At 46.4% G+C, this 121,896-nt stretch overlaps 1 protein-coding gene across 1 annotated transcript; it reads right to left on the reverse strand.

Moving 5' to 3' along the window:
• Positions 1-46,075: 46,075 nt before the first annotated feature.
• CLIC6 (chloride intracellular channel 6) lies at positions 46,076-121,142 on the reverse strand. The gene is made up of 6 exons (XM_040422090.1): positions 118,644-121,142; positions 60,525-60,634; positions 56,902-57,027; positions 54,638-54,744; positions 53,193-53,374; positions 46,076-48,099 (listed from the first exon to the last, which is right to left on the reverse strand). Exons 1-6 carry the CDS (start codon positions 121,140-121,142, stop codon positions 47,935-47,937), a joined length of 3,189 nt encoding a protein of 1,062 aa, XP_040278024.1. The 3' UTR covers positions 46,076-47,934.
• Positions 121,143-121,896: the final 754 nt, after the last annotated feature.

A 121,896-nucleotide genomic window follows, 5' to 3' on the forward strand; every position in this document is an offset into this window, starting at 1 on the left:
AATGCAAAGACCAACATATACACAATACCTCTCAAACATAAAAATGTAGTACAAGCGTCTCGACGACAATTATTGGATATAAAACAATGATAAGGACAGATACGAACCCTTGCTCTGCTAAAACTATGACAAATCCCGGATACCGGTAGTATTGCGACACAACTTATAAATGAGTAATACCCAAAATGCATTTCTGTTGTTGGTGTAATGGTACTCATTTACCCCTAGATGACACTATTACCCAACCTATTAGTATCATTCTGGTAAGGGTTACATATCCAAGCCTGACTTTATCTCACATTCTATACACATGACCTTTGGAACCTTAAATTAGAGCTAAGGGATTAATTATGACACAAAAACTAACTAAAACACAGACTTTTGGACACCATTTAGACTTTTCCCATACTCTCAAATTTATGTTACAGATAATAGTATAATGGACATTATACTCTCACAGATATCTGTGCCTCCTCTGCTACTCCAATGGGTGATTGATGGTTAGTTAAAATAACATATCTTTCCCTGAACAGAGACTCATTAACAAAGTCCATACTTAAACTGTTTTCGTCATACTCTAGGAATATATGCGTTCCTATTGCACAATATATATATATATATATATATATATATATATAATAACAGATACATAAATGTCCTTAATAATACGTAACAATATAAAACCATACATATGTCCTATTGATTATCTTATACAAAAACTAAGGTTGATTATACGGGTATATAGATATTAGAGATTTTCTGCTTCATTAATAAATACCAAACTGTAGAGGTAATTAGCACCAGCTGCGTTCAGAGAATATCCTTATCTCATCCATAAATCGATAAGGAGACAAGAAGGCCTCTTTTCAGACTGGTACAGCCATGAGAAGAAATCTTAATAAGAGGGTCCTTCCCATGACCCTCTCTCGGCCATCTTTAAAATACATACATATAGCAATATGGCCTCTTATAGGTCTAATCAAATCCACTATAATTATGATATTTTGATATAGATATTATATATCTATGAAAATGCACAACAGAACTAAGTCTTATAATACAGGCTCTAAAAAAAGGTATGTTTGTCCTGCTCTCCCCAGCACCTACCTACTGATATCAGCAAGTTATCATGCTCAAAATTGATGGCAGATTTCCTTTATAGGGGTTGTCCAGTACAGAGACAAACACAGTGATGTCACAGTACAGGGATAATAAACACAGCGATGTCACAGTACAGGGATAATAAACACAGTGATGTCACAGTATAGGGATAATAAACACAGTGATGTCACAGTACAGGGATAATAAACACAGTGATGTCACAGTACAGGGATAATAAACACAGTGATGTCACAGTACAGGGATAATAAACACAGTGATGTCACAGTATAGGGATTATAAACACAGTGATGTCACAGTACAGGGATAATAAACACAGTGATGTCACAGTACAGGGATAATAAACACAGTGATGTCACAGTACAGGGATAATAAACACAGTGATGTCACAGTACAGGGATAATACACAGTGATGTCACAGTACAGGGATAATAAACACAGTGATGTCACAGTACAGGGATAATAAACACAGTGATGTCACAGTACAGAGATAATAAACACAGTGATGTCACAGTACAGGGATAATATACACAGTGATGTCACAGTACAGGGATAATAAACACAGCGATGTCACAGTACAGGGATAATAAACACAGTGATGTCACAGTATAGGGATAATAAACACAGTGATGTCACAGTACAGGGATAATAAACACAGCGATGTCACAGTACAGGGATAATAAACACAGTGATGTCACAGTATAGGGATAATAAACACAGTGATGTCACAGTACAGGGATAATAAACACGATGTCACAGTACAGAGATAATAAACACAGTGATGTCACAGTACAGGGATAATAAACACAGCGATGTCACAGTACAGGGATAATAAACACAGCGATGTCACAGTACAGGGATAATAAACACAGTGATGTCACAGTACAGGGATAATAAACACAGTGATGTCACAGTACAGGGATTATAAACACAGTGATGTTACAGTACAGGGATAATAAACACAGTGATGTCACAGTACAGGGATAATAAACACAGTGATGTCACAGTACAGGGATAATAAACACAGTGATGTCACAGTACAGGGATAATAAACACAGTGATGTCACAGTACAGAGATAATAAACACAGTGATGTCACAGTACAGGGATAATATACACAGTGATGTCACAGTACAGGGATAATAAACACAGTGATGTCACAGTACAGGGATAATAAACACAGTGATGTCACAGTACAGGGATAATAAACACAGTGATGTCACAGTACAGGGATAATAACCACAGTGATGTCACAGTACAGTGATAATAAACACAGTGATGTCACAGTACAGGGATAATAACCACAGTGATGTCACAGTACAGAGATAATAAACACAGTGATGTCACATTACAGAGATAATAAACACAGTGATGTCACAGTACAGGGATAATAAACACAGTGATGTCACAGTACAGAGATAATAAACACAGTGATGTCACAGTACAGAGATAATACACAGTGATGTCACAGTACAGAGATAATACACAGTGATGTCACAGTACAGGGATAATAAACACAGTGATGTCACAGTACATGGATAATAAACACAGTGATGTCACAGTACAGAGATAATAAACACAGTGATGTCACAGTACAGGGATAATAACCACAGTGATGTCACAGTACAGTGATAATAAACAGTGATGTCACAGTACAGGGATAATAAACACAGTGATGTCACAGTACAGGGATAATATACACAGTGATGTCACAGTACAGGGATAATAAACACAGTGATGTCACAGTACAGGGATAATAAACACAGTGATGTCACAGTACAGGGATAATAAACACAGTGATGTCACAGTACAGAGATAATACACAGTGATGTCACAGTACAGAGATAATACACAGTGATGTCACAGTACAGGGATAATAAACACAGTGATGTCACAGTACAGGGATAATATACACAGTGATGTCACAGTACAGGGATAATAAACACAGCGATGTCACAGTACAGGGATAATAAACACAGTGATGTCACAGTATAGGGATAATAAACACAGTGATGTCACAGTATAGGGATAATAAACACAGTGATGTCACAGTATAGGGATAATAAACACAGTGATGTCACAGTACAGGGATAATAAACACAGTGATGTCACAGTACAGGGATTATAAACACAGCGATGTCACAGTACAGGGATAATAAACACAGTGATGTCACAGTACAGGGATAATACACACAGTGATGTCACAGTACAGGGATAATAAACACAGTGATGTCACAGTACAGGGATTATAAACACAGCGATGTCACAGTACAGGGATAATAAACACAGTGATGTCACAGTACAGAGATAATACACAGTGATGTCACAGTACAGGGATAATAAACACAGTGATGTCACAGTACAGAGATAATATACACAGTGATGTCACAGTACAGGGATAATAAACACAGCGATGTCACAGTACAGAGATAATAAACACAATGATGTCACAGTACAGGGATAATAAACACAGTGATGTCACAGTACAGGGATAATAAACACAGTGATGTCACAGTACAGGGATAATAAACACAGTGATGTCACAGTACAGGTATAACAAACACAGTGATGTCACAGTACAGGGATTATAAACACAGTGATGTCACAGTACAGGGATAATAAACACAGTGATGTCACAGTACATGGATAATAAACACAGCGATGTCACAGTACAGGGATAATAAACACAATGATGTCACAGTACAGGGATAATAAACACAGTGATGTCACAGTACAGGGATAATAAACACAGTGATGTCACAGTACAGGGATAATAAACACAGTGATGTCACAGTACAGGTATAACAAACACAGTGATGTCACAGTACAGGGATTATAAACACAGCGATGTCACAGTACAGGGATAATAAACAGTGATGTCACAGTACAGGGATAATAAACACAGCGATGTCACAGTACATGGATAATAAACACAGCGATGTCACAGTACAGGTATAATAAACACAGTGATGTCACAGTACATGGATAATAAACACAGCGATGTCACAGTACAGGGATAATAAACACAATGATGTCACAGTACAGGGATAATAAACACAGTGATGTCACAGTACATGGATAATAAACACAGCGATGTCACAGTACAGGGATAATAAACATAGTGATGTCACAGTACAGGGATTATAAACACAGCGATGTCACAGTATAGGGATAATAAACACAGTGATGTCACAGTACATGGATAATAAACACAGCGATGTCACAGTACAGGGATAATAAACACAGTGATGTCACAGTATAGGGATAATAAACACAGCGATGTCACAGTACAGGGATAATAAACACAGTGATGTCACAGTATAGGGATAATAAACACAGTGATGTCACAGTACAGGGATAATAAACACAGTGATGTCACAGTACAGGGATAATAAACACAGTGATGTCACAGTACAGGATAATAAACACAGTGATGTCACAGTACAGGATAATAAACAGTGATAAAGAAAAGTCTTGGGTCTCTACATAGTGTGGAAACCAGTAAGCTAGTATCCTGTCAATTATCATATAAAATTGTGCACATGCTGGAACAACTCTGCTGAAGGCATACAAGCAGGCTCGGACTGGCCCACAGGGGTACAGGGGAATCCCCTGGTGGGCCCCCAAGCAAGGTGGGCCCCTAGTCTCCCACCCCCTGCACAAGTGGCACATAACACATTAGACTTACTGCACTCCATACATATATTCAATGTACAGCACCTCAACCAGCCTATGTTCATATAAAAAACTTGTTAGATTATTTATTATATTTGAATGTATCTGTACGGTGGGCCCCCAAAATAAATTTTACTGGTGGGCCCTAGGTACCCCAGTCCGACACTGCATACAAGTCTAAACAGATCCTGATGCCAATTGGTTGCAGCTCCACTCCACGGAAACAGACGTTTCGCTGTATAACAGGTCCTGCCTTCCCTCACTTCACATACACAACCTGTCCTTATTGCAGCCTGTAGCATGATTATAAAGGTGTCTGTGTCTTTTCTTTGCAATGTGGCAAAAGTCTAAAAAAATACTTTTATTCAACTGGCCACGCTATGTAAACGATAGTCTTGAAGTCAAGGGGGCAGCGGCTTTCTCGCCTGAAGTCAAGTGCACCCTGCCCCCTTTCCCTTCCCTTAGCGTTTGATTGATAGGATGTCCAATTCCTTCACAGTTGGTTGCTTGAATGTAGTCTCGCGCATGTGCAGCGCACGGGGAAAAGGCAACTGCCATGGGGTCCCTTTAAGAGGAAAAAGTCAATAGTTTTGCTGTGACGCCAGTTGCAATGAAGCAACAAGGGCACAGGGCCCCTTTTAGTAATGTAGTAGGTGGTGGTACCCAGTGTAGGAATGCCAAAGTGGTGTAGGGTGGCATAAAATGTCCCCAGGCGTTTTCGTGCGAAGCATAGCAAGGGATAGTTGATGAAGGGGATGATTAAATAAATTGAGTCCAGACCTTGTATATAGTTGAACAGCAACTTTACTTGAATAAACTTTCTTTCAAACTATTCACAGGCTTGGTCTTGGTTACCAGCAGGCTTTGGCATAAATTCTGTCAGCAAACACACTTGGCTATGCTATATCAGTTGCTCTCTGGCTCTGCTGTACTAACAGGCTTAAATAGGAATCTTTTCCTTTCCTTTTTGCTGTACTTGACTTTCTGTAGTCTGGTCTGTAGCTTTGTCTTCGTCCAGTGAACTTTCTTCCTGGCTTTTGAGGCTCTTGGCTTTGGCCTCCTGATCCAGCAGAGCTTAGGGTGCTCTGCTGGCTTGGGCACACCCTTCCCGTAGCAGGGGGTACTCTAAACTGACCTCTAACTAACTAGTCCCTCCCTCTCTAGAAAGGGAGGTAGAATGTAAAGAAGGTTCAATTGTATGTAACATAGCTCTGCCAAGCTTGCTGCCACCTGCTGGTGAACCAGGCACATTACATGAACACAACAGTTACATTAGAAATATGAATACACATTTTGCAGGCCTTGGAAATAAATACATAGGGTGATACTAGATTAACCATAGGATATAGTGGAGAGGTGTAAAAGTGGTAATGCACCTCTGGGGCATTACACATTCGCAGGCTCTTGTGTGAGAGTACCTGAGCAATGAGCTTTTGAAAACTTCCTCACAGCGGAGTAGAACAGTGTGTAGGCGCCGGAACTGCATGGACACAGCGCACGCGTAAGACTACATTCAAGCATCCAGTAGTAAAGGAAATCCTATCAATCAAATGCTAAGGGGAGAGAAAGGCGCGCTGGACTTCAGGCGAGAAAGCCGCTGTCCCCTTGACTTCAAGACTATAATTTACATTAGTGTGGCCAGTTGAATAAAAGTTTTTTTTTCAGACTTTTTCTGCATTGCACAGAAAAGACACAGACACCTTTATAATCATGCTACAGGCTGCAATAAAGTACTGCTGCCGGTTTAATTAGCATTTCCTAGGTGACAGGTTCCCTTTAAGTTAGCAGCTTCCTGCCAGCCAATCAGATCGGATTACTGAGAGACACGCCTCCTAACATTGAAGCCTAATGCAGGCATACAATGGCCCTCTGTCTTCTGTTTATACTAAAGGGAAGACATACAAGCCCTAGCAACGGTCATTTAAGGGACCAGTGGAAAGGGGACATTATTGGAAAGGTAATTGCAAATCTTTTGACAATCATTGACAGGCTAACTCAGGCATACATACCTAACTCTAATAAACTAGCAAATAAAAAAATATATGACTGTTACACTTTAATAATATGCAAATAAAAAAAAAAGGAAACTAAATATTCAAACCACCTTGATTTATTCAGTATCGAGTATGAGCACCACATGCAGAGATACATGCACTTACATGCCTTAGCGTGCTATGAACCAGGTTGCTAATGTTTGTCTGAGGGCTGTTCTGCCACTCTAAATGCACTTGGCCACGCAAATCATCAAGATCCGCTGGCTTCCAGGGCCAGTTTTAGACAAAATGTGGCCCTGGGCAAAATAAAAAGAGGGGGCCCACATCTCAAGGTCGTAATAATGTGCTAAAGACACAGTCCGACATCCAACACCCCCGCCGATCAGCTGTTTGAGGAGACGGCGCTGGCTGTTCCCTGATGCTGTCCCATAGACATACAGCAGCAGAGCAGGAAGAGAGGAGGGAGATGGCACATGCGCACAGCGTCTCCTCAAACAGCTGATTGTTGGGAGTGCCGGGTGTCAGACCCACACCGATCTAATATTGATGACCTATCCTGAGGATAGGTCATCAATATGAAAAAACCCAGAGAACCTCTTGAAGCTCAACACTGTGCCTGTTGTGCTCCCCCCATGTCCACAAACACTATACTATACTATACACCCAGACTGCCCTCATTAGTAATGGTTCCTCCAATAGTGATAATACTCCCCAAGGTAGCCCCCATTAGTAGCAATGCCCTCCATATTGCGTCAAATAATAATAACGCCCCTACAGTACTCTAGTAGTAATAATATAACCATAATGCTCCCAGTGGCTCTAATGTCCCCCTGTAGTGCCCCCCACTAGTTCCAATATATAATGCTTCCCCCCAGAGTGCCAATATACACTGCTCAAAAAAATAAAGGGAACACTTAAACAACACAATGTAACTCCAAGTCAATCACACTTCTGTGAAATCAAACTGTCCACTTAGGAAGCAACACTGAGTGACAATCAATTTCACATGCTGTTGTGCAAATGGGATAGACAACAGGTGGAAATTATAGGCAATTAGCAAGACACCCCCAATAAAGGAGTGGTTCTGCAGGTGGTGACCACAGGACCACTTCTCAGTTCCTATGCTTCCTGGCTGATGTTTTGGTAACTTTTGAATGCTGGCGGTGCTTTCACTCTAGTGGTAGCATGAGACGGAGTCTACAACCCACACAAGTGGCTCAGGTAGTGCAGCTTATCCAGGATGGCACATCAATGCGAGCTGTGGCAAGAAGGTTTGCTGTGTCTGTCAGCGTAGTGTCCAGAGCATGGAGGCGCTACCAGGAGACAGTCCAGTACATCAGGAGACGTGGAGGAGGCCGTAGGAGGGCAACAACCCAGCAGCAGGACCGCTACCTCCGCCTTTGTGCAAGGAGGAACAGGAGGAGCACTGCCAGAGCCCTGCAAAATGACCTCCAGCAGGCCACAAATGTGCATGTGTCTGCTCAAACGGTCAGAAACAGACTCCATGAGGGTGATATGAGGGCCCGAGGTCCACAGGGGGGGGTTGTGCTTACAGCCCAACACTGTGCAGGACGTTTGGCATTTGCCAGAAAAACACCAAGATTGGCAAATTCGCCACTGGCGCCCTGTGTTCTTCACAGATGAAAGCAGGTTCACACTGAGCACATGTGACAGACGTGACAGAGTCTGGAGACGCCGTGGAGAACGTTCTGCTGCCTGCAACATCCTCAAGCATGACCGGTTTGGCATTGGGTCAGTAATGGTGTGGGGTGGCATTTCTTTGGAGGGCCGCACAGCCCTCCATGTGCTCGCCAGAGGTAGCCTGACTGCCATTAGGTACCGAGATGAGTGTAGTGGCCTCACGGACTAAGCGTGGGCACTACACGAGGGTCAATTGGGGTGTGCGTGACTTCTCTTCACTTGGTATAGGAGTGTCATTTCCAATTGTGCATATTTTATGTAAATTGTAAAGTATTGTTTTTGTATTGTGCAATGTTTCCCTGGTATAGGCATTATCAGGCCTAGTCCCTGTAGTTAGTCATCCCAGACGCTAGAGGGAGCTAGAGTACCCCGAGTATAAGTGTTCAGGCCCCAGACAGGGAAGGGTGGTTGAAAGTCAGGAGTCTGCAAAGACAAGCTGGAAGGCACCAGTCAGGGCCTTCTCCTGACATGCAACTAGACAGTCCAGGCTTCTAGTTGCCACCAGGAGACTAGTAGAGGGATCCTAGTCTACCTCCTGATCCAGAGAGCCATGGTTAGCTCAGAAGATCTAACCCAGGGGAAGAGGTTGCCTCCTGGGAGCAACCCTGTAGTTACCACCGAGTCGAGCAGAGCCAACAGGTCCAGCTGATACAAGTAAGCTGAAGGGCAGAGAGAATAGAGGTATGGAGCAAGAATGAGCACCTAAGGAGGATTATTTACCAAGGATAAAAGCCTACAATAAGGTATCTGGGCCTTGGGATTAAAGCCAGACAGGAGTTCGAAAGGAACAGTGTACACTAATCTCCGAGGAGTCTGTACAGCCTGATTCTGCGCATGTGGATGTTTACCCTCTGTGTATCTTGCCTAACCACCATATACCTGCCATAACTGTGAAACCTGCTTGTGAAGTGTATTTGACATGTGGAACTGAGTTGCCATCTAACTGTACAAAGTGGAATTTATTACAGTAAAGCAAAGTTTGGTTCACCCTGCCATCTGTGTTCCTTGCTTATTAAGACCTTCCACCGGTGTGCCACCGTTACCGGCACTGGCGTCACGAACCTTAAAGGGACCTTGCCCCAGGCACATAAAACACCTGCAACATCCAGGGCACCTCAACCAACATCAGGCTTGGTCCCTAAATACAGAGTGTGCCCCAGAGGACTTTTGTGCCAGCCTCTCCTTCACTGCTGTATGCCTGCCCAGGGGTTTCCATATATAACTGTGAGTGACCCTCGCTTGCCATTGACCGTGACCTCACAATCGCAATACCCTGCAGGTCTGGCGTGCCGCATGAGATCCTCAGACCCCTTGTGAGACCATATGCTGGTGCGGTTGGCCCTGGGTTCCTCCTAATGCAAGACAATGCTAGACCTCATGTGGCTGGAGTGTGTCAGCAGTTCCTGCAAGACGAAGGCATTGATGCTATGGACTGGCCCGCCCGTTCCCCAGACCTGAATCCAATTGAGCACATCTGGGACATCATGTCTCGCTCTATCCACCAACGTCACGTTGCACCACAGACTGTCCAGGAGTTGGCAGATGCTTTAGTCCAGGTCTGGGAGGAGATCCCTCAGGAGACCGTCCGCCACCTCATCAGGAGCATACACAGGCGTTGTAGGGAGGTCATACAGGCACGTGGAGGCCACACACACTACTGAGCCTCATTTTGACTTGTTTTAAGGACATTACATCAAAGTTGGATCAGCCTGTAGTGTGTTTTTCCACTTTAATTTTGAGGGTGACTCCAAATCCAGACCTCCATGGGTTAAAAAATTTGATTTCCATATTATTTTTTTTGTGTGATTTTGTTGTCAGCACATTCAACTATGTAAAGAACAAAGTATTTCAGAAGAATATTTAATTAATTCAGATCTAGGATGTGTTATTTTTGTGTTCCCTTTATTTTTTTGAGCAGTGTATATATAATGTACCCCGTAGTGGCAGTATATAATGCTCCTCCATTCCTCCCCAGTAGTGCCAGGTATATATAATGATCTCCTTCTGTAACATCCCAGAGTGGGGTTACTAAACGCTTTTAACCCGCTACAATCTGCTAAGTGCATTAATATTGTCATTTGATGTGATTTCCCTCATGTCATCCACTATTGTGCAGTTGACACCATTTTAAATGTTATATTTCCTTTGTAGTGTTTCAGGTCTACCAGCAGGTGGCGGCATCGTTGGTAGGCATAGTTTTAATGTTATGGCCATTCAGAATGGAACATTCCAGTTCTGTTCTGCCCCCCTGCTTAAGGGAAGTGGAGTTTCCCATGCCCCTGCGGCAGGGGAGGGATATTATATAATAATGGCCTGGACATGCTGAGAGTTGTAGTCCTCTACTCTTATACCTCCTCTTGTAATGTACTCTGATATTACATACAGGGGAGCACCCAGGAATTTTGTCTAGGGGGGGGTCCGAAAGGCAAAAAATGTGGCACGTGTAGCGCGCTGTGCCAATTCTTTTGCCTGCCCATTTTTCAAAGCCCCCTTCATATTTAAAAATGCGGTGGTGCGTAGCGTGCTGCGTTGATTCTTTTGCCTGGCCATTTCGAAAAGCCCTGTAGGAGTGGAAAAATGCTTTTATTTTAGCCCCCCCCCAGCCCCTCCTACATATAATAGGCCACTCCCAACAAACACTGTACAGCTGACATTCTATAGTTGCGGCCTGTCTACACATCATACGGAGAGGGGGAGGTCTGTCCTGGCTGCACTGCCTGCTTCACATTATACAATACACAGCCGGCTACAGCCAGGAAGCTCCTCCGCTCTCCTCCCTCCCCAGATCCTGCTCAAGGCCTGTGGTTCCCCCCACCATCTGCCACCCGCCCGTGGCCTGCTGCCCCCTTTGGCCGTCCTCACCCAGCTCTGAATCCTCCTTCTGCAAATGGCAGGGGGAGGAGCCGGAGCATCTCCTCTCCTACATAGCACCACATACCTCTTACATCCAGTGATGTCACCTTTGTTGTAGACGTTCTCTTTCCTCATCTTCTCCATTCAGACCAGACCGCCATGATGATTTTTCTGCCATCTCCCGTCTCTGCAGAGATTGACAAACAGACAGGGCCGGGCCGACACAGAGGCTGGGGAGGCTCCAGCCTCAGGGCGCAGGCCAGCTCCCCAGCCTCTGGGCGGCCGTCGCTACTGCCGGCCGCGCTGCCTGGAGGACGGAGGGAGTAGTGAGCACTGCACTGACTTACGTGCTCCCTCCCTGCTCCGCCTCCTGGCTCGGCCGCTCCGCTGCTCTGGTCTCTGCTGTCTGCTCAGTCGACGCTTACTGGCTGCGTACAGCGCGCGCACTTTGACCTGACGCGCTGTACGCAGTCAGGTCACATGTGCGCGGCGCCCTCTGGAGACCAGGAGCAGCGCGGGCCGGGCAGCAGCAGGCAACAGCACACCGGGAGCGGGCACCTGCTCTGGCAACTGGCATCTCCAGGGTGTAGAGGTGAGCGGAGCTGTAGTGTATATTATATTACCGTTATGTGCGGCCACTCATACTACACTCAGTTACTGTAATGATGGCATCCATTCCCAGCATTATAAGAGCCATCACTTTCTCAGATTACAGAGTGGGCAATGCTGCCCAGCTGATGGTGCCAGGTTATAACATGCCAATGCCAGCCTGATGATAGTCATAACTTTCTCAGATTACAGAGTGGGCAATGCTGCCCAGCTGATGGTGCCAGGTTATAACATGCCAATGCCAGCATTGCCCACTCTGTAATCTGAGAAAGTGTTGACTGTCATCAGGCTGGCATTGGCATGTTATAACCTGGCACCAGCAGCTGGGCAGCATTGCCCACTCTGTAATCTGAGAAAGTCATGACTGTCATCAGGCTGGCATTGGCATGTTATAACCTGGCACCATCAGCATGGCAGCATTGCCCACTCTGTAATCTGAGAAAGTGATGGCTCTAAATATAATGCTGGGAATGGATGCCATCATTACAGTAACTGTATGCTCTGTGACTGTGTATTACTTCTCAGTGCACTGCCCAGTTTATTCTCAGTGCTGCTTCCTTTGACATTGGCATATGGCTAGGATATGTCGGCCATGACTGTGATAAGACAATCATTTACAAAAAAAGGTGATTTACAGTGTAAATCTGTGGTCGTCGACGACGCTTGCCTGACTGGCTGAGTACAGCGCGCACTTTTACCTGACGCGCTGTACACAGTCAGGTCACATGTGCGCCCTCTGGAGACCAGGAGCAGCGCGGGCAGCAGCAGGGATAGAGCGTGAGAGTCTGCCCTGAAGTGAAGTAAGATAGTTCTTAAATAAAGATAATATTCTTTTCCGTCTGATCTGAGGTCTGATGGGGTTCTGGATGGGGTAAAATTACAAGGAACGCCCCGGGGCGCACTTGGGCAGCTCAGCCTCTGTTGGTGGTGGACCTTGTCCCAGCCCTGCAAACAGACATTAGTTTCCCACATTTCCATCATTTTCACATCTTCTGAACACCCTTTCCTGCCACCCCCAATACTATACTGCAGAAACAGTCCCCCTGGAAATACTACTACCACACAGATAGTGCCCCCTCCAACAATTATTGGCACACAGTGCTCTAAAAAATAACTGCGCTGTAATGACCGGCGTCACGCACAAGGAGGGAAAAGGGAAAAGGGAAAGCCCTGCCAAAGGGAGAAGGTAAGGTGGTGACCCCTGACTCACCTTGCAGCTGGCACCTGACTGCCCTGACGTCCCTAGACGGGTTCCTCACCCGTGCGGCGATCACGTGCCTAAACCCTGGCTTTCCCTGAAATGAGCCCTAGATAGTGAACGGGCCGGTGGGATCGCTAGTCCGCACCACTGAACTAAGAGGGAAACACCAGGGAGAGGACAGACAATACAGACAAACACATACACCCAGGTGGGCGACCACAGCAGTCCACAAAGGTCCAACAGGGATCCGGAGGGTAGCGTTCTGGATCAACAACCAGAGAACGCAGCAACATAGCTCCAGAGGGTCAGAATAGATGTCCAGGCAGGAAGCTCTATATCTGGCAACCAGAGAAGTGTGAGAGGGGAATATAAGGAGGTTTGGGAGTGCTGGACAAGGAACAGCCGAGAAGAAGGAGCTACGGATCCCTGAGTGAGCCAAAAGGGTTTGCAAAGCAAACCCAGAAAGCTACCATAAGGAAACAGCCCTATCTTACATAGAGCGTGCAGCCAACCGCTGCGACTTCCTGACCCCGGGTATAACGGAGTCAGGCGTGGTTCTTGACACCCTCGTGACATGCGCCCAGACACTAATAGTATAAAGATAATGTCCCCCAAAAATAATTGTGATAAGCTGATACTGTGCCAGGGTGCCCCCCAAAGTAACAGTGCTCCCCAAAATCCCTCCAATAGAAATAATTATCTGCCAGAGCACACTTAGCAGTAATAATGCCCTTATAGTGCCCATACTAGTAATCATGTTCCTCATAGCCCCCCAGTAGTAGTAAAGCTCTGCATAATACCCTCTAGTAGTAATAATTCTCCCTATAATGTGACAGTACATGAAATACCCCCGCTTAGTGCCGCAGTTGAACTAATGTCCCCATAATGTATGCCAGTATAAAATACCCCTATATAGTGCCCCAGTAAATGCCCTCATAGTGCTCCTCACCCCCTTCCCCTGTCATGCCCCACTCTGACGATGTGCGGAGGTCAGCCAGGATTGCAGCACGAGTCTAGTATTTGTTTTGATGCTGTGCTGGATCCGCCTCGCATCAGGTGCACTGGGTGGAGTCATTAGTTTAAATAGTCTCCAGCTAAAGTGCTCTGAGCGGATTATACTCATCATTGTGGTCTTGGAAGCTGGAAAGGAAGGTTGGCTGTTTGTTCCTGCTCTCAGCAGATAAGTGTCTTTTCTTGTTTGGTTGTTTATGTCATCTTACCCATCCAGGTTCTGTGCGAGCTGGCAGCTCCTTTCTCCCCACTTCACCATCTCAGGGAGTTCAGGGTTCTGTTAGCAGAGGCTGGTGGACACAGCAAATCTACCATCAAGATTTGTCTGTGGGCTGAGCATTGCAGGGAAAGAGGTCAGGGATAAATTAGGAGGTGACCCTTCCCCTGTCTCTCGTCCAGAGCCTGGTTGGTGTGTTATCTGTTTAACTGTGCACGTCCGCCGTGACATCCCCATAGTTTCCCCTATAATATTCCAGTAAAAAAAATGCCCCTTATTAGTGCCCCCAGCAGATGCTCCTATACTATTCCTCTCCCCCACAATGTGCCAGTAAAAAATGCCCCTTCTTAGTGCCACCCGATGCCATAGTGCCCCCTATAATGTGCCAATAAAAAAAAAGCCCCTTTAGAGCCCCCAGATGCCCCCATAGTGCTCCTCTCCCCCATGGTGCACCCCCATAATGTGCCAGTAAGAAATGCCCCCATAGTGCCACCCCCAAAAAAATGGGTCTATAAGAAGTGCCAGATGCCCCCATAGTGCCAGCCCCTCACCACTAATACTTACCTTCATCAGCAGTAATGCGATGCAGGCCTCTCCCGGCCTCTGTCCCAAGCTGTGTGCTGCCCGGCTCAGGCGGCGCGATGATAATGACGTCATCGCGCTGCCTGAGCCGGCCTCTTATAGACCGCAGGCATTAGTGCCTGCGGCCTATCAGAAGAATAGGGAAGGGAGACACCTCAGGACAGCGATACAGATGACTATGGAGATGAGTGCTTCCACAATTGCACACCGAAGTGACTGTACTCAAGCCCGCGCAGCCCGCAAGTATCGTATCAAGTACAAGGGTGGTGGGGGGATGATCTGTGGTGGGTTGCCCAGGTCCAATCAATATTAAAGGCCCCTGGAATAGCCAAATAAATAAAAATATATACTACCAGGCCAGCATAACATTCGGGGTACTGGACAAAACATCCGGGGCTCAAACCCCAAATGTTTTGACCTAACGACGCCCCTGTGTTCAGCTGTCCACCCGTTTTCTTCCTCGGACGTTCAGCTGAACAGCTGCACTGAAGCAGGGGCCCCTAATACGATGGGGGCCCTGGGCAATTGCCCAGTTTTGCCCCCCCCCTTCCCAACGCCGGCCCTGCTGACAGCTCACTTTACATTTCCTGATCAATGACGTCCCAGATGTGCTTCATGAGAGACAAGTCTGGAGACGCTGCAGGCCATGATAGCACTTTTTGGCCATTCAGGCTTCTTACTGTAGCACCAGCACCAGATGTGGCCTGGCGTTGTCCTGTTGAAAAAACGGTTCCTGGGACACTTTGGAGAAATGGACCTATCAATGCTTCCACGACCAAATCAATGTAACACAGAGCTGTTAGTGTACCTGTAGGAAGACTAGAGGGGTCCGGCTACCATACATTATATCACCCCACAACATAAAAGGACTGGTATGACAGTCCCTTGTGAAGGCCTCTCCGTGGCATTGCCTATGTGTTCTTCAGACCAATCTTTGGTTATCATTGCATCGAAGACAAAAGTGGAACTTATTGCTGAAGAGCATAGACCTCCATTCCAGCCTCCATTGCTGTTTTGCTTTGCACCATGATAGCCTTTGACAGCAGTGGCGTGAGGTCAGTGATAATCAGGTGGGTTGATTTCCAAAGAAAGTGGTCCCTCTAGAAAAAATGAAGGTAAGTGAGAAGAACAACAAGCGCCAGATCCCACTGGGTCTATATAGTAAAAACACAAACCACGTGGCGTGTAATATTATTCCAATTACCAGCAGTAGGGTTAGTAGTCAGGGTGAGTTTCCTTCACCGATTCAGGTTGACAAGGAATTATTAGGATAAAAGAATAGGAAAAGGTTTGTACCGTAGTATTTAGGCAGATATGAGGTCTTGCGTTCCACCTCGGAACCCATATAACTTCCGGTGGGAAGTCTCAATTAAAATGAATAAATAGTCCAAAGAGTGTCTTTAAAATAATCTAAAAGGAACATTGGTGACAGAGAGGAGCATCCGATATATAGACGCTACGTCCTTTTCTTGTAAGGGAGTATAAAGAGGAGGCCTCCAGATCAGGGTCCGCGGTGGAATGCACATGCGTTCCATGCCGAGTTTCGGCAAACCAGAAGGTCTGGACCAAAGTGGAGGTGGAATGCACGTGCGCTCCACGTGTTCAAGGGACCAAGTACGTGCGTTCTCCACTCCCTATCTGTAGTTGACGGTGGAATGCACATGTGCTCCAGCGTAGGGTTAGGGAAAATGGATGCAAGAAATGAAATTATGATACTAGGAGATTGAAATAGAGTGAATGATATGAAAGAAATGGGGAAACCGGGAACATCAAAAAATAATATAAAGGTCACACATGAAAATCACCCCCCCCCCCCCCACGTATAAATAAAAAAGATCATGTCACCGGATAACAAATAATCAATAAACACAAAAAAAAATAGTATATGAAATGGTAAATAAATAGTGAATAAATGATTCATTAGTAAATGATTCATTAGTTACCGGTAAGTGGACAATGGTAAATGAAATGATTAATAATGATAGATAATAAATAAATAATTATTTGATAAATAATTCATTAAGTGTATGATGGAAAATATAAAAATATATATATATATATATAAAAAAAGAGAAGAACAGAATCGAAAACAGAATGGTACATTACATATAGCGATAATGATAATAGTTATTATTATAATAATAATAATAATAATAATAATAAAAACTAATGCAAATATTAAGTCTCTTAAAAAGATTAGGTGGGTCAATTAGTTCAAATAATTCTTAAGGATGTCCTTGGAAAATTCGTATTTTATCCAGGTGTTTCGCTTATCGGCGTGATAAAGTCAGTCTGGAGGGATCTTTTTCTTAGTAATTACTGTATTCTAAGGTTTCGTTGAGAGACCAAACGGTGATAAGGTATTCAGCCTAAAAATCCAATACATTTCTTTGCGACTCAACTGTTGGAAAGAACTGGGGACCCACTCCAAAGGTGTCACCTTAAAAAGTGATGGGTGACCCTCGTGGGTCCTTGTGAAATGTTTAGCTTCACTTTGTGTCTCTACCCGGTGTTTAATGTTGGAACGATGTTCGTTCATCCTTTCTCTCAGTGTCTGTGTGGTGCGGCCTATGTATCTTAGATTACACGGACATTCTAACATGTAGATTACATTGGACGTACCACAGTTAATATGTTGGCGTATGGGGATCAGATCTTTGGTGGTGGGGATAGTTATTTGTTTGGTTCCATGGTTTATGACATCACAACACTTACATCGTTTGGTGCCACATTTGTAGGCTCCTTTCTGCGGTTCTAATAGCCCTGGTTTTTAAGATCTAGTGTCTTTCTGATGGGACAATTTGGGGCAAGAGGGGGCCAATATACTTTTAAGTGTTTTGGCCCTACGAAAAGTGAGGATTGGATCTTTCGGCATGATACCTAAAATAGGGTATTTTTGTAGAATGTTCCAATATTTGGCCAAGATGTGTCTGATGGTCATATATTTCGAATTGTAACCGGTGATCATGCTGAATCTAAGGACTGGTCTTTTGTCTCTAACATCTTGTCCCTGGATTTTTTATTTACTAAACTCTTCTTGGATGGTTGAAGTCTATCTTACTTGCTTAAGGCAGAAGCTCTTTGGACTGAGTCATCTACAAATTTTTTTGGGGTAGCCCTTATCCCTAAACCTAGTGCTCAGGATCTTAGCTTGTTCTTCCATATCATGGTCATTGGAATAGTTTCTCCTAACCCTCTTCATCTGGCTGTAAGGGATATTCTTTTTCCATTTAGAGTAATGGAAGCTTTTGTAATCTAAATAGCTGTTTGCATCCACATCCTTAAAGTGCGTTTTAGTGCATATTAGATTGTGTTTAATGCTCAGATGTAAATCGAGAAAAATGGCTTCTCTAGGGTTTTATTCAAGGTAGAAACTAAGGTTCCACGTATTTTTGTTGAGGTTATCAACAAATTGGCACAAGTTATCCGGTTTGCCTTTCCAAATTAAAATCAAGTCCTCTATATACCTCCAATAAAACAGAATATTGGGGTGATCTAAAAGGCCCATCTGTTCTTCAAAGGCCCCCATAAATTAATTTGCATACAATGGTGCAAATTTTGTACCCATTGCTGTACCCTTTTTCTGTACATAAAAGATATTATTGCAAATAGAATAATTATGATGTAATATAAAACAGATGGAGTCTAAAATGAATGTTTTGTGTGTAGAGGGCACATCTAGATAATTTTCAAGAAAACCCTCTATCGCTTTCATCCCTAGATCGTGTGGGATGTTGCTATAAAGTGCTGTCACATCAAGCGTGGCCCATAATAGTCCATCCTCCCACTGAAAAGATTCCAGGGCCTCAATAAGAAGGGAGGTGTCTTTTAGGTAGGAGGGTAAATTAGGGACATATCTTTGAAGCAAGAGACTTTTAATATTTCCATTAGTTTTTATTATTATTACTATTATCATTATCACTATACACTCACCTAAAGAATTATCAGGAACACCTGTTCTATTTCTCATTAATGCAATTATCTAGTCAACCAATCACATGGCAGTTGCTTCAATGCATTTAGGGGGGTGCTCCTGGTCAAGACAATCTCCTGAACTCCAAACTAAATGTCAGAATGGGAAAAAAAGGTGAATTAAGCAATTTTGAGCGTGGCATGGTTGTTGGTGCCAGACGGGCTGGTCTGAGTATTTCACAATCTGCTCAGTTACTGGGATTTTCAGGCACAACCATTTCTAGGGTTTACAAAGAATGGTGTGAAAAGGGAAAAACATGCAGTATGCGGCAGTCCTGTGGGCAAAAATGCCTTGTGGATGCTAGAGGTCAGAGGAGAACGGGCCGACTGATTCAAGCTGATAGAAGACTGAAATAACCACTCGTTACAACCGAGGTATGCAGCAAAGCATTTGTGAAGCGACAACACGCACAACCTTGAGGTGGATGGGCTACAACAGCAGAAGACCCCACCGGGTACCACTCATCTCCACTACAAATAGGAAAAAGAGGCTACAATTTGCACGAGCTCACGAAAATTGGTCTGTTGAAGACTGGAAAAATGTTGCCTGGTCTGATGAGTCTCGATTTCTGTTGGGACATTCAAATGGTAGAGTCCGAATTTGGCGTAAACAGAATGAGAACATGTATCCATCCTCTGATGGCTACTTCCAGCAGGATAATGCACCATGTCACAAAGCTCAAATCATTTCACATTGGTTTCTTGAACATGACAATGAGTTCACTGTACTAAAATGGCCCCACAGTCACCAGATCTCAACCCAATAGAGCATCTTTGGGATGTGGTGGAACGGGAGCTTCGTGCCCTGGATGTGCATCCCTCAAATCTCCATCAACTGCAAGATGCTATCCTATCAATATGGGCCAACATTTCTAAAGAATGCTATCAGCACCTTGTGGAATCAATGCCACGTAGAATTAAGGCAGTTCTGAAGGCAAAAGGGGGTCCAACACCGTATTAGTATGGTGTTCCTAATAATTCTTTAGGTGAGTGTATGTAATGTACCATTCTGTTTTCGATTCTGTTCTCTTTTTTTATATTTTCCATCATACACTTAATTAATGAATTATTTATAAAATAATTATTTATTTATTTATTATCCATCATTATTCACCATTTCATTTACCATTGTCCACTTAACTAATGAATCATTTACTAATCAATCATTTAATCACTATTTATTCACCATTTCATATACTATTTATTTATTTATTTATTTATGTTTATTAATTATTTGTTATCCGGTGACATGATCTTTTTTTATTAATATGGGGGGTGGTTGATTTTCATGTGTTACTTTTATATAATTTTTTTATGTTCCCGGTTTCACCATTCCCTTCATATCATTCACTCTATTTCAATCTCCTAGTATCATAATTTCATTTCTTGCATCCATTTTCCCTAACCATACCTTGGAGCACATGTGCGTTCCACCGTCCACTACAGATAGGGAGTGGAGAACGCACGTACTTGGTCCCTTGAACACATGGAGCGTGGAGCGCACAAGCATTTCACCTCTACTTCCGGGGTTTCGGCCCAGACCTTTCGGTTTGGCGGTGTAATGTTATTCCCCCCCTACTTCGTGAGATTTCTCTACCCTCGTCACTTCCGGTCGCAACGGACATGACGTGAGGAGGTGTGCAGCGCTGCGCAGGCGCACAGCGACGGGTTAGGGAGATTTCACAGCAGAGTGCGCATGCGCCAGGAGCCTGCAGCGCCGCGCAGGCGCACAACGACGGGTTAGAGAAATTTTACAGCAGATTGTGCATGCGCAGGGAGCCTCGCCGGCGTTTAGAGTAGGGAAGCACTGGCCCGTACGTAATTTTTCCCTTCCCTAAACGCTGGTGAGGCTCCCGGCGCATGTGCAGTGTCGGCCGGTGTCCAGCTGAGAACATCCATCTGATCACCGCGCCTGCGCACTGGCCCGTAATTTTTCCCTACCCTAACCGCCGGCGAGGTTCCCGGCGCATGCGAACTCTGCTGTGAAATTTCCCTAACCCGTTGTTGTGCGCCTGCGCGGCGCTGCACACCTCCTCACGTCATGTCCGGTGCGACCGGAAGTGACGAGGGTAGGGAAATCTCACGAAGTAGGGAAGTATAACGTTACATCGGCACCCGGCTTGGAACGCATGTGCATTTCACCGTGGAGCCTGATCTGGAGGCCTCCTCTTTATACTCCCTTAGGCTACTTTCACACACGCGTTTTGTGCGGATCCATAATGGACGGATCCGTTCAGATAATACAACTGTCTGCATCCGTTCAGAACGGATCCGTTTGTATTATCTTTAACATAGCCAAGACGGATCCATCTTGAACACCATTGAAAGTCAATGGAGGACGGATCCATTTTCTGTTGTGCCAGATTGTGTCCGTTTGGCTCAGTTTCATCAGACGGACACCAAAACGCTGCAAGTGGAGACTGAACTGAGGCATTCTGAGCGGATCCTTTTCCATTCAGAATGCATTAGAATGCAAACTGATCCGTTTTGGACCGCGTGTGAGAGCCCTGAACGGATCTTACAAACGAAAAGCCAAAACGCGAGTGTGAAAGTAGACTTTACAAGAAAAGGACTTAGCGTCCATATTTTGGATGCTCCCCACTGTCACCAATGTACCTTTTTAGATTAAGACACTCTTTGGACTATTTATAAATTTTAATTAAGACTTCCCACCGGAAGTTATATGCGTTCCGAGGTGGAACGCATGACCTCATATCTGAACCTACATTCGAATTCCGGCTGGAACCAGCTACCATTTTAAGAGGTAGAGTTACATGCTGTGATTGTTCTGTATGGTGTTTTACCATTGTCATATTGCTCCTGAAGAAGGGGGATTTGTTTGTTAACCCCCGAAACGAGTTGAGCTTATTTTTATTAAAGACTATTGATGAAGATGCTGCCGTTTAAAGCTGACATCAATCTTTAATATTCTACAAGCGACCTCGGCGGGGGAGCTGGACCTGTCGGTGTCTTGAGTTTATCCCTCAGGCCCCTCCTCAGTGAAGTACATAACCAATTTATGAAATACGCTGCCCTTTTCTTAAATAAGGGAAATTTTAAATCAGTAATTATTTTGCATTCAACTCTCCTTTGGCGCCTTTCCACTGATTTCATTTTTGGAGAAGATCTTCTTCCCAAAATGTTTGAAATATAACCCTCTATATTTTTTCTTTTTCAAATCATATGAGGTCAGTGGAACACCTGTAGCTGGACGTCAGGCTCGTAGCCCAATGTTGTGCAGACACCTTCTGATGGTTTGTGTAGTCGTTGTTTGCCGCCCTAGGTTTGGGATGTGACATCCACTTTCACTTGCAGTACATAACGGATAATTACACACCATTCTTTTCAGCACAAGATCCATCCATGCACAGGTTCTCCTTTGCCCACCTCTTACTGTCCTCATTGTGTAGTGTACGGGAACTGTAATACCCGTCACTACTAAAGTGTCACTTGGTGTGCTGTCGTCCCTCCTAATTATGGGGAAGTTGGTATATGTCAGTTTTATAAAATGTCATGTAATGTAATGCATGTATTTCCCTGTTGCTATGAAACTTGCAAGTACAGGCCGGCTAGGGGTGTCATTCCAGCTCTTAGGCATTAGAGGGAGCTAGGGAGCCCTAGTTTATATAAGGGCCAGACAAGGAAGGGAAAGTCAGTGTAACCTGATCTAGTGTGGAGTGCAGAAGTCAGTCTAGACCACAGCTCAGAAGTTTCTAGAGCCTGAGGAAGTGTCCAGAAGCTGAGAGAGACAGAGGCAAAGATCAGGAAAGCAAGAGGTACTCAGAAAGACAGAGGAGGTACTTATAAAGCTATAGCCAAGGATATAAAGCCAGAACTGGGTTAATGGGCCTTGGTGAAGATATGCTATGTTCCAGGATCAGACAGAAATAGAGTGCTAGCTCCTGTGCTGCAAGTCCTGTGTTCAACACTCTGTAATTACCCTGCTATAACTGAATTGCCTGCATCGACCGAATTGCAAAATCGACTGTATGCCAAGGAACTGCATTTCCTATATTGTCTCTGCTTGCAAAACTACTAAAGTTGGAGTTCTGTTTTAAGACTACGTTTCCTCAATTTATTCCTGCATCCGCAAACGGCGTGCCACCGTTTACTTGGCACTGGCGTCACGAACTATTCCTTACCTATACCTGCCCTTGCAGAGAGTCAGCTGTACCAGGTTAGTGTACATTGCACTACATCACCCAGAAACACCTACTACACACAACTTGAGTACACTGCACCTCTCTTTTGGCGTTCCACGAACAGGATACGCACGCTTTCTAGTGCAAGAAGCGTGAACTTTGTGCCTTATACAGTTGCCCTGTGACCAAAGTGACAATTTTCCTGTTTTATTCAAGTGGACTTTGTGGACTGAAAATCGTACCCAAAGTGTACCAAAAACCTCTAAAAAGCGCTGTGCAGTGTTGCGCTACCCAGAGGAAGAAAATCGCCGCATTGGAGTGTGGTTTTGTGGACTTTTTACAATCCTGCTTGCTGTCAGTGAATGGACAGCGTTTTGCTAAAGATGGCCACCGGCTGCCTGGAGTAAAGTTTCCCGCGCCGCTGAGGACCTTCGTGGGCGGATCCCTGCAAGGACACAGAGAATCCCGCCCCTCTTCATCATCGCACCGCCGCGGCCCTGCTTCTCCTGCGTCACCGCGGTCTCAGGACGTCCGGAACCTCGCGAGACTTGGCCTGCGCAAGACCAGCGATACCGGTAAGCACTTGTAACCGGAGGGAAGGGGATTGTTCCGGCCCCTTTAGTCGCCAGCGGCCACCTCTCAATAGACTACCATGTCAGAGCCAGGAGTGCCTGAGCAGCCGGCCCCGGGAGAGCTTGCGGCTCCTAATCATCCTACAGCCCCCAGCATGATGCCCTTTACCATGCCTTACTATTTCGGGGCCCCATGGTTCCCCCGCTACAGGGGAGAGACCCATACCCTAAGGGACTTTAAAGAAAAGTTGCTGGCACTATTCCGATTGTACCCTATAAATGCCGACCAGCAAATGGAAATCATGCTGGCGCAACTGGAGGGAGCTGCCCGCAGGGAAGTGTTATCATGGCCTGCTACTGAGCGGAGTACTCTAGAACAGATATTCACCCGCCTCAGAGCCACTTTTGAAACTAGGACTGCCTCAGAGATAAAGATGCACTTCTTTGGCAAGAAACAGAAGTCCGGTGAGTCCCTCCGTGACTTTGCCCTATCACTTCAGGAGGCTTTAGGGGCTGTAATCCAGATAGATCCCAAAGAGGCTGATAACCGGGACCAGACCCTGAGGGAACAATTTATCAACGGGGTGTCTAGTGAACAAATAAGGACCCAGTTAAAGATGCTGTCCGCCCAGCACCCTAACAGTGCCTTTCTGGACTTTAAAGAACTGGCTATAAAAATTCTGGGGTCCACAGTATCTCCTGAGTTGAGCGCCCTATCTGAGTCATCAGCCTGCAAGCCAAAACCGCTTATCACTAACCGAGCTGAGGCCGGCCAAGCTGTTCAAGTGTCAGCTACTGATACTATTGCCATGCTGACAGAGCAAGTAAATCACCTCACTAAAAGTTTAGAGAAAGTGTGCAGAAAAATAGAGGAATGGGAAAAACCCATAATGCTAGATGAAGAATTCCTGTCACCTCCTAGGCCGTTCCCACCTCCTTACCAAGAGACTCACCCCAGGGATCCTGGGAGGCGTAATAGAGGTCGCAAGAAGCCCGTGTGTACATACTGCAAAAAGCTGGGACACACAGAATCCACGTGCTGGCAGTTAAACGGGCAACCCCTGAGGCTGAGGACCACCCCTCGGGAGGTAGAACACTAGGTCCAGAGGATCCAAATTGGATGCCACGTTATGTAGGATCCCATCCTAAAATCAATATAGAGATCAACGGGGTCCCCTTTGAAGCCCTATTAGATACTGGGTCTCAGGTCACTACTATTCAGCTGCCTGCATTTGAAAAGTTCTGGGACACCAACCAGTTGACCCAACCGCCTGAATCCTGGGTGGATATTATCGCCAGCAATGGCAAACCAGTAAAGGTTCATGGATACTGGGAACCCACCCTGCAGGTGGGAGAAGTAACCCTGCCTCAACAGGGAGTGATCGTAGTACAGGCCGGTGACAGAGGAGGACATCCTGTCATTCTAGGCACCAATGTCTTCAAAAACTGTTATTCAGAAATACTTGCTGTATTACATCAGACTTTGCCCACTGCTTCCTCTGCATCCAGGAGGGTGATTCAAAAGACTATTACTGTGTTAAGTGCCCAGCAGAGGTTTGCTAATGGGAAAGGAGAAATTTGTACTGCCAGGATCCGTGATATTAAGCCTGTGACTTTGCCTCCTAATTCTCAAACTCTTTTATGGTGTCGTGCTGTCCTGGGAGTCGAAGGCCGAGATTATCCAGCCCTGGTAGAACCAATCCAGATGGAGGATTATCCTTATGTGAGAGCTGCCAAGTGCCTGGTGAACGTCTCCCAAGGTAAAGTACCTGTCCGTCTGATTAATCTGAGTAATCATCCTGTTGCGCTTACTAAGCATTGCCCTGTTGCCCAGCTGTCCCAGGTGTCCTTCCAAGACATCATTCGTCTTCCAGTGACAGAAAAGCCGCCAGCTGCAGACAGCAGATGTTCGCCGGTGACCCAGCCACAAGTGCCCTGGTGGGAAGAGCTCCATGTAGGGGACGAGACTACCCCCCAACATCAACAAGAAGGGATTCTACAGCTTGTCAAGGAGCACTACCAGGCCTTCAGTAAGCATGCTACTGACTATGGAGAGGTTAGTGTCATACAACACACCATACCTACTGGCTCTCATCCTCCTATCAAGTAGAGATACAGACCCTTACCACCTACTTCATATCAGACTGTAAAGGAAATGATCCAAGAAATGAAAGACTCTAATGTGATCCGGGACAGCCGTAGTCCGTGGGCTGCACCCCTGGTTCTTGTAAAGAAGAAGGACGGTAGTATCCGTTTCTGTGTGGATTATAGGAAAATTAATCAAATAACCCACAAAGATGCATACCCACTGCCCAGCATTGAGGAGTCACTAACTGCTCTGGGCTCCTCTGCCTATTTCTCCACATTGGACTTGACCAGTGGCTACTGGCAAGTACCCATGGCCCCTGCAGATAGAGAAAAGACTGCCTTCACTACTCCCATGGGCCTGTTCGAATTCAATTGTATGCCGTTCGGGCTATGTAATGCCCCAGGAACTTTCCAGAGACTAATGGAACGGTGTTTGGGTCACAAAAACTTCGAAACAGTGCTGCTGTATCTTGATGACGTCATTGTGTACTCAAAAACATATGAGGACCATCTGAAACATTTGGCAGAAGTATTTGAAATCCAAATATGGCTTGAAGGTAAAGCCATCCAAGTGTCACCTGCTCAAACCTGCAGTAAGATACCTGGGGCATGTAGTAAGCGGAGAGGGAGTGCAACCTGACCCTGATAAATTGGCAGCTGTCTGTAATTGGCCGGTTCCTACTACTGTCAAAGAGGTGAGGAGTTTCCTGGGTTTTGCCGGCTACTATAGACGTTTTATCCCCCATTTTGCTCAAATAGCTGATCCTATCCAGGAGCTCTTGAGGGGGCAACCCAAAAAGAGTCCTAGAACTCCTGTGCCCATTGAGTGGAATGAGAAAAGAGAGATAGCGTTCCAATTGCTAAAAAAGAAACTGACCGAGCCTCCAGTGTTAGGTTATCCAGATTATAGCAAGCCCTTCCATCTCTATACTGATGCTAGCAAGCGAGGCCTGGGAGCTGTGTTAGCCCAGATCCAAGAGGGAAAAGAGAGAGTGATAGCATATGCAAGCCGCTCCCTGAAAGGAGCTGAGAAAAATGACCAGAATTATAGTTCCTTCAAACTAGAGTTCCTGGCATTAGTGTGGGCGGTGACAGAAAAATTCAAGGATTATCTAGCCGCCACCCCGTTCATTGCATTCACTGACAATAACCCTCTGGCACATCTCAATACAGCTAGATTGGGGGCCTTGGAGCAGAGATGGGCCTCTCGCCTTGCCAACTATAATTTCTCTGTAAAGTATCGTGCTGGACGTACTAATGATAATGCTGATGCTTTATCCAGGCTTCCCACAGAGACAGCTCCTGATGATGTGCGAGATGCTTGGGAAGATGTAGAGATGCCGGCTTTCTATAACAAATTTGCTCAACAGGATCAGGCTCGAGCTACCAATAACAGAGCGGCAGTTCCTTCACCCTCCAGTAGGCCTGAACCTAAAGAAGAAAGGTGGGTGAAACTACAGTCGGAAAGTAGAGTGCTGGGTGAGTTGTTGGACTTCATTACTAGTGGCAGAGCCCCTGAGAGGATTCGGCGTAAGAGTGCAGATCCTGAGCTCATCAAACTGTGGAGACAGCGCCATCAACTCTTCATACAAAAGGGCCTATTGCTACGGAGAAGCCTAGACCCAGTGTCCAACGAAAGAGTACACCAGATTCTCATACCCCGACGAGATGCAGGTATGGTGTTGGAGATGTACCACAATCAATCCGGTCACTTTGGGGTCCAAAAGACTGAAGCTACTATCCGCCAGCGGTTTTACTGGGTAGGCATGAGAGAAGACATGGAGAAGTGGTGTCGAGAGTGTGTAGCCTGTGCCTTGAAACGAAGTGAGCACCATGATCAGAGGGCACCACTGAGACCCATTGTAAGTACTCGTCCTCTTGAACTTGTCGCCATCGACCATGTAAAACTGGAGCCTAGTCGCTCAGGGTATGCTTATGCCATGACTATTATTGACCATTTCACAAAGTTTGTTGTAGCAGTGCCTGTGAGAGACCAGACAGCCAAGACTACAGCCGAAATGTTCTGGAAGCACTTCCTCCTGCCCTATGGATGTCCAGAAAAGATCCTCACCGATCAAGGACCTGCTTTTGAGTCCCATCTGTTCCATGAACTGTGCCGCTTACACAACTGTAAGAAGATCCGGACGACGGCCTACCATCCTCAAGGTAACGGATTATGTGAAAAAATGAATCAGACCTTGATAGAGATGCTGAGGGCCGTGCCTCCTGAGAACAGAGGAGATTGGCCCAGTCTGTTGCCACAGCTCATGTTCACATACAATCATACCATACATTGTTCCACCGGGTATACCCCTTTTTACTTGATGTTTGGGCGCCAAGGAACATTGCCTGCTGATCATTCATTGGACATACATGTGCCTGATTGCATTAACCCATTACCTAACACCGACTGGGTTGCTGAGCACCAAAGGCGATTAGATGCAGCCAAAGCCATTGTTCAGGAACGTATGGACCTTGCTAGAGACCGACAGCAGAGAGACTATGATCAGGCAGCCCATGCAGAACCCTTGACCATAGGGGCCGTGGTATGGTTAAAGAATAACCGTCGTACCAGAAAATTGGACAGTAAGTGGGAGCGAAGTCCCTATGTTGTCACTGCAATCCCAAATGTTGGAACTCACACTTATGAGATCACCCGGGAAGACAAGGGATCCCAAATTGTACACCGAAACCGGTTGAAGCTCTGCCTGACACCAGAACCTAGTGCCGAGAGTTCCGGATCTGAATATCCTGTGTCAGAGTCAGCGATACCGCCCGAGGATCCTATGCAGGCTGTCAGTAATCTCAGGTATGACGCTGATCCCATGCATTGGCTTCTGACACCGTGGTTGAACTTGCTGGTGCCTGCTCCGGCACCTACTGTAGTTTTACCTCCAGAAGAGCCGGTTCAAGATGCCCTTGATCCAGTTCCCCCTGTAGTGGATATTGTTGTTCCTGTTGTTCCAGTTGTTCCTGTTGTTCCAGTTGTTCCTGACCGAGGTCTCACGGATGGAGACCCTCCTGTTGCTCCTCTCCCTTCTACCTCGTTGCTAAGGGAAGAGGAGACCCCTGTGTTGAGAAGGTCTACCCGGATGACCAGGGGACGTCCGCCAGTCCGTTTAGGAGACTTTGATTATTCTGGTGGTGTCTCCTCCCAAACAGTTGCCACGGGCAATACCTTGTTGGACATTTGTGCGCAAGAATGGACTCCCCCACGTGAGCCCTTGCCTGTGCTACACCCACAGGAAACCCCTGGGTAGTTCCGTTATTATGCTGTCATTTTATTGTGCAACTTCATACTAAGGAAATGTGCCCAGAGATGGACTCCACCGCATGAGAGCCTCTGTGATTTAATAAGAAATAACCTGGGTACGGACTCATGTTTGTTCTTTGAGCCTCCAAGAACTTTTATACCGTTTTCTACTGTTTTATCATGGACTTATTCATTGTCATGGACTATCCTGGTTCTAATGTTACGCTGTGCCAGGTCAGCGCCCCCGTTCCATTCACTATCCTGAGAGAAGAGAACGACGCCCCTTGTCACCACACTTCACTTTTGCCAATTGGACCTGATGTAAATGTAAATGCAGATGAATTACATGTATGTATGCCTGCATGTCTCTATTTTCTGTTTCAGGTAGAGATTCCAGTTGGGCGACCCATGATGGAGTACGAGGTCGTACTCAGCTTAAAGCAGTGGGGTATGTAGTGTACGGGAACTGTAATACCCGTCACTACTAAAGTGTCACTTGGTGTGCTGTCGTCCCTCCTAATTATGGGGAAGTTGGTATATGTCAGTTTTATAAAATGTCATGTAATGTAATGCATGTATTTCCCTGTTGCTATGAAACTTGCAAGTACAGGCCGGCTAGGGGTGTCATTCCAGCTCTTAGGCATTAGAGGGAGCTAGAGAGCCCTAGTTTATATAAGGGCCAGACAAGGAAGGGAAAGTCAGTGTAACCTGATCTAGTGTGGAGTGCAGAAGTCAGTCTAGACCACAGCTCAGAAGTTTCTAGAGCCTGAGGAAGTGTCCAGAAGCTGAGAGAGACAGAGGCAAAGATCAGGAAAGCAAGAGGTACTCAGAAAGACAGAGGAGGTACTTATAAAGCTATAGCCAAGGATATAAAGCCAGAACTGGGTTAATGGGCCTTGGTGAAGATATGCTATGTTCCAGGATCAGACAGAAATAGAGTGCTAGCTCCTGTGCTGCAAGTCCTGTGTTCAACACTCTGTAATTACCCTGCTATAACTGAATTGCCTGCATCGACCGAATTGCAAAATCGACTGTATGCCAAGGAACTGCATTTCCTATATTGTCTCTGCTTGCAAAACTACTAAAGTTGGAGTTCTGTTTTAAGACTACGTTTCCTCAATTTATTCCTGCATCCGCAAACGGCGTGCCACCGTTTACTTGGCACTGGCGTCACGAACTATTCCTTACCTATACCTGCCCTTGCAGAGAGTCAGCTGTACCAGGTTAGTGTACATTGCACTACATCACCCAGAAACACCTACTACACACAACTTGAGTACACTGCAATTGTTGTTCTCCCAACGTAACATTGACCAGTGCTGATATCTCAGCCTATGGTGGTCTGCCGAAGTGATAGACCAAGGCCTCTCAGTTCAATGATTCTGTCCCTCTCAGTGCGTGACAAGTAGTGATAAATGGCAGGTCGATGAACAGGATGCATCGCGCAATCTTCCCACACGACTTGATCCAATTTTTGAGGTTTCATGTGGCTAAAAAACATTGCTTTCAAATTCAATCTTGTTTTTTTGCCCCTCCCACATGTCACAGATTGGAGCTAGGTGCTTGAAAATTTGATCCCTTGCAGATCTTAGCGACACCTGCTACTTCCTCGATTTCCATAGCCTTACGCCTCGTCCTTTGTGCTGCAATTTTAGTGTTGAGGAGTGTCTATGACAGCTACACAGGCAGTTTTTATAAAGTTATCTGTTTATCCACCACTGTAAATATTACATGAAACAATCGCCCCTTCCATTTATCAACTCTCCGGCCTTAGGTTGGACGTTTGCTATGCCAACTGCTGACGTCACCGGCATGTCTGCAATGTCCTTTGTAATTAGCCCCTTATTAACATGCACTTTCGAGACAATGGACATCTTCAGATATTTTGTGCCGTCCAGATAGCTGAATCAGAAGCTCCTGTGCGCGGTTTGTGCACACATCTGGGGGACCCTGTACAAGCAACGATAACACACATTTAATGTGTTTGCACAGGGAGAGAAAAGGCCTCTGACGTTGGCGCTCCTATTACCAGTACTGAGACACAATGCAAACCACACAAACTAGCCAAGGACTGGTCACCAAATGTCACAAATGTGACTTAGCAAAGTGGAATTTGATTGGGGTCTCAGTCGTTGTGAGGGGGGCCCCCCAGGTCTATAAGAGTCCGAGCTTCTCACGTAGGGCCAGAGAACCTGCACCCACTTGACAAGCCTTATCTAAAGGCGCTCAGTGCTAACTGCAATTAGGGAGGAAGGATGGACAGCATAGTGATCGTTAGTATAATTGCCACCGCTCTCTTCTCCATGACACGAGTTGTAAAATGCTCCCCACTGGGGGCCGAAATGCTGCAGCTCAGAGAAGGTAAGTACGGCTCTGTAATCTATACGTACATGTGCGCAGTATTATATTAACCAGGGTAATGTTCCTGTAATACACAGAACTGATCTTCTTAATGAAAGTTTGTAGCGTTTTGTCTGTCAAAGTGGAAATCAAGGTTTAATATATATACAGTATATATGTATGTGTGTGTATATACAGTGTATATGTGTGTGTATGTATGTATACAGTGTATATATATGTATGTATACAGTGTATATATGTATATGTGTGTGTGTGTATACAGTGTATATATATGTGTGTGTGTATGTATGTATGTAAAAAATAAGAAAAATGGCAGCACAGACACAAAAGCAATAGCAAATGGGTGCAAAGCCCAATGGGAATAAGTAATTACCCACAATATAAAAATCTTGAGAAAGGCTCTATTGTTGAGCTGAAATGTCGCTGTACCACTTGGGTGAATAAGGCTAAGTGTACACGATCAGGATTTTCCGCACGGATTTGCGTGCGGAGAATCCACACCGTAGGTCATGTACATTGTATTCCATGAGAATTTGAAATTCTCAATGCACACGATGCAGATTTTGACCTGCGGTGCGGATTTTAAAATCGGCAGCATGTAAATTTTATTTTATTTTTCCTGACCGGATTTTCTTCATTCATTTAGTAAAATCCGCACGCAAATCCGCACCAATTGATGCGAATTGACCGCACAGATTTGCCTGCGAACACCTGCGGATTTCAGTGCGGATTCTCCGCACATGAATCCTGAACGTGTGCATGTACCCTAAAAGTTTTTTCTTTTTTTATCTTGGAGTGCTGCCCTCTTTTAGATTTTTATGTATGTATGTACAGTACAGACCAAACGTTTGGACACACCTTCTCATTCAAAGAGTTTTCTTTATTTTCATGACTATGAAAATTGCAGATTCACACTGAAGGCATCAAAACTATGAATTAACACACGTGGAATTATATACATAACAAACAAGTGTGAAACAACTGAAAATATGTCATATTCTAGGTTCTTCAAAGTAGCCACCTTTTGCTTTGATTACTGCTTTGCACACTCTTGGCATTCTCTTGATGAGCTTCAAGAGGTAGTCCCCTGAAATGGTTTTCACTTCACAGGTGTGCCCTGTCAGGTTTAATAAGTGGGATTTCTTGCCTTATAAATGGGGTTGGGACCATCAGTTGCGTTGAGGAGAAGTCAGGTGGATACACAGCTGATAGTCCTACTGAATAGACTGTTAGAATTTGTATTATGGCAAGAAAAAAGCAGCTAAGTAAAGAAAAACGAGTGGCCATCATTACTTTAAGAAATGAAGGTCAGTCAGTCAGCCGAAAAATTGGGAAAACTTTGAAAGTAAGGGCTATTTGACCATGAAGGAGAGTGATGGGGTGCTGCGCCAGATGACCTGGCCTCCACAGTCACCGGACCTGAACCCAATCGAGATGGTTTGGGGTGAGCTGGACCACAGAGTGAAGGCAAAAGGGCCAACAAGTGCTAAGCATCTCTGGGAACTCCTTCAAGACTGTTGGAAGACCTTTTCAGGTGACTACCTCTTGAAGCTCATCAAGAGAATGCCAAGAGTGTGCAAAGCAGTAATCAAAGCAAAAGGTGGCTACTTTGAAGAACCTAGAATATGACATATTTTCAGTTGTTTCACACTTGTTTATTATGTATATAATTCCACATGTGTTAACTCATAGTTTTGATGCCTTCATAGTCATGAAAATAAAGAAAACTCTTTGAATGAGAAGGTGTGTCCAAACTTTTGGTCTGTACTGTATGTAAACAGTGTATATATATGTGTTTATACAGTGTGTATATATATATATTATTTGTTAATACATTATTCTATGTACTATTTTTAAAGGGTTATGCCAGTTATAGTAAATCTTCCCCACACAGGGGAAAACCATCATGTCACTGGGACCCCCAATGATCACCAGAACAGGGGCTCAGTACACTGTCCAGTCACCCTGAAAATGGACGGAGCGGCTGGTCGGAAAAGCAAATCGCTCTATTAATTTCTGTGGGAGCGCCGGAGATAAACGAGTACAGCGTAGACAATTCAGATTTTTGCGCTTTTGTTTTTTCCTCTTCGCCTTCCAACCATGACCCATAACTTTTGTACTTTTATATTCACATTATATAGTTTACATAGTTTACAAGGCTGAAAAAGCCCTCTGTCCATCCAGTTCGGCCTGTTATCCTGCAAGTTGATCCAGAGGAAGGCAAAAAAAAAAAACCTGTGAGGTAGAAGCCAATTTTCCCCACTTTAGGGGAATAAAAAATTGTATACACACACAGATGTAATCTACTATAATAAAAGCCCTGTGTGCGTGCTCAGGGCTGCGTGCCCATGCGTGTGTACCGATAATTGGACTGCGCATGCGCGGCGTGCCGTCCAGTCAACACGCGCCGCTCCACACGACGCCCACACCAGCACACACGGCGCACCGACCAATCATCACACGGCGCTCTGTTTGCTGCCCGCACCGCCCACATCTGCGCGCTGGCCAACCACCGTCGCCGCTCGCAGGTTATGGTGTGCTCTCCACGTCAGAGCACCGCCATTACTGTTCGTGCATCACACAGCTGCACAGTCCCAGCACTCTCAGCCACAGACAGCAGCCGCTGCCAGCAGTCTCAGCACCACCAATCACAGTGCCACAAGTCAGCCATCAGTGCAAGCCATCAGTCAGTGCCACCAGTCACAGTGCCAGCCGTCTCAGCCACCAGTTAGTGCCACCAGTCTCAGTCAGCAGTCAGTGCCAGCCATCAGTCAGTGCCACCAGTCACAGTGCCAGCCGTCTCAGCCACCAGTCAGTGCCAGCCGTCTCAGCCACCAGTTAGTGCCAGCAGTCTCATCCACCAGTCAGTGCCAGCAGTCTCAGCCACCAGTCAGTGCCAGCAGTCTCAGCCACCAGTCAGTGCCAGCAGTCTCAGCCACCAGTCAGTGCCAGCAGTCTCAGCCACCAGTCAGTGCCAGCAGTCTCAGCCACCAGTCAGTGCCAGCAGTCTCAGCCACCAGTCAGTGCCAGCAGTCTCAGCCACCAGTCAGTGCCAGCAGTCTCAGCCACCAGTCAGTGCCAGCAGTCTCAGCCACCAGTTAGTGCCAGCAGTCTCAGCCACCAGTTAGTGCCAGCAGTCTCAGCCACCAGTCAGTGCCATTGCCATTTAATATAGACTGTTCCTACTAATGTTTATGCACTAATGTTCTAGCGCCCGTTATTGTAACGGGCTTACTCTCCAGTATGCCATAAATGTCTATGATGGAAATACGCCTTTAAGTAACATTATTAGTGATGTTTCTCTTTCATAACTTTTTTTTCCAATTTTTTATCATTTCTATATTGACAGATTTTTATCATTTCTTTAGAAGAAACTGAACAGACGCAGAGAGAGCATCTCGCTGCCGAGAATAAGGACGGCATTGTGGCATTTCTAGCTTTATTGGAGAAAGCAGAGAAAATTGCCAATTCCAGGTTTGCAGCAAAAATCACTGGAATTAAAGGTAAATTGAAAGTTATTCATTTCAGATAAGAACACATATACATGCTCCGAACATACCGTATAGCTCACATGCAGACACACATATACTGTACCTACCCTACACACATAGACGTGTCTGACACACACATAACATACATAACTCTTGTGTCTGCGCCAAGTAGCCACGCAGGCGCCAAAGCTCAAATTCGGCTTCGGGAGCAGCAACTGTAAATGGAAGTGTAGCGGCTTGTGTGCAGTCGCTGCTGCCGAGGATGGATTTGACCTTTGGCGCCTGCATCGCTGCTTGGAGCAACAACCCAGGCATGAAACTGACGTCCGTCCCTGTCAATCGGCAGGCAGGTGGGCACTTCTTTACCTGTGGGGGCAGCCCCTCACAGGCGGAGAGCTCTGCGTTCCAATGGATTTGCTCATCCCTAACATACACCAATCATATACACACATACTATAACACATGCACATAGTTACATAGTTAATAAGGCCAAAAAAAGACACAAGGTCCATCAAGTCCAACCAACAAAGCTACTGTGTTTATCCAGAAGAAGGCAAAAAAACTAAACTGTGAAGCAGATGCCAACTGCACCATATTAAGGGAGAAAACCCAACTCCAAATCAGAATAAATCCCTGGATCAACGTCCCACCTCCAGAAATCTAGTGCCCATGACCCGCCATGTTTTTTGCATTCAAGAAAGGCCCCCAGAACCTTCTTGAACTTGTACAAGGAGTCAGCCATCACAGCCTCCAAGCTCCATATCCTCATCTATGATGACAGTGGAACCTTCTTTCCTCTAGACGTAGAAGAAGTCCCTTTGTCATGGTTACAGGACTAGGTATAAAAAGGTCCCTAGAAAAATCTCTGTGCTGTGCCGTCATATATTTGTACATTACAATTACCGGTAGATTGCCCCTAAGTGACCCCAAGTTTGATAACCTGTCTTGGTCCTCCTGCCCATCCATTCCCTTACCTTAGTTGCCCTCTTCTGCACCTGCTCTAGTCCAGCTTTGTCCTTCTTATACACAGGTGCCCAGTACTGGACACAATACTCCATGTCTGCTCTGAATAGTGACTTTTATAGGGGGCAAAAATATGTTCTTATCAAAAGCATCAAAGCTTCTTTTGATGCTCCATGTATTTTACTTGTCTTGGCGGCAGCTGCCTGGCATTGGTCACTAAAGTTACGTTTTCAGTAAACCAATATAATTTTAGTGTTGGTTTTACTCAGGGTCTCCCTTTTTTTTTTTTACGATAATCTTCATTGCAGTTTTTTGTAATTGTATCAAGTTTCCTTCAAACATTATATTGTATGTTCTCACACAATCCCCTCTCCAAAAGTTGACATGTATGGCTACCTTCAGGCCTCATGCACACGGCCGTTGTTTGGGTCCGAGCCGCCGTTTTTGCGGCTCGGATGTGGACCCATTCACTTAAATGGGGCCGCAAAAGATGCGGACAGCACTCTGTGGCCCCGCCAAAAAAATAGAACATGTTCTATTCTTGTCCGTTTTGCGGACAAGAATAGGCATCTCTACAATGGGCCGCCCGTTCCGTTCCGCAAATTGTGGAAGGCGCACGGGCGGCTTCTGTTTTTTGCGGATCCGTGGTTTGCGGACCGCAAAAAACGGAACGGTCGTGTGCATGAGGCCTCACACTGGCGTTCCGTTTCAGGACTCTCACAAGCGGTCCAAAATGGATTAGTTTTGCCCTAATGCATTCTGAATGGATGAGGATCCGCTCAGAATGCATCAGTTTGCCTCCGTTCTGCCTCCATTCCGCTCTGGAGGCGGACCCCAAAACGCCTGGCGATACGGAGGCAAACGGATCCGTCCTGACACACAATGTAAGTCAATGGGGATGGATCCATTTTCACTGACACAATCTGGCACAATAGAAAACGGATCCGTCCCCCATTGACTTTCAGTGGTGCTCAAGACGGATCCATTTTGGCTATGTTACAGATAATACAAACGGATCCGTTCATGACGGATGCATGCAGTTGTATTATCTGAACGGAAGACACACACACACCCAGGGCCGGTGCAAGGATTTTTGCCAACACAAGCGAAGCTACATTTTGGCGCCCCTCGCAGCTTACCTGGCCCTGGTCCGGTCTGAAGCAGCTCGCTCCTCCTCTGTGTGGTCCTGGTATCTTCTCTCTGCTTCAGACAATCGCTGGTTTGAGGGACGTATTTTTCGCCCTCTAAGACGCACCCAGGATTTAGAGGAGGATAATAAGAAAAAATATTTTCCATTGTACCTCAGGTCAGACCAGCAATCAGACCCCCAATGTAAATCAGACCTCAGCTCACAGCCCCAATCAGACCCCCAATGTTAATCAGACCTCAGGTCAGACCCCCAATGCCTTAGATTAGCGCCCCATGTCAGCCATCAGACCCCCATGTCAGCCATCATGCCCCGATGTCAGCCATCATGGAGGTTGTGCAGCCCAATACTAGAGAACCATATGGTCTTCAGGCACTGCTTCCCCAAATGGAAGCTGGAATCTGATGTTAAAGGGAACCTGTCACCGGTTTTTTGTGTATAGAGCTGAGGACATGGGTTACTAGATCGCCCCTAGAACATCCGCAATACCCAGTCCCCATAGCTCTGTGTGCTTTTATTGTTATTAAATCGTAAAGAAAAACAGCATGGCCGACCCCCAAGATAGGATGTGCGAGGGATTTTGGGGCCCTCATATACATTAGATCCACCAGATTCTTACCTCGGTGACTAGTCTAAGCTCATAGCTCCTGCCCAGGAACTGAATGTCTACTGTACACCTCGGATAGTCACCCTGGTGGTGTCACCACCGGCTCTGGATGCCATATTGCCTGGATACTGAACCTGTAAATAAGAGGAATGTGAACATGTGTACACTGAGCGTCCTACAATTCTGCGCACTAAATGCTATCCCGAATACCGAGCAAAAAGGTAAACACGGGAACAGTAAAACAGGACATTTCCAGCTTCCATTGTCCCAGCATGGTGGAGGGGAAGAGGTTACCAGTCAGCTAAGGACTGGGTCACTTCACAGAGGGACATGTTTTATTTTTAAAGAGACACTTCCATCAGAAAGGGGTAGTTATTAAACTCAATGTTCATAGAAAACACCTTTTTTTATTTTTATTTTCATTTTGGCAATACTACACCATTGAAAATACATACAAAATGATGTCCTTCTGTAGCAGTTAGCACAATTGTATGGTAATCGTCATAATAATAGTAGGCGTAGAATTTGGATAGCAGTATGACAGCTCTAATGTTCTCTTGATAGGCCTAGATAAAGGTTCCCACAGAGGAGCACTGCATGATTAGTGTAATGTGTAATGCTGTAATGGAGTGACTACAGGGGGGGCTCCCTGTGGCCGTAGTGATGGTCTGACTGAGAGAGTTAAAGTGCTGCTTGCTAGCTATTCAGCACGCCAGGGATACAGATCGCACGTACACTGTCAGCGCTAAATACTATATAGATAGTATTTATGGCCAGTTTTACCTATATGAAGGAGGCAGTGAGGGCAGCAGCAGCGAGCGAGGAGCATCTTTACTGCCCTGTGAAGATGGATTAAGGAAAACGTAAGGAAAAAGTAGAATCCATGAGGTGACTGTACAAACTTATGTCCAGAAAACCATCCATCCCCCCAAAAATTACTATATTTTTTGCTTTATAAGACGCATCTGATTATCCTGATTATAGGACGCCTCTAGGAGGAAAATCAGGAAAAAAAAATAAAAAAAATCAGACCTCAGATCTGACCCCCCCAATTAGTCCCTCAAACTTTATCAGACCTCAGATCAGACCTTTCAATCAAACCCCCAATCCTTATTAGATCTCAGATCAGACCCCAAATCTGTATCAGACCCCCCAACCAGACCTCAGATCAGACCCCCCAATCTTTATCAGACCTCAGATCGCCCCCCCCCCCCAATCTGTATCAGACCCCCCAGACACCCAGAGTTTATCAGACCTCAGATCAGACCCCCCAAACAGACCCCCAAACTTTGTTAGACCTCAGATCAGAACCAGCAATCAGACCACCAATCCTTTTTAGACTTCAGATCAGACCACCCCCAATTTTTATCAGACCAAAGATCAGACAAAATAAATAAATGAACTTACCTCTCCTGCTCTGGACGGTGGGTTCTGGCTGTACTCACCGATCCCTGCTATTTTTCCAGACCCCGAGCTGCACTGTGACCGGACATCGCACAGCCTTAAAAAGACCAGAAACACTATTGTGGCATGAAAAAGTTGCAAATTATGGTGCATGTCATAATTGTGCATTAATTTGCAACTTTACTTGTCTCGTCACGTTTTTAAAAAGTGGAGTGGGCGGGGATTAGCAAAGGGGTTGTGGCCTCCAAAACCCATCGGATTTGCTAAAATTTACGCCTGAATCTGGCTCATAGCTGGTGTAGATTTGAAAGTCTGGTGCACAGACTGCCTGGAAATGCGCCAAATTTATTAAGAGACCTGTTCCTCTTTATAAATTTGCTGCACTCTGTTACGATGTATTTTATACTAAGACTGTCGTTTGTAACGCTTTGTATATCTTCCCCACCATGTCCGCTGTGCATGTGTCTTGCGAGTAATTAAAGTTGTATATGAGATTAAAAAATGGGCCTGCAATACCTGACACAGCCTAAGGGTGGTGCTGTTTACAGGAAAAAGATCACATACATCCCCTTTAAAGGGTAACTGTCATGTTTTCATTAAAAAAAAAAACCATTTTAGCATATGTGTTTCTTCACATACCACTGTTTTTCTTGAGTTTTTCCCTCAGTTATGGTTGTTTAAACATTTACAATATGAGGACCTTCTCAAGATGGCTCCTCTGCCAGTTCTCTGAGGCCAAAACTGCTTTCCCTCACTTCCCATACACACTTGCTGTAGCCAGCAGCTCCCTGCCAGCCAATCAGATTGGATTACTGAGAGACACGCCTCCTCACTCTGAAGCCTAATGCAGGCGTGCAGTTTGAAGGACCGCCCCTCTGTCTTCCTAGCCGGAGACAGATGAGCCATAGCAGTCTTTTAAGGGAGCAGTGGAAAGGGACAGAGGACATTAATGAAAGCTGTTATTATAAGGTAATTACAGATCTTTTGACAATCATTGACAGGCTAACTCAGGTATACATGCCGAGCTCTAATAAACTAGCAAACAAAATAAAAGTATTACAGTTACCCTTCAAACGGATCATGGTGTTCTGTATTTTCATTCTGTAGCACCTCTAGTTAATTAAAAAATTTAATGTGTGATTTTTTTTATTTTTTTTTTAGCCAACAAATTATTTGGGAAAAAGAACCGATTGGTAAGTGACATCAGACAAACGCTCCTGTCATTATGTTGTATATTTTATTCCATACTTTGGACAACTTTTTGGCAGAGCTGTGCTGGAGAGAAAGGCTAGACACACTCTTTTTGCAAGCCACACCCACTTTAAAGTCAGGCCCCACCCATTTACACGGCCCTCTCGCTGTGTGCTTGGACGCCATGGCTGTGTCTGATGATGGGGCCCAGGTATCACACGCAGAATCCATCCAAGACATGGCTAAGTATGATGTCTTGGAGGCAGCTTTTGGTCACTTCCAAAAGGTGGCACTAGTTAGTTGGTTCTCCTTCCTTGGGAGATACCTCTCTGCATATTATTTTCCCATGGAGCATTGCCACTTAGTCTCCATACACAGGTGGTCTCCTTAAAGGGGTTGTGCCACGAAAAATATTCTACATTTTTCAAACCAGCACTTGGATCTGTATACATGTAATAAAAAATTTCGTCTAGCCACCTTGTTATTCAATAAAATGTATCTGTGTAGCGCCACCTGCTGTTTGTTCTTTTCCTTATTTTTCCATCCACCTCACTAAGGTGGTCGCACGTGCTCAGTTTAAATCATCAGCTGTCACCAGCTATTCTGTTAGACGCTATGACAGTTACAGTTTTAGAGCTACAGCATTTTTTCATCAACATAGGTATATGAGATCTTGCCGTTTAGCAGGACAAGTTGAACTTTTTTTAATATCATAATTTAACCTAGCTTATACGATAATACATTGGAATACATAAAAAAAAAATTGTGATGTTAAATGGAAAAAGTACATATGTTATGGCACCATAAAGTACATATGTTATGGCGATACCAAAATATTATAGTTTTACTAATTTTAAAAATGTATAAAAATCTCTATTTAATTAAAAAAATATTTTTTATTTATGTTGCCGTATTCTAAGACCCAAAACACTTTTATTTGTCAGTTGATGGAGCTGTGCGAGGGATCATCCTTGCAGGGCGAGCTGTAGTTTTTATTGGTACCATTCTTGCAGCCACCACTAGGGGGAGCTCACTATATACAGAATCATACAAATTTATAGATCTACAGCCACCACTAGAGGAACTTACCACATGTAGATTTATACAAATTCATTCATCTGTAGTCACTACTAGGGGGAGGTCACTGCATACAGATTTATAGATATGAAGCCACCACTAGGGGGAGCTCACTGCATACAGATTTATAAAACTTTGAGTGTAGAATTAGCTATATAATTCCATACTGACTTAGCTCCCCCTGGTGGTGACTGTATGCAGTCATAATTATATTGCTAATATTGGTATACAATGTATGTGTTATGTATATCACTCTAAGGCCCCTTTCACACGGGCGAGTATTCCGCGCGGATGCGATGCGTGAGGTGAACGTATTGCATCCGCACTGAATCCGGACCCATTCATTTCTAAGGGGCTGTTCACATGAGCGGTGATTTTCACGCATCACTTGTGCGTTGCGTGAAAATCGCAGCAAGCTCCTCTTTGTGCGTTTTTCACGTAACGCAGGCCCCATAGAAATGAATGGGGTTGCGTGAAAATTGCAAGAATCCGCAAGCAAGTGCTGATGCGGTGCGATTTTCACGCAGGGTTGCTAGGAGACGATCGGGATGGAGACCCGATCATTATTATTTTCCCTTATAACATGGTTATAAGTGAAAATAATAGCATTCTGAATACAGAATGCATAGTACAATAGCGCTGGAGGGGTTAAAAAATAAAAATAAAATTAAACTCACCTTTTTTTAACCCCTCCAGCGCTATTGTACTATGCATTCTGTATTCAGAATGCTATTATTTTCCCTTATAACCATGTTATAAGGGAAAATAATACAATCTACAGAACACCGATCCCAAGCCCGAACTTCTGTGAAGACGTTCGGGTTTGGGTACCAAACATGCCGATTTTTCTCACGCAAGTGCAAAACGCATTACAATGTTTTGCACTCGCGCGGAAAAATCGCGCATGTTCCCGCAACGCACCCGCACATTTTAAATCTTCTAAAAAATAATTTCACCATTTTGTACAGTTGAACCCCAATGTTACCGGAGTGTTAACATTCCTTAAAATAAAAAATAAAACAATTTGTTGACATTTATATTTTCACGTTGAGTTTCTCTTTAATAACTCTTCTGTTATACAGAGCGAAACACGAGAGGAGCCTCCAAGCCCATCGTTCCATCGAGAAGAGTCTGTAGATCCTGCTGATGAATTAGCAGACAATCCCCCCATGAGGGGGAAGCACTATAGGAAAATTTCTCAAAATTTGCCGAGGAAAAGCAAGAAACGAGGTAAAAAAGCTAACCAGAGAGAGGTTTAATGATAGGTTCTACTATTCTTATGTAATGTGCTGTGATGAGATTTTACTGTATAGAGTCACTGCTCTGGTACTAAAGGATGAGAATATTAGCCCTATTAGGGGGACATTTTGGTCCACCCTGAAACAGCAACAAAACCTCTTAGAAATACCCATTTGGATACTCTATTGAATAAACTCCACCCCAAGGAAGGACAACCAGTATCATGGGCACCCTAGACTCGCTGATGTGTATGGGGAGTGAAGGCCAGTCCATCTCGTGTCTGATTCCACAGAAGAGCTACTGTAGCACTAGTTGATGGAATAGTTCCTGCTGTTGATGATAGAAAGGTGGCAGATCACACAGGAGATCAAACCTTTCTGTATATGGGGACTGTATAGCCACAGGCCAGTCAGTGTGTCCATACTGACTCCTATCGACTGCCGAAAGTGCCTACATTGGGCATGTGGACATCAGAACTGAACCATGAGGTAATGAAAGAAGGTGGCTTCGTCTTAGGGTACTCTCACACTAGCGTTTTTACTGGACCCGGCAGGGTCCAGCAAAAACGCTTCCATTACTGATAATACAACCGTCTGCATCCGTTATAAAAGGATCCGGTTGTATTATCTTTAATATAGCCAAGACGTATTGAAAGTCAATGGGGGACGGATCCATTTTCTATTGTAGCAGATTGTGTCAGTCAAAACCATTTCCATTGACTTGCATTTGAGGTCATGACGGATCCGTCTTGATCAGTTTCCCAGGACGGAAAGCAGACTACAACACGTTGCGGTTTGCTCTCCGGTATGGGAAGGCAACTAAACGGAGCGGAATGCATTTTGGAGCTCTCCGTTCTGTTCAGTTCAGTTTTCTCCCCATGGACAATGAATGGGGGCAAAACTGAAGCGTTTTTTTCCGGTATTGAGCCTCTATGACGGAACTCAATAACGGAAAACTTAAACGCTAGTGTGAAAGTAGCCTTATGGATCATGTTTTCTTTTTCATCATGTGGGCAGCTGGGCACGTGTGCATCCCCAATGAGATGTCACCAGGACGCACAACGGGAATAAAGCAAAATGGCAGTTTGATGTTCTGGACAGTCTTCTGCTAGAAACCTTGTGTCGTGGGACCATGTGGATGTGACACAAACCACCTACCTTACCTACAGTAATGGTGGTGGTCTCTTTCAGTAGGGTGATGCCCCAAGCCACACCACAAGAATTGTCCAGGAATGATGGTTCAAGGTAAAGACTTGGCCTCCAAACTCTCCCGATCTCAATCTGATCATCATCTGTGAGAGGTGCTGGAAAAACAAGTCCAATCCATGGAGGCAACACCGAGCAATTAACAGGATCTGCTGCTAATGTCTTATACCACAGGACACCCTCGAGGTCCATACCTTGACCAATTAGAACAGTTTTGGTGGCACTACACAATTTTGGTTTTAATATTATGGCTATTGGGTGTATAGTAATTTTATGTGTCAAGGTTGGTGGCAGTGTATGAGTATAACTAGTCTCCCATTATCTCTCTTCTCTTGCAGCTTGTTTCTGGAAATACTGCATTCAAAACAATTGACCGAGACGACCGTGCGCCACAATCACGGAAAACAGGACCTGAACGACGTGATACTTTCACCACGAAAAAAACGTTAGCAAAGCTAGTGACAAGGAACGCTCTTATTATGTTCCACATTTAATATCGTAAGAAAAAGTGAACTAAGTGTAAACCAGTGATCTGGAACCTGTGGCACTAGAGCGGGTGCGGAACTACAGGTCCCAGCATGCCTTGTAAACTGTCCACTGTCATGGCAGGCTGGGACTTGCAGTTTCAAAACAGCTGAAGAAGCTCAGGTTACTGATCCCGGAGCGTTAGCCATACCTGAAGAGACGTTTAATATATTGTATAGCAAAAGAAAAAAAAATCCTACAATGGGCCTGACAGCTGCATAGAACGGGAAATGGATGCTGGTGTGGGAAAATAGATGTCATAAACATAAGGGAGCTGGCTGCTAGGGCCACTTTAATGTAAAACAGGGCCTTAGGCAAAAAGTAGGGCCTCCAGCTTGCCAGTTTTAGGCAGCTTTGCTCATGATTTCAGCCTATATAAGTGTCATACTGACAAAATAATGCTGCCATACGCAGCCCACATAATACCACTATACAGTACCCAAAAATATGCAGTATGCAAATAATACTCCCTGAAATGGGTTAAATACTGATGACAGATGCTCAGAATAGGTCACCAATATCAGACTGGTAGAGGTCTGACTCCCGACACCCCCGACGATCAACTGTTGGAAGGGGCCATGGCACACTGGTGAGTCCTGCAGCCTCTTCCTTGGCCTATGAAGTCACATCCACTGGTCACATGGACTTGTGCAGTTCAGTCCTATTCAAGTGAATGGGACTGAGCTGCAATACCAAGCACTGCCACTATACAATATATGGCGCTGTGCTTAGTAATAGTATGAAGAAGGGTTCCCACCCGTTAGATATTGATGACCTGTTGTGTGCAATGAGGGGGGCAAATACTATTTCCTGGAAAAGTCAAGGTTTTAGCACAGTCAGCTATATAAGAAATATGGAACTGTGATTGAAAATTAAAGCAATTGTACAAGTGTCTGATTAATGACTGAAGTCACATACATGGAGTCCGATGAAGGTTAGTCTCATTATGTACTGATTATCTGGAGTGGTGGCGTTTCTGGGAAGAAAAAGCAGACACATATAATATGTCTTCAGAAAGTTCCTGACCTCCCCCTAGTGGCGGCTGCAGAAAACAGAGTTTTATCATTTTGCTCTATGAAAAGTAGGAGATTTAGGTGTGTGTGGGGGGTATCCCTTGCACACTGGGTGTCAACAGTGATGACAGTGTACTTCTGTAGGGACCCATACTATTAACAAGCAGGGTAATGCAGAGTTGGTTAGTGGAGGAAAGTGAGGTGAGTAATGCCTCTTTTTAGTTTATTTTTTTTTAACCCATTCAGCCCATATATAAAAATGCCTTCCCACCTGGTTACTCCCTTAAGTTATTTTTTTAGGGCTCATGCACACGAACGTAAGGGCTCCGTGCCCGTATTTCGGACCATAATATACAGGCACTGGCCCTGTGCACTCAGTCGTGCGGATGTGGACCCACTGACTTGAATGACATGCCCTATCTTTTGTTAAATGGAGGCATGATTCGGAAGGCCACAGAAGCCCCCCAAAAGATAAGACATGTCCTATGTTTTATCGTATTTTGCGGATCGCGGACCCATTCAAGTAAATAGGTCTGCATCCACACCGCTGAGTTCACATGGCCAGCGCCCGCGCATTGCAGACCACAATTTGTCCTTACGTTCGTGAGCATGAGCCCTTAGTATGTGTATTAACATGGCCACTGGTAAAAAATTTCTTAATCCCTGATGACCCCTTTAAGGGGAATTGTGCTTTAATTGGCATATTAGATTTTTTTTTAAAGAAAATATATTATTATTTTTTGTATATAATAATAACAAGACACAAAAAACTCATAAAACTGCAAGTAAAGATAACATTTAATACAAACATGCATGTATGTATAGAAGTATTTGCAGTAACATACAGCATTAGTTTTCCTTACATATTACTTGTGAAATGCACAAGGCTTCCTTGAATTGCGTTAATTGACAAGATAGACTTGGAGGCTCAGAGGCAGCATGATATATCGGGAGTAAGAGGGCCCCCAAAAAACATGATGCTAGATATAAATATGATGTCATGCAGCCCTGCTAAAATGAATCACAGATTATCATGGATTATCCTACTACATATGCTAACATATAGTTTAAGGGAAAAAAATAGTGTCTACAATCAGGAGAAGGACATCCGAAGGTCGTCTTTTACTGCACAATTCTCATTTTATAGAGAAGAGAATGTTCCCCTTCCTGAATTTGTGCCAGTGGAAGGGAGTACCACTGGAGACCGTCCATGAGGAATGGGGACAGAACCAATGTGTCGGCTCCACCCACAAGGGGCCTTTATCAGCCCTATGCCCTGATGGTGTTTCAAATAGGCATTACCCATCAAGAATGTAAGCCTGGGAAGTTCAGTTTCTTGCAAAAATGGTGTAAAATTAATAAACGTCTTCTCTTTCCTTGGACATGGAGGCATCCTAGAAGTCACCATGTCCAAGGAAAGAGAAGACATGGTGACTTCTAGGAGGCCACCATGTCTAAGGAAAGAGAAGTCATGGTGGCCATGTCTTCTCTTTCCTTGGACATGGTGGCCTCCTAGAAGTCAATCAAGTATTTATGGCATGTCAGAGGTGTAGCTAAGCATCTCTGGCGGCAAAAATTAAGCTCACTGATCTAGTCCAGTCTAACTACCTAGTGGCTTGTTGGCACACTACTGACACCAGCCCACTCAGGGCATGTACTACTCCAGCCCGACATTATTAAAAGTAGATATTTTTTATTTTTTTACATTCGTAAGGCTTTTTCCGGTACAATCCTACAAGAAGCATGTTTTAACAAAGAATCAAGATCTGCAAAAGTCATAAATCTTGCAAAGCTCTAGTGTGAACAGCTGTCGCAAAAATGCATATTTAAAAAAAAAAAAATCCCTCAAGTGAGTCTCTGTATGGCTCAGATATAGGCATTGGCACTTTTAGGTTCTTGGTGGCACATCACTAGATCTTATCTTTTGGGTCTCATTGACCCAAACATTTTACATTGAAGTTGTCAAGAGTTCTATACACCTAGGATAATCTGTCTTAAAAGAAATGTCCACCCTTGAAAATAATTTTTTATTTTAATTGTCTCAAAATTCTGTACTGGTTAATTACTATTTTCCTATTATAGAGAACATTGTTTTTCTGATGCAGAGATCCATATCTGATGCATAGACATCGACTTTTTGTCTGCCTGCAGCCACCACTAGGTGGAGCTTATTGCATACAGTTATTAATAACATGGCATGCAGTAAACTCCTATGCTCCCCTTTGTGGTGGCTTCAGGTAGACAATGTTCTAATATAAAGGGGTTGTCCCATCTGGACATTCATGGCATTTCTACATGATTTGCCATAAATGTCCGATAGGTGCTGGACCCGCTACTATATCAAGAATAGGGGCTCTTCTGCACACCGCCAAGAATGGAGAGGATGTGGTGCATGCTGTGGATATGCTATACACGTCCAGAATGGACAACCCCTTTAAGTCTATCTTTGTGGAGGAGATCTGGAGCTCTATATTAGAAAAACAAACACCCAAAAGGTATAGTAAGAAATTAGCCAGAATAGAGGTGCACACTGCCTAGAAATAATTGGATAGTAAGTAATCTGGATATTTGGATATTCACAGCGAATAATTCAGCTTGAAAAATGAAAAAAATAAAAATAAATTCTAGTAAATATGGCAAACTGAATCTTGATTTAATTTTTTTTTTGACAAATGACACCTTAGAACCAATACTGCATATGGAATATTTGAAGAAATATTATTTTATATATTCATTCTTTTGGCAACACCATAATATGCAAATTCAATCTCATTGTCTGCCGGACAGGTATTGATGAATTCATCCCTGGTGTATGCATTCTTGAGGTATCTCCAGATTGCAGTCATTTCTGCCGGGATTTCAAAATTCCGGAATTTTTTGCAAACAACCTAAAAATAGAAACAAGAGAAAGTAGTATCTACAACTTCACAACTACTACATCTACCATGTTGTTTAAGGGGTATTGCCATCTTAGAAATTGATGGCCTATTGCTAGGATGTCCCAGTCAGTGTCAGATAGGTGCGGGTCCCACCTCCAAAACCTACTCCTGTCTCCAGAATCGGCCCTCCAAAGTGAAGGGAAAGTAACTGTACATGCACTGCCACCTTCTGTTCACCACTATGGGACTTCTCAAAATAGCCGAGCACCCTCACATTTTTTCGCAATGTGTAGTGTGCTCTACTGCACTTCATGGGCCCTATTCTGAAGATAGGAGAGGGTGCCAGAGGTGGGATCTGCACCTATCTGACATTGATGGTAAATCCTTCCGATACGCGATCAATGTCTGAGATGGGAATACCCCTTTAAGAGAGCCTATTAAAGGCGTTATTCCACGAATGTAAAACTCTTTTTAAAACTCTTTTACTCACCTATCTGGAGTACTTTCTTCCCTTTCTGTGGGAGGGATGCATTGCAATTAGCCTTGTTAAACCCTTCCTCCCCTACATACCAAACAATCCCTCACATATACACAGTGGCGTCTCTAGCTTTCAAATTTGGGGGGGGGGGCACACTGGGGGCCAGGACAAAAGTAGGGGGGGCAGCTATAACAACGATACATTTACACAAGTATGCTTAGAAATGCTGCGATACTTTACCCAATACCTAAAACCACAACAGGGAAGAAAAGTCCTGCTGTCTGTGGTTTAAAAAAAAAAAAACGATCACTCAGATTTCAACATGTCCTAGTTGCCTGTGGATGACACTTTTATAGGGAGGGGATCTGTGGATGACACTGCTATGGGGGGGATCTGTGGATGACACTTTTATAGGGAGGGGATCTGTGGATGACACTGCTATGGGGGGGATCTGTGGATGACACATACCGTATATAGCATCTTATGCTATATGTGTCATCCACAGATCCACCCCATAGCAGTGTCATCCCCATTTCCCCCTCCATAACAGTGTCATCCACAGATTCCCCTCCCTATAACAGTGTCATCTACAGATACCCCTCCCTATAACAGTATCATCCACAGATCCCCCTCCCTATAACAGTGTCATCCACAGATCCCCCTCCCTATAACAGTGTCATCCACAGATTCCCCTCCCTATAACAGTCATCCACAGATCCCCCTCCCTATAACAGTGTCATCCACAGATCTCCCTCCCTATAACAGTGTCATCCACAGATCCCCCTCCCTATAATAGTGTCATCCACAGATCCCCCTCCCTATAACAGTGTCATCCACAGATCCCCCTCCCTATAACAGTGTCATCCACAGACCCCCCTCCCTATAACAGTGTCATCCACAGATCCCCCTCCCTATAACAGTGTCATCCACAGACCCCCCTCCCTATAACTGTCATCCACAGACCCCCCTCCCTATAACAGCGTCATCCACAGATCCCCCTCCCTATAACAGTGTCATCCACAGATCTCCCTCCCTATAACAGTGTCATCCACAGATCCCCCTCCCTATAACAGTGTCATCCACAGATCCCCCTCCCTATAACAGTGTCATCCACAGACCCCCCTGCCTATAACAGTGTCATCCACAGATCCCCCTCCCTATAACAGTATCATCCACAGACCCCCCTCCCTATAACAGTGTCATCCACAGATCCCCCTCCCTATAACAGTGTCATCCACAGACCCCCCTCCCTATAACTGTCATCCACAGACCCCCCTCCCTATAACAGCGTCATCCACAGATCCCCCTCCCCGCCTCTTACAGGAGTGTACATTTGACATTTCTAAACTGTAATCCATATCCTGCAGTAACTAACTTTAAATCAGGATTCAGCGACCGCTCATCTCTGCTAGTACCTTAAACCTTACACCACTCGGCTAGCTTCGGTAACAGGGCCAGGCTACAGCCTACAGGCACTGCCTGTTAGTTGTTACCGAGCTGATTTCTGCAGGTCAGAGGATACGGATTACAGTTTAGAAGAAATGTACACTCCTGTGAGCGGTCCAGACCAGTGGCGGATCCAGAGCCTGGTCTCGGGAGGGGCACTTCCAGATTATTTTCTGTCTGCCGCCACAGAACAAGGGTGCTTATAGAACAGACTACACAGTGTAGAGGTATACTGTATATTGAGTGGCACAGTGTAGCGGTATACTGTATATTGTGTGGCACAGTGTATGCTATATGTGTATAACAAACATATTTTACATGAAAACTTACAATTACTTGGCTTGACCCTTGGGGATCTCGGACACCACTTCAACACTTTGGCCGGGGGCTCGGCGGAGCTGATGTTGTGTTTATCCTAATGAGAAAGATTTCATAATAAGGATTTAGAGAAGGAGCAGAGGGATAGCAGAGCAGGGAGAGGCTGGTGTTGCTACTAGGGGGTCATACCATGGGGGAGTAATAAAGCCCACCATAATGTGACAGTGCAAAAAATACCCCCTTCTAATGCCCCCAGTTGAGCTAATGTCCCCATAATGTGCCAGTATAAAATACCCCTATATAGTGCCCCCAGTAAATGCCCCCATAGTGCTCCTCTCCCCCCTTCCTCCTAGTGCCCCCCATAATGTACTAGTATAAAATGCCCCATATATCGTGCCCCAGTAGATGCCCTCAGTGTCCCCCATAATTTGCAAGTATAAAATTCCCCTTCTTAGTGCCCCCCGTAGATGACTCCATAGTACTCCTCTCCCCCCTTCCCCATAGTACCCACCATAATGTGTCCCAGTATAAAATGCTACTGTACAGAGCCCCCCATATAAAATACCCCTTCTTTGTGGCCTCAATAGTGCCCACCAATAACGTGCCAGTAATAAGTGCCCCCAATAACGAGCCAGTAATAAGTGCCCCCAATAGCATGCCAGTAATAAGTGCCCCCAATAACGTGCCAGTAATAAGTGCCCCCAATAACATGCCAGTAATAAGTGCCCCCAATAACGTGCCAGTAATAAGTGCCCCCAATAAGAGCCCAGCACCCCATCACGTTCCATTAACAAGAGCCCCCCAATGTTCCAGTAACAAGAGCCCCCCATCATGTGCCAGGAACAAGAGCCCCCTATCATGTGCCAGTAACAAGAGCCCCCTATCATGTGCCAGTAACAAGAGCCCCCCATCATGTGCCAGTAATAAGCCCCCCCATCATGTGCCAGTAATAAGCCCCCATCATGTGCCAGTAATAAGCCCCCCATCATGTGCCAGTAATAAGCCCCCCATCATGTGCCAGTAATAAGCCCCCCCATCATGTGCCAGTAATAAGCCCCCCATCATGTGCCAGTAATAAGCCCCCCATCATGTGCCAGTAATAAGCCCCCCATCATGTGCCAGTAATAAGCCCCCCCAATGTGCCAGTAACAAGAGCCCCCCTAATGTGCCTGTAATAAGCCCCCCATCATGTCCCAGTAATAAGCCCCCTCATCATGTGCCAGTAAAAAGCCCCCCATCATGTGCCAGTAATAAGCCCCCCATCATGTGCCAGTAATAAGCCCCCCATCATGTGCCAGTAATACGCCCCCATCATGTGCCAGTAATAAGCCCCCATCATGTGCCAGTAATAAGCCCCCCATCATGTGCCAGTAATAAGCCCCCCATCATGTGCCAGTAATAAGCCCCCCCAATGTGCCAGTAACAAGAGCCCCCCTAATGTGCCTGTAATAAGCCCCCCATCATGTCCCAGTAATAAGCCCCCTCATCATGTGCCAGTAATAAGCCCCCATCATGTGCCAGTAAAAAGCCCCCCATCATGTGCCAGTAATAAGCCCCCCATCATGTGCCAGTAATAAGCCCCCCCATCATGTGCCAGTAATAAGCCCCCCCATCATGTGCCAGTAATAAGCCCCCCTAATGTACCTGTAAAACTATTGTAAAAAACAAACAAAACAAACACTTATACTTACCTCCATGTCAGCGATGCAGCCTCTTCCGGCCTGTGTCCCGCGCTGTATGGCTCAGGCGGCCTCTGATAGGCTGCCGGCCTAGTGCCTGCAGCCTATCAGGGGAAGGGACACGCCTCTCCCTCCCCCGCCGCAGCACAGGCAGATGACTATGGAGATGAGCGCAATGGAAGCGCTCCTCATCCTGTTGTGCCCGGCTGCAGCCGCTCAGTTGGGGGGGCACAGCGTGATGTAGGGGGGGCCGTGGCCCCTCTGGCGACGCCACTGCATATACAGTAGCTCCAGAGAAACATATGGTAAGTAATGACCCCACAATTTCCTTCTCTGCTGTCTAGAGAGAGATATAGCTACTGTATATACTTCTACTGAATGAATGAAAGGTGTCTGGGCCGCTTCACTATGAGAAGATTACTCTGGCAATAATGAGAGAAGGAAGAGAAGAGAAGCTACTGAGCATGTCAGTCCACCACTGAATGCAGAAGGAGAAACAGCAGGGGGCGCTACCGGAGAGAAAATGTAATGCACATAAAAAAGCTTATCATATTTTTATTGCAATTAGAAATGCCCTGTTCATGGCATAGTGACGGATAAAGAAAACTCAGCAAGTTTTATAATTGGGAGGCCTAATCCAGGCAGTACCCAAAGATAACGTCCCCAGTCGCACTCCTCTAATTCAGGGTGACAATTACTTCAGGGTACTGTAACCATTGGTTCTTCTAGACTGCACCCATTTCTGTTCTCCGTACCCACCTAGAGCGTCCTCAAGGCACCTTTTCCATATTAACATTTATGACAAATCCACTGGAAATCCCAATAAGTGGGGTCACCCGATCCCCCATTTTACAAACACTGTGACTGTACATGCCCCCGAGTAAGCAGGCTCCGCTGTCTACAGAACTCCCATGGAATGGATATGCCATAAATGTTGAGAGGGGCCCGATACCTCCAAGGGGCCCAAAACCACAGCAATAAGTGCCATTGGCTACAACAGATACCTGTGAAAGCCCAGACACTACTGACCAGAGGTATTCAGAAGAGAGCTCGTGGGCATGCTTTCCTTCTCCCAACAAGAAGACTGCACAGCGATTCTGCACATAAGACATAAGGAACTGAAAGCACTGCCAATCAGATTTCATTTACAGCACTTGTGAATTACTTCCTATGGAACAAACCTTTATAATGTGGAGCTTTGGTAACAGGTTACAATCTGCTAGTGTGAGGTCATTCCCATCCAAAAATTTCCTGTTGGAGGTGACAATCTCCTCCGTGGAATAGGCATCGATCTCATCAGGCAGTGGTGAATTTAAAAAGTCATTCAGCTTTTTTAAGGATCTCAGCAGGTTTTTCTCTAAAGCTGAAGAAGAACAAAAAGGACTTTACTAAAAAAAATACTCAGACTTTAGGAAAGAAAACTCTAGCCTGTAGACACTGAGTAAAAACTTAGTAACTACGGACTGTCCTGTCTAATACTCCAGAGCTGCACTCACTATTCTGCTGGTGGAATCACTGTGAACATACATTACATTACCTATCCTGTACTGATCCTGAGTTACATCCTGTATTATTCTCCAGAGCTGCACTCACTATTCTGCTGGTGGAATCACTGTGAACATACATTACATTACCTATCCTGTACTGATCCTGAGTTACATCCTGTATTATTCTCCAGAGCTGCACTCACTATTCTGCTGGTGGAGTCCCTGTGTACATACATTACATTACTTATCCTGTACTGATCCTGAGTTATATCCTGTATTATACTCCAGAGCTGCACTCACTATTCTGCTGGTGGAGTCACTGTGAACATACATTACATTACTTACCCTGTACTGATCCTGAGTTACATCCTGTATTATACTCCAGAGCTGCACTCACTATTCTGCTGGTGGAGTCACTGTGTACATACATTACATTACTTATCCTGTACTGATCCTGAGTTACATCCTGTATTATACTCCAGAGCTGCACTCACTATTCTGCTGGTGGAGTCACTGTGTACATACATTACATTACTTATCCTGTACTGATCCTGAGTTACATCCTGTATCATACTCCAGAGCTGCACTCACTATTCTGCTGGTGCAGTCACTGTGTACATACATTACATTACTTATCCTGTACTGATCCTGAGTTACACCCTGTATTATACCCCAGAGCTGCACTCACTATTCTGCTGGTGGAGTCACTGTGTACATACATTACATTACTTATCCAGTACCGATTCTGAGTTACATCCTGTATTATACTCTAGAGCTGCACTCACTATTCTGCTGGTGGAGTCACTGTGTACATACATTACATTACTTATCCTGTACTGATCCTGAGTTACATCCTGTATTATACTCCAGAGCTGCACTCACTATTCTGCTGGTGCAGTCACTGTGTACTTTACATTACTTATCCTGTACTGACCCTGAGTTACATCCTGTATTATACTCCAGAGCTGCACTCACTATTCTGCTGGTGAAGTCACTGTGTACTGGTTTCTCCCTATATACAGCCTTTGGAACACTGGTGTATGCACGGAATCATTAACCCTTTTAGCAGTGTGCGGCCGACAGACACACACTATTTGTAGGCACAATTGCACTTTGCTAACGTTAAAGTCTGTACTTACTTTCATTTAGATCTTTCCGGGGATTTTTTATAAAGGCTGAAAATTTAGCAAACACATCATTTCCGGCTGAGTTGGATTCTGGGTGTTTGGGGCCAAGCTTTGGATACCTTGAATAACCAAATATATAAATGATATTATATTCCATGACAAGCAAAGTCATATTCTGCAATAACTAAGACGGACAAGTCAGATTTAATCCCAGTTATTACCCCCATTATTCACACAGGACTACTCTCCTGGAACTTTCTCTACATGATAAATGACATTTGCTGAAGTGAGACAACCCCTTTAATTTGGAGACATTCTGGCAGTCACTTGACTGGAGGCACTTTGACTGTCACTATTATGGGGCCCTGACTATCACTATCATGGGCGCACTGTGGATGTCACTGTTATGGGGCGATTGTGGCTGTCACTGTTACGGCGGCAGTGTGGATGTCACTGTTATGGCGGCAGTGTGGATGTCACTGTTACGGCGGCAGTGTGGATGTCACTGTTACGGCAGCACTGTGGATGTCACTGTTATGGCGGCAGTGTGGCTGTCACTGTTATGGCGGCAGTGTGGATGTCACTGTTACGGCAGCACTGTGGATGTCACTGTTATGGCGGCAGTGTGGCTGTCACTGTTACGGCGGCAGTGTGGATGTCACTGTTACGGCAGCACTGTGGATGTCACTGTTATGGCGGCAGTGTGGCTGTCACTGTTATGGCGGCAGTGTGGATGTCACTGTTATGGTGCAGTGTGGATGTCACTGTTATGGCGGCACTGTGGCTGTCACTGTTATGGCGGCAGTGTGGATGTCACTGTTATGGCGGCAGTGTGGATGTCACTGTTATGGCGGCACTGTGGCTGTCACTGTTATGGCGGCAGTGTGGATGTCACTGTTATGGCGGCACTGTGGCTGTCACTGTTATGGCGGCAGTGTGGATGTCACTGTTATGGCGGCAGTGTGGATGTCACTGTTATGGCGGCAGTGTGGATGTCACTGTTATGGCGGCACTGTGGATGTCACTGTTATGGCGGCAGTGTGGATGTCACTGTTATGGCGGCAGTGTGGCTGTCACTGTTATGGGGCGATTGTGGCTGTCACTGTTATGGCGGCAGTGTGGATGTCACTGTTATGGCGGCAGTGTGGCTGTCACTGTTATGGCGGCAGTGTGGCTGTCACTGCTATGGCGGCAGTGTGGCTGTCACTGTTATGGCGGCAGTGTGGCTGTCACTGCTATGGAGGCACCACTGCTGTAGCTGTATCTGTCACTATTATGGGGGTGCTGCAGCTGCTATCACTGTTTGCAGCCCCTGTGGCTATTCATTAAGGTGGCACTGTGTTATAGTTATGGGGGCACCATTATGTGTTCATGGGCATGAAGTTGGGGCATTTCTGGGATGAGAACTATATGCTATGTTGTGGGGCATATGTCTAAATCAGGGTACTGAAAAATCAACAGAACATGAAATTATAAGCACTTTGGCCTCGACAATCTTGTCCGTCCCGGCCCTAAAATTAAGGAGATTGTCTGTTTTAGAAAACCGGTTTACAAATACCCTGACTGGAAATTCCGAGTTAATGGGTGTGTGGGGGGGTCTCACCCATTACTGCCGTCCATTATCCAGAGTGGATATTCACTACGGAGAACGTTCTGGAGGACCCAGCATGTCCATGCCTTACATCCCCTAGAGTTCAATAAGTACTGTGTAATGCTTAATTTCCCCTGTGGTGGCGCTGTTGGGAAAAATGAACACCCGCTACACAGATTGCAGGCGATTGTGCCGATCCCATTCGCAGGACACATTGGGGGCCTTTGATGACCGGCGCTACCCCAGTTTATGGCATAGGGGGGAAAAAAGCTGCCGTTCATTTTGGGCGACAATTTTCAACATTTTCTGTCATTTCTTGCACAATCCTCTTCATTGACCAGGTGAAGTGGGTAACAATATTTGGTGGCATCTGACAAGGGCTGGGATATATTAGGCAGCAGGTGAAGTCAGTTCTTGAAGCTGATGTGTTGGAAGCAGGAAAATGAGCAAGCGGAAGGATCTGGCGAGGGCCAAATTGTTATATTTAGGTGACTGGGTCAGGAGATTAAAAGTGGTCCGGCGAAGGACAACCGAAGGACATGAGCGTCCAAGGGACGGGTCAGAGCTGTTTTGGTGACAGGATGGGGATGTACACAATATTAGGCAGGTAGTTTTAATGTTATGGCTGATTGTGTATACGTAAATATAAATAAAATAATACAAGAAGGTAAAATATCAAATATACTTTGGCACTGTTAATTTTTCCTCCAAGAATTCTTCAATTTTATTCACATCGGTTTTCACCTCCCCATCAAATGTCATGAACGGCGGGTTTGTTCCGGGTGCCAGGTTATGTAGGTCGGCAGGTTTCCTGTAGGAATAATATGGTTTTATTAATGCAGACACATCCCTGTATATAGATGTATGTAGTTACCCTCTGCTGTATACTGTAATATCACTGCCTGAGAAGGTGACTTTAGAAAAGCTGGGTGACAACTACCGTGTGGGCTGTAATAGTATTATATTGGTTGTTGTCGCCCAGCTTTTCTTAAAGGGGTATTCCGATCATTTGAAGCTATCCCCGATCCACTATGACCCCCACTGATCTAGTAGTTATCCCTTATCCTGCTAATAGGGGATAACTTCAAATAACCGGAATACCCCTTTACAGCAGACACGAATATAGGAGGTTTTGTGTAGTCACATGGCTGTATGTATTTTGTGGTCTGCAAAAAGGTGGATCCACAAAATACCGTCCACGTGACACGCACATTTTTGGCAGACCCTTTGACTCCAGTGGGTCCATGGTCTGTATTTGTGGCCAAGTATAGGACATCTTCTACCCTTTTGCGGAATGGACATACGGATGCAGAAAGCACAATGCGGATGTCACACGGGCAGTGTCTGTATTTTCTGGATTTGCGTTTTGCAGACCTCAAAATACATACGGTCATGTGAATGTAGCCTAATAGTCACTGTTTTTAGGGAAATGTTCTATATTTTTCAAACATTTTGCGCTGAGAAATACATGGGGGCTGTACGTACCATTACTTTGGTACAGATTTCGTGCCAAAAAGCCATCAGTAGCCGAGCCGGATCTGCCGCCAATTGTTTTCAATGGGAGGCCATGCTGAACTTCACGTGGCACCGTTTTACAGCCTCGACCTCACCAAGAAAGGACATGACTTATCCTGACACAGTGTCCTCACCTCAATGGGGCTAAACCATGAGAGGGTCCGTGGCATACAAATTCAAATATCACAGCGGAAACCCCTCCGGGTTCATGAATATGCGGCAGATTTTGCTTTTGAAACCAAACAGCTCCGAGATCTCATTGCTCCCTCCTTCCGTTGTTCACAATTTACAATTGCATCTGAGGGGGTTAAATGTCCGTGATCAGACATCGGTCTCCCATCACGGACACTTCTGACGGATGTCTGCTGTGTAACACCATTTAGCTCTTGAGCGGGCACCATGTTTAAAGCTCCAACATCTCCTAGAAGCACAAGGAGAAGGAGAACATGCACAGTTCATCGGTGGAGCGGGGCTAGGCAATCTACTGTGGGGGGCACTAAGGGGGCATATGTACTGTGAGGGGGCACTAAGGGGGCATATCTATTTTGAGGGGGCACTGAGGGGCATATCTACCGTGAGGGGGCACTAATGGGGACATAACTAATTTGATGGGAAACTAAGGGGGCATACCTACTGTGATGGGGCACAAAGGGGGCATAACTGCTGTGTGGGAACATAAAGGGGGAATAACTACTGTGTGGGGGGCAGAAAGGGGGTATAACTACTGTGTGGGGGCACAAAGGGAGCATAACTACTGTGAGGGGGCACAAAGGGGGCATAACTGCTGTGTGGGAACAAATGGGGGAATAACTACTGTGTGGGGGGCAGAAAGGGGGTATAACTACTGTGTGGGGGCACAAAGAGAGCATAACTACTGTGTGGGGGTACAAAGGGTACAGAACTATTTATGTGGGAATGAAGGGGGCCTAACTACTGTGTGGGTCATGAAGGGGCATAACTACTGTGTGGGGGCACAAAGGGGGCATAACTACTGCAAGGAGGCACTATGGGCGGGGGAGGGGGTCCACTCATGAAATTTCTGCACTGGGCCTACCAATGTATTAAAACGGCCCTGCCAACCACTATATGGTGTGGGGATATGTTAGTCCTCGACTATGTGATTAGGTGTTTCTACAGCTTTAAAATCCTCTTGATTTATTCATAATCCGTTGAACTTACGGACACAACAATAGCAGCCGTGAACTATGACTAAAGAGCCAAGAGATCTGAAACGCGTCAGTCAGATGTTGGTTTTCTACTGCTAATTTATATATTCTATGGATTCCATACGTTAGCGATTTTAGCAGATTATGCATAACATAAGAGGATTTTAAAGCCGCAATCTACGTGCTGAACCTCAGTTTGTTGTGCACAGGCTGCGGGGAGGGAGCCGATCAGCTGTTTAATAGGGGCCTCTGTCTCAGATTCCATTAAAAAATCTGGGAAAAAAAATAGGGCAGCATGTCTGGTAAAATGCTAAGCTCCCTGACAGAAACCCAACAAGCCCCATTATAGTCAATGAAGTGTGTTGGGCGCCATTGCATTCATTTCCTGTATATGACGGAAAAACAGCGCTGCCTTTTTCTTTTTTCCCCTGTTATTAGAATGGAACAGAACAATAGAAAAACAAATGCAAATGTGAACGGAGCCTAAGTTCTATTATACGCTGTCTTCAATCCATTTTGCTCTCAATAGTTTGTGATCTATTTTGCCTGGCATTTTTTATCAGTAAAAAAAACAAACAACAGAATAACCACAGGTTTGTGTTTTTTTGTTTGTTTTTTTGCCACATTTTTGTGTATTTTTTTCCGTCCATTTTTTGCAAGCACAGTGGGCAAATATATCAATCTCAAGGCGCATAGACTGTGCACTAAATATATGTAATTTATGCTCCAAAGTTTTCTTTTATTCACGACTTGTTAGACATTAGGTTTTTCTAGACAACTTTTGCATCAATTTTTTTGTCTGTGTCTACTTCTACTGTTTTTTGCTGCATTTTCTGGATATAAATTATACCATCTCCAAGGTGGTCCACCAAAAAATGGCACAAGCACAATAATATTCTGGTGCAATAAACCTGTCTTAGTATATCTGCCCCAGTGTGTTTGCCGCTAGTGTTTTCTTCGTGGGGGTCTTCCCCTATACAGAAAGTGAGAACAACGACAAGAGCGGTTTTCTAAAGAATCTACAGTAGAAAGATGAAAAATTAACAAAAATACCAGGAGTAAAAAAACTAAACAAAACACTTGTGTGACCTTCAGATAGCATCTGGAGTTGGAGTTTTTAACTGCAAAAAAAAAAATTTAGGGGGAAAAAAAAGCTAAAAACTACTAAAAATACAAAGGTGCAGAAAAAACACCAGCATAAACCTAAGTGGAAAAGCAGCCTATCATATTAAAGGTGTTGTCCAAGTGTTTAATACTAATGACCTATCCTCAGTATAGGTCTCCAGTATCTGATCAGTGGGGGTCCGACTCCCAACACCCTTACCGATCAGCTGTTTGAAGAGGCTGCAGGGCGCCATTGAGTGCTGAGGCCTCTTTCTAGGCCATGTGACGTCATGTTCGTCGGTCACATGGCCTAGATGCAGCTCAGCCCCATTCAAGTGAATCGGGCTGACCTGCAATACCAAGCACAGCCGTTAACCGAGGGATGGCGCTGTGCTTGGTGAGCTGTGAAGAGAGCACTGCACCCCTTAATCAGCTGATTGGTGGGGGTGCTGGGTGTTGGACTCCCTCCGATCTGATATTGATGACCTATCCTGAGGAGGAAAAAACATAACACAGAAATTACCTCTTCAAATCCACCGTGGTGACACTAAATACGATGCCCTTCAGCCAGAGGATCATAAATAAACGCTGAGAAAACGGGCAGTTCCCGATAGTTTCCCCATCACTTCCAGCCTGAAAACACAGAATAAAATTACAATTGTAATGTGTTTTTTTTTACAAAATTAAAATTGTTTCCTTCATTACAATCAATTGCTCAATCTGAGAATCATCAGCCAATTTTAGTATAAATGCTAAACATTTTTCAGGACAAGGCCACCACTAGGGGGAGCAAACTTAAGAAGCATGTCTACAGGCTCATGCTCAGGCTCCTTTTTCTTGTGGCAGTTTTGTGATGCAGAAAGTAATATCTTGGAGGGCTCCTGTCCATATTTTCCATAAGTTGTATGGACATTATAGACTCTTCATAACTTTGGTGCATTCAGCACCAGTTCTAAATGTAAGACGGCTTCCTTGCTGTCTTACATTTAGACCACTTTCTATACCTAAAACAGGTGTAGAAAATGATGAATGAGACGGGCCTGCCGACACCTCCCCTTCCCCCCACACCACGACCACAATTTTAGACCTGGCATGAGCGCGGCAAAGTCGCAGAAAGCGCCGCAACCTAACCGTTGCGCCGCTATCTGCACCTGAAATACACCTAATTTAGGCGTATTTCAGATTAGTAAGTGACCCCCATAGTTTGGAAGGCTGAAAAAAGACATCCATCCATCAAGTTCAGCCTGTTATTCTGCAGGTTGATCCAGAGGAAAGCAAAAAAACTCTGTGAGGTAGCAAATTTTCCTCATTTTAGGGGAAAAAATGATATACAGTACAGACCAAAAGTTTGGACACACCTTCTCATTCAAAGAGTTTTCTTTATTTTCATGACTATGAAGGCATCAAAACTATGAATTAACACGTGTGGAATTATATACATAACAAACAAGTGTGAAACAACTGAAAATATGTCATATTCTAGGTTCTTCAAAGTAGACACCTTTTTCTTTGATTACTGCTTTGCACACTCTTGGCATTCTCTTGATGAGCTTCAAGAGGTAGTCCCCTGAAATGGTCTTCCAACAGTCTTGAAGGAGTTCCCAGAGATGCTTAGCACTTGTTGGCCCTTTTGCCTTCACTCTGCGGTCCAGCTCACCCCAAACCATCTCGATTGGGTTCAGGTCCGGTGACTGTGGAGGCCAGGTCATCTGGCGCAGCACCCCATCACTCTCCTTTATGGTCAAATAGCCCTTACTTTCAAGGTTTTCCCAATTTTTCGGCTGACTGACTGACCTTCATTTCTTAAAGTAATGATGGCCACTCGTTTTTCTTTACTTAGCTGCTATTTTCTTGCCATAATACAAATTCTAACAGTCTATTCAGTAGGACTATCAGCTGTGTATCCACCTGACTTCTCCTCAACGCAAGTGATGGTCCCAACCCCATTTATAAGGCAAGAAATCCCACTTATTAAACCTGACAGGGCACACCTGTGAAGTAAAAACCATTTCAGGGGACTACCTCTTGAAGCTCATCAAGAGAATGCCAAGAGTGTGCAAAGCTAGAATATGACATATTTTCAGTTGTTTCACACTTGTTTGTTATGTATGTAATTCCACATGTGTTAATTCATAGTTTTGATGTCTTCAGTGTGAATCTACAATTTTCATAGTCATGAAAATAAAGAAAACTCTTTGAATGAGAAAGTGTGTCCAAACTTTTGGTCTGTACTGTATATACAGTATATTGTCCTCTGTAGTATATATATATATACAGTATGCTGTCCTCTATAGTATATATATATATATATATATACAGTCAGGTCCATAAATATTGGGACATGGACACAATACTATCATTTTTGGCTCTATACACCACCACAATGGATTTGAAATGAAACAAACAAGATGTGCTTTACCTGCAGACTGTCAGCTTTAATTTGAGAGTATTTACATCCAAATCAGGTGAACGGTGTAGGAATTACAACAGTTTGCATATGTGCCTCCCACTTGTTAAGGGACCAAAAGTAATGGGACATAATAATAATCATAAATCAAACTTTCACTTTTTAATACTTGGTTGCAAATCCTTTGCAGTCAATTACAGCCTGAAGTCTGGAACGCATAGAAATCACCAGACGCTGGGTTTCATCCCTGGTGATGCTCTGCCAGGCCTCTACTGCAACTGTCTTCAGTTCCTGCATGTTCTTGGAGCATTTTCCCTTCATTTTTGTCTCCAGCAAGTGAAATGTATGCTCAATCAGATTCAGGTCCGGGGATTGACTCGGCCATTGCAGAACATTCCAATTCTTTCCCTTAAAAAACTCTTTGGTTGCTTTTGCAGTATGCTTTGGGTCATTGTCCATCTGCACTGTGAAGCACCGTCCAATGAGTTCTGAAGCATTTGGCTGAATATGAGCTGATAATATTGCCTGAAACACTTCAGAATTCATCCTGCTGCTTTTGTCAGCAGTCACATCATCAATAAATACAAGAGAACCAGTTCGGTTGGCAGCCATACATGCCCACGCCATGACACTACCACCACCATGTTTCACTGATGAGGTGGTATGCTTAGGATCATGAGCAGTTCCTTTCCTTCTCCATACTCTTCTCTTCCCATCACTCTGGTACAAGTTGATCTTGGTCTCATCTGTCAATAGGATGTTGTTCTAGAACTGTGAAGGCTTTTTTAGATGTCGTTTGGCAAACTCTAATCTGGCCTTCCTGTTTTTGAGGCCCACCAATGGTTTACATCTTTTGGTGAACCTTCTGTATTCCCTCTGGTGAAGTCTTCTCCTGATTGTTGACTTTGACACACATACACCTACCTCCTGGAGAGTGTTCTTGATCTGGCCAACTGTTGTGAAGGGTGTTTTCTTCACCAGGGAAGGAATTCTTCGGGCATCCACCACAGTTGTTTTCCGTGGTCTTCCGGGTCTTTTGGTTTTGCTGAGCTCACCGGTGGGTGCCTTCTTTTTAAGAATGTTCCAAACAGTTATTTTGGTCAGGCCTAATGTTTTTGCTATCTCTCTGATGGTTTTGTTTTGTTTTTTCAGCCTAATGATGGCTTGCTTCACTGATAGTCACAGCTCTTTGCATCTCATCTTGGGAGTTGAAAACAACAGATTCCAAATGCAAATTGCCCACTTGAAATGAACTCTGGACCTTTTATCTGCTCATTGTAATTGGGATAGTGAGGGAATAACACACACCTGGTCATGGAACAGCTGAGAAGCCAATTGTCCCATTACTTTTGGTTCCTTAACAAGGGAGAGGCACATATGAAAACTGTTATAATTCCTACACCGTTCACCTGATTTGGATGTAAATACCCTCAAATTAAAGCTGACAGTTTGCAGTTAAAGCACATCTTGTTTGTTTCATTTCAAATCCATTGTGGTGGTGTATAGAGCCAAAAATCTTAGAATTGTGTCCATGTCCCAATATTTATGGACCTGACTGTATATATATATATATATACACATATACACTCACCTAAAGAATTATTAGGAACACCATACTAATACGGTGTTGGACCCCCTTTTGCCTTCAGAACTGCCTTAATTCTACGTGGCATTGATTCCACAATGTGCTGATAGCATTCTTTAGAAATGTTGGCCCATATTGATAGCATAGCATCTTGCAGTTGATGGAGATTTGAGGGATGCACATCCAGGGCACGAAGCTCCCGTTCCACCACATCCCAAAGATGCTCTATTGGGTTGAGATCTGGTGACTGTGGGGTCATTTTAGTACAGTGAACTCATTGTCATGTTCAAGAAACCAATGTGAAATGATTTGAGCTTTGTGACATGGTGCATTATCCTGCTGGAAGTAGCCATCAGAGGATGGATACATGTTCTCATTCTGTTTACGCCAAATTCGGACTACTATTTGAATGTCTCAACAGAAATCGAGACTTATCAGACCAGGCAACATTTTTCCAGTCTTCAACAGTCCAATTTTGGTGAGCTCGTGCAAATTGTAGCCTCTTTTTCCTATTTGTAGTGGAGATGAGTGGTACCCGGTGGGGTCTTCTGCTGTTGTAGCCCATCCGCCTTAAGGTTGTGCATGTTGTGGCTTCACAAATGCTTTGCTGCATACCTCGGTTGTAACGAGTGGTTATTTCAGTCAACGTTGCTCTTCTATCAGCTTGAATCAGTCGGCCCATTCTCCTCTGACCTCTAGCATCCACAAGGCATTTTCGCCCACAGGACTGCCGCATACTGGATGTTTTTCCCTTTTCACACCATTCTTTGTAAACTCTAGAAATGGTTGTGCGTGAAAATCCCAGTAACTGAGCAGATTGTGAAATACTCAGACCGGCCCGTCTGGCACCAACAACCATGCCACGCTCAAAATTGCTTAAATCACCTTTCTTTCCCATTCTGACATTCAGTTTGGAGTTCAGGAGATTGTCTTGACCAGGACCACCCCCCTAAATGCATTGAAGCAACTGCAATGTGATTGGTTGACTAGATAATTGCATTAATGAGAAATAGAACAGGTGTTCCTAATAATTCTTTAGGTGAATGTATATATATATATATATATATATATACAGTATATTGTCCTCTGTAGTATATATATATACAGTATATTGTCCTCTGTAGTATATATATATACATACAGTATACTGTCCACCGGGAGGTGGATGGCTATGGCATGGGGCTGATGGCGCTGGCTGGGGGACATGATGATGGTGGCAAACTGGCAATGGCATGGGGCTGATGGCACTGGCTGGGGGACATGATGATGGTGGCAATGGCATGGGGCTGATGGCGCTGGCTGTGGGACATGATGATGGTAGCAATGGCATGGGGCTGATGGTGCTGGCTGGGGGACATGGATGATATGGCAATGGCATGGGGCTGACGGCTCTGGCTGAGGGACATGATGGTGGCAATGGCACGGGGCTGATGGCGCTGGCTGGGGGACATAATGATGGTGGCAATGGCATTGGACTTATGGCGGTGGCTGGGGGACATTATGATGGTGGCAATGGCATGGGGCTCATATCAAATGGCAATGGCATGGGGCTGATGGCGCTGGCTGGGGGACATGGATGATGGCAATGTAATTTGCATACATACAGAAGAAAATAATACAGTATATCGCGATATAGATTCAAATTATATCGCAATATAGATTTTAGGCCATATGACCCAGCCATACTCTGTAGTATATATATATATATAGTATATAATCCTCTGTAGTATATATATACAGTATACTGTCCTCTGTAGTGTATATACACAGTATACTGTCCTCTGTAGTATTTATATACAGTATACTGACCTCTGTAGTATATATATACAGTATACTAACTTCTGTAGTATTATATATATATATATATACAGTTGCAAGAAAAAGTATGTGAACTCTTTGGAATGATTTGGATTTCTGCACAAATTGGTCATAAAATGTGATCTGATCTTCATCTAAGTCACAACAATAGACAATCACAGTCTGCTTAAACTAATAACACACAAAGAATTAAATGTTACCATGTTTTTATTGAACACACCATGTAAACATTCACAGTGCAGGTGGAAAAAGTATGTGAACCCTTGGATTTAATAACTTCAACCAAACGTTTCCTGTAGTTGCAGATCAGACGTGCACAACGGTCAGGAGTAATTCTTGATCATTCCTCTTTACAGAACTGTTTCAGTTCAGCAATATTCTTGGGATGTCTGGTGTGAATTGCTTTCTTGAGGTCATGCCACAGCATCTCAATCGGGTTGAGGTCAGGACTCTGACTGGGCCACTCCAGAAGACGTATTTTCTTCTGTTTAAGCCATTCTGTTGTTGATTTACTTCTATGCTTTGGGTAGTTGTCCTGTTGCAACACCCATCCTCTGTTGAACTTCAGCTGGTGGACAGATGGCCTTAAGTTCTCCTGCAAAATGTCTTGATAAACTTGGGAATTCATTTTTCCTTCTAAGATAGCAATCCGTCCAGGCCCTGACACAGCTAAGCAGCCCCAAACCATGATGCCCCCACCACCATACTTCACAGTTGGGATGAGGTTTTGATGTTGGTGTGCTGTGCCTCTTTTTCTCCACACATAGTGTTGTGTGTTTCTCCCAAACAACTCAACTTTGGTTTCATCTGTCCACAGAATATTTTGCCAGTACTGCTGTGGAACATCCAGGTGCTCTTGTGCAAACTGTAAACGTGCAGCAATGGTTTTTTTGGACAGCAGTGGCTTCCTCTGTGGTATCCTCCCATGAAATCCATTCTTGTTTAGTGTTTTACGTATCGTAGATTCGCTAACAGGGATGTTAGCATATGCCAGAGACTTTTGTAAGTCTCTAGCTGACACTCTAGGATTCTTCTCCACCTCATTGAGCAGTCTGCGCTGTGCTCTTGCAGTCATCTTTACAGGACGGCCACTCCTAGGGAGAGTAGCAGCAGTGCTGAACTTTCTCCATTTATAGACAATTTGTCTTACCGTGGACTGATGAACAGCAAGGCTTTAGGAGATACTTTTATAACCCTTTCCAGCTTTATGCAAGTCAACAATTCTTAATTGTAGGTCTTCTGAGAGCTCTTTTGTGCGAGGCATCATTCACATCAGGCAATGCTTTTTGTGAAAAGCAAACCCAGAACTGGTGTGTGTTTTTTATAGGGCAGGGCAGCTGTAACCAACACCTCCAATCTCATCTCGTTGATTGGACTCCAGTTGGCTGACACCTCACTCCAATTAGCTTTTGGAGATGACATTAGTCTAGGGGTTCACATACTTTTCCACCTGCACTGTGAATGTTTACATGGTGTGTTCAATAAAAACATGGTAACATTTAATTCCTTGTGTGTTATTAGTTTAAGCAGACTGTGATTGTCTATTGTTGTGACTTAGATAAAGATCAGATCACATTTTATGACCAATTTGTGCAGAAATCCATATCATTCCAAAGAGTTCACATACTTTTTCTTGCAACTATATATATATATATACAGTATACTGTCCTCTGTAGTATAAATACAGTATACTGACCTCTGTAGTATATACATACAGTACCCTGTCCTCTGTAGTATACATACACAGTATTCTGTTCTCTGAAGGATATATATATATATATATATACACACAGTATACTGTCCTCTGTAGTATATATATATATATATATATATATATATATATATATGTGTGTGCTGAGAAAAGGGCAGCACTCCAGGATAAAAAATAAAATCACTCTTTATTCACCCATGTGGCAATGGCGACGTTTCGGCTCTGCACTAGAGCCTTACTCTTTGCTTGAGAAAGGCTCTAGTGCAGAGCCGAAACGTCGCCACTGCCACATGGGTGAATAAAGAGTGATTTTATTTTTTATCCTGGAGTGCTGTCCTTTTCTCAACTTGCATTTGTGAGATTGGCCTTTCCCTGTGGGCCGTGCACCCATACCTACCTGTAGGCTGTGCTGCTATACTCAAGGACTCTTTAAGGCAGAATTGCTGCATAGTGTGAATTACCACCAACAACGCAAGGTGACTATTTTGCTTGATTATGACTGCTTGTTTTGTCACTTGGCTAAAGTGTGAATAAAACACTGAACTCTTTGATCCAAAGAACTTGTTGTTGCCTCTATACTGCGTCCGCTAATCCTGTCTACCAGAGCGAAACCCCATAATTGGTGGAGGATGCGTGCAGGAGCAGTGAGGCTGGCGTGAACGCCGATATTTTTGGTTTCTGCATTTTTCAGCCATGGTTGTATGTCGTACATTAAACCAGCTGTATTACAACCAGTGCCCCATGACAAAAAGGAGGCTGTTGTGAAGTCCCTCATGGAGGCTAATCTGCAGCAGCGAAAGACAAACCTGCAGCAACATGAGGCTAATAAGAAGCAGCAGGAGACTAACTAGTTGCTGCTACAACACGTGATGGCTTTGCAGACAGCAGGAGCATCCCCGAGCGCCCACGATGCCCGGAAAGCAGTCCATGCCGCGATTCCTAAGATGACCCCCGCAGACGACATCGAAACCTACCTGCCAATGTACAAGAAAGTGGCCATAAGGGAAAGGATACCCCGTGACCAGTGGGCTGAGGTCGTCGCTCCATTCCTGGCATCTGATTCCCAGCGGGTGTATTTTGAATTACCGGACGATCAAGCGGCCGACTACCAGAAAGTCTAGGGTGAGATTCTGGCAAGACTGTGAATGTGTTGGTCCAGGCCCAGCGGGTGCATCAGTGGGGGTTCAACCCGGCTGAGCCTGCAAGACCCCAGTATTATAACTTACTTCACCTCTTGCAGAAATGGCTACAGCCTGACGTGCTGAGTCCCACTGCTATGCTGGATTGTCTGTTAGCCGATATGTTCTGGAGGGCTTTGCCATACCCTCTCCAGCACTTGATCGGTTAGGTGTCTCCTGGCAATGCCCTTGAGATAGTGGACCTGGTGGAATGCTATAAAGCTACCAGGAATCTAAAGGAGGGTTCTGTCTGGAGTGGGGGTCGGCAAACCCGGAAATCTCCACACCAGGCCCAGAGATTTGAGCCAATAAAAGCCGCCCGGGATGTACCCACGGCGGACCTGGCTCCGATAGTCTGCTGGCGGTGTCAGGAGCCTAGCCATGTAAGTTCTGACTGTCCCCATCGGGTTGAGCCCATGGACACTAACTGTGGCTACCGTCAGTTGCTATATGCCAGGAGGCTGTGTGCAATAGATACCCCAGAGTCTCTAGATCACTTGTTCCAGGTGGAAGTGGGAGACACTCCGGCGGAGGCTCTGCTGGACTCAGGGAGTCTGGTGACCTTAGTAAGGGCTACCCTGGCGCGGTCCACTGAGTATACTGGCCGGAAAGTCGGGGTGATGTGCATCCACGTAGACTTAAAAGACTACCCCATCGCGCTGGTGTCTCTAACCACGGTGGCCGGTAGATGGACCCACGAGGTGGCTGTCGCCACAAATTTGCATTATGAACTCATAATAGGGAGAGACTTCCCTGGCTTCCCAGCACTGCGGCCTGCTATGAGAGTGACTGATAACCATGAGACAGGGGTAACCCTAGCAGAGTGGCACAGCTCAGGGGGGAGACCAGAACCCTGGAAACCTGAGACCGGAGGGCCAGCGGTAGGGGTGCCCGCCACTTCAGTGGAAGAGGGGGAGACAACCCCGCTAAATGTGATGGTGGGAGACGTGGAGGACTTGCTTCCGGATCCTGAATTGGCAGACCTCAATGTCTCCGGGGATAATTTTGGTGCCGCCCAACGTCGGGACCCAACCCTATCCCGCTCCTGGGAAAATGTGTTAATAGTAGATGGTGAACCACAACAACCTGGGGCAGAGTCAGTGTTTCCCCGTTTTGTGGTTCATCAGGATATGTTGTATTGGATAAACCAACTATGGGGTGAGCCTATTGAATAGTTGGTGGTCCCCAAGGCTTATCGCAAGCTTGTGTTAGATCTAGCCCACCAATACGTTCTCGGGGGTCACCTGGGGCTGCAGAAAACTCAGGATCGTATTCTACATCGGTTTTACTGGCCCAGTATATTCAAAGAAGTGGAAGAGTTTTGTAAGTCTTACCGACCTGCCAGATAACTAGCCCTCAGCCACATTTCCGTAGTCCCCTAGTACCTCTCCCGATTATCGAAGTACCATTTGACAGAATAGTTATGGACCTCATAGAGCCAGTACCGAAGTCCGCCAGAGGGCATCAACACATCTCAGTCATTCTAGACTATGCCACTCGGTACCCAGAGGCGGTGCCACTGCGACATACCTTGGCCAAACTCATAGCTAAGTAATTAATGGAGATGTTTTCCCGAGTAGGAATACCTAAAGAGGTTCTAACCGACCAAGGGACCCCTTTTATGTCCAAGGTGATAAGGAAACTCTGTAAGTTGCTGCACATGAAACAGCTACGGACGTCCGTTTACCATCCGCAAACGGATGGTCTGGTAGAAAGGTTTAACCAAACATTAAAAAAATATGTTGAAAGGGGTGGTGGCTAAAGATGGGAAGGACTGGGACCTCCTTCTGCCCTATCTCATGTTCGCAGTGCGAGAGGTAACCCAGGCCTCTACTGTTCTCACCCTTCGAACTGCTATATGGCAGACACCCTCACGGTCTCTTCGACGTGGCCAAAGAGGCGTGGGAACAACAACCCACTCCACATAAAAGTGTCATTGAAAACGTTACCCAGATGCAAGAGCGGATAGAGACAGTGTTGCCTCTTGTTAGGGAGCATATGGAGGCAGCTCAGCGAGCCCAGAGTCGGGTCTATAATCGGCAGGCTCGGGTCCGGATCTTTAACCCGGGTGATCGGGTTTTGGTTCTGGTGCCGACCGTGGATAGTAAGTTCCTGGCTAGGTGGCAGGGGCCCTACGAGGTACTCGAGAAAATTGGAGATATAAACTACAAGGTACACCAGCCAGGGAGGCGAAAGCCGGCTCAGGTGTACCATTTGAATTTACTAAAACCTTGGAAAGATAAGGAGACCTGTACTGAAGACAGCCCGCGGCCGTGTTTTCTAGGAGAAGAGGTACCGGCCCCTCGGTCTGATGCAAGAGAGGCGGCTTCCACAATAAAAAATAGCTGACAGCCTCCCCTCTAAACAGACTCAGGAGGCCAGGGAGTTCGTTAGCCTCGGACCTCCCTGGACGCACTTCCATAATCCAGCATGACATTGTCACTAAGCCTCAGGCAAAAGTCAGATTAAAACCATACCGGATACCCGAGGCTCGGCGACAAGCCATATCGGAGGAGGTGCAGCTAATGTTGCAGCTAGACGTCATTGAGGAGTCAAAAAGTGAATGGGCCAGTCCTATCGTATTGATACCCAAGCCGGACAGGACGTTGCGGTTTTGTAACGACTTTCGAAAACTTAACAAGGTTTCCAAATTCGATGCATATCCCATGCCCCAGGTGGATGAGCTCATCGAGAGGTTAGAAAAAGCCCGGTATTTTTCAGTTTTGGACCTCACAAAGGTTACTGGCAGGTGCCTTTAACGGAGACTGCCAAAGAGAAACCTGCCTTCATCACGCCTGAGGGGGTGTATCAATATAAGGTCTTACCCTTTGGTCTGCATGTGCCCCCGCCACTTTTAAGCGACTAATTGACATTGTGCTTCATCCACATCGTCGGTACTCTTCGGCTTACCTTCGACGATATTGTCATCCACAGTACCGACTGGTAAAGTCAACTACCCAAAGTGCAGGCTGTAGTGAACTCCCTTCGGAAAGCTGGCCTAACCGCTAACCCAAGAAAATGTGCGATAGGGTTAGAAGAGACTAAGTACCTGGGGTATGTCATTGGGCGCGGAGTCATCAAACCCCAAGTGAACAAAATAGAGGCGATACGGAATTGGCCCCGACCTGTCACCACTAGGCAAATAAAGTAATTCCTAGGAATGGTGGGCTATTACATGAGGTTTGTTCCCCACTTTGCTACTCTAGCCGCGCCCTTGACAGGACTCTTGAAGGGACACAAGTCAACGATGGTTCACTGGGATGATCGGGCGGAAGAGGCTTTCTCCGCTTTGAAGTCGGCCCTGTGCGGGTCCCCGGTTTTGGTGACGCCTGACTTCAAAAGCGAGTTTATAGTACAGACCAATGCCTCCGAAGTAGGCCTCGGTGCTGTACTGTCTCAGGAAGTCAACGGGGAGGAGCATCCCGTTGTCTTCCTCAGCCGTAAGCTCACCCCAGCCGAGACCCGGTATAGTTTAGTGAAGAGAGAGTGCCTGGCTATCAAGTGGGCACTAGAATCTCTCCACTATTATTTATTGGGGAGAAAATTCCGCCTGGTGACTGACCACTCCCCACTTAAGTGGATGAGCCAGGCCAAGGACAGAAATGCCCGGGTCACCCGATGGTTTCTCTCCCTTGCCCCAGTAACCTGTTGTTCTGTCAGGTCTATTAGTCCAGTATGGCCTAAAACTTGAGTTGTACAGAAATAGAGTAAGCATACTTACCAACAATGTAGTTGGTGAGTTTGGGGCTTATAAACCGTAACTTGGGAACGGCAAGAAATTCACATTTGTGGGTGGGGTTAACATAAGCCCCACCCATCCTCAGCCCAGGACAGCCTGAATTTGCTGGGACTGTCTCTAAAAATAAGTGACAGTCCCAGCAAATTTAGGACTATTTATATATAAGTACTGTATTACTGACACTATGGCCATGTACATAATCCCTAAATGTAAGCATTACACATTAAGGGTATGTTCACATGCCAGATTCTGAAAACGCGCTGAAAAAAAAATTTTCAGCCCTTTTTTCCTCTTGGTTTTTGATGCCGTTTTTTGACTCGTCTTTTTTTAAACAAATGGGTATTCCCTTCAATACAAAGCTGCATTTTCAGCTCAAGGTTTTTGCCTCAGATCCCTGCGAGGAAAACACACAAAAAATGCATGGACTTACATGAGCTGTTTTTTGATTCATCCCATTCATTGCAATGGGAGAATCAGCGCGGATTTTGTCCCATGATGCAACATGCTGCTTCTTTGTACGCACTTTCTTTTTTCCACGCTTCTTTTTTCCATGTGGAAAAAAAGCAAGTGCTGATTCCCATTGAAATGAATGGGAGGCTTTTTTGAGGCGTGTTTTGGAGCTGATTTTGAGGCAGAAACACTCCAAAACCAGCGCCAAAAAAGCAGTGTGTGAACTGTCCCTAACATTATAAGGGCTCATGCACTCGGCCGTGTTTTGCGGTCCACAAAACATGAATCCCTGCTGAGTTCATGCCGCCCCTTTTTTTTTTTTTACTCCTGCAGAAATGCCCTATCGTTGTCTGTAAAACGGACAAGAATAGGCCATGTTCTATATTTTGAGATGAATGAGTCCACATCCGATCTGCAAAAAAACGCAGACGCGGACTAAAACTATGGCCTTGTGCACGAGCCCTAATCCAGGTCTTTCTGTATCTTCCTCATGTAGCCGCGACTCCACCACAAACACAGGACAGGCCGGAGCAGCGAGGAACGAGTGACCTTGCTGTAGGGAGCCAGGGCTCCATTTATCAGCGTTGTACGAGAAAATTTACAGCTTGGAGGACAAGTTCCTGGGAACAGCACGTTTCCCTCATTTGTCTCCCATTGTCCTGGCAACAGTAAATTTCGCCGACGCACGAGGGTGAGGATTTCTTGGTAACTTTCCACATGGTCTGGAACGGGGTTACTATAGAGAGGAGAGCCAGGCCTTCTCTCTATAACAGGTAGACAGCAGAAGATTAAGAATAGGAACAACATGTCGGCGACTATAAAACTGCCTAAAAGAAAAACTAGCTGTATTGCACATAGCAACCAATCACAGCGCAGCTTTCATTTCATATTCTGCTCTTGAAAAATGAAAGCTGCGCTGTGATTGGTTGCTATGGGCAACACAGAGAGTTCTTCTTTCAGTTTTGTAAATCTGCCCCATGTAATGTTATATAGGATATTCGGCCAAAGAGAATATGGATGCTTCAAAGGGCGTAGTATAGGGGGTGCAGAAGTAGTATTTCATGATGAGCCAGAGATGATGGAGGTGGTGGTGAAGGCTGAATGGTGGTAGTTGTCCTCATGGTGGCAATCCCTCTCCAGCTCTCCCTAGGCTGGTGCACAGTAAAAGGAGGACACACCCTTGTTCCCTCAGGGCACACCCTGGTATTGACAGTGAGCACAAAGGCGGATGCCGGAGTCCCACTATGGTGTCATTGAGCATGATGGGTGTAACTGTTCTTTACGTGCTCTCTTTTATTATATTAGTGTTCTGTCCTTTTTTCCCTGCTCTGTGCTTTCTTTCTCCCATTTATTTTTCAGCTAACCTGAGGTAAATCTATTAACGGATTCTGATTGGCTGATGGTTACTTACCTCTATCTGGGGTACCTGTTTTCTGCCCCTCCCATGATTGCCCAGCTGTTCTCTGTGGCGGGAATTTGGAATATTTATAGAATCTGTCAGCAGTTTCAGAGCTGTCAGTCGCCGAACCTGTGAAGAGGAGAAGATGTCGTCCCGCCCGCCCTCCCCTTTGAAGTCGCGGTCCTGAATTAGAGGGGGGTTAGTCACCCAGCTTCGCTGGGGGGACATTTGTGGTTTTACTGATGTTTTAATGGTGTTTGATTCATTTATGAATTGATTAATTATTTATTAAATTTGGTTTATTATGTATTTTAACCCTTAATAAAGGACCGCGGACATTTTGCAACATATTTGGCTTTGGTCATTATTTTAGTTAAGTTTTAGATAAGAACTATGCTCATATGACACCATTGGGCTTCTGCTCGGTGTTAGGTAGGGTGCCCTTGGTGCTGGTGGGTGCAAGGCAGGGTCCCAGCGAAGATGGAAGGCAACAATGCAATACTGTGACAGTGCAGATGTTGGGTGTGAGGGGGGGGGGCATTTGGCAACAAACCACTGTCCTTCACTCGGCAATAAAGTGCTACTATATCATGCACGGACCCCAAGATCTTACACCGTTTGCAATTTCAATAGTTCTTACAGTTCTATAGGCTGCAAATATGGGGTTAACAGGCCTAGCGTCAATCTTCCAGTATCCGTGCAGCACTTTAGAACAGAGCACTTGCAAACTGTTCTTGTTATATGATATTATGCAATATTATTTAATGCTATTTTATATGTTTATGGTATGGATCAGGCGGGGTTAAAGATCCTGACCCAGCCCTTGTAGGAAGTGAGATGTGGACCTGGATGCACCACTGATGCCACATTCTTAGGGTGGGCACTTGCCTTCCAACTCTTGGCAGGGCAGCACGAACATTTAGCGGCAGTATACAGCAGTCCTATCGGATAGAGCAATAATTGTTTTCCTGAGCTTAGAAGGGGCGACCTGAGCTGTACCCGCTTTTAAATGGGGTGTGCACACCGTTCGCTCTTGCTTACAACAACAGCAGACACTTTTGCGGTTAATCCCTCGTGGACTGGTCAGCGGCAACGTGTATGGCACAGTAGTCCATTCGCCGACAGCAAGCAAAGTTACTGATGCACAAAGTCCAGTTTTTCAACTATTTCTACACAGTCCTTAGCCAGATAAACATTTCCTCAGGGCAGTAAAGGTTTTTATTTATCGCAATAAGCAGTTTCACAATAGCTTTCAAGCTAAAGTCAATGGACATCTGCAAGCGATACTAAACAGTCTCTCATTTACACAAATGTCCAAGTCTCCAACAGTGTCATAAGGCACAGAGGTGAAACAGTCCTGTTCGTGATGCCAATTTACACAGCAAGCTCCAGGGGAGGGGAGAGGAGGAGTTGTTCTCATTGTAGCTGTTCTTACTCTGGTGTCCCCTGGGCCATGCATTGATAGGAAGGGCACACGCTTTTAGGAAGGGCACACGCTTTTAGCGTCCTTTCTGCTGCAGCTCAGAGGTGTGTCCTTTGTGCTGCAGCGTTCTTCCTATCACAGCTCAGGAGGCATTTGAAGGATGGAGCCTAATAGGCTTCTGCACATGGCAGACCCACGGGCGTCCAGCTGTCATGGCAACCTAGTGATACACCAACTTCTGTCTAACCAATTAGATGTTAATGATTGAGTCATCTAAAGGGTTAAATGGCCGAGAAAGGAGCTCTCTCTAATCTTCGCCAGCTGGCCCAAATGTTTATTGCAGCCAGCTCCCGATGTGTTCCCACCATCATCGTGACATACATTTATGGCAAGGTGCAGGAACAACCCATTACTATGACATAAACGTACATAACGGTGCCTGAAGGGGTTAACTCTATGTATATGCAGGAGATTCAGACATGTTATGGCCAATAAAACAAATATGGTCGACAGAGGCTTCATTCGCACTTAGGTCCTGGAGGTGACAAGTACACGATAGTTGGGGGGAGGGTGGACCTATCTTTCTATCTATCTATCTATCTATCTATCTATCTATCTATCTATCTATCTATCTCTCTCATATCTATCTATTATCTATCTATCATCTATATCTATCTATCTATCTATCTATCTATCTATCTATCTATCTATCTATCTATCTATCTCTCATATCTATCTATCTATCTATCTATCTCATATCTATCTGTCTATCTATCTATCTATCTATCTATCTATCTATCTCTCTCATATCTATCTATCTATCTATCAAATATACTCATATGTACAGTATGTACAGATATACTATATCACCATTACTTGTTAGTATTCTACCATCTAGTGGTAAGAACAGGTATTACAAGACAATTGCATCTTAACATGTCATAAAATATGTAGGAAAAGATATAACAAGCTTCTTTGAAAATCACCAGTCAGAGCATCAAACTAGTCTCACACCAGCGCGCGAGAGCTCCGGCAGGCTGTTCTGCAGCGGTATTTGTCCGGCTGATTCTCAGCGTATTTGCCGTGTTTTGTTGCGGCCTTATCTCTGCCAGTCCCCATTGTAGTTAATAGAGCCGGCAGGTGTTCAGACAGATTCTGGCAATGCCGGATCCGGAGAGCTGCCGGCACAGGCTGCCAGAGCTCTCAGGTGCTAGTGCGAAACTAAGAGGAAATCTGTCACGGGGGAGATTTATGGAGGGACGGACGCTCATAGCCGGCCAGAAGACGACTAAATAAATTCTACTGTTTGTGTCTACAGCTCCTATGCATCTCCATGATAACAGACTACAAACTGCACACATCTATCTATCTATCTATCTATCTATCTATCTATCTATCTATCTATCTATCTATCTATCTATCTATCTATCATCTATCTATCTATTATCTATCTATCTATCTCCTATCTATCTATCTATCTCCTATCTATCTATCTATCATCTATCTATCTATCTATCTATCTATCTATCTATCTATCTATCTCCTATCTATCTATCTCTCTATCTATATCTATCTTCTATCTATCTATCTATCTATCTATCTATCTATCTATCCAATGTTATAGAATGAGGCAGCACTCCAAATCAGTGAAAAAGATGGACCATTTATTCACCCCACTTGCAACGTTTCAGCCCAACACAATGAGGCCTTTCTCAAGTCACTTGATGTACGCTATTCAGTTATAGTGATGAGCGGCAGGGGTCATATTCGAATTCTTGATATTTCACGAATATTTTGTAGAATATTCATCGAATATTCGCGAATTCGAATATTCGTTATATTCTACATTCTTTTTTTAACTCGAAAATCGGCAAGGTAAAATCGCGTAATATGTGAATATTACGCAATCAATACAGGCGTGGGTCAAAAACGAATATATAGCACTATAGAATATAGTGCTATATATTAGTTTTTTTAGAATATTCATCATTTTCTCCCATCTGAAGTCATGATTCCTCCCAGCTTAAGTTGCTTGTGGGCCAATGACTCATTGGCCCACAAGCAAGAAGCAGGGAGGAATCATGTGTTCAGATGGAAAAAATGACGAATATTCGATATAACGAATATATAGCACTATATTCTAAATATTCACAAATTCTCGAAGTGGCGATATTCGAGATAAAAATTTGCTTTTCGAATATTCGTGCTCAACAATATTCAATTATTCATAACGAGACATATTCCTACCAACGATGGTCCTGTAAGTTACTCTACACCTTCACGGGTGTTCCCATAGTTTTAATTGACGACACATGGTCACTTATTGTTACAGTTCTATATAACAACGTGGTGATATAGCGATCACACTTTTATTACATGGATATACATGTTTGCCCCTAAATGGTTTATGTATCTAGCAATTCTTTGCTGATTTAACACTATGAATATTCCTGTCACATGTGCGAGTTTCATTATTTTGGAGATAACTAGATGATTATCCTTTGATTGATATGTAGCATCTTGTTTAACTCCTATTTTTGTCACTATATATACTTGATGTTTGCACACGTTACACTGCTTGAGAAAGGCCTCATTGTGTTGGGCTGAAACATTACAAGTGCGGTGAATAAACGGTCCACCATGTTCACTGATTTGGAGTGCTGCCTCATTCTATAACATTGGATCTATATGGGCTCAATAACCTTTAGCCGGGAGGGATTGCACCTGTGAGTTCACATTGACTAGTGCTGCTGTCTCTTTACCTACATCTGTCTATTATATCTATCTAATATCTCCTATTTATCTATCTATCTATCTATCTATTATATCTATCTATCTCATATCTATCTATCTATCTATCTATCTATCTATCTATCTATCTATCTATCTATCTATCTATCTATCTATCTCATATCTATCTATCTATCTATCTAATATATCTATCTATCTATCTATCTATCTATATATCTCATATCTATCTATCTATTATCCATCTATCTATCTATCTATCTATCTATCTATTTATCTCATATCTATCTAACTATCTATCTATCTATCTATCTATCTATCTATCTATCTATTTATCTCATATCTATCTATCTATCTATCTATCTATCTATTATCTATCTATCTATCTATCTATCTATCTATCTATCTATCTCTCTCTCATATCTATCTATCATCTATCTATCTATCTCCTATCTATCTATCTATCTATCTATCTATCTATCTATCTATCTATCATCTATCTATCTATCTATCTATCTATCTATCTATCTATCTATCTCATATCTATCTATCTCATATCTATCTATCTATCTATCTATCTATCTATCTATCTATCTTCTATCTATCTATCTATCTATCTATCTATCTATCTATCTATCTATCTCATATCTATCTATCTACTGCTAGAAGTCATGTAGGTCCAGCGTAGGTACACTCCTCACCTCCCGGGGCCACCACTTCTTAGGAAAATGGGCTTCTGCTAATAACCCTATTGTGCTGAGCAGTGATGGACATGAATGGGTATAAGGGGCACAAGTCTTAATTCAGTCCTGAGTAAACTCTAGTAAAACGAGTCAAACTGGACAATATAGACAATAATGTACGGTAATAATCCCAGACGTGGTCAGCGCATGATCTTTATTGGGTTAATCGGCCAGCACACTATGGGGCATGGATTAGCCCCCAGCAGTGACATGTCCAACAGATTAGTGTCTCAAGTGGAAAAACTCCTAAATGAATTCTGTTGGTTCTTTATCTCATGGTCGGTCTTAGGCCTTAAAAAATTTCACAACTATTCATAATCTTTACTTAATCACCTGGCGGGAATCCGGCCAAACACTCACTATAGACACCAAGCCCCTATATCCTCTGTAACGTCTTAAAAGGAATTAGGGGGGATAAAGGGGGCTTTGTTCTTGGGCCTGCAACAGAGGCAAACAGATTATACAGTGTTTAACGTTCTTGCATTTTTGAATATCAGTTTCATTCAGTAGGCGCTACTGTCTGTGGAGCACCGGTGCATGAGGCGTTCAGCTGAGCATTTATAAGTCATGTCTGGACCTTCCAGTGCTGTTAAAGGCATCCTCCGGGAGTAGAATATTAAAGGCCTAGCCTCAGAATCAGTCATCAATATCTAATAGGTGGGGCCTGACTCCCGACACTTCCACCAATCAGCTGTTTGAAGAGGTTGCGGTGCTCACCGAGGGCCAGTGATTTCACCTTCGTCCGTCACATGGCCTATGTGCAGCCTATTCCCATTCAACTGTATGGGCCTGGGCTACAATATCAAGCACAATCACTGCAATGGCCGGGTTTGGGGTGGCCTCAGCGTTACGCTGGGTCCCCCGGACAAAGTCGAGGTGTCACCATGTGTTGCTTCTCTCTGGAAGGCATGGTGCACCCCAATGGGAAATAAGTCCAGCGAGTCAGGGTCTGCAGTAAACCAGGGTGCTTTTTTACTGGAGGAACTCAAGTGCAAAACAATACAGGCAGTGCACTGAGCTGGCTTCTCCAGTCTCCTCCCTGGCAGAAGAAGGTTTCTTGCTGAGGAAAGGCCTGAGCTAGCTGTCCCTCTCTCTCAGAAGGCTGGTGGCAAGTGTCTGTGTCAGTCATCTGGCTGGCCCTCTGGTCAAAGGGCTGGTGACCCAGAGTCTGTGGCAGAGTATCCCCGTCTCAGCGTCTTATTCTGGTCACTCATACATTTTGGTAAAGTCTCTCCTACTAAACATCAATCGGTGTACCACCGTTACAGGCACTGGCGTCACGAACCTTAAAGGGACCTTGCCCTAGGCACACTAAACACCTGCAACACCCAGGGCACCTCATCTACCATCAGGCCTGGTCCCTAAATACAGAGAGTGCCCCAGAGGACTTCTGTGCCAGCCTCTCCATCACTGCTGGCACAGAACTGTGAGTAACCCTCGTATGCCTATTAACCGTGACCTCACATCGCAATACCCTGCAGGGCTGCGTACTGCAGATGGTACCTTTCAATTTTTGGCTTAGGCAGCAGGAAGGCTATGTGCTCCCCTGCCCCTGGCCACAAAGTGCTTTGTGGTCAGGGGCAGGGAAGCAAATAGCCCTCCTGCTGCCTGAGGCAAAAATTGAAACAGCCCCCATCCCCCCTATGCCAAATTCTTGACCTAACCCCTTCTGTCTAGCCAGAGGTGAAACCTGACCAGCATGCACTTTCTGTAATACAGGTGTCTTCTTATGTAGCACAATGGTCTTTGGGACCCCTCAGGATCCTGGGCCCGGTAGCGACTGCTACTTCTGCACCCCCTATAGCTACGCCCCTGATGCTTGGTATGCTGTGTACAGGCCACACTGCTCTCAGCCTCTAAACAGCTGATCGGAGGGGTGCCGGGACTTGGACCCCTACTGATGATATTCAGAGGACAGGTCACCAATATTGTAATCCTGGAAAACTCCTTTATATAAAATGAGAACAGTAAATAATGGATCCAAATTGGTCCCAAAAATTGCTTAGCTTAAGGATTCTAGCCCCATCCAACTGAAGCTGGAAGCTGAAGTTTTTATTTTTTCCTCCCCACCTTCCAAGACATGGAGGGACACGTTGTACTCTTTATTAGCACCGTTTAGTGTTTCATAAGAATGTATTTTGAAGCTATAAAAAAATGATTTGTGCAGTAGAATAGGGAAAGAACACAATTTCTACAAATCGTTTTTACAGTGTTCAGTATGCAGGAAAAAATACATCACAACCATATACTTTATGTCAGTATGATTACAGTGACACTAAATGTTCATCGATTTTAGTATGTTTTACTACTTCTATTCTATTACACCATTCCAGAAGCAGCGTATAATGGGAGCAGTACTGCATCGCAAGAGGCTCCATCAGAGGCACAGAAGGAACCCCAAGATCAGTACAAGATAAGTAATGTATGTACACAGTGACTCCACCAGCACAATAGTGAGTGCAGCTCTGGAGAATAATAACTCAGGATCAGTACAGGATAAGTAATGTATGTACACAGTGATTCTGTAACATCCCAGAGTTATGTTACAAAACTCTTTTGCCCCGCTACAACCTGTAAAGTGTATCTGCATTGTCATCCTGTGTAATTTAACATCACATCCTCACAAATGTGCATTTTCTAAGCCTGTTACATGTAATTGCTGTAATTTCCATGTACACCAGCAGGTGGCAGCAATGTTTAGCAAGGCCTTAGTACAGTTTAGCATATCTAGACTGGAATAGTTTATTCCAGTTTAGCTCCCCCCCTCTTTGAGGAGGTGTGGAATGTTCCCACATCCTGCCTCATGGGTGGGGAAGGAAGTTAGAGTTAGTGTGCCAGCCACCCCGGCTAGGGGAAGGCTGTGCTGGTAGGAGCTCCCAGTTCTAGGGATCCCAAGCCAGGATCTCGTCTCGGCTGAGACCAAAGATCACCATTCCCAGTCTGAGCCTTCAGCCTCAACTCATGACAAGCAAGCAGCCATCTCCAGGACTCCAGGAAGAACCATTCCCTGTGAGCTAACTGTGAGTACCATCCAGAGACCAGGAGAAGCCAAATTCCTCCTCAGCTAGTCAGTCCCATACAGAGCAGAAGATAGACAGAGCAGAAGATATAGATTCCTGCCATATTCTCCAGGCATATGATAGAAGCAGAAGACAGATTCCTGCCAGATATTGCCAATACCTGCTGGGACTTCAGACTATTGCTGTACCTCATATGGATTACTGCTGCACCAGAGTAAAGACAAGTTGAATTATATTTCAAGTCTGGATCTCATTCATTGCTACCAAGTTCCTCAATTACTCCTACTAGCAACACTCATTTATTGCAAGTGAGCCAGGATCCAGGAGTCATACCAAGGTAGGAGACACCAAGGTAGGAGACACCGTTGACACCATTGCTACTATCACACAGAGACATTACACCACTCTGGCATTCCTAACCTGGTACGTGAGTTGCAACACCTTAAAGGGCCCTGAGACTGTACCCTGCGCACGCTGCAATTGGCGTCACAAACAAAAACAATAGACTTCTATATCCATATCCGGACCCGTCCGCCCAACTGTTCCACGGTCCTGCTCATTGAATTTTTGGCGTCACTGGAACAGGATCGAGCTGTGTGCCAACAGAACCGCAACAGAACCGGATCCAATTGTGTGCTTAACCGGATCAAATTGCATGTTTCACAGTACTGCAAGACCTACAGATGGTGCAAAAACCCTGAAAATTGACTTTATTGCTTTATTGCTGTACCAAGAAAGCACCATGCGGTGCCCACGAGTACTCAAAGGGTTAATTCGCCATATTCGCAAAATGGCGCCGCCTCTCCATGCCTGTCGGAAGCGGGAAAAGTCAAGAACGCCCTCTCAAGAGCGCGAAAATGCCGAATACGCCCCCCTAGAAGCGGGAAACCTAAAGCCTGCCCACCAAGAACTTTGCATTGTGAGCCAAGGGAGTGCAAACTCCTCCCTCTGGGCTCCGCCCTTACCTCATGCATTCAGAGGAAGCAAGATGGCGCTCCCTCTACCAAAATGGGACGAGACAGCCGCCGCTAACTCACCTGAGAAGGCCGCTGTTACCGTTCCAGCTCCCGCGGAAGAAGACGCGACTCGAGTCAAGTCCTCGGAGGCTGTGGATCCCTCCGCTTCTACTGTTGTTAGCATCGAAGGCGAGACGTCATGCAAGATGGCCGCCGACGCTGAACCTGCTCCCGCGGAGGATGCCGCCGACACAGCCGTCCAGGCTTCGGATCAGCCTGCACCGCAGACGGCGATTGGACCCCATGATGACCACCAGGAGGCACCGGAACCGGCCGCGACATCAGGTAGAAGCAGCCGCGCTCCCTGAGGCCCAGGCCCGGTCCGTACCTGCCCCTGCACCGCTCCCCGCGGGTCCCGAAACTACTAACAGGCCTAGGCCTGCTCCGCCAAGGACACCTACTGGTGCGGCGGAGGTGGCTGGTGTTTCCACTCCGCCGCCCAGTTCCACTACTGCAAAACCGGGATACCTAAACCCCGAGGTCCCATGGGAGATCACCGCTTACGCCCAGACGGCTTGGGAATACAAGTCCGCCATAGAGGAATGGGTCAAACAGGTGGTAGATGACCTCCAGCCAGGAGATCTCAAACTCACCAGACGGACAGGGACAGTCCTCTGGTTCTCCGTTGAGAGGGGAGTGGGATTCCTGCAAGATAGCCACTCCGGGTCTGAAATCTTTGTGGGCCGCCGCTCAGTTAAGCGACATTATCTGCCGCAGGCCCGTCACAACCTGTACGCAGGGGATCAGGTGGAGTATACCCCTATGCGTTCTGTGCAAGGACCCTTCGCTGCCGGTGTGACCCTGCTGGCCAAGCCATTAACCCCTGCAGTCACCCCAGAGACCTGGCAGGAAGATCCAGGCTCTGCAGGGAAAGTGAGATGTCTACAAGAGACCCCAGATGGCAGGTTGCGTTTTAGGGAGCAACCCCAGCCAGAACCTGCACCTCTTATCCCTGACCTGGCTGCATCACCAACACTACGGGTGGACCAGATTAACAATTCCGTGTTAACCTTCAATCCTAAGGTGCAACCCTACGTACTGCCCTGGAAGCAGCCTCAGGCACCCTCTGTTTGCCTACCAGAACCCCTGCAGCCGGAGGTTTTGAACCCCTCTGCATCGGCTAGGGATTCCGGCTTGCAGCATGTCACAGCTGCATTCTCCAGGCTGTCTGCACAGCCAACTCCAACAGCCACCACTAGAGGGCAGTGGCGCACTACTACTGCTGCAACCCTGAGCTACCAGAGGCAAGAGCGCCCCCTGATGCGCTTTAGTAGCTCCAGCAGCGAAGAGGACATGGATGCCCTCCTCTAAATGCATCAGCCTTCAGCCTCAACTGGTGACAAGCAAGCAGCCATCTCCAGGACTCCAGGAAGAACCATTCCCTGTGAGCTAACTATGACTACCATCCAGAGACCAGGAGAAGCCAAATTCCTCCTCAGCTAGTCAGTCCCATACACAGCAGAAGATAGACAGAGCAGAAGATATAGATTCCTGCCATATTCTCCAGGCACATGATAGAAGCAGAAGACAGATTCCTGCCACATGTTGCCAATACCTGCTGGGACTTCAGACTATTGCTGTACCTCATATGGATTACTGCTGCACCAGAGTAAAGACAAGTTGAATTATATTTCAAGTCTGGATCTCATTCGATGCTACCAAGTTCCTCGATTACTCCTACTAGCAACACTCATTTATTGCAAGTGAGCCAGGATCCAGGAGTCCAGCCGTACCAAGGTAAGAGACACCGTTGACACCATTGCTACTATCACACAGAGACATTACACCACTCTGGCATTCCTAACCTGGTACGTGAGTTGCAACACCTTAAAGGGCCCTGTGACTGTACCCTGCGCACGCTGCAATTGGCGTCACAAACAAAAACAATAGACTTCTATATCCATATCCGGACCCACTGCATATTTTGGCATCCGCCCAACCGTACCACGGTCCGGCTCATTGCAATTCCACCAGCAGAATAGTGGGTGCAGCTCTGGAGTATAATGCAGGATGTAACTCAGGATCAGTACAGGATTATTAATGTAATGTACACAGTGACTCCACCAGCAGAATAGTGAGTGCAGCTCTGGAGCATAATACAGGATGTAACTCAGGATCAGTACAGGATATGTAATGTATGTACACAGTAACTACACCAGCAGAATAGTGAGTGCAGCTCTGGAGTATAATACAGGATGTAACTCAGGATCAGTACAGGATAAGTAATGTAATATACGTACACAGTGACTACACCAGCAGAATAGTGAGTGCAGCTCTGGAGTATAATACAGGATGTAACTCAGGATCAGTACAGGATAAGTAATGTAATGTATGTACACAGTGACTGCACCAGCAGAATAGTGAGTGCAGCTCTGGAGTATTATACAGGATGTAACTCAGGATCAGTACAGAATAAGTAATGTAATATATGTACACAGTGACTACACCAGCAGAATAGTGAGTACAGCTCTGGAGTATAATACAGGATGTAACTCAGGATCAGTACAGGATAAGTAATGTAATGTATGTACACAGTGACTACACCAGCAGAATAGTGAGTGCAGCTCTGGAGTATAATACAGGATGTAACTCAGGATCAGTACAGGATAAGTAATGTAATATATGTACACAGTGACTACACCAGCAGAATAGTGAGTGCAGCTCTGGAGTATAATACAGGATGTAACTCAGGATCAGTAAAGGATAAGTAATATATGTACACAGTGATTCCACCAGCAGAATAGTGAGTGCAGCTCTGGAGTATAATACAGGATATAACTCAGAATCAGTACAGGATAAGTAATGTAATGTATGTTCACAGTGACTCTACCAGCAGAATAGTGAGTGCAGCTCTGGAGTATAATACAGGATGTAACTCAGGATCAGTACAGGATAAGTAATGTAATGTATGTACACAGTGACTCCACCAGCAGAATAGTGAGTGCAGCTCTGGAGTATAATACAGGAGTGTAAAGCCTCATTCACATGTCCGTGTCCGTGCTCAAATCCGTGAGCAGGTGGTCAGTGATGCATCCGTGAAGGATCCATTTTGGGTCCGTGTGTCCATTTTTTCCTGTCTGTAAACAGCTGAAAAATAATTTTCAAAGCATCTCTTCTTAATGATCCGTTAAACACGGATGCAACACGGATAGCATCCGCGTTGCGTCCGTGGTTTTCACGGACCCATAGACTATAATGGACGAGAGGGATCCGGGAACACGGACCAAGATAGGACATGCATCCCACGGACCGTGCTAAAACACTGATGTGAGAATACACGCATTCAAATGAATGGGGATTTGTGCTGTCTGTGGAGAACATGTACAGAACACGTACGTGAAACACTGACGTATGAATGAGGCTTGACTCAGGATCAGTACAGGATAAGTAATGTAATGTACTGTATATATAAAATGGGGCAGATTTACTAATCCTGTCTGATTGTAGACAGTGTAAACCTAGTTTAACCCGTTCCTGACACAGGCCTTATTTGTTTTTTTGTTTTTTATTTTTTTCTCACTTCCCATGAACCATTGTCAGCAGGTCTCATTAAGGAGAGCTAGTACCCTGTCTAAGCTGCATCTAAAGCATCGTAATGAGCCAGCAAGAATACTATTATTTGGGTGGCAAGCACCCCAAACAGCTGTCTACAGGTGGATATTGTCTCTTGTCATATCCCAAAGCTTCTTAAAAAGTCAGGCTAGTTGGGACTAGCGAGATGGTTCTCTTTGCAAACTCTCTGCCTTCCAAGAGCTGTATCAGGACTTGTTTTTGCAGGACAAGTTGTCTGTTATAATAGTTCAATTTAAAGGGGTTGTCTGAGTTCAAAGCTGAACCCGGACATATCCGGGGGGGGGGGGGGGGGGGGGGGCAATTGCCGCCCCTCGAGCTGCTCAGAAGTGGGGGGCGGCGGCGGGGCACAGGGAGATGAGCGCTTCCATTGTGGAAGCGCTCATCTCCATAGTCATCTGTATCGCCATCCTCAGGACAGCGATACAGATGAATGTGCTGAGGCAGGGGAGGGAGAGGCGTGTCCCTTTCCCATTCTCTGATAGGCTGCCGGCCTAGTGGCTTCAGCCTATCAGAGGCAGGCGCAGGAGGCGCGATGACGTCATTGCGCCGCCTGAGCCGTACAGCACGGGACACAGGCCGGAAGAGGCCTGCATCGCATCGCTGCCAAGGAGGTAAGCAGTGGCGTACCTACCATATAGGCAGACCATGCAGCTGCTATGGGGCCCGTGAGGAAGAGGGGCCCGCAGTGGAGGAGAGTCCCCGCCCCCGTCTATCTTCCTAGCTGTCTCCCGTCTGCTAGCCCCGCCTCCTAGCTCCGCCTCCAGCCTGCTAGCGCCGCTAGCGCAGTGGAGAGGCATGAGAAGATATGAGGGTAGGTGGGAGTTGTGTCACTCAGCTTTCCCAGACTATTCTCATGTCTCTCCACATGTGCCATGCAGGACAGCAGAAAAGCTGGGTGCTGTTACATCATGTAATGTCACTCAGATTTCCTGCTATCCTGCAAGGCATAAATGCAGATAAAAAGAACATGGAAAGGCAGGGGGGAGGGGTTCACCCAGCTTTCCCAGAGACTCCTGTCTCTGCACATGTGTCATGCAGGATAGCAAGTAATGTCCGTGTCTCCTAGCTGTCCTGCGTGACCAGGGCCGGCACCACCTGTAAGGCGACCTAGGCAGCCGCCTAGGGCGCAATTTAGCAGGGGGCGCCGTGCGGTTTAAAAAAAAAAGCGTTAGTTAAGTGGCGGCCGGGCCGGTCCTGCCGCAAGTTTTTTTTTAAAGTCCGGCGGTGGGCCCTCCCCCGCACCAGGCGGCTGCCGCGTCTATGATTGTGCACCGCCCGGGCGCAGCCTGAAGAGAGGGACTGACAGGGGGTAAGCGCCTCTAATGTAGCGTGGCCGAGCTCTGTACGGTCCGTGGTACAGGAGCTTTTGTTTCCTGTACCCGGCCGGACTGACAGGAAGTGCACACTTAGGCTACTTTCACACTAGCGTTCGGGGTTCCGCTTGTGAGCTTTGTTTGAAGGCTCTCACAAGCGGCCCCGAACGGATCCGTACTGCCCCAATGCATTCTGAGTGGATGCGGATCCGCTCAGAATGCCTCAGTCTGGCAGCGTTCAGCCTCCGCTCAGCAAGCGGACACCCGAACGCAGCTCGGCCACGCTACACTAGAGGTGGGGGGGGGGGGGGGAATGAGAGTGACAAGGGAGGGGTGAGAAAGAGAGTGACAAGGGAGGGGGGAGAACAGAGTGACAAAGGAGGGGGGGAGAAGAGAGTGACAAGGGAGGGGTGAGAAAGAGAGTGACAAGGGAGGGAGGGGGGAGAAGAGAGTGACAAGGGAGGGGGGGAGAAGAGAGTGACAAGGGAGGGGGGGGGAGAAGAGAGTGACAAGGGAGGGGGGGAGAAGAGAGTGACAAGGGAGGGGGGGAAAAGAGAGTGAAAAGAGGGGGAGAAGAGAGTGACAAGGGAGGGGGAGAAGAGAGTGACAAGGGAGGGGGGAGAAGAGTGTGACAAGGGAGGGGGGAGAAGAGAGTGACAAGGGAGGGGGGAGAAGAGAGTGACAAGGGAGGGAGGGGGGAGAAGAGAGTGACAAGGGAGGGGGGGGAGAAGAGAGTGACAAGGGAGGGGGGAGAAGAGAGTGACAAGGGAGGGGGGAGAAGAGTGTGACAAGGGAGGGGGGAGAAGAGAGTGACAAGGGAGGGGGGAGAAGAGAGTGACAAGGGAGGGGGGAGAAGAGAGTTGACAAGGGAGTGGGGAGAAGAGAGTTGACAAGGGAGTGGGGGGAAGAGAGTGACAAGGGAGGGGGGGAGAAGAGAGTGACAAGGGAGGGGGGAAGAGAGTGACAAGGGAGGGGGGAGAAGAGAGTGACAAGGGAGGGGGGAGAAGAGTGTGACAAGGGAGGGAGGGGGGAGAAGAGAGTGACAAGGGAGGGGGGAGAAGAGAGTGACAAGGGAGGGGGGGAGAAGAGAGTGACAAGGGAGGGAGGGGTGAGAAAGAGAGTGACAAGGGAGGGGGGAAGAGAGTGACAAGGGAGGGGGGAGAAGAGAGTGACAAGGGAGGGGGGAGAAGAGTGTGACAAGGGAGGGAGGGGGGAGAAGAGAGTGACAAGGGAGGGGGGAGAAGAGAGTGACAAGGGAGGGGGGGAGAAGAGAGTGACAAGGGAGGGAGGGGTGAGAAAGAGAGTGACAAGGGAGGGAGGGGGGAGAAGAGAGTGACAAGGGAGGGGGGAGAAGAGAGTGACAAGGGAGGGGGGGGGAGAAGAGAGTGACAAGGGAGGGGGGGAGAAGAGAGTGACAAGGGGGGGAGAAGAGAGTGACAAGGGGGGGAGAAGAGAGTGACAAGGGAGGGGGAGAAGAGAGTGACAAGGGAGGAGGGAGGAGAGAGTGACAAGGGGGGGAGAAGAGAGTGACAAGGGAGGGGGGAGAAGAGTGTGACAAGGGAGGGGGAGAAGAGTGTGACAAGGGAGGGGGGAGAAGAGAGTGACAAGGGAGGGAGGGGGGAGAAGAGTGTGACAAGGGAGGGGGGAGAAAAGAGTGACAAGGGAGGGAGGGGGGAGAAGAGTGTGACAAGGGAGGGGGGGAGAAGAGAGTGACAAGGGAGGGGGGAGAAAAGAGTGAAGAGGGAGGGGGGGAGAAGAGAGTCACAAGGGAGGGAGGGGGGAGAAGAGAATGACAAGGGAGGGGTGAGAAAGAGAGTGACAAGGGAGGGAGGGGGGAGAAGAGAGTGACAAGGGAGGGGGGAGAAGAGAGTGACAAGGGAGGGGGGGAGAAGAGAGTGACAAGGGAGGGGGGGGAGAAGAGAGTGACAAGGGGGGGGGAGAAGAGAGTGACAAGGGAGGGGGAGAAGAGAGTGACAAGGGAGGGGGGAGGAGAGAGTGACAAGGGGGGGAGAAGAGAGTGGCAAGGGAGGGGGAGAAGAGTGTGACAAGGGAGGGGGGAGAAGAGTGTGACAAGGGAGGGGGGAGAAGAGAGTGACAAGGGAGGGAGGGGGGAGAAGAGTGTGACAAGGGAGGGGGGAGAAGAGAGTGACAAGGGAGGGAGGGGGGAGAAGAGTGTGACAAGGGAGGGGGGAGAAGAGAGTGACAAGGGAGGGGGGAGAAGAGTGTGACAAGGGAGGGGGGAGAAGAGAGTGACAAGGGAGTGGGGGGAAGAGAGTGACAAGGGAGGGGGGGGGGAGAGAGTGACAAGGGAGGGGGGGAAGAGAGTGACAAGGGAGGGGGGAGAAGAGAGTGACAAGGGAGTAGGGGAAAGAGAGTGACAAGGGAGGGGGGGGAGAAGAGAGTGACAAGGGAGGGGGGGAGAAGAGAGTGACAAGGGAGGGGGGAGAAGAGTGTGACAAGGGAGGGGGGAGAAGAGTGTGACAAAGGAGGGAGGGGGGAGAAGAGAGTGACAAGGGAGGGGGGAGAAGAGAGTGACAAGGGAGGGGGGGAAGAGAGTGACAAGGGAGGGGGGAGAAGAGTGTGACAAGGGAGGGGGGAGAAGAGTGTGACAAGGGAGGGGTGAGAAGAGTGTGACAAGGGAGGGGGGAGAAGAGAGTGACAAGGGAGGGAGGGGGGAGAAGAGTGTGACAAGGGAGGGGGGAGAAGAGTGTGACAAGGGATGGGGGAGAAGAGAGTGAAAAGGGAGGGAGGGGGGAGAAGAGAGTGACAAGGGAGGGAGGGGGAGAAGAGTGTGACAAGGGAGGGGGGAGAAGAGAGTGACAAGGGAGGGGGGAGAAGAGAGTGACAAGGGAGGGGGAGAAGAGAGTGACAAGGGAGGGGGAGAAGAGAGTGACAAGGGAGGGGGGAGAAGAGAGTGACAAGGGAGGGGGGAGAAGAGTGTGACAAGGGAGGGGGGAGAAGAGAGTGACAAGGGAGTGGGGGGAAGAGAGTGACAAGGGAGGGGGGGAGAAGAGAGTGACAAGGGAGGGGGGGAAGAGAGTGACAAGGGAGGGGGGAGAAGAGAGTGACAAGGGAGTGGGGGGAAGAGAGTGACAAGGGAGGGGGGGGAGAAGAGAGTGACAAAGGAGGGGGGGAGAAGAGAATGACAAGGGAGGGGGGAGAAGAGTGTGACAAGGGAGGGGGGAGAAGAGAGTGACAATGGAGGGAGGGGGGAGAAGAGAGTGACAAGGGAGGGGGGAGAAGAGAGTGACAAGGGAGGGGGGGGAAGAGAGTGACACGGGAGGGGGGAGAAGAGTGTGACAAGGGAGGGGGGAGAAGAGAGTGACAAGGGAGGGGGGAGAAGAGAGTGACAAGGGAGGGGGATGTAGAGGAGAGTGACAAGGGAGGGGGGGGGAGAAGAGAGTGACAAGGGAGGGGGGGGGAAGAGAGTGACAAGGGAGGGGGGGGGAGAAGAGAGTGACAAGGGGGGGGAGAAGAGAGTGACAAGGGAGGGGGGAGAAGAGTGTGACAAGGGAGGGGGGAGAAGAGTGTGACAAGGGAGGGAGGGGGGAGAAGAGAGTAACAAGGGGGGGGGAGAAGAGAGTGACAAGGGAGGGGGGGAGAAGAGAGTGACAAGGGAGGGGGGAGAAGAGAGTGACAAGGGAGGGGGGAGAAGAGAGTAACAAGGGAGGGGGAGAAGAGAGTGACAAGGGAGGGGGGAGAAGAGAGTGACAAGGGAGGGGGGAGAAGAGAGTGACAAGGGAGGGAGGGGGGAGAAGAGAGTGACAAGGGAGGAGGGGAGAGAGTGACAAGGGAGGGGGGAGAAGAGAGTGACAAGGGAGGGAGGGGGAGAAGAGAGTAACAAGGGAGGGAGGGGGGAGAAGAGAGTGACAAGGGAGGGGGGAGAAGAGAGTGACAAGGGAGGGGGGGGAGAAGAGAGTGACAAGGGAGGGGGGGAGAGGAGAGTGACAAAGGAGGGGGGGGGATAAGAGAGTAACAAGGGAGGGAGGGGGGAGAAGAGAGTGACAAGGGAGGGGGGGAGAGTGACAAGGGAGGGAGGGGGGAGAAGAGAGTGACAAGGGAGGGGGGGAGAAGAGAGTGACAAGGGGGGGGAGAAGAGAGTGACAAGGGAGGGGGGGAGAAGAGAGTGACAAGGGAGGGGGGGGAGAGTGACAAGGGAGGGGGGAGAAGAGAGTGACAAGGGGGGGGAGAGTGACAAGGGAGGGGGGAGAAAGAGAGTGACAAGGGAGGGGGGGAGAGTGACAAAGGAGGGAGGGGGGAGAAGAGAGTGACAAGGGAGGGGGGGAGAAGAGAGTGACAAGGGAGGGGGGAGAAGAGAGTGACAAGGGAGGGGGGGAGAAGAGAGTGACAAGGGAGGGGGGGAATGATGAGAGTGACAAGGGAGGGAGGGGGGAGAAGAGAGTGACAAGGAAGGGGGGGAGAAGAGAGTGACAAGGGAGTGGGGGAAGAATGAGAGTGACAAGGGAGTGGGGGAAGAATGAGAGTGACAAGGGAGGGAGGGGGGAGAAGAGAGTGACAAGAGAGGGGGGAGAAGAGAGTGACGAGGGAGGGGGGGAGAAGAGAGTGACAAGGGAGGGGGGGAGAAGAGAGTGACAAGGGAGGGGGGGAGAAGAGAGTGACAAGGGAGGGAGGGGAGAGAAGAGAGTGACAAGGGAGGGGGGGGAGAAGAGAGTGACAAGGGAGGGGGGGAGAGTGACAAGGGAGGGAGGGGGAGAGAAGAGAGTGACAAGGGAGGGGGGAGAAGAGAGTGACAAGGGGGGGGAGAAGAGAGTGACAAGGGGGGGGGGAGAAGAGAGTGACAAGGGAGGGGGGAGAAGAGTGTGACAAGGGAGGGGGGAGAAGAGAGTGACAAGGGAGGGAGGGGGGAGAAGAGAGTAACAAGGGAGGGGGGAGAAGAGAGTGACAAGGGAGGGGGGAGAAGAGAGCGACAAGGGAGGGGGGGAAGAGAGTGACAAGGGAGGGGGGAGAAGAGAGTGACAAGGGAGGGAGGGGGGAGAAGAGAGTAACAAGGGAGGGGGGAGAAGAGAGTGAAAAGGGAGGGAGGGGGGGGGAGAGAGTAACAAGGGAGGGAGGGGGGAGAAGAGAGTGACAAGGAAGGGGGAGGAGAGAGTGACAAGGGAGGGTGGAGAAAAGAGTGACAAGGGAGGGGGGGAGTGACAAGGGAGGGAGGGGTGAGAAGAGAGTGACAAGGGAGGGGGGGAGAAGAGAGTGGCAAGGGGGGGGAGAAGAGAGTGACAAGGGAGGGGGGGAGAAGAGAGTGACAAGGGAGGGGGGAGAAGAGAGTGACAAGGGAGGGGGGGGAGAAGAGAGTGACAAGGGAGGGGGGGAGAGAGTGACAAGGGAGGGGGGAGAAAGAGAGTGACAAGGGAGGGGGGAGAAGAGAGTGACAAGGGAGGGGGGGAGAGAGTGACAAGGGAGGGGGGAAAAAGAGAGTGACAAGGGAGGGGGGAGAAGAGAGTAACAAGGGAGGGGGTGAGAATTGAGTGACAAGAGAGGGGGGGAGAAGAGAGTGACAAGGGAGGGGGGAGAAGAGAGTGACAAGGGAGGGGGGGAGAAGAGAGTGACAAGGGAGGGGGGAGAAGAGAGTGACAAGGGAGGGGGAATGATGAGGGTGACAAGGGAGGGGGGGAGAAGAGAGTGACAAGGGAGGGGGGGGGGAGAGTGACAAGGGAGGGGGGAGAAAGAGAGTGACAAGGGAGGGAGGGGAGAAGAGAGTGACAAGGGAGGGAGGGGGGAGAAGAGAGTAACAAGGGAGGGGGGAGAAGAGAGTGAAAAGGGAGGGAGGGGGGGAGAGAGTAACAAGGGAGGGAGGGGGGAGAAGAGAGTGACAAGGAAGGGGGAGGAGAGAGTGACAAGGGAGGGTGGAGAAAAGAGTGACAAGGGAGGGAGGGGGCAGAAGAGAATACCAAGGGAGGGAGGGGGGAGAAGAGAGTGACAAGGGAGGGGGGGAGTGACAAGGGAGGGAGGGGTGAGAAGAGAGTGACAAGGGAGGGGGGGAGAAGAGAGTGGCAAGGAGGGGGAGAAGAGAGTGACAAGGGAGGGGGGGAGAAGAGAGTGACAAGGGAGGGGGGAGAAGAGAGTGACAAGGGAGGGGGGGAGAAGAGAGTGACAAGGGAGGGGGGGAGAGAGTGACAAGGGAGGGGGGAGAAAGAGAGTGACAAGGGAGGGGGGAGAAGAGAGTGACAAGGGAGGGGGGGAGAGAGTGACAAGGGAGGGGGGAAAAAGAGAGTGACAAGAGAGGGGGGAGAAGAGAGTAACAAGGGAGGGGGTGAGAATTGAGTGACAAGAGAGGGGGGGAGAAGAGAGTGACAAGGGAGGGGGAGAAGAGAGTGACAAGGGAGGGGGGGAGAAGAGAGTGACAAGGGAGGGGGGAGAAGAGAGTGACAAGGGAGGGGGAATGATGAGGGTGACAAGGGAGGGGGGGAGAAGAGAGTGACAAGGGAGGGGGGGGGGAGAGTGACAAGGGAGGGGGGAGAAAGAGAGTGACAAGGGAGGGAGGGGAGAAGAGAGTGACAAGGGAGGGGGGGAGAAGAGAGTGACAAGGAAGGGGGGGGAAAGAGAGTGACAAGGGAGGGGGGGAGAAGAGAGTGACAAGGGAGGGAGGGGGGAGAAGAGAGTGACAAGGGAGGGAGGGGGGAGAAGAGAGTGACAAGGGAGGGGGGGGAGAAGAGAGTGACAAGGGAGGGGGGGAAGAGAGTGACAATGGAGGGAGGGGGGAGAAGAGAGTGACAAGGGAGGGGGGGAGAGAAGAGAGTGACAAGGGAGGGAGGGGGAGAGAAGAGAGTGACAAGGGAGGGGGGGGGGAAGAGAGTGACAAGGGAGGGGGGGAGAAGAGAGTGACAAGGGGGGGGAGAAGAGAGTGACAATGGGGGGGAGAAGAGAGTGACAAGGGAGGGGGGAGAAGAGTGTGACAAGGGAGGGAGGGGGGAGAAGAGAGTGACAAGGGAGGGAGGGGGGAGAAGAGAGTGACAAGGTAGGGGGGAGAAGAGAGTGACAAGGGAGGGAGGGGGGAGAAGAGAGTGACAAGGAAGGGGGGAGAAGAGAGTGACAAGGGAGGGGGGAGAAGAGAGTGACAAGGGGGGGAGAAGAGAGTGACAAGGGAGGGAGGGGGGAGAAGAGAGTGACAAGGGAGGGAGGGGGGAGAAGAGAGTGACAAGGGAGGGAGGGGGGAGAAGAGAGTGACAAGGGAGGGAGGGGGGAGAAGAGAGTGACAAGGGAGGGATGGGGGAGAAGAGAGTGACAAGGGAGGGGGGAGAAGAGAGTGACAAGGGAGGGGGGGAGAAGAGAGTGACAAGGGAGGGGGGAGAAGAGAGTGACAAGGGAGGGGGGGAGAAGAGAGTGACAAGGGAGGGGGGGGGAGAAGAGAGTGACAAGGGAGGGGGGGAGAGAGTGACAAGGGAGGGGGGAGAAAGAGAGTGACAAGGGAGGGGGGGAGAAGAGAGTGACAAGGGAGGGGGGGAGAGAGTGACAAGGGAGGGGGGAGAAAGAGAGTGACAAGGGAGGGGGGAGAAGAGAGTGACAAGGGAGGGGGGGGGAGAGAGTGACAAGGGAGGGGGGAAAAAGAGAGTGACAAGGGAGGGGGGAGAAGAGAGTAACAAGGGAGGGGGTGAGAATTGAGTGACAAGAGAGGGGGGGAGAAGAGAGTGACAAGGGAGGGGGGAGAAGAGAGTGACAAGGGAGGGGGGAGAAGAGAGTGACAAGGGAGGGGGGAGAAGAGAGTGACAAGGGAGGGGGGAATGATGAGAGTGACAAGGGAGTGGGGGGAAGAATGAGAGTGACAAGGGAGGGAGGGGGGAGAAGAGAGTGACAAGGGAGGGGGGAGAAGAGAGTGACGAGGGAGGGGGGAGAAGAGAGTGACAAGGAAGGGGGGGAAGAGAGTGACAAGGGAGGGGGGGAGAAGAGAGTGACAAGGGAAGGAGGGGGGAGAAGAGAGTGACAAGGGAGGGGGGGGAGAAGAGAGTGACAAGGGAGGGGGGGAAGAGAGTGACAAGGGAGGGAGGGGGGAGAAGAGAGTGACAAGGGAGGGAGGGGGGAAAAGAGAGTGACAAGGGAGGGAGGGGGGAAAAGAGAGTGACAAGGGAGGGGGGAGAGAAGAGAGTGACAAGGGAGGGAGGGGGAGAGAAGAGAGTGACAAGGGAGGGGGGGGGAAGAGAGTGACAAGGGAGGGGGGAGAAGAGATTGACAAGGGGGGGGAGAAGAGAGTGACAAGGGGGGGGAGAAGAGAGTGACAAGGGAGGGGGGAGAAGAGTGTGACAAGGGAGGGAGGGGGGAGAAGAGAGTGACAAGGGAGGGAGGGAGGGGGGGAGAAGAGAGTGACAAGGGAGGGGGGAGAAGAGAGTGACAAGGGATGGAGGGGGAGAAGAGAGTGACAAGGGAGGGGGGAGGAGAGAGTGACAAGGGAGGGGGGAGAAGAGAGTGACAAGGGGGGGGGAGAAGAGAGTGACAAGGGAGGGGGGAGAAGAGAGTGACAAGGGAGGGAGGGGGGAGAAGAGAGTGACAAGGGAGCGGGGAGAAGAGAGTGACAAGGGAGGGAGGGGGGAGAAGAGAGTGACAAGGGAGGGGGGGGAGAAGAGAGTGACAAGGGAGGGGGGGGAGAAGAGAGTGACAAGGGGGGGAGAAGAGAGTGACAAGGGAGAAACATAGAAACATAGAAACATAGAATGTGTCGGCAGATAAGAACCATTTGGCCCATCTAGTCTGCCCAATATACTGAATACTATGGATAGCCCATGGCCCTATCTTATATGAAGGATGGCCTTATGCCTATCCCATGCATGCTTAAACTCCTTCACTGTATTTGCAGCTACCACTTCTGCAGGAAGGCTATTCCATGCATCTACTACTCTCTCAGTAAAGTAATACTTCCTTATATTACTTTTAAACCTTTGCCCCTCTAATTTAAAACTGTGTCCTCTTGTGGTAGTTTTTCTTCTTTTAAATATGCTCTCCTCCTTTACCGAGTTGATTCCCTTTATGTATTTAAAAGTTTCTATCATATCCCCTCTGTCTCTTCTTTCTTCCAAGCTATACATGTTAAGGTCCTTTAACCTTTCCTGGTAAGTTTTATCCTGCAATCCATGTACTAGTTTAGTAGCTCTTCTCTGAACTCTCTCTAGAGTATCTATATCCTTCTGGAGATATGGCCTCCAGTACTGCGCACAATACTCCAAGTGAGGTCTCACCAGTGTTCTGTACAGCGGCATAAGCACTTCACTCTTTCTACTGCTTATACCTCTCCCTATACATCCAAGCATTCTGCTGGTATTTCGTGCTGCTCTATTACATTGTCTTCCCACCTTTAAGTCTTCTGAAATAATTACTCCTAAATCCCTTTCCTCAGATACTGAGGTCAGGACTGTGTCAAATATTCTATATTCTGCCCTTGGGTTTTTACGCCCCAGGTGCATTATCTTGCACTTATCCACATTAAATTTCAGTTGCCAGAGTTCTGACCATTCTTCTAGTTTTCCTAAATCCTTTTCCATTTGGCGTTTCCCTCCAGGAACATCAACCCTGTTACATATCTTTGTGTCATCAGCAAAAAGACAAACCTTACCATCGAGGCCTTTTGCAATATCACTTATGAAGATATTAAACAAAATCGGTCCCAGTACAGATCCCTGTGGAACCCCACTGGTAACATGACCTTGTTTTGAATGTTCTCCATTGACTACAACCCTCTGTTGTCTGTCACTCAGCCACTGCCTAATCCACTCGGAGGGGGGAGAAGAGAGTGACAAGGGAGGGGGGGAGAAGAGAGTGACGAGGGAGGGGGGAGAAGAGAGTAACAAGGGAGGGGGGGAGAAGAGAGTGACAAGGGAGGGGGGGGGGAGAGTGACAAGGGAGGGGGGGGAGAGAGTGACAAGGGAGGGGGGAGAAGAGAGTGACAAGGGAGGGGGGGAGAGAAGAGAGTGACAAGGGAGGGGGGGAGAGAAGAGAGTGACAAGGGAGGGAGGGGGGGGAGAAGAGAGTGACAAGGGAGGGGGGGAGAAGAGAGTGACAAGGGAGGGGGGGAGAAGAGAGTGACAAGGGAGGGGGGAGAAGAGAGTGAAAAGGGAGGGGGGAGAAGAGAGTGACAAGGGAGGGGGGGGAGAAGAGAGTGACAAGGGAGGGGGGAGAAGAGAGTAACAAGGGAGGGAGGGGGGGAGAAGAGAGTGACGAGGGAGGGGGGAGAAGAGAGTAACAAGGGAAGGAGGGGGGAGAAGAGAGTGACAAGGGAGGGGGGGGGAGAAGAGAGTGACAAGGGAGGGGGGGAAGAGAGTCACAAGGGAGGGGGGGAGAAGAGAGTGACAATGGAGGGGGGAGAAGAGAGTGACAAGGGAGGGGGGAGAAGAGAGTGACAAGGGAGGGGGGGGGAGAAGAGAGTGACAAGGGAGGGGGGGGAAGAGAGTCACAAGGGAGGGGGGGAGAAGAGAGTGACAATGGAGGGGGGGAGAAGAGAGTGACAAGGGAGGGGGGGAGAAGAGAGTGACAAGGGAGTCCCCAGAGCCAGACTGCAGCCAGAGACCAGATCATCTTATTGTCCTGGTGGTCAGTAGACAATGCAATATGTTTATTATGTAATTGTTTAGTTATTAATACTACTGTACATTGGAAACTAATTTACCTCACATTAAAAGGACACTATAGTCCCAGAACCAGTACAGTTAATGTAGTGGTACTGGTGTCTATAGCCGGTTCCTGCAGAGAACAGACTCTGTGCAGTACTGGTGGTAAAGGAGCACTATAAACAAACTCATTTCCCTGGCACTATATAGTTGTTAGGAGTGGGGCACCCTCGTGTCCCTCTCCCACTGGGCTGAAGGGGTTAAAACCCCTTCAGCCACTTACCTTTCTCCAGCGCCTCCACTGGGAACTCTTCTCCCCGATCCTCCTCCCAGCTGCGCATGCGCACGCATTCAAAACTATGTTCAGCGTCTTCCCACTGTAATTTTCACAGTGAGAATCGCGGAAGCGCCTCTAGCGGCTGTCAGGGAGACGGCTACAAGAAGCTGGATAAACCCTAAGGGAAACATAGAAGTTCTTTTAATTTAAATGCTGATAAAGGGGTGGAACATGATATGGGCAGATCATCTGATAAAGGGGGGGGGGGGCGGGGCGTCAATTTATATCTTGCCTAGGGCGGCAAAAATCCTTGCACCGGCCCTGTGCATGACACAGAGGATGGGGGAAGGGGGGCACTCACTTCCTTAATCTTTTCTCATGTCTCTGCGCATGTGCCATGCTGGACAGCAGGAAAGTTGGGTGATATTACATCATGTAATGCCCCAGATTCTTGTCAATATATGCTGAACACCGCCAGAACCTACCAGATCCCATTCACTATAATGGGTCTGTTGGGTTCCAGCGTGAGTACTGCCATTTTGTAGAACAAAATACTGCTGCACGAGGTGGGGCAGGGGAGAAGTTAGGGAGGGTAGTGAGAGGAGCCAGGGCGCATAGTGGGAGGGACTAGGAACGGGCATGGGGGCCCAATTGAAATTCTTGCTATGGGGCCCAATGATTTCTGTGTACGGCCCTGGAGGTAAGTATAAGGCCCCTTTCACACGGGCGAGTTTTCCGCGCGGGTGCAATGCGTGAGTTGAACGCATTGCACACGCACTGAATCCTGACCCATTCATTTCTATGGGGCTGTTCATGAGCTGTGATTTTCACGCATCACTTGTGCGTTGCGTGAAAATCGCAGCATGTTCAATATTCTGCGTTTTTCATGCAACGCAGGCCCCATAGAAGTGAATGGGGCCGCGTGAAAATCGCAAGCATCCGCAATTTTCACGCATGGTTGCTAGGTGACGATCGGGCTGGGGACCCGATCTGTATTATTTTCCCTTATAACATGGTTATAAGGGAAAATAATAGCATTCTGAATACAGAATGCAAAGTAAAATAGTGATGGAGGGGTTAAAAAAAATAATTATTAACTCACCGAGTCCACTTGATCGCGTAGTTGCGGATCTTTGTCTTCTTCTGTAATGTTGAGCTGCCGGCTAAGGACCTGTGGTGACATCACATCACATGATCCAATCACATGGTCGCTCACCATGGTGATGAACCATGTGATTGGACCATGTGATGAGCACAGTGACGTCATCAAAGGTCCTATTCCTGTGCACAGCAAGGAAGAAGACAGAAGAGATGCCGGGCTGCGCGATCAAGTGGATTAAGGTGAGTTAAATTTATATTTTTTATTTTTTAACCCCTCCAGCCCTATTTTACTAAGCATTCTGTATTAAGAATGCTATTATTTTCCCTTATAACCATGTTATAAGGGAAAATAATATAATCTACAGAACACTGATCCCAAGCCTGAACTTCTGTGAAGAAGTTCAGCTTTGTGTACCAAACATGCTGATTTTTCTCACGCGCGTGCAAAACGCATTACAATATTTTGCACTCGGGCGGAAAAATCGCGCATGTTCCAGCAACGCACCCGCACCTTTTCCCGCAACGCCCTTGTGAAACTAAGTGTTTCTTTTTTTTTTGTGTACAATACTGGTGGCTACTGGCACATAATGGGAGTCTCTGGCTACTGGCACATAATGGGGGTCTCTGGCTACTGGCACATAATGGGGGGGGCTGTCATTACTGGCACATAATGGGGGGGGCTGTCATTACTGGCACATAATGGGGGGCTGTCATTACTGGCACATAATGGGGGGCTGTCATTACTGGCACATAATGAAGGCTGTCATTACTGGCACAAGGGGGTGGCTGTCATTACTGGCACATGATGGGGGGGCTGTTATTACTGGCACATGATGGGGGGCTGTTATTACTGGCACATTATTGGGGGCACTATAGGGGCATCTACTGAGGCCACAAAGAAGGGGTGTTTTATATGGGGGGCTCTGTACAGTAGAATTTTATACTGGGACACATTATGGTGGGTACTATGAGGAAGGGGGGAGAGGAGTACTATGGGGTCATCTACGGGGGGCACTAAGAAGGGGTATTTTATACTTGCAAATTATGGGGGACACTGAGGGCATCTACTGGGGCATTTTATACTGGTACATTATGGGGGGCACTAGGAGGAACAGGGGAGAGGAGCACTATGGGGGCATTTACTGGGGGCACTATATAGGCGTATTTTATACTGGCACATTATGGGGGCACTATGGGGACATTAGCTCAACTGGGGGCATTACAAGGGGGTATTTTTTGCATTGTCATATTATAAGGAGAATTATTTCTACTGGGGGGCATTATGGTGGGCTTTATTACTCCCCCATGGTATGACCCCCTAGTAGCAGCACCAGCCTCTCCCTGCTCTGCTATCCCTCTGCCCTTTCTCCAAATCCTTGTTATGAAATCTTTCTCATTAGGATAAAACACAACATCAGCTCCGCCGAGCCCCCGGCCAAAGTGTTGAAGTGGCGTCCGAGATCCCCAAGGGCCAAGCCAAGTAATTGTAAGTTTTCATGTGGAGTATGTTTGTTATACACATATAGCCTACACTGTGCCACACAATATACAGTATACCTCTACACTGTGCCACACAATATACAGTATACCTCTACACTGTGCACACAATATACAGTATACCTCTACACTGTGCCACACAATATACAGTATACCTCTACACTGTGCCACACAATATACAGTATACCTCTACACTGTGCACACAATACACAGTATACCTCTACACTGTGCCACACAATATACATTATACCTCTACACTGTGCCACACAATATACAGTATACCTCTACACTGTGCCACACAATATACAGTATACCTCTACACTGTGCACACAATATACAGTATACCTCTACACTGTGCCACACAATATACATTATACCTCTACACTGTGCCACACAATATACAGTATACCTCTACACTGTGCCACACAATACACATTATACCTCTACACTGTGCCACACAATATACAGTATACCTCTACACTGTGCAACACAATATACAGTATACCTCTACACTGTGCCACACAATATACAGTATACCTCTACACTGTGCCACACAATATACAGTATACCTCTACACTGTGCCCCACAATATACAGTACACCTCTACACTGTTCCACACAATATACAGTACACCTCTACACTGTGCCACACAATATACAGTACACCTCTACACTGTGCCACACAATATACAGTACACCTCTATACTGTGCCCCACAATATACAGTATACCTCTACACTGTGCCACACAATATACAGTACACCTCTACACTGTGCCACACAATATACAGTATACCTCTACACTGTGCCCCACAATATACAGTATACCTCTACACTGTGCCCCACAATATACAGTATACCTCTACACTGTGCCACACAATATACAGTATACCTCTACACTGTGCCCCACAATATACAGTATACCTCTACACTGTGCCCCACAATATACAGTATACCTCTACACTGTGTCACACAATATACAGTATACTCTACACTGTGCCACACAATATACAGTATACCGCTACATTGTGCCACACAATATACAGTATACCTCTACACTGTGCCACACAATATACAGTATACCGCTACACTGTGCCACACAATATACAGTATACCTCTACACTGTGCCACACAATATACAGTATACCTCTACACTGTGTAGTCTGTTCTATAAGCACCATTGTTTTGTGGCGGTGGACAGAAAATAATCTGGAAGTGCCCCTCCCGAGACCAGGCTCTGGATCCGCCACTGGACCGCTCATCGGTTATTATACTTTGTGATAATGAATATGCCCCTCCCCTTCATTACATTCTCAGAAACAAGCAGAGCATGGATGTCAATAAAATTATGCCCCCCCCCCCTGGAAAAATTTCTGCGGACGCCCATGCTAATGGGTGGGCTTTAGCGCTGCCCTAGCCTGTTTTGCAGCAAATTTTCACATCTTAGGTCACTCCCCTATGCTCCTTTTTCACCGAGCCACATACCCCCGTGCCAAGAGAGGTACAATGGATAAATATGTCTAAAATCTAAAAATTCCACTGTTGCCAGGAATGTCGTGGCTTTGAACACTTGAGGGGCTGAAATAGCTAGAGCTTAGCGTTAGCTGTGTTTGTCTGAAAAAGTGTGATCTCAAGCCACGGTCATAAGAAACCTGTGTAGAAGGATCTCTTCCTGATGTACAGGATCTTTAGATCAAAGTAGTATGATCCTACGTATAAAAAGCTCACATATGGGAACAGGTTATGAATGGCATCAACACATGTAAAATAGCGCCTCACTGATTCGCCTTCGCTCCCGTTCCGATGACGGCTGGGTCCTCTGCTGGTCTCTCCTTCCTGGTCTCTCTCAGCCAATCACTACCCATAGTGTTGACCTTCTGTAGAGGTCATTTGCCATATGGTGAGATAGACCGGGATGGAGAGAATGGCCCAGTAGCCATCGGAACGGGGGCGAAGGGGATCGACGAGTTATCTTCTTGTTACACCTGCATGCTTATTAACATTGTAGACAGTGGTGATATTCATTATTTAAGAGTGCACGACAATTTATTTGTTTAGTATTTGGCCATAACCCCATCGACAGAAAAAGGGGGGACATTAGTTCCAGTCAGGGTGTGCCCCTCTCGCCACTTCCCCCTGCTATCTATCTATACTCCCGTTTCTATGGCGTAGCTCACCCCGCGCCGTTTCATAGCCTCAAAGTCTGTTATTCGTGCCATTAAGTTTTGCCATTCATTTATTGATGGCGTCCTATCTTTCACCCATTGTCTCATGATTATTACCTTGGCCAATAAAAATCCCTTCAGCCAATAAGCCTGTTCATTTTTGGTGGTTCTTTTCTTGTACTCGGGAGGGAGAAGTCCAAGCACAACTGCTTGGATAGTTAAGGGGGGGTGATTCCCACTTTGTACCGCCATCGCCTGGAATATACTACCCCAAAAGAGCTTAATAACTGGGCAGTCCCACAGCATATGTATAAACCCAGCGGCTACCAGAGAGCATTTCAAGCAACTAAATGCTTGTCCCTTGTTACTATACATTTTAGATAGGAGACTCGGGGTAACATATAAACGGTGTATTATTTTAAATTGTGTCAACCGGTGTTGTCTCGAAGGCGAAGCCTTCTTGATGTTTTGATATATTTCCCGCCATTGTGAAGGGTTACATTCCCCTATATCCACCTTCCATTTATCTACACTTTTAAATTTAGTGACCGTGCTGAGTTCCTCAATAAATCTCTTATATATTAGTGAGATCTTAACTTTATTCCCTACTATATTATAACAAAATAATAAAAACCTCTGAGTGGCTGCTATAAAAGGTATTTTTTTCAGTGTGCAAGCTAATGCGTGTTGTACTTGAAAGTATCTATATTGTTCTAATGCAGTTATTGGTGTGTGTTGGAACAGTTCCCCTATTAATTTAATTTTCCCTTTCGTGTATATATGTGAAAGTAACGTGATACCTTTTCGAGTCCAATAATCATTTTCGTTAAGTGCCAAGAATTCTGTTAGCACAGGGTTATCCTATAGCGGGGAGAAGTCCAGAATTTGGTGGGCCTGGATGAGTGCCTTGATTTTATTCCAGGTCTTCTGTAGCGCGGCCCCAATGGGGCAACAAATATCTGCACGCTCCAGAAGCCCAGATTCCAGTATATTGAATATATTATATGTATGCTGTTGAAGTTGCCCAGAAATATGGGATAATAATACTCCATCCCCGGTATTGACGCACCACTGTAGTTGTGAACACAAGTAGTAGATTTGAAAATGGGGCAGGCCTAGGCCGCCATCACTTACCGCCATTCGCAAGTATTGTAGCTTAATACGGACCCTTTTTCTGCCCCATATCAAATCATTTATCAATCGATCAATCAAATTAAAGACGCTGTCTTCAATCCAGGCAGGGCAGGAGCTAACCGTATACAGTATCCAAGGCAGCAAAACCATTTGAATCAAAGCTATCCTATTAATCTGCGAAAGCGGAAGTTTCTGCCATACTCTTATTTTTTCCCTTATTTTCCCAACTAAAGGGGTGATATTTAGTGTATTATAGTTCCTGATGGTGTTGCTAATTTTTATCCCTAAATAGTCTAAGTGGTCTGTTGGAGTAATAATTCTAACTCTAAGATCATTCAAGGGGGGCATCCGATTCAGAGGGAAAAGAACAGACTTTGTCCAGTTTATGTCATATCCAGCAACTCTACCAAATTCCTCTGCAATCCGCATAACGTCTGGGACACTTCTCCATCCGTCATTCAGATAGAGCAGCACATCGTCTGCATATAGGCAGATCTTATCATCCGTCCCTCTCCCCCCAAACCCCACTATACAGGGTTCAGCCCGTATCCTGCAGGCGAAGGGTTCCATAAAAATTGAAAAGAGGAGTGGAGAGAGGGGACATCCCTGCCGTGTCCACCATAACAGTCCACATTAAATAGGACTCGACATCTATGAAGGTTTGAAAAATACCCAATAGAGGGGCATGAGCGCCCTAACGCCCCTCGTGGCGGCCGTACCAGGCCAGGTACGCTGGGTGGGGGGATATACGTTTTTTTTTTTTTTTTTTTTCTCTTTTTTGGTAGTCAGGGGCAGGGATGGGTTTTGGTCTTGATATATGTGACAGTGTATTGATACTAATCGAGGGAACTTCGAGATTTAGATGCCTCTATATGTATATACGCTGTTTAGTATCGAAGCGATGCATTGTTCTAAATATACCTGTTATATGTACCCATCTGCTGTGACCAGATAACCCTTTTATACTTGTTTTATTAAGAAAACAATAAAGATACAAATATAAAAAAAAAAAAAAAAAAACATTGTAGACAGTAAATTTGGGACATTTAAGCCCCACTCTGGGAACATCTCACACATGAGCAAGACCACCCACTTATTGGTGGGGCACCACCAATTTTGGCTCGGGAAGGCACGAGCTGAAATTTAGGGAAATCCCCGTAAGTTGACAACTACCGTATACAGTCGTGGCCAAAAGTTTTGAGAATTACATAAATATTGGAAATTGGAAAAGTTGCTGCTTAAGTTTTTATAATAGCAATTTGCATATAATCCAGAATATTATGAAGAGCGATCAGATGAATTGCATAGTCCTTCTTTGCCATGAAAATTAACTTAATCCCAAAAAAACCTTTCCACTGCATTTCATTGCTGTCATTAAAGGACCTGCTGAGATCATTTCAGTAATCGTCTTGTTAACTCAGGTGAGAATGTTGATGAGCACAAGGCTGGAGATCATTATGTCAGGCTGATTGGGTTAAAATGGCAGACTTGACATGTTAAAAGGAGGGTGATGCTTGAAATCATTGTTCTTCCATTGGTAACCATGGTGACCTGCAAAGAAACGCGTGCAGCCATCATTGCGTTGCATAAAAATGGCTTCACAGGCAAGGATATTGTGGCTACTAAGATTGCACCTCAATCAACAATCTATAGGATCATCAAGAACTTCAAGGAAAGAGGTTCAATTCTTGTTAAGAAGGCTTCAGGGCGTCCAAGAAAGTCCAGCAAGGGCCAGGATCGTCTCCTAAAGAGGATTCAGCTGCGGGGTCGGAGTGCCACCAGTGCAGAGCTTGCTCAGGAATGGCAGCAGGCAGGTGTGAGCGCATCTGCACGCACAGTGAGGCGAAGACTTTTGGAAGATGGCCTGGTGTCAAGAAGGGCAGCAAAGAAGCCACTTCTCTCCAAAAAAAACATCAGGGACAGATTGATCTTCTGCAGAAAGTATGGTGAATGGACTGCTGAGGACTGGGGCAAAGTCATATTCTCCGATGAAGCCTCTTTCCGATTGTTTGGGGCATCTGGAAAAAGGCTTGTCCGGAGAAGAAAAGGTGAGCGCTACCATCAGTCCTGTGTCATGTCAACAGTAAAGCATCCTGAGACCATTCATGTGTGGGGTTGCTTCTCATCCAAGGGAGTGGGCTCACTCACAATTTTGCCCAAAAACACAGCCATGAATAAAGGATGGGACCAAAACACCCTCCAACAGCAACTTCTTCCAACAATCCAACAACAGTTTGGTGAAGAACAATGCATTTTCCAGCACGATGGAGCACCGTGCCATAAGGCAAAAGTGATAACTAAGTGGCTCGGGGACCAAAACGTTGACATTTTGGGTCCATGGCCTGGAAACTCCCCAGATCTTAATTCCATTGAGAACTTGTGGTCAATCCTCAAGAGGCGGGTGGACAAACAAAAACCCACTAATTCTGACAAACTCCAAGAAGTGATTATGAAAGAATGGGTTGCTATCAGTCAGGAATTGGCCCAGAAGTTGATTGAGAGCATGCCCAGTCGGATTGCAGAGGTCCTGAAAAAGAAGGGCCAACACTGCAAATACTGACTCTTTGCATAAATGCCATGTAATTGTCGATAAAAGCCTTTGAAACGTATGAAGTGCGTGTAATTATATTTCACTACATCACAGAAACAACTGAAACAAAGATCTAAAAGCAGTTTAGCAGCAAACTTTGTGAAAACTAATATTTGTGTCATTCTCAAAACTTTTGGCCACGACTGTATATTTGGAGTCATCGGAACAGGAGTTGCAGGAAATGATTGAGGGCAGTACTACACACTTTTAGATTTTTTTTTTACACCATCCTGTTTAAAAACAGAAAGTATATCCACTTCCATTAAAATATGAAGCACTTTTTATAATGTATTTTGGAAATGAATAAATAAAAAGTATTTGAAAAAAAAAAAGACTATAAGCATATCTAAAAAAAATAATATGTTGAAGGCAAATGAAGAACAAATTAAAATTAAACCTATAATAAAAAAATAAAATAAAAAAAATATGAGGTATATTCCTGTATAAGAAAAAAAGACCCAAAAAACAGAAAAACAGTTTTTCTGACCTGACTGGAAAAATGAATGCTACACGCTAAATCTTCTCATCACATCGGTCCCCTGCGATCTGTTCTCCATTGATCAGCAGCAGCTAAAGTTTCAGAGTGCCGGCCCGGTGAACGCTGCTGCCAGGACAGCACTGCTGTATTAACCCCTTAGTTACAACGCCCTCCGTCACTGCATTGGTGCCAGAATTGCATTTTTTTTCTGTTTTTCACATGAAAGCGTTAGTAGACGTTAGTTAATATTATAATATGTATTCCAAAATGGCTCCCACGGCCCGCACCGGTAGTGAAGTGGTTAGCACGATTGGCTCAGTTTGGTGCAACTAAGGTTTCTACATTGTGTTTTTCAGTCTTGTTTTCTTAGTTTTTTTAAATCATAACTTTTGCTTTCGGATGGAGATTGTACCTCCATAATGACAGCCTGTGAACTATAATAGAGCCAACCTGAGTACCCCATAATAGTCCCATCAGAGTGCCCCATAACAGTGTTAGTCAGCGGTCCCATTACAGCGCCAATCAGAGTAACCCATAACAGTGCCAATCAGAGTGCCCCATAATAGAGCCAGAGTGACCCATAACAGTGCCAATCAGAGTGCCCCATAAAAGTCCCATCAGAGTGCCCCATAACAGTGTTAGTCAGCAGTCCCATTACAGCGCCAATCAGAGTAACTTATAAAAGTGCCAGAGTGACCCATAACAGTGCCAATCCGTGGTCCCATTACAGTGCCAATCAGAGTAACCCATAACAATGCCAATCAGAGTAACCCATAACAATGCCAATCAGAGTAACCCATAACAATGCCAATCAGAGTAACCCATAACAATGCCAGAGTAACCCATAACAGTGCCAATCAGAGTGCCCCATAATAGATCCAGAGAGACCCATAACAGTGCCAATCAGTGGTCCCATTACAGTGCCAATCAGAGTAATTTAGAACAGTGCCAATCAGCGGTCCCATAACGATGCCAGAGTAACCCATATTAGTGCCAGAGTGCTCCATCACAGAGCCAGAGTGTATCATAATAGTGCTAATCAGAGTGACCCCTTAACAGTTTGAATCATAGTCCCCATAAATGTCGCCCGAGTGTCCTAATGAACAGTGCCAGCCTTTGTTTTCTCATAAATAATGCCAGGAAGAGTGTACCCTTTAATTGTGCCAGCCAAAGTGACCCAATCTCTCCTATGATTTGATAGATCCTGCTCCTGACTCTGCCATAGACTTGGCTCTGCTCAGCCAGGAGGTATCCCCTTTATTTGTGAGCATCCCAGACAATCATTAAAGAGGACCCGTCCCCTCTCCTGACATGGCCGTTTTAGTAACTACTTGCACTCCCCATATATTATCAGTTCTGGAACATCTATTCTTATTCTAAGTTGTCCCATTCCTCTATTATTCCTTCTAAAAGTTATGAAGGAATCGCTAGCGGTCTGCAATGAAGGGCCAGTGGTGTGTTCCCAGTTGAGGGTGTGTCCTTGCACAGTCCGACACTGGCAGCACTGATTGGATGATGCCAGACTGTGCAGGGACACCCCCCCCCCCCAAACTGGTAATACCCATCTGGATATTCATTGCAAAATGCTGGCAATTCATTCATAACTACTAGAAGGAACAATAGAGGAACAGCACAACACAGAATCATAAGAATTAATGTTCCAGAACTGTTATTACATGGGGAATACATGCATTTCCTAAAACAGACATGTCAGGAGAGGTGCCACAAGGTTGTCACCCATTTCTGGAATGTCAGGGTCACCTAGTGGTACGGTACCATGAATCACTGCATAACTAGGCAGACAAGGAAAGCTGGACAGGAACCGTAATGGCGTCCATTTCACGTCAGCTCTCCCGGATGAAAATGGAATGTAGCGGGGCGTTGCTAGGGTCTCAAAAGATCCTATACAGCAGCACATACCTGTCACATCCAGAGCCTCCCAGGTGACATCTCCTCTGATGTAGATCTTCTCTCTCATCATTTTCTCCAATCGGTCCGGATACTTCTCTCAGACGCCTCGTCTCTGCAGAGTGTGACACACGGACATCTTAGCTTCCTCACACTTCTATCATCATCCTCCAACCTGGAGACCCCACAGTGTTATCCTACTGCTCAGCGTGCCGCCCAATACTATCCTGAAGAAATATTAGTGCCCCCATAGTAATAGTACTCCTCATAGTCCCACCAATAGTAATTCCCTTCTAGAATGCCCCCATTAGTAATACTGCCCCCTACAGTGCCCCTAACCGTGATAAGGCTCCCTAAGAGTGCCCCTATTAGTAGAAGAGCCCTCAAGTATTAATAATACCCTCACAGACCCCTCAATAGTAATAAGGCCCCCATAGTGCTCTTAGTAGAAATAAGGCAGATCTATAAGTCCCTCCTATAGAGCCCCCAGTAGTAATAAGAACGTCTATAATGTCCGATGGATTTATAATACCCCTACAGTGCCCCCAGTATTTATACTGCTCCCTACTGTTATAATGCTCACCTTGAAGTTAGGGTGGCCAGACGTCCGGTTTTCTGGCTCCCTGTCCTCCGTCCGGCGCAGGGCCTGGACGGAGACAGGGATGTCCACCCTTTCGGTAGCTCACGCTAAGACAGTAGCACTGCGCTGTCTGAGCGTGAGATGCAGCAACTGACTGAGGCTTCTCTCACCCCCAGTCAGTCACTAGAGCCACAGACATGGCTCCCTGTGGCCTTCTGAGGGGGAGAGAAGCTCCACGGGCTGCCCCCAGCTCACCTTCCGGTCTGAAAGTTCTACCCTCTCCTCCCCCGTGTTTTTCTGCCCGACAATGGGGGCGTGGCTTCACATGGTTTGGGGCATTGTGGGCGTGGTTTGGGGAGTGGCCGGTGATGTCCGGCTTTCTAGGGTGAAGCCAGTTGCCACCCTACCCAGTAATGCCCCCTGCAGTGTCCCCTGTAGTTATATTCCTCCACCATACAGTCTCATGTAAATAACATCACACCATCTCTCCTGCCCCCTCCAAAATACAATCCTACATAAATAACATCACTCCCCTCCCTCCTGCACTGGTCACATGATGGTGACATCATCGCAGGTCCTTCTCAACCACTGCCTGTTTTACTGGTTACATGACCTGTGATGTCACCACAGGTCCTTCAGCTCTGCAAGTGCATTAGATTCAATTGTATTGCTCTCCTGAGGACGGCAATACAGTTGTCTCTATCTGGCAGGCAGGGCATTCGGAGCCTGGGACAAAACATCAGGGGCCCAAGCCCTGAATATTTTAACCTAGCAACGCCTCACTGTAGATACAGATTTCACAGCTTCCAGTTACATTAGCTCTGACTACCACCCAGTCATCCCGGAAGAAAGTTGCTAAGTTGTCGCCTTATCATTTGATGTCCTATCCGTGTCTTTCAGCCTCATGATTGTGATTTTTGGGATCAAGCCAAAGAGAATATGGATGAAGGAAACCAAAGGACCCCCAAGAGGCCCCAAACACACTATTAAAGTTCTCCTCTTCTGTAATTTGTGGCTGGGGTTCTCTGGCACTTCACAAGGCAGCGGAGCTATTTCTGGCAGTAATTGGAAGGCGTCCACTGTATGACGGGTGGGAACATATTTTGTCTCTGTTTAGGATGGTGGACACGAGGGACCTTCAGCACTGATGTAATTATACTGGAGGAGCTCGGCAGTTCTTTTTAAAAAATTTGTATTTTATTTTTGGTCTCCCAAAGAACGCCAAACTCCAAATAAAGTCCAAACTCCCCTAAACTATTTCTATAATTCTATCTTTTCATATTTATATAGAAATGTCATAGGCCCGATCAAGCTGTGCCTAGAGGAAGAGCGCCAAACAGTGCCTATAAAAATGTGTCACACAGATAGTGCTACAATATGTCTCCAGTAGTGCCATACAGTTCCCCGAAAAATAGTGCCATACAGTGCCTCCAGTATTATTAACGCACAGTGTCACAGGAAATAGTGCCATATAGTGTCCCTAAGGAATAGTGCCATACAGTGCCACCAGTATTAACGCACAATGTCACAAGAAATATTGCCATATAATGTCCCTAAGGAATAGTGCCATACAGTGCTTCCATAATTAGTGCCATACAGTGCTTCCATGAATAGTACCATGCAGTCCTCAGAAAAACAGTACCATACAGTGACATCCGTACTATTGACGAATAGTGTCCCAAGGAATAGTGCTATATACAAACCGGATTCCAAAAAAGTTGGGACACTATACAAATCGTGAATAAAAACTGAATGCAATGATGTGGAGGTGCCAACTTCTAATATTTTATTCAGAATAGAACATAAATCACGGAACAAAAGTTTAAACTGAGAAAATGTACCATTTTAAGGGGAAAATATGTTGAATCAGAATTTCTTAGTCATTCATTTTTCAATCAGTGCCCCCGTTTGTCAGCGCTGCCCCCCGGAATATTTGCCGCCTTGTATGCTAATGAGCCATTCGGCTCTACTGGGCGGGGCTTCAAAAGTTCTCCCGGGCGTGTCATTCTTCTCCCTGGCACGGAGCACATCCAATCAGCGCGCTCTGCTCTTAGCCAGGAGCCGGCGCCATCTCGCGAGAACTGGAGCGTCTTCTCCTGGAGAAGAATGACACGCCCGGGAGAACTTTTGAAGCCCCGCCCAGTAGAGCCGAATGGCTCATTAGCATACAAGGCGCCAAATATTCCGGGGGGCAGCGCTGACAAACGGGGGCACTGATTGAAAAATGAATGACTGAATAAGCAATACCGGGGGCATGTAAGTAAGGCTATATCTTTAGTTTAACTTTCATTTTCAGGTGAAAGGTCCTCTTTAACAAGTGAAACGCTCTATTGGGTTCAGATCAGGGGACGGACTCAGCCATTCAAGAATATTCCACTTCTTTGCTTTAATAAACTCCTGGGTTGCTTTGGCTTTATGTTTTGGGTCATTGTCCATCTGTATTATGAAACGCCGACCAATCAGTTTGGCTGGATTTGAGCACAGAGCAAGTCTCCGAAAACTCCAGAATTCATCCGGCTGCTTCTGTCCTGTGTCACATCATCAATAAACACTAAGGGCCCCGGGGCCACTGGCAGCCATGCATGCCCAAGCCATCACACTGCCTCTGCTGTGATGTCGTATGCTTTGGATCATGAGCTGGACCGTGCCTTCGCCATACTTTTTTCTTTCCATCATTCTGGTAGAGGCTGATCATGGTTTCATCTGTCCAAAGAATGTTCTTCCAGAAGTGTGCAGGTTTTTTAAGATGTTTTTTATTTTTTCAGCAAAGTCCAATCTAGCCTTCTTATTCTTGAAGCTGAGGAGTGGCTTGCACCGTGCAGTGAACCCTCTGTAGTTACTTTCATGCAGTCTTCTCTTTATGGTAGATTTGGATATTGATGCGCCCATATCCTGGAGAGTGTTGTCCACTTGGTCGGCTGTTGTGAAGGGGCTTCTCTTCACCATAGTAATTATTCTGGGATCATCCACCACTGTTGTCTTCCGTGGGCGTCCAGGACTTTTTCCATTGTTGAGGTCACCAGCGCTTTCTTTCTCTCTCTCAGGATGTACCAAACTGTAGATTTTGCCTCTCCTAATAGTGTAGCAATTTCTCGGATGGGTTTTTTCCGTTTTCGCAGATGAAGGATGGCTTGTTTCACCTGCACGGAGAACTCCTTTGACCGCATGTTTACTTCTCAGAAAAATCTTCAAAATGCAAGCAACACACCTCAAATCAACTCCAGGCCTTTTATGTGCTTAATTGAGAATGAAGGAATCGCCCACACCTGTCCATGAACACAGCCTTTGAGTCAATTGTCCGATTACTTTTGGTCTCTTTAATAACAGGGTGCCACATGTAAAGGAGCTGAAATTTCTAAACCCTTCATCCAATTTTAATGTGGATACCCTCGAAAAACGCTAACAGTCTGGACTGTATGTCCATGTCCATTATATAACTATAACTTGAATATGTTTTAGTAAACAGGTAATAAAAACTAAATTTGTGTCAGTGTCCAAATATATATGGACCTAACTGTATTGTGCCTAGGAATAGTGCCACGCAGTCTCCAAAAAAATAATACCATACAGTGCCACATAGTTTTACAAGAAATAGCGCCATATAGTGTCACTAGGAATAGTGCCATACAGTGCTTCTAGGAATAGTGCCACATAGTCTCCAGAGAAATAGTACTTTACAGTGCCAACAGTATATTTGACGAACATTGTCCCAAGGAATAGTGCCACATATTGTCCCCAGGAATAGTCAGTCTCTAGAGAAATAGTGCAATACAGTGCTACCGGTATTATTGCCACATAGTGTCACAAGACATAGTGCCATATAGTGTTCCTATGAATAGTGCCACACAGTTCCCAGAAAAATAGTATCATACAGTGCCATCAGTATTATTAACAAACATTGTTCCAAGCTATAGTCCCATATAGTTTCCCCAGGAATAGTGCCATATAGTCTCCAGAGAAATAGTGCCATACCGTGCCATCAGTATTATTGATGAACAGTGTCCCAAGGAATATTGCCATATAACATCCCTAAGAATGGTGCCATACAGTGCTTTCAGGAATAGTGCCATGCAGTCTCCTGAAAAATGTTACCATACAGTGCCACCAGTATTAGTACTGTACAGTGTCCTCAGGAATAGCGCCATATAGTGCTAGCGAGAATCAGTTTCAGCCACACCGTCACCTTGACCTTAACAGGCCCACATATATAGCTCTAGTCTATGCCCCATACCTTGTGGCGACCTGACATGGATGGGCCTAAAGGTGGCCATAAGCATAAGAGCAAAGTCAGCCAAACCCATGGTTTGTCAGCAGGACCAGAGATCTTCTGTGTATGGGGGTGTACTGAATCTCCCCTGACAAATGATGCTGGGGGGGTGAGAAGATCAAACAAGTTAAACTTCAACATGCCCCATCCCTCAGGGTCTGCACTAGGCACGACATCAGGCCTGTTATTTGGTTAACTGGAGGAAAGGAAGGCCATCAGGAAAGCTCTGGGCGCATATATGTCAAACCAAGTCATAGGCCGCCATTTTTTTGCTGCTTAGAAAGGTGCAGCAGACTGTGCTCTCCCATACAACATAAACAAGAATAGCTCCATTCAGAGATACCAAGCAGAGATCTTACAGACGGTAGGGAACTGAAAACGGCAGAGCAAAGTTCCCAGGGCACAATCACTTCCTGCTCTATAAAAATAATCCCCTCCAGAGCAGGATCGTCCCCGCGCGGTACGGGTCACCTCCACCTGCTGGACCGCTTGCCAGCTATGGCGTTGTCATCAGATACGAGACCTGCATTAATCTCCACCTGCACGCTAACGGGATTCAGGAGATCAACAAGCTTATCCGCCGCTCTCATTAACCCCTTCCAGTCCTGGATATTTCAAATGCTACCTAACCAATCACACGTTATTATATACACTCACCTAAAGAATTATTAGGAACACCTGTTCTATTTCTCATGAATGCAATTATCTAGTCAACCAATCACATGGCAGTTGCTTCAATGCATTTAGGGGGGTGGTCCTGGTCAAGACAATCTCCTGAACTCCAAACTGAATGTCAGAATGGGAAAGAAAGGTGATTTAAGCAATTTTGAGCGTGGCATGGTTGTTGGTGCCAGACGGGCCAGTGTGAGTATTTCACAATCTGCTCAGTTACTGGGATTTTCACGCACAACCATTTCTAGGGTTTACAAAGAATGGTGTGAAAAGGGAAAAACATCCAGTATGCGGCCGTCCTGTGGGCGAAAATGCCTTGTGGGTGCTAGAGGTCAGAGGAGAATGGGCCGACTGATTCAAGCTGATAGAAGAGCAACGTTGACTGAAATAACCACTCGTTACAACCGAGGTATGCAGCAAAGCATTTGTGAAGCCACAACACGCACAACCTTGAGGCGGATGGGCTACAACAGCAGAAGACCCCACCGGGTACCACTCATCTCCACTACAAATAGGAAAAAGAGGCTACAATTTGCACAAGCTCACCAAAATTGGACTGTTGAAGACTGGAAAAATGTTGCCTGGTCTGATAAGTCTCGATTTCTGTTGAGACATTCAAATGGTAGAGTCCGAATTTGGCGTAAACAGAATGAGAACATGTACCCATCCTCTGATGGCTACTTCCAGCAGGATAATGCACCATGTCACAAAGCTCAAATCATTTCACATTGGTTTCTTGAACATGACAATGAGTTCACTGTACTAAAATGGCCCCCACAGTCACCAGATCTCAACCCAATAGAGCATCTTTGGGATGTGGTGGAACGGACGCTTCGTGCCCTGGATGTGCATCCCTCAAATCTCCATCAACTGCAAGATGCTATCCTATCAATATGGGCCAACATTTCTAAAGAATGCTATCAGCACCTTGTGGAATCAATGCCACGTAGAATTAAGGCAGTTCTGAAGGCAAAAGGGGGTCCAACACCGTATTAGTATGGTGTTCCTAATAATTCTTTAGGTGAGTGTATATTCAAGTCAGGCAATGCAGAGGGAAAACAATATAATTGATCCTCAATTTTATCTTCCGCCAAATGCAATCTCAAAGTTACAGTAGTGTTTTTACAGAAACAGCGCCACCCCTTGTCCATGGGTTGTGTCAGGTATTGCGACATAGTAATAGCGACTGACAACAAAGCTGGTGTTGTCTCTGGGGAGGAAAAAAATCTCTTTATAATCTCCTACAATTAGTTAACTGTTGCAAAACTACAACTCCCAACATGCCCTGATAGCTGTAGGCTGTCCAGGCATGCTGGGAGTTGTAGTTTGGCAACAGCTGGAGGGCCGAAGTTTGGGCATCCCTGGTTTATGGTATATGCACACACAGTGGACAATATGTGTGGATTTTTGCTTGGGAAATCCGCAGTGTAAGACCCCCTGCACACAACCGTATCCGTTTTTGTGGTCCGATCCACAAAACACGGACACTGGGCGTGCGCATCCCGCATTTTCCCTTCAGCAGGTCCTGCAGCGTGTTACAGATGCCTATTCTTGTCTGCACAAGAGTAATAGGACATGTTCTATCTTTTTTTTGCTGTCCGCATCTTTGGCGGCCCCCGTTGAAATGAATTTGTTCACATCTGATCTGGAAAAAATCCGGATTGGATTCAAACCAAAACTACGGTCCTGTGCATGAGGCCTCAGAAAAATACTGCAGAAATACCACACAAAAAACGCACAAAACTCTGGGGATCACTTATTACACGCTGGTCTTAATACCCCTTTGCGCTGGCGGTGGATCCGCCGAAGTTATGTAGAGGATCTCTTCACAGATACTGCTGGATGGGGGATGATATGAGAAAAAATCCTGGACAACAGCTGTAAAGGGGCCTCGTCCTCTCCACTCGGCTGCCAGGATGTAAACTTACGCTTTGACACCGCTGCAGGCAATCACTGGATGCAAAGAAGCCGAGGCTTGGTAGAGAAGGAGCCCGTCTGCCCAAGGAAGGGGGGGTTGCCAAACACCCCCCAAAAGGTGCACAACCCCTTTCTATGTTGTGCCATTCCTGTATTATTCCTGCTAGAAGTTTACCTATAAATTGCCAATAGTTTGCAGTAAAGGTACTGCTGGGTGTAACCAGTAGCGGGTGTGTCTGACTCTGTCCAGTCAGTGCTGCTGGTGTCAGACTGTGCAGCCTCCAACTGGTAACACCCATCTGTACCTTTACTGCAAGCTGCTGACAATTCATTCACAAACTTCTAGTAGAAATAATAAAGGAACGGCACAACACATACAGTACTCATAAGAATAGATGCTCCAGAATCGTTATTACAAGGGTAACACAAGTAGTTCATAAAACAGACATGTCAGGAGAGGTGGCAGGTCCTCTTTAGGGGTTGTCTGATGACCTATCCTCAAAAGGGGGTCCAAACGCCCATAACCCCAAGCAATAAGCTATTTGAAGCCCCTCACCTATAGTGTGCAAGCACGACCAACGCTGATGGATTGCAGGGTGGTCGTAAACATGGAAACGCACATAATGTGATGGAAAAATGAATCCAGCCAGCAAAGGAGGCAATATGGACAATCACAATACATTAGTCAGTGCCTTGTATTAACTTTCTCTACATGATAAATACCATTTGCTGAAGTGAGAGACGACCCCTTTAAGGTTAGATACTAAAAGTAATATGATTGTGACATTACTTGTCTCTTACAGTAAATGTGTTTAACTATAACATCACAATGTACTTTCTGTTTCAATTCTTCACCATATTCAAGATCTCACATTGCTGTCAGTGAATGAGAGCACTCTTGGTAAAATAGTACATTATCCCCTATCCACAGAATAGGGGATATCTATTAGATCGGTGGGGGTCGTACCACTGGGACCTCCACCGATCATGAGAAAGGGGACCCCATAAGCCCTTGGAGAGCCCCAAAACAAAATGAACGGAGCAGCAGGTCCAGCAGTACTGATCCATTCAGCTCTACGCGTTAGTTTCGGAGATAGGCGAGTACAGCGCTCGGCTACTTCCGGAACTCCCATAGAAATGAATAGACTGGTAGTGCACATGCTGGACCTGCCACTCCATTCATTTCAGGACGTTCTGAGGGTTATGGGGTCCCCATTCTCATGATCGGAGGAGGTCCCAGTGATAGGACCCCCACGATCTATCTAATAGTTATCCCCTATCCTGTGGATAGGTGATAACTTTTAACAACCAAAATACCCCTTAATCTTAGGTACAATGGTTTAGACAACATCATGCACCAAAAATATAAGATAGTGATGGCAGCCTTACCTTGACAAACAAGCATATGTCATGTTCCTGAGAGACCTCGTTGTCCTGTACAGGGGTGTTCGCATTGATCATTTGGGTCATACCATTTTCTCTGATTATACCTTTCTTTCCTACATCAGCAATGACTTCAGAACCCACATTCTTGGTTTCCTCCTCTGTTGGGGTGCTCTCAACCATGGCAGAACCATCCCCAGGCACAGTCTCAGTTGTCTCTTCAAGGTTTGCATTGCTTTCTGTTATAATGTTCTCCTTTGATAGGTGTTCTTCTTCTTCTGTGTGTACTTTTCTGGGTGAACCCTCCTGAGGAACCTCTGCCACATGCACTTCAGACTTTTCTTCAGATATCTTTTCACTTGGTGCTTGCCTTGTAACATCTCTGTCAACATGTTCACCTTGTGAGACTTCATCTTCTGAAGCTTTTTCTGGTTCCTCTTGCACTTTAAGATCTGTTATCTCAGAAGATGCTTCTTCTGCAGGACTGCTCCCTGAATCTATGGGTGTAGCAGCCCCTTCCTCCACCAGATCTGTAATGTTACTCCCTGGCTCTATGTTTACTCCAGCAATACTGTCTACTTGTTCTTTAGCTTCAGAATCTACCTGTCCTGAAGCTCCTTCACCCTTCTGTCCTTCCTCAGCAGCTTCATCTCCAGCTTTGCTACCATCAGCATTCTTCTCCTCCTTTTCCTCTTCCTCCTCATCACTACTGGAATTTCCTTCACTGCTCTCACTACTGGTATCATCTCCACCTTTCTGCTCATCCTTGTCTATGATGGCATCACCCTCATCTATTTCATGTTGTGTGGCACTAAGTGTAGGTTCTGTGGGGGCCTGAGGTTGGTCACCATGTTGAGTGGTTTCTCTATCAGGAGATACTACTAGTGTCTCCGGATCTTGTGCAGAACTAATCAGTTCCTGGCTCTTTCCCGTATCCTCTTCCATTCTCAAATTCTCAGCCTTTTCTCCTGCCCCCTCTTTTATTAAAGGTTCCCCAGCCTCTTCTTTTTCACCTGGTTGTGTTTCTGGGTTCAAAGCTTCCAAATTGGAGTTCTCAGTCTCACCCTTATCTCCTGCATTCTTTTGCACATTGGTGTTCTCAGCCTCATATTTCTCCCCTGAACCCTCTACGACATTGGGGTTTGCAACCTCCTCTGTCTTTCCTGCACCTTCCTCCACATTAGGGCTCACAATTTCCTCCTTCCCTCCTGCACTCTCCTCCACATTGGGGCTCACAATTTCCTCCTTCCCTCCTGCACTCACTTCCACATTGGGGCTCACAACTTCCTCCTTCCCTCCTGCACTCTCTTCCACATTGGGGCTCACAATTTCCTCCTTCCCTCCTGCACTCTCTTCAACATTGGCGCCCACAGCTTCCTCTTTCTCTCCTGCACCCTCCTCCACATTAGGGTTCACAGGTTCTACTTTCTCTCCTGCACCCTCCTCCACATTAGGGTCCACAGCCTCCTGTTTCTCTCCTGCACTCTCCTTGACATTAGGGCTCACAGCTTCCTCTTTCTCTCCTGCACCCTCCTCAACATTGGCGCCCACAGCTTCCTCTCTCTCTCCTGCACTCTCTTCCACATTAGGGTTCACAGCCTCCTGTTTCTCTCCTGCACCCTCCTCAACATTGGGGCTCACAGCCTCCTGTTTCTCTCCTGCACCCTCCTCCACATTAGGGTTCACAGCCTCCTGTTTCTCTCCTGCACCCTCCTCAACATTGGGGCTCACAGCCTCCTGTTTCTCTCCTGCACCCTCCTCCACATTAGGGTTCACAGGTTCTACTTTGTCTCCTGCACCCTCCTCCACATTAGGGTTCACAGCCTCCTGTTTCTCTCCTGCACCCTCTTCCACATTAGGGTTCACAGCCTCCTGTTTCTCTCCTGCACCCTCTTCCACATTAGGGTTCACAGTCTCCTGTTTCTCTCCTGCACCCTCCTCCACATTAGGGTTCACATCTTCTACTTTCTCTCCTGCACCCTCCTCCACATTGGTGCCCACAGCGTCTACTTTCTCTCCAGCACCCTCTTTATCTCCGGCACCTTCCCCCACAGTGGGGCTTACAGCTTCTACTTTCTCTCCTGCACCCTCCTCCACATTGGTGCCCACAGCTTCTACTTTCTCTCCTGCACCCTCTTCCACATTAGGGTTTACAACCACCTCTTTATCTCCGGCACCTTCCTCCACAGTGGGGGTCACCTCTTCTTCATTCCCTCTTGCACTCCCTTCAACATCGGGGTTCACAGCTTCATCTTTCTTTTCTACGCCTTCCATCCCATTGGGGTTTACAACCTCTTCTATTCCCCCTGTGCCTCCTGCTGAACTAGGGTCTACACTCACATGTCCACCAGACCTCCCAACTTCAGGTTCCCCCACAGCCCCCGCAGCCTCCCCTCCGTCCACCTGTCCATTGCTCAGTGCTAGCTTTCCCCCCCACTCCTCTGTCTTCACTTTCTGAAGCACCTGTTGCTGCTGCTGCTGCTGCTCACCTGCGGTCTCTGCCATGCTTGCACCAATGAACAGTGTGTGTGCCCCCGCTGCAGCCTCTCTGCTTCTTGTGTGACCTGGTTAAGGGCAGGATTAGTACCTTGCAGTCAGGGTTGTGCTCACAAATCCTCTAAGTGTGCGGCAGAGTGTCCCATTCCCCAGCTCCAGTCACCACGCCTTGCACACCTCCCACTGGTACCACAAGGCTCCTGGAGGAATTCCCTAACCTATACAAGCTGCGGGTCACACTGCAATCTATAACTACTACTACCAGTCAGGGAGAGATGGAGAAGTTGTAGTAATGTTATGTGCGGTCATGTTTCATCTCATATGTGCACTCTCAGGATGGTCTGCAGGGTCCTGTGCCCTCAGTGCTGATCAGACACGGGCAGCCGTCAATGTATTTATAGAATTCCAGAAGGAATAACAGAGGAATGACACAATGCAGAATTGTGTAGAATATGCTGCAAAATTGTAATTTTATGGAGAAAACAAGTATCGACTCGTCAGGAGAGGAGACGGCTCTTTACAAGCAGGTGCGGTCTGATAATGGACTGCAGGGAATATCTGCCCCCCAATAGCTGTACTGGATGTTAGATGCCAGTTAGGGCGGGTTTGCATTGGCGTCATTGAATTCCGTCATAGGTTCCGTTATAACAGAGTTCTAGAATTCTAGGATGGAGTGCAAAACGGAACCCTTTAAGAGGCATTCCGCTTCGCTCCGTCCTGATACAGGTCTATGGGGACAAATAATGGTTCCGTTTGGTTCCGT

The sequence above is a fragment of the Bufo bufo genome, chromosome 3 (assembly GCF_905171765.1).
Source record: "Bufo bufo chromosome 3, aBufBuf1.1, whole genome shotgun sequence".
NCBI classification, from domain to species: domain Eukaryota; kingdom Metazoa; phylum Chordata; class Amphibia; order Anura; family Bufonidae; genus Bufo; species Bufo bufo.

Coding starts and splice junctions, on each gene's coding strand:
- CLIC6 (XM_040422090.1), bottom strand. CDS start 121,142: ATGGCAGAGACCGCAGGTGAGCAGCAGCAGCAGCAGCAACAGGTGCTT. Junction 57,028..60,524: donor ACCACGGTGGATTTGAAGAG/GTAATTTCTGTG, acceptor TTATTCCTACAG/GAAACCTGCCGACCTACATA. Junction 53,375..54,637: donor CCGGAAAGATCTAAATGAAA/GTAAGTACAGAC, acceptor GTTCTTCTTCAG/CTTTAGAGAAAAACCTGCTG.